This window comes from Carcharhinus amblyrhynchos, chromosome 15, assembly GCF_965287045.1.
Source record: "Carcharhinus amblyrhynchos chromosome 15, sCarAmb.v2.hapA, whole genome shotgun sequence".
Classification (NCBI taxonomy): domain Eukaryota; kingdom Metazoa; phylum Chordata; class Chondrichthyes; order Carcharhiniformes; family Carcharhinidae; genus Carcharhinus; species Carcharhinus amblyrhynchos.
Genome location: NC_137338.1, coordinates 20,970,307 through 21,088,406, shown reverse-complemented (window position 1 = coordinate 21,088,406; position 118,100 = coordinate 20,970,307). Strand labels below are relative to the sequence as shown.

The 118,100-nt window shown below is 42.6% G+C and overlaps 1 protein-coding gene, 1 non-coding gene and 1 pseudogene across 2 annotated transcripts; all 3 read right to left on the bottom strand.

Moving 5' to 3' along the window:
• Nucleotides 1-300: 300 nt before the first annotated feature.
• Nucleotides 301-100,591, bottom strand: dcbld2 (discoidin, CUB and LCCL domain containing 2). The gene is made up of 15 exons (XM_080203554.1): nt 100,394-100,591; nt 76,973-77,200; nt 69,041-69,178; nt 39,373-39,424; nt 33,645-33,717; nt 20,409-20,542; nt 18,678-18,718; nt 16,774-16,989; nt 14,421-14,545; nt 12,647-12,803; nt 10,613-10,732; nt 8,401-8,494; nt 7,339-7,388; nt 4,123-4,260; nt 301-2,205 (listed from the first exon to the last, which is right to left on the bottom strand). The coding sequence occupies exons 1-15, from the start codon at nt 100,482-100,484 to the stop codon at nt 1,757-1,759; spliced, it is 2,106 nt and encodes a 701-aa protein (XP_080059680.1). The 5' UTR covers nt 100,485-100,591; the 3' UTR covers nt 301-1,756.
• On the bottom strand, nt 1,011-1,204 carry LOC145353537 (U2 spliceosomal RNA). The gene has a single exon (XR_013888713.1). It is a non-coding gene; the product is annotated as a U2 spliceosomal RNA (small nuclear RNA).
• Nucleotides 100,592-110,703: 10,112 nt separating the features above from the next.
• On the bottom strand, nt 110,704-111,930 carry LOC145352922 (protein CDV3 homolog; annotated as a pseudogene).
• Nucleotides 111,931-118,100: the final 6,170 nt, after the last annotated feature.

The window sequence follows — 118,100 nt, the reverse complement described above, 5'->3', positions numbered from 1 at the left end:
TCTTTTTGTCTTGTGTAAAACCTATTAAATACGTAAGCATTTATCACAGCAAAAAAACTTGCAATAGGAACTCCCTGTCCTCAGTGTCAGTGTCACCCCTCTCTCTCTCAACACCTCGTAGTGACAACTAAAATATATGCCAAAAGTTGTAGCTTATTGTTAATTCAATTGTCGCTACCATACGTTAAGAGAGAGAGGGCTGACACTGACGACAAGGAGTTCCTATAGCAAGTTTTCTGCTGTGATAAATACTTACATATTTAATAGGCTTTATACAAGATGAAAAATGTGATGGTTTGGTGATTGCTTCTCATGCAACAAAGGCAAGTTTACGTTTATTGCTACAGGGACTTGCCCACCACCCTGCACACACATTGCTGAGAGTCTAGCATGTCCTGTGCTGAACACCAATGGTTAAAATTTCCTCTCTATGGCATCCATCTCAAATAGAAAGTGAGGGCATTCGGAAAACAAATCTGAAGTTGTCTAGACAGCTATGCTGCTCAGACTGCATTAAAAAAAACCCGTCCACAGATGGAAACACCTCACACAGGAGAGGTTTGCTCTCATTGTGTAACTACTCCCAGACATGGCTGGAGTGAAAACATACCCATAACTAATGATTCTTAATAGGCTCGATCATGTTCCAAGAGAAAGTTAAAATTCAATCTACAAAGCACATTAAATCCATCAAAAAGGCTAATTCTAATTTGCTCCCTTAAAAAAATGGCCCTCAATTTAAATGGGGGTTCTGCTGGTCTCAGTCAAAAAAAGACAGAACTCCAGAGAAAAGCATCTCTGTTTGCTACTTGTTTGTACTGTTATTCTACGAGTTACAGTGGGAGACTGGTGGAACGCCTGAGGAATTTTAGGGCCTACAGGACAAGCTATTTAAAATGGTTCTCAACACTTTTTTAAAATCCAATTCAATCAAATTAGGTCCAATTCAGAGTCTCAACAAATTGAGACATTTGTGATCCAAGACAGGGCTCTCACCTCTTGTCTTGGGCTTGATCTACATGATCCAAGCTGATTGCAGTAGGCATAGCTCCTCCTCCAATGCTTGATCTCATTTGCATCTTAGCCAGAAGGCCGAGATGCTGCTTTTAAAAATTGCTTCAAATGAAGCTAAAATCTAATGACTTCCACCAAGTACAGCTTGTTGATACTACACTTGATCTTAGCCAAAAGGCCGAGAAGCGATGGTTCTCAGTGTTAAGATAAGCTGCAGTGTTAATGGGAGAGGATGTTCTCTCCAGGCCTTTTCACATGGCTCCTCCACATAACCCAGTTCAGACTTGACATTAAATATTGTCTTCTGCCTCTCCAGTTTAACATCTGCCCATTGTAGGCAGTTCTGTGAAGTTGTTTCCTTAATTCAGATTTTAGTAGGTAATGGCTTGGCAGCTAATAGCATAAAATCAGCTGAACTGAACCAGAATGGACTGACTGGAATCAACAACGTTTTTCATCTTTTAACGTTGAGCATTATCTAACCGTTTGGTACCGGGCTACATGGAATACCACACCAGTATGAATCAACCTCTACAATCCAGGCACATGCAGTTGAACGGCAACATTCAAGAAGACTCTGTATTCCAACCTTAAACAGGCAACAGTTTCTGAGCAGTCGTCATGGTAACTTGCCTACCTATTAGCTTTGGACAATCATTTCTTTTGCTGCAGCAATGTTCTTTTAAACTCATTCGCTTCTTCCTGCCAAAATACCTTCTGTATGTCGTCTCCTTTTGGAAGTTCACTCAGCATCTGACGCTGCTACTATCTGCGGTACACTGATTGGTACCTGGTATCCTAGTTCCTCCGCAGGCACTGGGGCCACCGTTCCTTTCGGAGTATCATAGCCTACCTGTCCCGAAGGGGCACCCTCAGTTCTAGGTAACAATGTGCTTAAACTACCTGCCATGGAAGGGCCTGTGCCACCCACTGATTTAAAGGTGGAGGCTGCTGCAGATCCCAAGGTTCCAGTTGGGTGACCAGAAATTTCCATTACGATTGGAGTGGCATATTCAGGGCTTGAAACTGGTAAAGGTTCTGCATATGCATGGTAAATCTCTGACACAGGAGCATCATAGTGACCATCCCCATCTGGATCACTGTATCCTGCTTCAGCATCTTCCTCTGGTTTGAAAGTGGACCCCTGTCGTAGTGTCCCTGCTACTCCTGCCACGAGGGGCTGGGCATATTCTGTAAATGTAAAGTCATGTCATTAGTCCTCTGAATAATGGATTGGCATTATCTTACTTTTCTGCACTTTCGTCCCAAGTAATAAAAGTTACGATCTGTGGCTATTATATTCGGGTCCTCTCCATGACACCTTTTCTGGCAATCTAGCTACCAAACACTGATAACAGACCAGTGCAGGGTGGAAGAAGAACCGTCATTTTAAATAAATCTGTTCACACGCCAGTTAAAACAAAATTCTTTTTCCCCACACTTCTTCAGGTTGCTGTTATCTTATCTCTCTTTGGAGCCGAGGGAGCAAAAGAGAAGCATGCTTCCTATTTCTGTCATCGGTGCCCCGTGACTAGCTGCTGAATCCAAGAGACCATGCCTGGAGTATCCTCACCTCAACTGTAGATCCATACACAATTGCAGGGTGCAAGGTGAAGGACAAATACTCAGCAGCATCATGTGCATAGACTAAGGACTCATGGAACAAAGCAACAGTGTGATATTAGTGTACCTTTAAGGATTTTTTTCTTTTAAATCATGCTCTCTGCAGTTGTAAGCAGGACTTTTGGTTTCATTGTTGGTGGGATGCTGCTAGAAGTTCTTTTATTGCTGCTTTAATGGTTCAAATGGGGTTTTGTTTTTACTCTGCACCGGTGGTGCTTTCTGGGATTTGTTTTATGACCCTGCATTGTGAGAGGGAAGATTGATTGACAAGTCAAAGTCAAATGGTTCCTCCCCAGAAAAATCAAAGGGTTCATTTTCAGTTTTGGTTTTAGAGTCAGATCTTATCCTGGTTGTTAAATGCTTCTCTCTTCCTCTCCCTGGGATTGTAAATTGTGCTGGCTAGCTGGAAGCAAGGCTCCTTGTCTTCCTGGAGTGGAAATTCTGCTGCTGGTGGGTTCGCTAGTTAGTAACTAGAACCTCTCTCATGCTCCCTGGTGTTGTAGGAAGCTGTTCTGACTGTGTGTGTGTGTGCGTGCGTGCATCTCAAGAGAATTGTAGCATCCAACCAAAGGACTAAGTTCCAGCATCATGTGAGCATTCATATTTTCTCTGCTAAACCTGTGGCAAAGATTTAGTATAGGAAAGTTTGGAACATTTCATATATTTGTCAAGGGTTATATAATATCATGGTAGCTTTTGTTCTTGTTTGTAATTGGTAAAAATTATTGCTAATTTTCTTTCTATATGTGTTAATTGTATTCTTAAATAAACTTGGTTTAATGAAAGCTCCTTGGTGGTCAGCTGAATCATATCTGAAGTGAAATATCGCATGCTCACCCTAGCCAAAATCAAGTTGCAAAACTTATGATCCAGAAAGGCTTCATAAAACACTTTGGAGTTTCTGACCTGAATTATAACAGCGGGCCCCAGAAGAGTTCTCTGAAAATCAGTTAGTTACCAGAGGGGGACAAAAGAAATCTTATTGTGAGCTCATAGACAAAGAATTGACACTTGAATGAGTAGCAGGGTCATTTGAGACCTCAGTTAGGAATGGGTTTCCTTGTCCTTTAGAGAATTGCCCCAGACCCAAGATCCAATACTTAGGGCTATGAGCCATGACCAATGGCAGATGAATCAAATTTTTCATGGTAGTGGAAGCGATGGAACCTTGAGGGACAGCAGCTCCTTCAGAAATAGGACTTGTGTCACCTTTAAGCACTTTGGGAAAGCATCATTTCCGATAACCAGAATATCAGCCTGATGGGCCAACACATTCTGGCTTTACAGAGAGTTAATATTTACCAGATTTTTTTGTGGGAAGGAAAAAGCAGTTTGAAACTTTGTAGCCACGTATCTACATAACAATTTATTCTGCAGACATGGCCATAGCAAGACACTACTGATCCTATTTTACAGTAAGCGGTTTCACGGGACTGCCTGTTTTAAATGATTGCACAGTTCTCTACGTTTATTGCTCTCGAATACCTGCGGGTTCTGTCTGGATCATTGTGCTGGCATTCCGGGCTCTCAGACGGCTCATCTCACTGCTGCTGTAGCGCACAGAAGTGTCGTCTGGTTCAGCATTTTTTGCAGGTAGAAACTGTTTCATTCCCTTCCACCAGCCTGCACCATAATTTCCAGTTAGTTAAATAGTCACCAACACTACTGCTGGTCAGAAAAGCCATACAGGCTATCAATATTCTTCGAATATTATCAGCAATACTCCAATTCAAATGTTATAACCCCCCTCCCATGGCACTGTACATGCTTTCCCTTCAAGTATTCATCCACCTCCCTTTTGGAAGTTACGACTGCACCACTATTCCAGGTGTCATGATACACATTTGTCCTATCAGATTTCAAGTATGTCATAAAAATTGAAGTAAGAAATGCCAATGGGAAAGAAAAGCCAACCAAAGCCCATCTTTCATTTCAAACCATTAGAGAGTCTGGATTACTCAAGACTTTCCATTTGTAATTCATTAGCTGGCAGTGAACCTGCTTCCGTATGGATTTGTGCGTGTGGAGAATTATCAACATCGATCTGTGCAATAATCATCTAATCTTGTGGCTCTCGTTAAACGGCAAAATCAAGGCCAGCCCCCTACATTAATTACACATTAAGCCACTTTTGTTAGACAAGTTCAAATGTTTTGCATTAATTTGACATCAACTTTGACATTTTGTTACAGATAAAACTTTTAAACTGATTGATAATCTCTCCCTCATCCGTAATTCCTGTTGCAATTTTTCTTTTGTTTTAAATTGCTATCGGGCCTGTCTTCCTCAGAGTTTTCTGTTCTCACTGTCTCCAAACGTGCCATCCTAAAGGCCTTTCCTCTTCTCTCTACACTCATTGCTGAAATCAAGATTCATTATGTATTGCAAGAAGTCTCACAACAGCAGGTTAAAGTCCAACGTGTTTATTTGGTATCACAAGGTTTTGGAGCACTGCTCCTCCATCAGGTGAGTGGAGAGTTGGGTTCACAAACACGGCATATATGGACACAGACCCAATTGCAAGGTAATGGTTGGAATGCAAGTCTTTACAGGGTTTCAAGACTTTACACGTACAGACAATGCAAGTGGAAAGAAGGATAATCACAGGTTAAAGAGATGTGAATTGTCTCAAGCCAGGACAGTTAGTAGGACTTCGCAAGTCCAGGCCAATCCTATTAACTGTCCTGGCTTCAGACAATTCACACCTCTTTAACCTGTGATTATTCCCCTCTCCACTCACATCGTCTGTGCCTGTAAAGTTGAGGGGGTTGAGCTATGAGGAGAGGCTGAATAAACTAGGCTTGTACTCGTTAGAGTTTAGAAGAATGAGGGGAGATCTCATTGAGACATATAAGATGACGAATGGAATGGATAGGATAGAGGTGGAGAGACTCTTCCCGCTCAGAAAGGACAGTAGGACTAGGGGGCACAGCCTCAAGATAAAGGGGGGGTGGTTTAGAACGGAGTTGAGGAGGAACTTCTTCACTCAAAGGGTGGTGAATCTCTGGAATTCTCTGCCCGTTGAAGTGGTGGAGGCTGCCTCGCTAAATATTTTTAAGACGCGGGTTGACGGGTTTTTGATAAGCAAGGGGATTAAGGGTTATGGGGAGAGGGCGGGAAAGTGGAACTGAGACACGACAGATCAGCCATGATCTTATTGAATGGCGGGGCAGGCTCGAAGGGCTAGATGGCCTACTCCTGCTCCTATTTCTTATGTTCTTATGTTCTAAAGACTTGATTACCTGTGAATACTCACATTCCAACCATTATCTTGCAATTGAGTCTGTGTCTATATATTGTTTGTGAACCCAACTCTCCACTCGCCTGATAAAGGAGCAGCACTCTGAAAGCTCGTGATACCACATAAACCTGCTGGACTTTAATTTGGTGTTGTGAGACTTCTTACTGTGCCCATCCCCATCCAATGCCAGCACCTCCATATCATTATATATGTAGTCTTAGATTCTGGTTCATTGCTTCCTTGAAACTTTAGGCAATTGAACTGTATTACACTAGTGAGGAAAATGCAAGCATACTACTCCCTGTAAACAGGCTTGTATGTATATAATGGAGCTGTTGGCTACAAAGAACAGTATTCAGAAAGAATTGCTCAATTCTCCTCATACTCAAAGAATATGTGGAATTATTAGAAGAAATGAATAATAGTTTTATTACATGCATCCTTCACTCTTTCATTAATTTTTGAAACACAAGTTTGGTGCCATCTGGTTCTTGGTCATTATTTCCTGACCTACCACATCTTTTTGATGCCTGCATTGTGGGCACTTGTCCCTGTACCTGGTTTCATATTTTCCTAAAAGAGTGCTGCTGACAAATTACGTGGATGAGCTTTACAGGCTAGGGACATGAGATTATCCTTTCAAGTTTTGAAGGCCTGCCTTCCCCTCAAACACAGAACTTCCCGTTAGCTCTCCCCCTTTCCTGCTGCTGTCCTTGCTTATAACCCGATTCATCTATAACCTTTTCCAGTTCTGGTGAAAGGTTGTTGACCTGAAACATTAATGTTTCACTCCACAGACGCTGCCAAGTCTGCTGAGTATTTATTTTCATATCAGATTTCCAGCAACTGCAGTATTTTGCTTTTGAAAACGTTGCATTAAATCACAAAACACAGCCATTTTATAACTATGTCAGCTTGACTCAGTTGGGACCAAAACAGAAAATATTGGAAAATCTCAGTGGGTCTGACAGCATCTGTGGAGAGGGAATAGAGCCAATGTTTCGAGCGTGGATGACCCTTCACCAGACTCAAAATGTTGGCTCTGTTCTCTCCCCACAGATGCTGTCAAACCAGCTGAGATTTTCCAACACTTTCTGCTTTTATTTCAGATTCCAGCATCTGCAGTATGTTGTCTTTATTTGACTCAGTTCAAGCACCATCAAGCACATGAGTTTAGATTCAAGACTCACTGCTGACTTAAACAGCTATCTCTGGCCACTGAAGAATTGATGAGGAGATGCCGGTGTTGGACTGGGGTAAACACAGTAACAAGTTTCACAACACCAGGTCAGGTGAGTGGCCACTGACAAAGGAACAGTGTTCTGAAAGCTAGTGGCATTTGCTATCAAATAAACCTGTTGGACTTTAACCTGGTGTTGTGAGTCTTCTTACTGTAGAAGTACCAGGCTTCTGGATGAGATGCTAAACCACTCTGCCTACTTAGCTGAAGCATCACTCACCTGCTCGATCCCAATAAGGTAAGTTGTAAGGCCCTGCTACAGGCTTCTTTCTGCAATGGAAATAATTTCAGTTATCAGCTGAATGGCTGTGGCTTAATACTTCATAGATAACACACTTAGAATCATAGAATCTCTACAGTGAAGAAGGAGGACATTCAGCCCATGGGCTGAATGCCCATCAACAATCCTATCGTGGGCCCATCCCTGTTACCCCACACATTTACCCTGGTAGTCCCCCTAAGGGGCCATTTAGCATGGCCAATCAACCTAACCCTCAACCCAATATCTGGACTGAGGGGGAAACCGGAGTACCCGGAGGAAAGCCTCGCCAACATGGGGAGAATGTACAAACTCCACATAGAAGTGACCCCAGGCCAGAATTGAACCTGGCTCCCTGATGCTGTGAGACAGCAGTGCTAACCACTGTGCCACCGTGTTGCCCCAGTGCTGCATCAGAGAAATGCATGCATGTTATCCCTAGTAAACATTTTTAAAATCTAGAATAAAGGCTTTTAGTAATAAAAGGCACAGTGGTTAGCACTGCTGCCTCACAGCGCCAGGGACCCACGTTCAATTCCCGGGTTGGGTCATTATCTGTGCAGTTTGCACGTTCTCCCTGTTTCTGCACGGGTTTCCTCTGGTTTCCTCCCACAGTCTGAAAGATGTGCTGGTTAGGTGCATTGACCCAAACAGGTGCTGGAATTTGGCAAATAGGGGAATTTCACAGTAATTTGAATGCAGTGTTAATGTAAATTTTACTTGTGACTAATAAATAAACTTTTTACTTTACATTAAGGGTCTAGATAGGGAAAGAATTGTGACTGCCCAACCATTAAGTGACAATGAATGAAAAACATCCAGAGTTTTGCTTTTTGCATTTCTCAAGTTTGCAAAGTCAACTTTAACCTTTTAAATGCAGAAGCCTGATTTATTAAAAGAAACACAACATTAAATTATTGGGAATAATATTTCAGAAGTTTAAATAAGGTTAATCATTACTTTTTTAAAGGAACATAATCTTTATTTATGCAATCCCTGCTCCTCGGCTAACCATTTGCTCACCTGTTTCTCCAATGCCAGCCACATACAAGGATCAGTATAAGGGTAGTAAGCACCATGACTAACACAGGCACCAGGACAGCTGCCAACGCCACATCTGAAAGCCATTGAAAACAGCTGCAGTTCAGCTAAAGCCAAGTACAGACTAGCTTTGAAAAAAAGGATCCATTAGGCCAGTAATCTCACATTTCTATGTTTAAATCTGAAATGCGAAACTAAACAGTTTGTGTTTGCAAACACTTCTAAAGTTTCTGGCGAACAACAACATTTACAGTCGCAAATTTTCACTGCACACTTGCAATAGAGCCTTCAATAATATCAGTTGTACTTGTACCAATACAGAATTATACACAAACTCTGAGGTGTCTGATGACATTCTGCACACTTGGGCTGGATAGGCATGTGTGAACTTTTAGAAACATAACCAGTAACACTAATTTCACATGTGCAAATCTTCCAGAAAGTTCTTCCTGTTTACCTCAATCATCTTGGACTTCTCTTTCAAGCTGAACTACTCATTCCAAATGAGCCGGGTGCACTTGTATGTAACTTTTTAAAAAGAGAAAAGCTGTAGATATTATGGCATAGTGACAGGATGCAACTGGGAGAAACTGTAAAGATGATTTAAGCTTTCCAAACTTTATCCAGGTGGTTAAGTAGGGGCACAGAATGCTCTGTAAATATTTGGCCTGTTGTACCTTTGGATAAAATATAGGCCGAAACAAACTCCAATCAAAGGGCTCTAAAGATGCATGGATTAGATTGATTGGCCATGCTAAATTGCCCCTTAGTGTCAGGGGGATTAGCAGGGTAAATAAGTGGGCTTAGGGGATAGGGGCTGGGTGTGATTGTTATCGGTTTCAGTTTGATGGGCTCCTTCTGCAACATAGGGATTCTATTCTTCTGTTCTATTAGCAAGCAATTCTACATCTGAATTAACCATATTGGTAACTCAGATCTCAAAGAAAATAGGTATGCTTTTTAATTGATTGAATTACCTTGGTTACTATTCTGCTATGTCACTGTTGACCTTTGTACTAAAAGGTATTTAAATACTTTACTCATTAAAGCAGTGGGTTAATAGTAACAAACTATTTTCTACTTAGGATTGCCTGTTTGGAAGGATTAACAATGGTATATGGGAGTAACTGTGAGTTAATTCCCTGCCCCCACCCACCCAGTAGTTCAAGAGTAAAGCACCATGAGTTAAGGTCCTGAGGTAACAACTTAATTCAGACAGAGAAGGACTCAATTCAAACCAATCCTTGTATGGTGGCAAGTAAACTGTTCTCAGCTGGGCAGGCTGACAAAAATACAATAGAAAAGGTCAGGGGTTAAACATCTGTGATGGTCTTCATGGAAAGAATAGCACATCGATGGTAACTGTTAGCGCTCATATATAAAGACCTACCACCTGGTACAGCCTGCAGCCCTATTCCATGTGGAATCACACCCAGCTAAGGACTGCCATCTTCAGGCCAGGAGGCTTAAAGGATGGAAAGCAAAATTAAGAGAAAGTATGCCCAGGTTCAATGTATTATGACGACCGAATATGTTAAATATCATATAGACTTTCAAGAATTAACAGTGGTTTTCAGGGAATTAAATTGCAATTCTCTTCTGTTCCAGAAAACATGTGGTTTTATTTATCAGTATGCAAAGGGATGGATGTGTCTTGTATTCAGCACACTGATTTGATTAAGTAAGACTAATGCTGATTTTAATTGAGTTTTCCATTTTGTTTAAACCCAGCGTTTGGAGATAGCATTCCACAATATCACCCATTTTTCTGTGAAAATTGAAAATCCATAACTTTGCTTCAATTGTATTGGATTGCACTGTTCCACAATGTACAGATCGCAAAGCTTTGTTTGGTAATTCAACAACTGACTTAATTAAGGATAAGCTTTGCACATTACCTTACATATTAGTGATTCTCACACCACTCATTCAGCAATTACACTGAAAATTTATGTCAGGGATTTTAAAGAGAACAGTTGCAGGCATGACTATTTGATCACAAGTTTGATAATACTGTTAGCTCATATTAAAAGTTAAATGGGGTTTCCAATTTAAAGAATTTTTTTCACTTTCCTATTGATATTTCCAGCTTGTTGCAGAGGCCCAAACCCTGAAGCAGGATTGACTAATATTAGTGTCTGCAGAGCTGCCAATATTTCAGTTAGTAAAGGACCTCACTGATGGCTTGGCATACCTTTGGTCACTTTAGGAGTCAGTGAATTGTTCTTGACTTCTGGCGTAAAGGTCATTTCATCAAACTTTGGAGGGATTTCTGTGCTGAGCACAGGAGGCAGAGACTGGGATGGAGCCCGAGCTACAAAAACAAACAACAGGAATATGATGTAATACGAGAATTAGCCAGGAAGACATTTCAAGTGTTGTGATAGCTTCTCTTTAATGGACCAGCCTCCTCTTCTGTGAACTGGAATCAGTCCCAAGGCTATAACTTTGTTCCTTCGCCCCCACAGAAATGAGTAAACTCAGAACTAGTTCACGAAGATTGGAAGCAATATGCGTACTCCGAGACTCAACCACGCAGGCAGCTGAGAGCACGCTTCCTGCAGCGCTGCTTGCAAACGTCTGTGCGCAACAATTATCTGGAAGGAGTTGGGAGTAAAGAATCTGAATGTAGAAGAACTCTGTAGACCCACAGTTACTACATGGTGCTTGCCAAGGTCGAATCACCAGCAAGGGAAAACACAGTGTCAAGTTCCAACCTTTGGATTATCTTTTTTTCTAAGTGATAGAAAGTGCAACTTGACAGGCTTTGGATGCAACAGCCAGTGCCACATGGAGGAATATAGAGAAAGTATTTCTAGTTGCATTTTATAGACCTCATCAAAATACTGTCTTCCAGAGGAGCTCTGGAAAACGTGTCAAATTTGTTATAGGTCTTACTGTGTAGAAAATTCATCAGGGAACAAATCATCAGCACTTGTTTCAAACGTGATCACTGTCGCTGAGGCCCAGATAATCAGCAGGGGACAAGGGTGAAAGTATCTGGGACAGTTTTGCTTAACTCATTCATGAGACATGGGCTTCACTGGCTAGACCAGCATTTGTTGCCCAACCTCAATTATTCTTGAAGGTGGTGGCGAGCCACTTCTTGAACCGCTGCAGTCCATGTGGTGTGGGTACACACAGTGCTGTACGAAAGAAAATTCCAGGGTTTTGACCCTGTGACAGCGAAGAAGCGCCCATATATTTCCAAGTCAGGGTGATGTGTAGTTTGGAGGGGAACTTGCAGATGGCAGTGTTTCTAATGCATCTGTTGTCCTTGTTCTTTGAGGTGCTAGAGGTGGTGAATTTAGAAGGTGCTGTCGAAGGTGCCTTGGTGAGTTGCTGTTGCTGGAATGTGCCTTTTTGCGATCACTCCTGCCGACTTCACTAAAGCTTATAAGGGTTGTGTGAAGCTCCACACAGCTCAATTTAATGATCTGTGCCACAGGAGGGATACCTGGGAGTGTCTGTGTGATGGGTGCATGCCACAGTCATGCATGGTGCTCAATGCTTTTTTTAAAACATGTTGGTTTTCTTCAGGAGTCAGGCTTCAATCCCAGACATGACCCCTCAAGTAGCCCCATGGTTGCCTTACCAAGAGTACATCTATGGACCAGATGTGTGGTCCCAACTTTGGTAGCTTCTGACCCTCCATCCTCTGATATTGATCAGAGCAATGCTCGGAGTGGGTGGAAGTTTTGTACCAAATAGCCTATTACAGAATACACAACTTAAAGCTGGACCTACTGCATTCAGGATCTGTTCCAGTTTCCACATTCTCCTGCTAAGGTTAGAGCAGAAGAGCATCAGGGAAGCTGGTTGCTGAGTGTTCTCATCTCACATATGGCATTAACAAATACAGTGCAAAGCATTTTTCCAACATTATCTACAAATGGCTTTTCCCTTTCCATTAAAAATTCAGCATTTGTGTAAAGTTACATTTCAGCAAGAATACAGAGCTGATATAATTAATTTACACAGAATCCCTACAGTGGAGAAAGAGGCCATCCGGCCCATCAAGACTACACCAACCCTCCGAAAGATTGTCCCACCCAGGCTCTTAATCTGAACAAGCTTTTTTTTTTTAAGTATATTCTTTCACGGGATGACACCACCACTGGTAAGGGTGTTGCTTATTCCTAACTGCCCTTAGAAAGGGGGCACACCAGTACATTCTTGAACCACTGCAGCTCCACTGTAATTTGTCATTATGTTATGGGAATCTTACCCAATGAAGGTTGGAATGGCTGGCAACCCAACAGCTCTACTTTCAGTGCTGCCTTCTGATGCCACTGCACTGGATTAATCTGAATGTAACGGGCGAGAATGGGTGGGATGAAGTTGTTCCGAACTTCCTGGAAATTGTTAGAATTTCCTCGGAATATCTGAGGAGGTAAAAAAAAAACAGTGTACCAGAATTTTTCTCTTTTCATGGCCGTTCATTTTAATCATGGCTGTTCATCAGAATCAATATGCTGATACCCACTCTCCCCATATCCTTTGGTCCCAAAAACTATATTTTCATCGTGTCTGCGCAAATTTCCTCCAGGCACTCTGGTTTCCTCCCACAGTCCAAAAGATGTGCTGGTCAGGTGCACTGGCCATGCTAAATTCTTCTTCATTGTATCTGAACAGGTGCCAGAGTGTGGCGACTAGGGAATTTTCACATCAACTTCATTGCAGTGTTAACGTAAGCCTATTTGTGACACTAAGAAATAAACTTTAATTTCTTCTTGAAATCATCCAATGTTTTTGACCCAACTACTTTCTATAGCAGTGAATTCCACAGATTCACCATTCTCTGGGTAAAGAAATTTCTCCTCACCTCAGTCCTAAAAGGTTTACCCCTTATCCTCGAACAATGACCCATAGTTCTGGATTCTCCCACCATCAGGAACATTCTTTCTGAATCTACCCTGTTTAATCCTGTTAAATTTTATAAGTTTCTATGAGATTCCTGATCACACACCCAAATCTTATTTTTAATCGCATATTTTTCATTTACTAATCAAAAATGCAACTCCAATATTTGGATTTCAAATTAGCCATGGGGCTAGTTGTTATTGTATTGGACAATATTGATTTGTCAGACAATCACAGGCTTCATGCCTTGTGACTTCTCCCCCATCCATTAACATCAATGGATGGGAACTGCAGTCAAAGCACTCATGATTTACTGGTAAGTCATCTCGCAAATTCAAAACCCCATTGGTGATTCGGATTTTGGAAAGTCCTATCCACTGATTTCATACATGCAAAGTCACAGGAACCTGCCAACAAACCCATTACCAGTGGAAAGTAGTGGAGTTAATACTTGGAAACAACCTTATTGTTCCTGCACACTCACAAATATAATTTTAATGAGACTGCTTTTTGAGAACCTTAAAATATAAAGTAAAGATTGCAAAATACTTTCAACACTTGCCTATTGCTTCATGTCGTTAGTGTGCTTAAACTGGACCATCTCGAGGGCAACATGACAGCTCAGAGACCATCTCTGTTGCTGTGCGGACACATGGATTTGGGCCTGTGTCTGTGGGAGTTTGCACGTTCTCCCCGTGGTTGCGTGGGTTTCCTCCGGGTGCTCCGGTTTCCTCCCACATCCCCCAAAGATGTGCTTTTAGGCTGATTGATTGGGTACTAAATTGTCCCTAAATTGGACCTCCCTGATCCTCGCACGTTAGGCGTAGACTAAAATCATGAATAGGTCACTGAGACAGTGGGACGGCGGCGCGGGCTCGTTGGGCCGAAGGGCCTGTTTCCCGTGCTGTGTTGTTCTTTGTTCTTTGTTCTAACACTTAGAACACAAAGTCACACGAGATATGGCTTTCAAATTTTGATCATATTTTTATTATCAAGGCATCCTAATGTCTATTAGCTAGCAAATAAAATGCATAATCAACTATTGCAGAAATGTAGCTATCATAAAGACTCAGTGCAGTGGGATTATATAGAATTGAGGACTTTGCTTTACAAACAGCAACTCACTTTAGTGTACTAACCATGTCCAGGTCACTGTTGGCTTCTTTATATACCTTCCAATCCTGTCCATCATGTCGGGAGAGGATTCGGTATGCAGATACATAAAAAGAATATTCGCCCAGGGTAGAACCTGTGGTAATTATACCTGAAGACAGAGAAAATATAAGCAGACAGTAATTTAAGGATCTAACACACAGAATTTATGAGACTTGACTGGCCTTTGCCTAACTTCACCATTATTTTGTACTGGCTTGCAGCAAAGCCTGCTTGCAGCACTTTAAGCATTAATGCCTTAACATCTTTATCTACTACGGGATACTGAATGGAGAATGATCGAAAACCTATTGCATTAAAGATTTTAAAATAGAGGATGGGGGGAGCATGATCTTTAACAATAAGGGGGAACAAGTGATAGATATTAGTTAAAGGCAAAATATTGTGGATGCTGGAATCTGGAGAAACTCAGCAGGGCTGACAGCATCTGTGGAGAGAGAGAGAATAGTCAACATTTTGAGTCTGGATGACCCTTCGTCAGAGGTACCAGATATTAGTACCAGACTCATCCCTCTGTGTAAATGTAAACGCATCAGTCCTAATAAAATGTTCTGTACAGATTTTAAACATAAGCTGATGACTTCTAAACTTTGTCAAGGGGTCCCTATTACTTAAGTCTGCAATGATAATATACATCATTCATCCTACGTTGTCACGGGCTGCATGAGTTGATCATTCATTGTACTACACTGGCATGGATTAAATAAATAATTACACTCATATTTGCATTGTTAAAATTGTCCTTTTATTAGTCTTTGTGAATGGTTTATATTTTATGTCAGTTTGAACAAACCAAGCAGAGGAAATTTTCCCAAGCCTGTTCCCAGGTGCATTGTACTTTCCGAGTGCAACAAATTTTAGGGAATTGAGGTGATTGGAGAACATGCCTATAAAGGAACCACCCAATTATCCTCCAGTTGGATGTATATCCAAGGCAGTATTGTCTATAAGTTGAAGAATTTGATAAGATAAATGCACAGGCAGTTTATTTTGTGTGTATTGGCACTGGCATTCGAGAAAATAAGGAAAAGGCGATGGAATACTGTCCACTTGGCTGGATGAGCGCAGCTCCTGCAACACTCAAGGAACTCAACACCATCCAAGACAAAGAAGCCTGCTTAATTGGCACCTCATCAACCACCTTAAACATTCACTTCCTCCATCAGTGTCACACAGTGACAGTGTAGAATCTACAAGATGCACTGCAGCAATTCAACAAGGCTATTCAACAGCACTTTCCAAATCCACGGAAAATTTAAAAAAAATTCACTTATGGGATGTGGCATCTTTGGCTAGGCCAGCATTTATTACCCATCCTTGGTGGCCCTCAAATAAACTGTAGTGAGCTGCCTTCATGCACTGCTGCAGTCCATGTGGTGTAGGTCCATCCACAGTGCTGTTAGGGAGGGAATTCCAGGATTTTGATCCAGCGACAGTGAAGGAACAGTGGTATAATTCCTAGTCAAGGTGGTGAATGATATGGCGGGGAGGCTCCAGATGGTGGTGCTCCCAAATATTTGCTGCCCTTGAACTGCTAGATGGTAGTGGTCATGAGTTTGGAAGGTAGACAGAATCAAGAAGCTGATTATTTAAATAGCGAAAGACTGCAGAAAGGTGTAGCACAGGGGGACTTGGGGAGTCATCATGCATAAATCACAAAAAACAAGCATGCACATTCAGCAGGTAATAGGGAAGGCAAATGGAATGCTGGCCTTTATTTCAAAGGGAATAGAGTATAAAAATAGGGAAGTCTTGCTACAACTATATAAGGCACCAGTTAGACTATACCTGGAATATTGTGAATAGTTTTGGTTCCCTTATCTAATACATTGGCATTGGAGGCAGTCTGGAGAAAGTTCATTAGATTCATCCTGGGCATGGAGGGATTTCTTGTTAGGTGAGGTTGAGTACTTTGGGGCTATTCTCACTGGAGTTTAGAAGAATGAGAGGTGACCTTACTGAGACATACAGGATTCTCAGGGGCTTGACAAGGACAGATGCTGAAAGGTTTTTCGCTTTGTGGGAGAATCTAGAACCAGAGTGCATCATCTCAGAATAAAGGATCATCCATTTAAGACAGGTATAAGGAGAAATTTCTTCTCTCAAATAGAGGGCTGAAGAGGCTGGATCATTAAGCATTTTCAAGGTTGAGGTAGTCAGATTTTTAATCAGCAAGGAAATTAAGGGTTATGTGGACAAGGTAGGAAAGCAGAATTGAAAATTATCACATCAGATCAGTCTATGTCTTACGGTCTTAGCATAAAACTTTGTACACAGCTGCACATAAAATCAACCTTTGCCAACGACATGAGTTGTTACCTGTAATTTTCTTCTCTTTCTTCAAATCTATTTGAAGCCACTGGGGTTCATCAGTATGAAAAGCAGCCCAGGGTGAACCAGGCTTTTTCAGACGAGCTTTTTCTGGTCCCCAGACGTGAAACTGTCCGGAAGGGTCGTGCCACTGGAGAACTGAAGACGCATTGATCTGGCTGTCTCCGATGACACCAGACTCCATTCCCAGTGTTCCATAGCAACCTATAAAACACATAGCAAACATCCAAAATCATCAGACTGCAACCTGCCATGTACACACATGGACTAAAGGACTAACTAAAATCAAACAATTGTTTAAAAAAGCATGAAAGATCATTAGTTTTTATTCATCTCATATGATGACTTTTAGTCCCAGCATTATTTAATTTTAATTTGTTGATGCAAAGTTGGCACAGGCAAGGCCAGAATATATTACTCATTCCTAATTCCAAGAATCACTGCAGTCCATCTAGTGTAAGTACCTCCATTGGACTATTGGAGAGGATGGTGGAATTCCAGGATTTTTGATTCAGTGACAGAGAAGGAATGGTGACATGTTGCATGTTAGGAGGGGAAATTTGAGGTGGTGCTGTTTCCATGCATCTGCTGCTCTTGTCCTTCTAGGTGGTAGAGCCGCAGATTGGGAAGTGCTGTTGAAAGAGCCTCGTTGTTCGTCTCAACTCCACTTTCTTGTGCACACCACCATATTTCTTGATCCCTTGAGGCCAAAAAAACTGTCCATCTCAGTGTTAAGGATGTGATTGCACTGGAGAAGGTGCAGAGATTTACCAGGATGCTGCCTGGGTTGGAGAGGCTGAACTATGAAGGTTGAGAGGTGACCTTTTAGAGGTGTCTAAGATTATGAGGGGCATAGATGGGATGTATAAGACGACACTTTTTTCATTAATAGAGAGTCAATAATCAGGGGGATAGATTTAAGGTAAAAAACAAAAGGCTAAGAGGGGAGTTGAAGAGAAACCTTTTCACTCAGTGCATAGGGGAATGGGAGGTTGAGTCAGAAATCCTTGTAATTCTAGTATTTAGATGTTCACTTGCAATATAGTAACCTTCAGGGATATGGGCCAAGCGCTGTAAAATGGGACTAATGTCGTCAGATATTTATTGATTGGCACGGACACAATAGGTTGAATGGCCTTCTTCTGTGCTGCAAATATATATAAATCTGTGAATTAAGTATATCCAATGATGGGATATCCAGAACCATCTGGAGGGGACAATCCCAAAATGTGTACCCTTCTGAATGAAGGAATTTCTTCACATCTCAGTCTTAAACATGCTCCCATGTTTCAGATCCCCCAGCCAGGGGAAGCAACCTCTGTGTCCATCTTGTCAAAAGCCCTTTCAGAATGTTGCAAGCACCAGCTGATCAGGCACCAACCCATAAAGAAATGGAAGCTTTCCAGGTAGGACCCATGTTCTGAATCGGCTGAAGGGGCAGTTACAACTGTAACTGGCCTTTGTGTTTCCAGTGTTGTAGAGCAGAAAAGAAAAACTTGTCAGGTTCCAACTATATTGTTGGAAGATATAGGTACATGGCGGTAAAAACCAGGCTGGGCAACGGTGCCATATTGTTTCCTGCTACACTGAAGGTTTATGGATGTAAAATGGCCATTTAGATGAGGCACTCAAGAGAGTTGTCAGAATCTTTGGAACTGTATCCATCATGAGTTATGGGTTTCTGAAGCGATGGAAGAAAAATGCGAAAATTACATCTGTAAATATAGGTGTATATATGCCAGAGCGAAGCGATAGAGTGGAAAGTCGATTGGGCTTTTTTTTTGCAGACACGAGTTTCTAAATGCAGCATTGAAAACGGAGAAGCTCAATACTTAAGGCAATGTGCAGAAGCATGAAATCATCACAGTTGGCTTCTTTGACCAGATACTCACCATTGGTCTTGAATGTAAACAGACTGGCTGATAATGGGCCACTGTAAGATTAAAGAAGCTCGTATGATTAAATTATACATCACTATGTAATAAAATATCTCAGAATTAATCATTTAACTATTCTGACATGAGCTACTAAACATTGTACTTAAAACATTCCCATTCCTTTTGAATAGGTTGTTTCAAAAAGTACACAAATAAAGGAGATGACACCTCATTGGTCTGGCAGGTTGACAGAAATTACAGTGTGATCAACAAGCACAAGATACATTGAGTCCGTTCCAACCAGTAATTGCTAGCCAGAGCAATAAGAGAAACCATTGGCCGAGGTGCTCTGGTTATAACTGGATAGGTAAGAAAGTGTAAAATGTGCTGGACAATGGAGGAAAGGTATTGGAAGAGGATAACTTGGGTAGCATTGCCAACAGCAACTGAAACATTTGGCAGACAAAATATACCCACAGTTATGGTCATGAAAGTTACTGGGTTAGGTTTTGAGAGTAGGGTGAGAAGTAGGGCAGAGACAATGAGGATAGCCATTTTGGTGGGGGCCCACATGTTGTGCAGTTTTAACCCAAGTCTTTTGTACATTTGGTGGGCTAGTTGGAAGCATGACTGCTATTTTTGGCCCACAAGCAGTGCTGCAAAGCCACTTCATCATGAGGCAGTCCTCACTCCTCACCATTCATTAGTTGCTGGGTTTCCCCAAGGCCTGGGAAAGCCAATTGGTCAGTGTTAATCCTGGAAGGTAGGTTAAATGAGGCATGCTGTCTCTTTAAGATGTTTAAATGACCAAATCACCTCACGAGAATGGGTTGGTTGCCAGCTCCTGTTAAAACCGGGGGTCAGATTTTACATTTCCAAATTTTTCTCACCTGAGCAAAATCCATTTAACCTGGATGGGTGGGGTTGAAGCTTACCACACCCCAGTGTGATATTTGGTTAGGACCACTTTGTTGCAGTGACAAGATGGAAGCTTGATTGAAGGAAATCAAGTAGGATTTTGAAGGAGGTACGGAGATGGATTTGACAGGCAACAATACGGTCATAGATATATCAGGAAACGGATATTGGAGAAAAGGACTCTGTAAGAAGTGAGGGATTAAGGACAAGTCTTTTGAGGAGGGAGATTAGAATGGTGATCTGAAAGACAGTGGGCTGTTCCTTGACAAATTGAATAATTTATAACATCAGCTAACTTGGGTCCAAAACAATTGAGTTATCACTTTTACTGGAATATAAAAACCATCACTCCTTTCAGATTTGATGAATGGTCATATCCAAATCCCTAACCACTCTCCTTCAGATGTTGATCAACCTGCTGTGTGTTTCTACCATTTCCCATTCTTATTCAGCTGACCAACATTCACAGTTATCTCAGCTTTCTACACTCCCAGTTTCAGCTACGCAGTGGCAATGAAGCATCAGACAGAGGATTAAGTTTTCTCAAAAAAGATATTGGGAAGTGTGAGAAGTCTGGATACAAACCCTTCACCGAGCTGACTTTTTGCAACTTTAGAGCACAGTGATATTATGGACTGCTCTGCAAAAATAGCTTGCGTCAGCAAGAATGAAGATGGTGCTTTTTGGATTTTTGGCAAACATGACATTTTTACTAACATAAACAGAATATTTGCATTCCTCTGAACATTACATAATTATGGCTCTCCCGACCGCATTGTTATAAGCAAATGATCACAGCAATTTTTTTTTCTCAATGATTGAACTTACAGTTTTGAAGAGACATTATTTGCAAGAGTGCTTTCATAGTACGGAATGCCTTTACTCATGACAACATTGATCCGGCCACCCAGGAAATTTGACACGACACCAGCATGAACACCAGCCATACACAGCAGGGAGGACTGGAAAAGAGATGACAGGCAACATTTGCCATGAATAGTAACTCATTACAGATCCATACAACAGCTTAGGGGCCTAAAACATGTCTGTTTTCACTTTGTGTTGAAGGCATTATTTGTTTTACTTACAGTTGATCCAGACAAATTGTTCACTATGGTTAAAGCCAAGAGTTCAAACACAAGGGATAGATTGGTTAAAAGATTGGGGATTCAAGTTTAAGAAAGCTTTATTTTACTCAAAAGGTAACAGATTTATGAAATGTGCTACTCTGGAAGACCTTTGAAAATGTGATGGAATCGTGGAGTGAAAGTGTGATTGAAGGACATGTGACTGAAGTGCAGTGGAATCTGGATCCTGGAATTGTCACAAGGATTTTCCCAATTTCTTGATGTAATTTTAGTGCATCTTAGACAGCTAATGTAAGTGGCAAAAGATAGTCATTTACATTGTTTCACCAGGGTTTTTGTCAATTCCGTTAATATCATGGCAGGAAATTGGGAGAAATTTACAGGCATCACAGGTTCAATGACCTTATCCCCTGCTCTTCAAAATTCTTAAGTGCTTATACACAGCGAGTGGTTCAGGTCTAGAAAGCGCTGCATGGAAATGTGGTGGAGGCAGGTTCAATCGAAGCATTCAAAAGGGCATTACGTATTTACTTGATTAGAAACAATATGCAGGATTACAGGGAAACGACACTAAGCCAAGATGTTCATTTGGGGAGCTGCAGACATGATGGGCCAAATGGCCTCCTTCTACCATAACAATTCTATGATATAGTTATGTCATTGCTTTGGTGTTGAGCTGACACAAAACAGGTTTTAAACATTTGATCATTTTTCAAGACAACTGTATTTTTCTTTACATTGACATATAACTTTTGAACATATAGTTGCAGGAGGAGTGCATTAGTAATACATCCATGTTTCTTGGTATAACTGTCTTCACATCAGGAACAAAGTGGGTGGGGAGGGGTTCAGGCAACTTGTTTCGGCCTGGAGGTTTTGGAAGCTGGTCAGACTTCTTTGCCTCATGTTTAGCACTGGAACTCATTCAAAATAAACTTCCACACCTTAATGGGATGTCACTGACAGGGAGATGGATAAAAAAAATTAACCGATTACATGCGGCCCACAAGCAGATTAGTCCACTGCCTCCAGCCAAAGACTTGAGTTTCTTGGCTCACTTTAGTTTAACTGCCACAGTTGAGGCAGCTTTAATCTGTTCTCTGACTGAGCAACTGAGTGTCTCAAACAATTGAGCATTATAACTGCACTTGCTTTGGATAGTAGGAGGTGGCAGCAGAGATTCACATTTATGCAAAACTCCAGCACAGTTTGAGATATACAACAACTGGAATGATACAATGCATATGGTTGTCATGGATCAGCTCTGAATTATGAAAATAAGCTATTGAAGGTTAAGGGAATCACAGTAAAATAAAGTTTATTTAAAAGGAGTCAATGAAACTATTCAGCACTGTGTACTGAAACCTATTTCTATTACCAATTTCTCGGGGGTGGGGGGAGGGGCGGCGAGGGGCATTTTACACTTTCACTGCACTGGCTACTGCAAAACATGCAAGGTTTAAAAATAGTACTAAGTCTCACAACACCAAATTAAAGTCCAACAGGTTTATTTGGTAGCACAGCTTGTGCTACCAAATAGACCTGTTGGACTTTAATCTGGTGTTGTGAGACTTCTTATTGTGTTTTCCCCACGGAAAAAAGGCTTGCGGCAGACGTACACAGGCCAGCTTCTGTGAGGATTAAACAAGGGACCACCAGACTCTTGGTAATTTTGAAAGGTGCCAGGTAAAGAAAATGGCATCACTTACTTTTATTTTCTTAATTCAAGCTTGAAATTATCACAACCAAAAACCAATGTCTGTCTATTATTTGAAAACAGGCAATGAGCTGTTTACTTTAAATTTCATTAAACAAACAAGTAAAGGGAATATCACGTACATATATTAAATATTCATTACAGTAATAGAAGGATGTACATTCTACAATTGTAGAAGGATGGGTTAGTAAATTTGCTGACGACACTAAAGGCAGAGGAGTTGTAGACAGTGAGGATGGATGTTGGTTTGCAGAGGGACATAGATAAGCTGCAGAGCTGGGCTGAGTGGTGGCGAATGGAGTTTAATGCAGAAAAGTGTGAGGTGATTCACTTTGGAAAGAGTAACAGGATTACAGAATATAGGGCTAATGGAAGGACTCTTGGTAGTGTCGACGAGCAGAGAGATCTCGGTGTACATGTGCATAGATCCCTGAAAGTTGGCACCCAGGTTGATAAGTTTGTTAAGAAGGCATACGGTGTGTTAGCTTTTATTGGTAGAGGGATTGAATTTAGGAGCTGTGAGATCATGTTGCAACTGTACAAAACTCTGGTGCGGCCACAGTTGGAGTATTGCGTACAGTTCTGGTCACCACATTATAAGAAAGATGTGGAAGCACTGGAAAGGGTGCACAGGAAGTTTACCAGGATGTTGCCTGGTATGGTGGGAAGGTCTTATGAGGAAAGGCTGAGGGACTTGAGGTTATTTTCGTTAGAGAGAAGGTTAAGAGGTGACCTAATTGAGGCATATAGTGAGAGCCTTTTTCCTCGGATGGTGATGGCTAACACAAGGGGACATAGCTTTAAATTGAGGGGTGATAATTATAGGACGGATGTCAGAGGTAGGTTCTTTACTCAGAGGGTAGTAAGGGCGTGGAATGCCCTGCCTGCACCAGTTGAGGACTAGCCAACTTTAAGGGTGTTCAAATGGTCAGTGGATAGGCATATGGATGACAATGGAAGTTTAGGTTAGAGGGTCATTAGATTCATTCCACTGGTCGGCATAACATTGAGGGCCGAAGGGCCTGTACTGCGCTGTAATGTTCTATGTTCTATAATCTCTGGGCAATATACAGAGTAGATTTTTCAAATCCACAATTGCTTGGTACAAACCCATTGTGCCCTTTGCCAGTGTTAAGTTCAGGGATGGCTTGATTTGATTTGATTTATTGTAACATGTAAGAGCATATAGGGAAAAGTATTGCTTCTTGAGTGCTGTACAGATAAAGCATACTGTTCATAGAGAAGGAAATGAGAGAGTGCAGAAAGTAGTGTTAGAGTAGGATGCACAGGAAGATCAACTTAATGCAAGGTAGATCCATTCAAAAGTCTGACAACAGCAGGGAAGAAGCTGTTCTTGAGTCGGTTGGTACGTGACCTCAGATTTTGTGGATGAAAGAATGTCCAGGGTGCATGGGGTCCTTAATTATGCTTGCTGCTTTGCTGAGGCAGCGGGAAATGTAGACAGAGTCAATGGATGGGAGGCTGGCTTGTGTGATGGATTGGGCTACATTCACAATCTTATGTAGTTTCTTGCAGTCTTGGGCAGAGCAGGAGCCATACTGAGCTGTTATTATTATTATTGCTAACCTGCTTATTTTAAATAATGCTGCATAAATCTCTTACAAGTGTTACTAACAGTAAATAGTTTCACAACACCAGGTTAAAATCCAATAGGTTTATTTAGTGGCATGAGCTTTCGGAGTCACCTGATGAAGGCGCAATGCTCCGAAAGCTTGTGCTACCAAATAAACGTGTTGGACTTTAACCCAGTGTTGTGAGACTACTGACTGGGCCTACCCCGGTCCAACGCTGGCAACTCCACATCAAATATTATTGTGTTCTAACAAGAAATTTACCCATATGTAGTTTCTATCTTCACGTATGCCGACAACAGGGCAGTGACAGTGGTGAGCAATGATCTCAAATTCAGCGAGAGCACTAGCAACACTGCTGAAAGATGCAACCTGCACTCCTCCTTCTAACGATATCCACAGACCACCGATTGCAGTAACACTTTCAAGCTACAAGTTGAATAAACTGCCCTGCTACCAGAGTGATACAAATAGCAACTGGTTTGGAATGCTGCTAGGGAGGATGTCTGACCACATCTCACTGGACTGAACAGTACCAGTCACTGGGTCATCTTGTTTATCTTGCAAGAGACCACAAGTGGTATAAACATGTACTGGGTCACAGTGAGTCAGGTTAGAATTTGGAATGCACAATGTTGCATTATCCAATCCCAACCACATTCGGCAGGGTGATGTTTCACTGGTTTCGCTGTATTTCGTGTCTGCCGTCTATCTTGTATCCTTGAATTTTTAAAAAAAAAGTCACAAGAGAATTGCTTCAATAGAACATTATGGATTCTACATCTTACTAATAGACATCACTGAACATTGCAAGGATTATCAGATGGCTTTTATGAAGTGCAACTGGCTCGCAAAGCAAAGGACAGCGCTGGTGGGGAGGGGGTGGTGAGTAGATAATAGCAAAAAATATCAACTTACTGCTTCGTCACTGCTGGAAAATGCTCACAGCTGGCATTTTAACACAGGATGCTGATGGAAACTAGAACATGCTTCATTACCAAAAGCAATAGGGGCCTTAAGATGTAATTAGGGGCCCAACAGTTTTAACCAATGTCATTGGAGACCAGCATCCATGCAGAATCAGAAACCCTACAGTCCAGAAGGCAGCCATTTGGCCAACCTAGCCTGCATCAATTCTGACAGAGCATCTTACTCAGGTCCTATACCTGTAGAACATAGAAAAACTACAGCACAAACAGGCCCTTTGGTCCACAAGTTGCATCGAACATGTCCCTACCTACTAGGCTTACCTATAACCCTCTATCTTACTAAGTCCCACATACTTATCCAAAAATCTCTTAAAAGACCCTATCGAATTTGCCTCCAACACCACTGCCGGCAGCCGATTCCACGCACCCACCATCCTTTGAGTGAAAAACTTACCCTGACATCCCCCCTGTACCAACTCCCCAGCACCCTAAACCTGTGTCCTCTTGTGGCAGCCATTTCAGTCCTGGGAAAAAGCCTCTGAAAATCCACTCGATCAATATCTCTCAACAGCTTATACACCTCTATCAGCTCACCTCTCATCCTTCGTCTCTCTAAGGAGAAAAGACCAAGCTCTCTCAAGCTATCCTCATAAGGCATGCCACCTAATCCAGGCAACATCCTTGTAAATCTCCTCTGCACCCTTTCAATAGCTTCCACATCCTTCCTGTAATGAGGTGACCAGAACTGAGTAACCTCATATTTATTTATCCCACTAATTCCCCTAACCTACCCATCTTTGGGCACTAAGGGACAATTTAGCATGGCCAATCCACTTAACCTGCACAACTTTGGATCGTGGGAGGAAACGGAAGCACCCAGAGGATACCTACGCAGACACAGGGGGAACCTACAGACTCCACACAGTCATCCAAGGCCAGAATTGAACTCAAACCCCTGGTGTTGTGAGGCAGCAGTGCTTATCACAGTTATGCTGGCTTTTGGTGAGTGCACTTGCAGTTGTCCAAATCTGGCAGTAAGGCAGAAGTAGCTCATCACTTCAATTTAAACCTCCTTTTTCCAGTTGAGGGAAGGGGTGGGGAGTTCAAATCCCCCACTGTTGCTCAACAACATATCTTTCCCTGGCTGTGATAGTTTAAGCCCAAATAATTAACTGAATGTAACCTTAATCTAACTACCTAATATAAAAATGAAATGGTGCAGTGTTTAAATTGGGAGGGGGTGGTTACAGAAGCAGGGAGACCCGAGGGATCGCTGTACAAAGATTTGGAGGAGGTAGGGCATGTTGAGAAGGCAGTTAAAAAGGCTCACAGGATCCTGCGTACACCAACAGAAGCAAAGGGCCTGATTTTACCATTGCATTGTGCCCGTTTTTGGGTGCGGAAACTTGATAAAAATTGGGTGCTAGGTGATTAGCCGACCCACACCCGAGTCCGTGCAGATTTGCACTTTACCAAGGCCCAAAAATAGTTGCGATCAGCACTGCACCCAAAACAGGCATGACATCAATTTAAATGCATGCAAATGTATATAAATTGACTTAATGAGCTGGACGTTCAATCTTACCGGCATTTCTCCCTTTACCATTGTGTTCGCCCGTCCAGATTCGGCACAAAACAGACATGCTAGGCAGCTTCTGAAGAGGTAAGTTCAGAGCTTCCAGCGGCTCTCTCCATCACAGTTTGTGTGTGTGTGTGTGTGTGTGTGTGTGAGGGGTAGGGTGAGTAGGGGTGTGAGGGAGGCCAGATTACTTTCTGGTGGGGGTGGGGGTGGGGGGTCCTGCTACCACTCTGGGCAATCGGTGGGGGTAAGTGGGGCAGGGGTTCACAATTGGTCTGGGTAGTGGAGTGGGTGGGTGGATAAGGGGTCAGTTACGTTGTGGGGGTGGGGCAATGTCTGTGGGGGCCATCGCTTCATCCGCTTTTTGTGGCCCGGGAGTGATATGACAGGGGGGCGTTTTTCAAAGTTTTTTCACTGTGTATGCACAGTTGAAGGCTTCTGTCAGAGCTGGAAGCGATTCAGGCACAATAAGCATCGCCCACAGCGCAATTCAGACTCATGACTTTTTTTTCAGGCTGAGTGCGTATGGGGGCGCCGGAGAACAGGTTTCCACATTGGAGCTGAATCACACCCAGATTAAGCACTTACAAGAACATAAGAAATAGGAGCAGGAGTAGGCCATCTAGCCCTTCGAGCCTGCCCCGCCATTCAATAAGATCATGGCTGATCTGTCGTGGCTCAGTTCCACATTCCCGCCCTCTCCCCATAACCCTTAATCCCCTCTCTTATCAAAAACCCATCAACCCGTGTCTTAAAAATATTTAGCGAGGTAGTCTCTACCACTTCAACGGGCAGAGAATTCCAGAGATTCACCACCCTTTGAGTGAAGAAGTTCCTCCTCAACTCCGTTCTAAACTGCCCCCCCCTTTATCTTGAGGCTGTGCCCCCTAGTCCTACTGTCCTTTCTGAGCGGGAAGAGTCTCTCCACGTCTATCCTATCCATCCCATTCATCATCTTATATGTCTCAATGAGATCCCCCCTCATTCTTCTAAACTCTAACGAGTACAAGCCTAGTTTATTCAGCCTCTCCTCATAGCTCAACCCCGGTATCAGCCTAGTAAACCTCCTCTGCACTCCCTCCAAGGCCAAAATATCCTTGCGTAAGTGCGGCAACCAAAACTGCACACAGTACTCCAGCTGCGGCCTCACCAATGCCCTATACAGCTGCAGCAAGACCTCCCTACTTTTATATTCAATCCCCCTCGCTATGAAGGCCAGCATCCCATTAGCCTTCCTGACCACCTGCTGCACCTGCACCCTGGGTTTTTGCGACTCATGCACAAGGACCCCGAGGTCCCTCTGCACCGTCTCCTGCTGCAGTTTTTCGCCAGGTAAGTAATAGTCCTTCCTACCATTATTCCTACCAAAGCAGACCACCTTGCACTTGCCAACATTAAGTTCCATTTGCCAGTTCCTGGCCCATTCGCCCAGCCTATCTAGATCCTTCTGCAGACTCTCCACACTCTCCGCGCAATTTGCCGTTCCACCAACCTTGGTGTCATCAGCAAATTTCGACACCATACACTCGGTTCCCTCCTCCAGATCATCTATAAAAATGGTAAATAGCTGAGGCCCCAGCACCGACCCCTGTCAAAATGGTAAAATAGGGCCCAAAGTGTACAAAAACAAAGCAATTATAGCATCCTCTTTTTAATCACCTTATCAACCTCATCTAGGGCACTGCTTCCAATTCTACACAGTACTTTAGTAAAGACATCATGGCCTTGGAGAAGCTACAGTTGGAGATGGTACCAGGGATGAGAATTTCCAATTTGTAGGCGGATTAAAGAAATTGAGATTATTCCCATCGGAACAGAGAAGGTTACGGAAAGATTTAATAGCAGTGTTCAAAGTAATGAGGGGTTTGTATAGCAGCTATGGTGAAATTTTACCAATTTGGGCTGGACCTGTAACTAGAGGACAGATTTAAAATCATTGGCACAACACGTTGCTTTTGTTTGGGGGGGGGGGGGGTGATGTGCGAATGTGGGATTACTTTTATGTAGCAACTTGTTATGATCTAGAATTCACTGCTTGAAAAGGTGATGGAAGCAGTTTCAAAAGTAATTTTCAAAAAGGAATTTGGATATACGCATATGTACTGGCAAAAGAGAAATTTGCCAAGTTTTAGGAGAAGATGGAAGAGTGGGATTGATTGGTTATCAAGAGCTGAATGGCCTTCTTCTGAGCAGTGCGATAATAGTCAATGCACTTCAAAAAGCAATTTGCTGTATGTAGAACCCTACAGTGCAGAAACAGGCCCTTCAGCCCATCGAGTCTGCACCAAACACAATCCCACCCAAGCCCTACCCCCATATCCTTACATATTTACCCACTAATCCCTCTAACCTCCGCTACCCTGGACACTAAGGGGCAATTTCTTAGCATGGCTAATCAACCTAACCTGCACATCTTTGGACTGTGGGAGGAAACCGGAGTACCCAGAGGAAACCCATGCAGACACGAGGAGAATGTGCAAACTACTACGCTACCGTGCCGCCCATGTATGTGAAGCACTCTAATATAATGAGGTAGAAATACAAGCTACTTTAACTGTAACAAGCTCACTTGGTCAATACCTAAGGGGTTAAATAGTCAGAACTGTTTGACACGCACTACCTGCAGTAGTAGTGTAGTCCCCCTACCTCAGGGAGAAGTCCAATCTATTCCTGCTGGAAGTGCACTTTCCATTGGCTGAAGGGCAGAGAGAACTGAAATTATATGAATGTCAGTAATTTGACCCAGTCAGCAGCTGCAGGAAGCTAGAGGAGGTGAAAGGGCTCGTGGGAGTGGGTGTGGGGAGAAAGAGAGGAAGGGACAAGCACAGTGCAGGAGGGCAGAAGTTTAAATCGATTTTACTTGCTCTGTTTCACTACTGATGGCATTAAGAATTTTTTTTTGTTTTTCCAAAAGGAACAATTTGGCTGGTTTTTGTTTGGTTCATTTTTCAGGAATTAGCACCACTAAATGAATTCAGTGGGGGTATTCTACAAAGCCACTGAATAAAGATACTACTAAAATGACATTACTGGCTTGGTATTTCATTAACCTTTGTGCGCTCTCTGGAATTCAATGAAATCAGTCCAGTGAGTCTTTTGTGTGGAATGTGTGAAGTAAGCACTCTGAAAGCCAAGGAGTGAAGTGGTTGGGTGCACTCTATGCCCTCTGCTCTACTTATGCCTGCAGACTGCTGAAACCCAGCTGTTTCTGTGTAAGATCTGAGGCGAGACCTGATAAACCTCATCAAGTGAATGCTTCAGCAGAGCTTAAATAAATGTTCAATCGCCAAGCTTGGCACCAGCTGACAGAATTGTGGTTTCTGAACTTAACTCTGGGCATGTTCACCTTGGAGACTCTGATCTCCAGCAGTGACTACCCACCATCTCAATTACAGCTCAGGGTGATCTCAACTTGAAGTACAGACTGAACCCCAGTCCCTCTCATTACAAAGAAAACCAATTTAATTCAAATAGTCTTTGCAATCTATTATTCTGACATGAAGGGTGATATTAATATTCTCTCGTTTTAGCTAATTAGAAAATGAAAATATGGGCTTATGTTTTATGTAGCACCTTTCACAAACTCGAGATGGCCTAAAATGTTTTAACAGTCAATTAGGTGCTTTTGGAAGCAGAGTAACAAATGGCTGCTTATCCACAGTGGCCACAGGCAATCTGAAACATTGCTTTGGTAATGAAGCATCAAGAATGTGCTCGAGGACATTTGCAGCTAACGACTATGACCCATCATGATGCTTTTTCTGAAGTATCCCACAACTTAAGCAATACTGTACGTCAAGAAATGTTAAAACAAAGAATCTTTCATGCAACCTGAGGCTGCAAGCACTTTCTTGCAAAATTAATTTTGCTCAGACAAATTTGTGGTAAATGTGTCACATAGAAAGGTGTGTTAAATTTAAACATAAGCACAGCAGCGTTTTTTTTTAAAACAATAATTCTTTTGTTCCTGCAAAGTGCATCTGCGATAAGAAATAGCCTTGGTTGAAGCATCTTTCTGCAGCGCTAATGCTCTTATGTAGGTCAGGATCTGTGCATTTCCAGTCAATCGATCAAAAACCATTAAGCATATGACCTCCATTGCTCCTTATCTACCACCTCAAACAGATGGCTACCAGATGCCTCTATTTTCTCAGAAGACTATGGAAATTTGGCACATCAGCTACAATTCTCACCAACTTTTACAGATGCATCATAGAAAGCATTCTTTCTGATTGTATCACAGCTTGGTATGGCTCCTGCTCTGCCCAGGACTGCAAGGAACTACAAAAGGTTGCGAATGTAGCCCATCATGCAAACCAGCCTTCCATCCATTGACTCTGTCTACACTTCCCGCTGCCTCGGCAAAGCAGCCAGCATAATTAAGGACCCCGTGCACCCCGGACGTTATGATACTAAAAGTCTGAGGTCACATACCAACTGACTCAAGAACAGCTTCTTTCCTGCTGCCATCAGACTACCTTGCATTAAGCTGATCTTTCTTTACACCCTAGCTATAACTGGAACACTACATTCGCATGTCTCGTGTCCTTCTCAATGAACAGTTGCAAGAAACAACCCATTTCACCATAAGTTAGTACATGTGACAATAATAAATCAAATCAAAGAACAGAAAAACCAATTTGTGCATCTTGCACAAAGATTTCAGAGCGTCAGGATCTTGAAAGGCTCATAAACTGCTTTGATATGGGACCAAACCCATACCAGCGCTGTTAGCTGCCACTGCGAACTGAAAAATAATCTTTGTGATGAATAAATCCAGTTGGGAGATGTTGTCAAGCTTACTATGGGAGTGCCACCTGATGCTCATAACAACTAATGAGTGCTGTTTCCATCAGCTGCCACTGAAACACTGATGTATGTTCCTGAGGTTTGCCTTTCTGCTGCTCCAGTGAGAGGAGGAAGCCAATCATTGCCAGATATAATTTTCAACAAATAAAGTTTTAGGTTCCAAGTTTTTAAAAATTAAAACAGGGGTGGGGATGGAGGGCAAGGATTTTTTTAAAATAGGAAAACTGAAGGGAACAGGAAAGGGACTTATCCTGGGGTTACTTAAAAGGGATATAAAAAAAATCATTTCCTTAAATACCTTCAATAATTTTGTTAACTTAAAAAAAACCTCCTGTTACCATAAATTCCATTTTGAACCGAATATTCAAATGTTTCTGTTAAGTGTATGCTTGCAGACTTTTAACTATTTTAAAGTGCACTACATGTAACTTTTTAAACCAACATCTGTTTCCAATCCATGAAAGAAATTACTTTTTTATGCTCTCCAACTAAAGTATGCAATTACATTTAAACAGCACCGCTTGCACATGCATAACCTCTCAAAGCAACTCACAGCCAATAAATTACTTTGAATTATCACTACTATACGAAGACAAACACAGCAGATGCTTTGCTCCTAGCAAGATCCCACAAATAATGACTAAATAAATGACCTGATTTATCTTCTGCTTCTTGTGGCAAGATCTTTTTTTTACTTATTTAATCATTTGTAGGACATGGGCGTTGCATTCATTGCCCATCCCTAGTTGCCTGAGAGCAGTTGAGAGTTAGCCACATTGCTGTAGGTCTAGAGTCACAGACAGGCCAGACCAGGTAAGGACTGCAGATTTCCTTCCCTAAAGGACATTAGTGAACCAGATAGGTTTTTCTGACAATGGTTTCATGTTCATCAGTAGATTCTTATTTCCAGATTTTTTTTTCTATTGAATTCAAATTCCACCATCTGCTGTGGCAAGATTCAAACATGGGTCCCCAGACCATTAGCTGAGTTTCTGGATTTATAGCCTAGGAATAATATCACTAGCCCACTGCCTTCCCTATTCACTGCTCATTTCTAGTGGTCTTCAGTCATGATGATTGTACAACTGACTGGGTTGCTGGATGGAGAAGGGACTCCACAATTACTTTTTTCAATACAGTAATTGATAAAACAACTAAAAAAGAACATGTCAGAAGCTGTGTAAACCACTAAAAAGAACATCGCCTGCTTCTGTGTGCAAGCACACTTCATAGTATGCATTCCATTAGTTACAGTCTGATATAAATGTAAGACTCTTAACAAATTGAACTCCACGGGAGTAGTAGTTAACAGTATGTGTGGAAAGTTGAATCTTTTGGCAAAAAACAGCAGAATTCACATCAGCTGACCAACTGCCTCTTCCTGGCTTTGTGACAGAGGCAAAATAATACAGAAAAAAATATGGAGCATTACATCCTGAGAACAGGACAGAGGGACACTGAGTTAAGTTAGAAAATGACAAACCTAGAACTGATGTTTGGAAATGATTGCTAACACACAGAGGCTGATATTTAATGGAGGCAATTGGGGTCTCACCTGCTGGCTGGAGGCTCAGTGGGAACCCCAGGTTGCTTCACTTGGGGAAGATCTGCTGCATTTAAGTGCCCAGTGGTGGGCCTTCCCTGAGATCACACAGCTCGGGGGTAGAAATCCCACTGCTGACACCCCGCTGGCACAGATTTTCTTGCTTCATTCCCGCATAGCAATCCCCTCACCCACTGCTGGGTTAATACCAGCATAGGGGAATGGCATTAAATTTTATGTTGAGTAAGAATAAGAGCGGAGGCAAGACCTTGAAATTATTAAGACACTATAGAGTCATTCTGGATCAATTAGTTAAAATAGGTGAAATAATCATCTTCGTCTGTCTAGTCATTTCCTAAAGACTTTCTTCCTTTTGTTTTGACCTAAAAAGAGGTGAAGTTAAGAAAGGTTTAAAAAAATTCCAAGAACACATTGAACTCTGAAGCGATTATATCTATGATCCCTCTGTGACAGAGATTCTCAATGTTACATTCTATTATTCTCAATAAGGGGAAATGAAAAAATAGAGGTAATCACAGTTGGGAGGAGAGTAGTGGCATATTGGTGAGATTTGTGCCCCCATTAAGATTAAAAATACAATTTGGTAAAGCAACAGTTAGTATAGGTAGTTACAGATAACATGTCAACTCCAGCTGTGTGAAATCTAAATTCTCACAATAAATTCACCAAATTAATTGCACATTTCAGAGCATGGATGGCTACAAATATGCTGCATTGCAATTAAAGGTTTTTACTTGGCCAATCCCCATCAATGGGTTTGCTGTCTTTCTCTCTCTCGTTACTTACGTCTCGGTAGCCGTGAGGAATAGTTCCTGAAATGTCACCAAAAGGGGTCAAGCAGCCCGCAGGACAATACTTGCTGAAAATAAGAAATAAATTTAAGTTAGGTCATGGATATAATCTCATACTTTACTGTGGTAACAACACAATCAATCAATGGGACAATGAGAAGACACAAGTTTAAGAAAACCACAAGCGATGAGAAATCAGGGAAAGTTTATTTATACAGGGTCATTAGGATATGAAAATCACTGTCACAAACTATTGTTTCAGTGGAATAAATAAGTTTTCTGAAAAGGGAATTAGATAGTTACTTGAAAAAGGCAAGTTAATACTTATGGGGAGTTATACAATATGGGGGGGGTGAGGATTATATGGAGTTGCTTGAGTAGACAGAAGCACCAGGAAAGACACAAGGGCAGAGGAGCCCACTTCTGTGTTGAAACACAGACATCCTGAAGAAGCAACCGGGAGCTCAACAGGGAGTTCAGCCCCAGCTGCGCATCTTCCAACGCTATTGTACTTCACGTCAGTACAGCTGCCGCGACCAGTACCTGGGAGAGAAATTGTGAGCTTGGTGCCAATCCTGTTTCTGAGCCCCTCATTGCCCTGATGCACACTTCACAAACATAGCATCTGGCACATTTTGCATTAAAAGTGTGTGTTGATGCCACATACTCCATTTCAAAATTCTAAGTGGGCTTGAAGCATCCAACAACCCAACTTTGCCCCCAGCACCTGTTCCTTTCTGTTTATAATCTTGCTAAGTGCAAACTGAGTGTCACAATATCCTGCCTAACACCATTGATGCCAAAATTACTTCACAGTAGCTGAAACGCACTTCTGTGGACTTGCGAAAGTCAATCTGTAAATCAATGGGTAGCAAGGTGGAACCACGACCACACCATGAAGGGAGAAGATCAAGAAGGGACAGGGCCTCACCACTGAGATGGAGGATGTTAGGAGGTTGAACAGGACGTCAAGAAGGGCCACACCATCGAATGACATGACCCACATTGGGCACTGTATGTATGTTCCTTTAACTTGCATCATCTGAAGATTATTTCTCTACTTCTATATCAAGAAGATACTGATCCAAGGGCATAATTCTAACCTGGAGAAATGCCTCCTAAGTGAAGTAGCAAGTATAGCCAACTTGGTAGAATGAAGTTCCTTTAGAACTCCAGTTCCCAAATCTCTCCACCTCTGGAGCTTCCTTCATCTCATGTCTTGGTCTGATTTAGTCTAATTGATAAGATTGATTGTTATGGTTAGTCAGCAACTCCATTATTGCTGCATTATGCAACAACAAAGGTTTCTATCAGGTGAATTAGATGGACATTAATCTATTTCCATCTAGCTATGTCCTTATGTGCTAGCTGCATATGAACGTAGGATTTATTGTCAAATGCATTGAGATGAAAGTTTTGTTTCTTGTGTGCTATACAAAGCACACCATTCATACAGTACACAGAGGAGAAGGAAAAAAGGGTGCAGAATGTAGTGTTACAGTCATAACTAGGGTGTAGAGAAAGATCAGCCTAGTATAAGGTAGGTCCATTCAAAAGTCTGATGACAGCAGGGAAGAAGCTGTTCTTGAGTCGGCTGGTACATGACCTCAAACTTTTGTATCTTTTTCCAATGGAAGAAGGTGGATGTACATCCGGATATGAATTAGGAGGTGTCGACCACTCAGGCACCTGAATTTGCTCTGCCATTTAATAAGATCATGGCTGATCTGACTGTAACCTCAGCTACACATTTGTAACATGTCCCAATAAATTTCTTCCCTTTGCTCATCAAGAACCTATTTACCTCTGCCTTAAAAATATTCAAAGGTTCTGCTTCCAATGTGTTTTGAGGAAGTGAGTTCCAAGACTTATGACCCTCAAGAGAAAAAAATTCTCTTCATCTTGGTATTTATGGTGTACACTAATGATCTGAACTTAAATGTAGCATCAGTCAGTTTGCAGATGACATGAAAACTGGTGGGGTGGTAAACAGCGAGGAGGATGTTGCTGGTCTGCTGGTGAGAGCATTGACAAATGGAATTCAACTTGGAAAAGGTAATGCACTTGGGGAGGCAAAGAATTACACTATGAATGCTAGAGCTCTGGAAAGTACTGAAAATAAGAGGGACCTTGAGGTGCATATTCACAGATCCCTGAAGGTGACAGGGCTGGTGAATAAGGGGTTAAACAGACACATGGGATACTTGACTTTGTTGGCCAAGGCAAGAATAAGAGCAGGGAGGTCATGTTGGAACCATATAAAATGCTGGTTACACTACAACTGGAGGGTCTGTGCAATTCTGATCACCATATTGTAGGAAGGATGTGATTGCACTGGAGAAGGCGCAGAGGAGATTCACCAGGATTCTGCCTGGGATGGAGGAGCTGAGCTATGAGGAAAGATTGAGTAGCATTGGACAGTTTCCCTAGAGCAGCCATGGTTGTGAGGGTACCTGATAGTGGTGTATACAATTATAAGGGTCACAGATAAGATGAGTAGGAGGGCATTTTTTTCTATTAGTTGAGGGGTCAATAACTTGGGGCATGGATTTAAGGTAAGAGGGCAGTTAAGAAACATTTTTACCCAGAGTGTGGTGGGAATCTGGAACTCTCTGCCTGAAAGTGTGGTTGAATCAGAAATTCTTGTAACATTTAAGAAGTACTTATATATTCACTTGCTCTACTGTAACCTCCACGCCTATGGACCATGCACTGGAAAGTGGGATTAGTGTAATCAGAGCATTGTTAACCAACATAAACATGATGGGCTGTAAACATCCATGAATCTAGAAACAGTGACCCCCTAGTTTTAGGTTCTCCCAGAAGAGGAAATATCCTTTCCACCTCCACCATGTCAAGACCCATCAGAATCTCAACTCTTCAATCAAGTCAGCTTGCAACCTTTTAAGTTCCAGCAGATACAAGCCTAGTCTGTGCAAAGCCAGTTCCAGGTATTAATCTAATAAACCTTCTCCAATATGCTTCCAATATATTTACACTCTTCCTTAAATAAGGAAACCATTATTATGCACAGCACTCATAACTTCCCTACTTTCATTTTCAATTTCCCCTGCAATAAACGATAATGTTCTATTAGCTTTCCTAATTATTTGCTGTACCTGCATATTAATTGCATTCACTAGGACATCCAGATTCCTCTGCATCTCAGGAGCTCTGCAATCTCGCACCATTTAGACAATAGATTTCTTTTCTATTCTTCCAGATAAAATGGACAATTTCACATCTTCCCACGTGCTAGATTTTTGCTCACTCACTTAACCTATCTAAGTCATCCAAAACTTGAAGTCCCAGCACTGACCCTTTGGCACACCACTCACTACATCTTGCCAACCAGAAAATGACCCATTTATGCCTACTCTGTTTCCTGTTAGCCAGCCAATCTTCTATCCTTGCAAAAATGTTACCCCCAACACCAAGAGCTTTTATTTTCTGCAATAACCTTTGATGTGGCAGCTTATCAAATGCCTCCTGTAAATCTATCAAATCTAATATTCTCTGAAATGTCAAAGTTGCTCTGAAGAGATCAACAGAAGTAATGCCAGGTCCATAAAATCTATCTAGATCCTTTAGAAAGGGCCTTTTATTTGTGGGGAGGCGGTAGCATAGTGGTATTGTCATTGGATTAGTAATCCAGAGACCCTGGGCAAGATCTGGGGACCAGGATTCAAATCCCACCACGGCAGATGGTGATACTTGAATTCAATGAAAATCTGGAATTAAAAGTCTAATATGACCATGAAATCTTTGTCAATTTTTGTAAAAGCCCATCTGGTTCACTAATGTCCTTTAAGGAAGGAAATCTGCCATCCTTACCTACATGTAACTCCAGATCCATAGAGGGCGATTGACTTTCAAATGCCCTCTGAAATGGAGGATAGTTAGGGATGGGCAATAAATACTGGCCCATAAATCAATTTTAAAAAAAACCTTAATAGTTCTCTGAGCAGTAAGAGGGTCCTAAAGCACTCCGTGCACATTTCTAAAGTAAATGAAAGTTTTGTAGCCGGTTACTTTCAATAATTTTGCAGCTTTTATGAAACCCTTGCATATCAGGAACGGGAGTCCAATGCAAAATAATTACCACTCTAACACAGCAAACAGACCCAATTGTCTGTTGAAGTTTCTCTGCTTATTTCCATTCCACATTCAGGGAGGTATGCTGTCCGATTAGATTGTGTCAGGATGTGAGGGGGGTTTTTTAAATTACTTGCTTTATTAAGAAAAAATACTGATTAACTTTTTTTTATGGGCAATAGTCACTCCTGTTGGGGTATAATTCCATGCTTAACAAATGCCCACTAACCTCAAACTTGTTTTGTGCATATTCATGTTAAATATTATCTGTTTGATAACAATGGCCATCCTGGCTCCAATTCATCAGAACCTGAACAATGAACACATTTCAGCACTGTCTCTTTGCAACTTGGGTATCGGTACATATAAATGATAACACACGAGTTTATGGATAAAAAGATTAGAGGCCAAACACACAATGTTACTGAAATTAAGGCCATATGACTGTCCCCGTGTTAATATATGATATAAATGAATTATCCTTTTTGGTATTTGTAATTACTGCTCTGGCCTTGCATCCCCCTGAGTCAGTCAGTGCTGCTCTTGAAACATCGCTGGATAGTGCAAATGCGCATCTGGGAATCATCTCTCCTGTTTCCTTGAGCAAGGCTAAGTGTTTCTGCTGAACTCTCCTCCTGCAAATTGGTGGCTAACTTACAGGAGTGTCCTGTATGTTTCAGTGCACTGTAGCACATCGTGCCACAGCACACCTTGTGTACTGCCTGGGTGTACTGTCCTCTGCAGAAGCAGCACTTGAAAAACTGGGCACCGTCATCATTAAAACAGTGGAGATTATGGAGTGACTTGATAGGGGGGATTAAAATCACCAAGTCATGAGCAGAGTAGGTAAAACCAGAGCAGAGGGATCTGAAATGAGTAGATGCAGAAACATAAATAAAATTTCAGAAAGCTGCAGAAACGTATTAAAGTTAAAATTATAAGTTAATTTATTAGTCACAAGTAAGGCTTATATTGGCTTACTGTGAAATTCCTCTAGTCACCACAGTCTGGCATCTTTTCAGGTCAATGGATCTAACCAGCATGCGTTTCAGAGCGTGGGAGGAAACCGGAGCACCAGAGGATACTCATGCAGACCCGGGGAGAACGTGCAAACTCCACACAGACAGTGACCCAAGCTGGGAATCGAACGAGGGTCCCTGGTGCTGTGAAGCAGCAATGCTAACCACTGTGCTACTGTGCGGCTCCAAGGCAGAGAAGGGTAGTGAGATAATGGAACACACAACCAGAAATAGTGACCGAAGCAGAGAACATGTCACCATTTAGATGGGTGGCTGAAGGAAAAGGGAATGAAGGATATGGAACAGGGCAGGCAAATGAAATTAGGATTACTACTCATGTGGAAGATAATCACAAACGAAACAACCTATCTCGATGTTGTGAATCTATGTAATACAACAAGCAATCTTTATAATAATACATTACATCTTGTTTATTTTGTTTTCCTTGTTAAAAACTAACAACTGTTTCCAAGCAAAGTAATCCACGATCCAGGTTAACACCCGATAGTACAGAAACGGAACTAAATCCTCACACTGCTTTAAAATTTCCTTTGCACACTTCACCAAACAAAGTTTTAAACTTAACCCATTAATTTAATCAAACCTCACCTGAATTCAGGCTCTGTAAAGTGGCTTCCTTTGTCCAAACAGGTAATTAAATCTATGGGGACAAAAAAAGAGAGAATGAGGCAAAAGTCAATCACAAACACAGAACTTACGCACATCGTTAATTTTTTTATGGATTCAATGGACACGCTTGTATAAAATTATAAATTAATCCTCCAAGATTACATGTCAGAATTAAAAATAGGTTTTATGGCTGAATCACCTGAGTCTGCTACCCATGGATTATCAGACAGGGTATGTGTATGTGCGTGTGCATCTGTGTGCGTGTGCGCAACAAAACATATTTTATATTTAAATATATAGGTCCTTTCATGTAACCCAACATTTTAAGACACTTTATAAGAGAGGTGCACACCCCCAGGGAAGAGGGAGGCAGCAAGGATTAGACATCTGAAAGGTTGAAGCTACGTTTGGAAGGCAGTACAAATTATACTCATCCCATGGCAAAAACTAACGTTACGATACTTAAAAGCAAGTGCAAACCATTGTCCTCAAAACCTCTCAATTCTTAACATCATTTAATTGAAGGGAAAAGAAAATCGATTGGAAAGTCCCAGTTCAAGCATGAAATGGGCTACTAGAGTTGACTAACTTTAAAATGATCAGAGACCAATTTTCATGGAAATTATCTGTGGAGATCACCCAAGTGAAGGTGGTTCACACAAAAATGTGTCCAACTGTTATTCCTTATTATCACATAGCATGAAGCAACTTGGAACTGTATGTACATGGTGTCAGCCAACTAGGAGTTTGCGAAGAGGCATCTCTGATTTATATTGGCATTATAGGGATTCCAACACCACTTTAACCACAGTGCCCCTTGGCCACAGACTAATAATGGTGAAAGATGCAAATGGGTTTTGAAAGATGTTTAAGTTTGGCCAAAACATATTCAAAGGAGTTGATTTTACCCATCTTTAAGATTCTGGTTCACTTCCTCCTAGCTATATCTTCCTAAAGTTGAAAAAAGAAGGGAAAAAACAAGGTGGGGAAAAGGAGTCGGTTGAACTAGGAGATTTGAAAAGCAATTAGAGAAAAATAAATTCTGCAAAGTGAAGAAACAGACCACCACAGAACGGCTCATAAACATAGGTACGATTGTGGAGAATTGACGACCTTAAATATTCATTCAAACATTTTCATTTGAATGATATGTTTTTAACCCTTTTAAAGTTTGTTTATTATGTCACAAGTAGGCTTACATTAACACTGTAATGAATTTACTGTGAAAATCCTCTCGTTGCCAACTCTGATGCCTGTTTGGATATGTTGAGGGGGAATTTGGCATGGCCAATGCATCTAACCAACTATTTTGATACTGTAATAAATAATGAAAACAATGCGCTCATCATGATATTCATATCCATTTTGATGAAGGTGAACGTTTGCTGATGACCACTGTAGTGGGTTGGATCTTAAACAATGATGAGATGAAGTACCGGAAAGTGATAAGAGAATCCGATGAAATTGTGCGATGACAATAATCTCTCCCTCAATGTCAGTAAAAGCATAGAGTCATCAACTTCAGGAAATGGAGTGGACGGCATTCCCCTGTATATATCAAAGGTGAAGAAGTGGAAATGGTCGAGCGTTTCAAATTTCTAGACATACAGACCACTAACAATCTGTCTTGGTCTCTCTACGCTGATGCTACAGTTAAGAAAGCCCACCAATGTCCCTACTTTCTCAGGAGGATAAGGGTTTTTGGCACGTCCACTACAATCGTCATCAATTTCTACAGATGCACCGTAGAAAGCATTCCAGTTTGGTAGGGCTCCAGCTCTGACCAAGACTGCAAAGAAACTACAAAGGATTATGAAAGTAGCCTAGTCCATAACGCAAACCAGCCCCCTGTCCACTGACCCCATCTATATGCTTCCTGCTGCCTCAGAAAGCAACCAGCATAAATCAAAGACCTCACGTAAACCAGGCATATCCTCTACCATCTTCTTCTGTTAGAACAAAGATACAGAAGTCAGAAAACACATACCAACCAATTCAAGAACAGCTTCCTCCCAGCTGCCATCAACATCTTGAATAGTCCTATCACACATTAAGCTGATTTTCCTCTTCACCCAATCGCTAACAGCAACATTACATTTTGCACTTTATCCTTTCCCTCTCCCCATTAATGCATTTTTTTTTCTGTAACAGTGTGCAAGAAACAATATCTGGCAAAAATACAGAAACTGTATCCCATTACATGTGACGATAATAAATCTATTCCATTCAACTCTGATTAGCTTCCACTAACACTTTTCTTCATGGCTAAACTTTTACAGTTAATCATTTGCTAAAGAGTATTTGGGATGCCCAATACACTCTCCCTCCTGCCATCTCTGAATGTGGAATAATAACTCGCTGCTGGGTACAAACTATAAACTACAAGCTGAAATTTCCTGAGCTGGGAGAGGTGCAGCAGCAGCAAAGTTTGGGCGGACAGACCAGAATATGAGACTTGGTTTCTCCCCAGGGCTCCAGCCTCTTTTGTTAGCTGCTAAATTGTCCGTGAAATGCAAAGTGGAACAGTTTATGTGGGCTCATATTTCTTGCACCTGCCCTTCTCCCCAGGATGGACTTGCAGCATGATGTCATCCGTCAGAAATCCCATCAGGACCGTTTATTCATTTACTTTGTTTTCCAAACCAAAGTGAAAAGAAAATCCAGCCAGTATGCTTTCCATTTTGCAATTCAATGAGACAGAAACCTCAATTTTGAACCTAACCATTTTAAAATCATAAACAAAAAAGATTTTGTCACAATGATGTCCCACACAGTGTAAACTTAATACACACTCTCACCATCATCAAAGTAACCGGGTTCATCAGTTTTTCCAAAAATATATGTTCTTCATAAAATGTTACGAACATTACACTACATTACTGTTTTAATTTAACCATACAAGGGACAGGATTTGACACTGTCTGCCAGAGGGTGTGCAGGTGGTGGGTGGGGGTGTAAAATTCTCCAGGTGGCCTACCTGCCACCATCTCCTGACCTGAAGGCAATTTTACAAAGGGCGGACATGGGCAGCTTGCCCCTCTTGTCTCCAACTGAGGCATTTAAGTGGCCAGTTATTAAGGATAATGTGAGGCGGTCAGAGGCAGGGGAAAGCCAGGCAGGTCATCCTGCTTGGGCCTCGGGTGGGGACGTCTGCCTCTAGGACCCCTTTTTTGTATCTTGTACCCTCTGCCAAGGTCTGCATCCTGTAGGGCTGCTGTGCTCAGTAGGATGCGTTGTCCACTGATTATTTGAGTGGCTGTTTGGTAAACTATGCCAATGGAAACATCCTGTCCATAAAATACAAAGCAGAACAGTTTATTTCCTTACAGTTTGTGGCAGCTATGAGATGCCTCCTTAAAATTACAGGGTTAAACTTGCAAACTGTATATCAAAACATACAGCTGGAGGCTTTTCTCAGCCCTTTGGTATACTATGGCGGGCGGGCCTTAGCCAGTGGTCTTATCCCATGTCTTAGCTGCCCCAAACTTAATTAAGAAAATGGTGTCCTTCCCCATAGTAGCCACCTTGAGAGCAGCATGTGGAGGCAGTCAGATTCCCAGCATGCAGGAAAGATTTGATGGGGAGGTGCCTTCTCACCATCAGCCAAGCTATGTCTTGGTCCTTGTTTGAAAGTTCTGGCAATGTGACTTTCTGCCTAATGACTTTGACAGTCTGGTCTGGGAACCATCCAACAGGACTCACCATCTCCAAATCCACATCCAAACCTTTGACACAAATTGTGAACAGCTGGAGACCAAGCACTGATTCTTGCGATATCCCACTAGACATAGCTCGCTAGCCTCAGAATGACCCATTTGTTCATACTCTTGGCTTTTTGTCAATCCATGCCAATATGTTACCCCCAATTCGATGCACTCTTATTTTGTTTACAAACATCCTATCTGGGACCTTATTGACTGTCTTCCAAAAATCCAAAAAAAACACATCACTGATTTCCTATTATCTATTCTCCTTGTTCCATCCTCAAGAAAACTCCAACAGGTTTGACAAACATGATTTCCTTTTCATAAATCCGTGTTGACTCAGTCCAATCCTACCATTTTTTTCTTAAGTGTTCAGTTATCACATCCTTTATTAAGTATTCTAGCATTTTCCTTATGCTGATGTAAGACTAACAGGTCTGTAGTTCCCCATTTTTCTCTCGCTTCTCTCTTAAATAGTGGAGTTACATTTACGGCCTTCCAATCTGCAGGAACTGTTCCACAATCTATAGAATTATGGAAAATGACAACTCGCACATCTATTATCTCTACAGCCACCTCTTTCAATACTCTACAATGAATATCAGCCATCCAGGGATTTATCAACATCCAGTCCCAATAATTTCTCCAGTACTACTTCTTAATTAATAATTTCTTTTCAGTTCCTCATCTTCACTGGTCCCTTGGTTCTCTAGTATACCAGAAGGTTTTATTTCTTCCACCATGAAGACAGACACAAATATTTGTTTAGTGTTCTACCATTTCCTTATTTTAAATTCTCCTGTCCCTGCTTAAAGTGGGTCCACATTTTTCATTTGCTAATCTTTTCCTTTTTACATACCTAACATAGAAATCTACATAGAACTACACAAAACATAGAAAATGTACTCTCTGTTTTCATCAGTTTGCTTCCATATTCCATTTTCTCTTTCTTTACCAGTTTCTTGGTCCTCCATTGCCAAATTCTAAAATGCTTCCAATCCTCAGGTTTACAACTTTTCATGGCCATTTTATAAGTATCTTTGATCTAATGCAATAATTACTTCCCTTGGCTGTGGTTGGATCACCATTCCTACTGGTTTTTTGTGTCTCAAAGTAATTTGTTGCAAATCATGTATTCATTCTTTAAATGCTAACCACCTCCTTCCTGTCATAACTTTTAAAGTTTCACAATCCACCATAGATAATTTGCCACCTCTTATTTTCGTATTTTTCTCCGTTTAGATTCAAGAACGTAGTTTTGGATTGAATTACTTCATTTTCAATTTTAATATATAATTCTAGGTGGGATTTTACTGGCATGTCCACCTGAGGTTTGTACAATCCTGCCTGAGGCCAACAGAGAACACTGTTCACCGACCCTCACCGCCCCCAGGATCGGGGCGGGTGTGCCAGTAAAATTCCAGCCTGTCTTTTTATGGTCATTCTTCCCTAGAGTCTCCTTTACAATGAAATTACTAATTACTCTTCCCTCCAGGGAGGGAATTCCAGAGCCTTGAGCCTAGGTAGCTGAACTGCAACAGATTAAGCAGTAAAACAAGAAATTGACTAAATTCCAGAATTTGGAAAGCGGGTGAGGGGGGGCGGGGGGGGGGGGGGTGGTGTTAGGAGAATGTAAGGGAGGGTGTAGTGGTGCTGATTAGTGATCACAGATATCTGTGAGGGTTGGAGGATGTTCTAATGATAGATAATGAGGGGCGATGCAAGGATTTGAAAACAAGAACGTGAATGAGAATATGTTCAGCAATTTTGGATGAGCTCAAAACTCAGAGAATGACAGGCAGAAGGGAGGCTGGCCAGGAGAGGTTTGGGATAGTCAAGTCCAGAGATGGCAAATGCCCAGATGAGGGTCTCAGCACAGATGTGCAAAGACAGTGATGGAGATGAATGATGCTATGAAGTGGAAGCAGGCATTCTTGACGAAGTGGATATTGGGTCAGAAATTCATCACGTTGTTAAAAATGGAGACCAGGGTTGCAAATGGTTTGGTTCAACCTCAGACAGTGGCCGGGACAGGGGTAGAATTAGGGGCTAGGAAATAAATTAGCCACATCTAAAAGTAAAAAGACAAAAAGCAATAGCATTTAACTATAGAACCAAGGAGACTTGTCTATTTGCTTCAATTGGATCATGGTGCGAAGGAATAAGGATAAATAAGGGGTTAACACTTTAACAGAAACACAAATAAAACAGCGCAATAACGTATCTGGTGGGTTTCTTTTCGATCGCAGAATTGTTATGACGTGGGAGATGCCCATTTGGCCCATCCAGTTTGCATTGGCTCTCCAAATGAGCATTAAGGTTTAGTGTCATTCCCCTGCTTTTTCCTCATACCCCTGAACAATGTTTCTATGCAAAATATCATCTAATGCCCTCTTGAATGTCTCAATTGAACCTATCTCCATCACACTTCCAGGTAGTACATTCCAGGCCCAAACCATTCATTGCAAGACAAACTGTTTTTCTTATGTCATATTTGCTTCTTTTGCAGATGACTTTAAATCTGTGCTCTCTCATGCACGATCCTTTTATGAGGGGAACAGTTGCTCCCCAGCTACTCTGTCAGCCCCTCATCACTAACATCTCTAGCAAACTTTCTCTTGGCCATCGTCTCTCTAAGGAGAACAGACCCAACCTATCCTAGTGAAAATCACGAAGTTGAAGAGGAGAAACCACACTGATGCTGATTCTATCAACATTCTCTGCAATTATAGAATATAACAGCGACACTCTGTAATGGTTATCTATGTCCAACTGACATCATGATTGGCTGTAAAACGGTCACCCAGCTGTTCCTAAAACACATGTGCAAAGTGCACCAGTGCCCAGAAATGGGATTTGCTCCTAAAACTCCTCTCCCCACCCATTCCCACTGAGGGAGGCATTAGTATTTCTATGCCAAAAGCAAAAACACTGACCATATTTTTCAAAGAAAATATATTATGTAGTGTGCTGCTCTTGTTTATTTTAAAAGTGGTAAAAGTCCGCTTGCTACCTAGAAATGAGATTCCCCCAGAGGAGGGGGGGGGGGGAGAGTGAGAGAGAGAGAATGGGGGAGAGAGTTTAAATGGCAGGGTGCAGGTAGGGTTGATATATTATGGACTACAACATCATTTTGTATTCCTGAGGACTTGATAAATGAGCTGAATGGAGGTAGACAACTGCACAGCATCAGCCTGGTGCATGCAGACAGCCTTTATGCTGATAAACTATCATAACGGTGCCCCACTGTATGTAATGTTAAGAAGTTGAGCAATAAACTTGTCCTGGGGACACCTTATCAGTCAAAACAGAAATACTGCTCCATAGAGTTAAAATCAATATCACAACACCACTATTACACTCAAACTGGAAGCGAGGAGCACAGAAAAAAACTGTTACAGCACCCTCCTGTATGCCTATTACAGTTTAGCCCCAGGCTGCCAACTTTGACTTTAATTCAAAATTGCTCTTTCTCCAGGAGGCAAACAAAAGCTTTGATGGGTCAGGAGAAGGTCAGTAAAATGCCCTGTAAAGCTTCTTTTCTGTTCAGATTTGTGTGGCAACCTCAGGCAAAAGAAATATGTTAATCCTGCAGCGTCTAGCCCAGAACAGCTGCATGTAGGTCAAACAAACAGCAAGGCTTCTGTGATTAATTTTAGCTAAATAACCCAACCAATTAAATAACTAAATAACCCAAAGTTCAAAACCCAACATTCATCAGAGTTACTGGCAAACAGATTCGAATGTTGAAAAGCCCCACGGTACCAGAGTACACATTCTCTGGGTGTATTGCATACAACACACATGGTGATACTTGAAATGCATAAGTCGTTGATATAACAATCTCTGTATTTACACTACTGGGACTGTTTTTCATGTCAGCTGACTGCACTGACTTGTCTTTAAAGAACTGCTTGAACTCGGGTTTTAATTATAATGTGTTTGATGATAATCATAGAACCTTTTTCTCAACAATTGTAGAGCACTCTATTACAACAATCAGATGGATTACCAGTTAGTAAACAAAGGTAAGATGCACATGTGTAAAATTCCAAGCATTTCAGTGCACCTCGAGTGAAGTACTCTTTTCAACACCAGTGTCAAGGATCAACTTCAAAATGTACAACACACTTTTATCTATCTTCGTGACCCCACAGCACTCTTGTGTGACCTCACAGCACTCTTGTGTGACGTTTTCACGAGTTGGGAAGGCCTCAGGTTCAAACTTTTCCCAGGTCAGAATCATTATTGTGAGGGCCACAGGAAAATTGTGTTCCCTTCCACATACCATCTTTATGTGCTGGTGTGGGCTCTGGAAGTCTAAAAGAACATGCCTCCTTGGAGAATTCATGTCTACTGGAGAATCCTGTTGAGGTGTTGGGAACATTCTGACAGGTAAACACAAAATGTTTTGGCACCTTTGAATGTCAGCATTAGATGCTGCAGAGCAATATATGTGTTTAATACATGGAGTGATTCAGTCTAGGGTTTGTCCTTTGAAGTTAGTTGACCAATTTTGTGCTAGTGTTGACATGCATTACAGTATTTTTTCCACTGGAGAAAATGCCAAAATGCATTCAAAAACTTACAAAAATGTGTTGGTAATGATGTGACATCATCTTCAGTTTTGTGATTCATATGTACAGTCAACTCAGAGTTTGAGGGAAAAAGTCCCCCGTTGTTGAAAGTTATAAAAAAAACACATGCTCTACTCTACTAGCTGCCTGGCAATCTGCTTTGAAATGAAAATGTAACAGCATCCTTTATTTCAATTTTGGGGTCTTGAAGTTGTAATGGTTTGCTTTGATAGCTGTAGCTATTATTAATGTTTGGCTGAGTTCCAAAAGCTATAAATAGCCTGTGTTCATTGGGTGTATTATTAAACATAGGGTCTTGGGTAAACGATTGACTGCATAAAGAGGTTGTAATAAAATATTCCGTCTTTGATGCGATTTCTCAATACATAGTTAGTTCTTTACACAACGTAACAGCCACTCAAGGGATTAAATCCTTTTCTAGGCGAGTACAGTTTTTTCGTTGGATCAACGAGAAATTTCTGAATGGCAGCTTTATCAGATTGTCACAGGTTTAATTTTTTACACCTACATTTGAAAGAATTTCCAATCCTATTGCATGCCTCCTAAGAAGTGTATTAGCTAACTGAAATATTAGGACACACAAGGGAATAGGTTGAAAGTACATTCTATGTCCCAAAACAATATAGATAGGAGTAACAGACAAGCACGCAGCATTATAGGAAGACACTATACTGCCTATTGTGCATTTGAGCTGCAGTAATATGTATCCTCCTCTTCGTGACTCAACATCAAAAATATTTTTTTGGCTCTCTGAAACTCACGTTTACAATCACAACCACCACATCCATGACAGCAAAAGCCGTTGACTGGAGTGGTCCTGGTGCATGTTCCTCTCAGGGCAGCAAAGTTTCCCAGAGGGGTCTTGAAACAGGCACTAATCATCCTCATCAACATACCTTCATGAACGCCACAGCCTTTTAAGCCACATCACACTGTTTCAGCGTGCCAACATGCTGCCTTGGAGGGGAACTTTGGAAACCACTCATTTCCAGTCTTGCAGTTAATTTTACGTATACCATGGATAATGTACTTCACCTGCTTGGCTCCTGACATGGTACTTCATGCCAGTTACAGCATGGCCAATCCAAGTGCCTTATGCCACATCCCTTGGCTACTGCCATTTACCAGGGAAACTAAATTAATATGGGCCATGTTGTAATGATTAGTTGAAGCAGGAACTTTGTTGCAGAACTTTTTCAGAACATGTGTCTACATTCTGGTCACATGAGCATTCTAACTCGGCAGCTTTCTTAAACAAACGAAATGGACTGAGCTAAATTAGAATAGGTCAGGGCCCTGGTATGTAGAACTGTTGAAAAATCCTTTACTCAGAAATGCCAACTTTGCAATCCAGGCTCACATTCCTTCCTCCTGAGTTTTCATTTCCCACCAGGGCCTAACTGTCTCCCACAACACACACTCCACTGGGTTCCTCCACATCAGGCAACACCGTGTTTTTTTTTGAAAAGCAGGGGTATGTCGGTGAGGCTGACTTGGTATTTTGGATTGATTGCAGGTATTTAGGGTCCACAGCAGCTTGAGTGGTTTTAATTTAAATTCTGGCCCGTAGATTTGAGAGATATCTGTGGCAACAGTGTCCGAAGGCACGAGTAGTTTTATCAGGCATCATTCTGTTTTGAGCGTAGGACTGGCACTGTGGTACATTTCAAAGGTATTTCAAAGCATTCCATTTTAATTAGCGTGAAAAACGATAACTCTGAATTGCATGCCACTGAGGTATTTCATGAATTTTGTTTTATTTGAAAATGGATTTACCTTTGTAAGCAATAGGTTTAATGAGCTCTTCTCATGGGTAACTGCAATTATACTTACAAAATATAATACTCCTTTCTGCGATTTTAGTATCTTGGATATATTGTGCTGCTAGGGCTTTCTTGTGTTGTTTGTGTAGTTTGCAAAACCTTACTCGTAACTATTTTTTCAACAAAAACCTCTTCAATTAGACTGCTAAAACAATCTTACATTTCTAGGATTTAAGGCATTTTTAAAATTAAGCGTGAAAGTGAAGAATTAAACAACGCACATTTCAGGAATTTCTGGGCTAATACCGGCTTCTCTGGTACTTGTCATTCCACAATATCAGTCTGTCCAGTTATTGTACAATAATTACAGTGTGGATCAAATGGTTAAAATGTGGTGGGGGCAGTGGTGGAGGAGGGGGGAAAACTGATCATGGCCCGAGGAGCAGGGCAGAGACTGCAGCGATGGATAAGAGATAACCAGTCTGCCGGATTGCTCAGCCGACTCCAAATCCAGCGCTGTTAAACTGGAAGCACGAACACAGAGCAGTTGTGACTCAAATTCCACCTTTTTACTAGATCAATCCCTCCCTCCCTCCCCATCCACTCCTGCCCATTATCTTGAATTATTGACATGGATGCCATCATCTCACGTGAGAACACCACCCACCAGGTACACGGTACGTACTCTTGCAACTCGGCCAACATTGTCTATCTGATACGCTGCAGGAAAGGATGCCCCGAGGCATGGTACATTGGGGAGACCATGCAGACACTACGACAACGGATGAATGAACACAGCTCCACAATCACCAGGCAAGAGTGTTCTTTTCCTGTTGAGGAACGTTTCAACAGTCACGGGCACTCGGCCTCTGATCTTCGGGTCAGCGTCCTCCAAGGCAGCCTTCATGACACATGACAACTCAGAGTCGCAGATCAGAAACTGATAGCCAAGTTCCGCACACATGGATGGCCTCAACAAGGATCCTGGCTGCATGTCACACTATTTTTAACCCCACGACTTGCCTGGGCTTGCAAAATCTCACTATCTATCCTGTCCGGAGACAATATACATCTCTTTAACCTGTGCTTAACCCTCTCTCCACTCACGTTGTCTGTATCTTTAAGACTTGATTACCTATAAAGATTCACATTCCAACCATTATTTTGTAAATTGAGTTTGTGTCTTTATATGCCCTGTTTGTGAACAGAACTCCCACTTACCTGACAAAGGAGCAGCGCTCCGAAAGTTAGTGGCTTTTGCTACCAAATCAACCTGTTGGACTTCAACCTGGTGTTGAGAGACTTCTCACATTATCTTGAAGACCCGACCACACTCCTTCCCCCAACCTCCCAAATGATTGTGTGGAATGGAGATGATGCCATATTGTCCAAGTGCTTCACTCGTGCTTCTCTGAAAGAGTCAGCAGGAGATAAGAGCGACGAATCCCTAACTAATAGAACGTCCTGTGCCTGCAGCCAGCACTCTCCAAAGGCAAATCTCAGATAGGAAGTCAATAATGTGAAGCATCATTGGCATACTTTAATGACCTATCGGCATTATACACCAGAGCACCACGCAAGTAAATATGAGGACAGAATGCAAAGCTAACAGATATAATAATCCTCCAACATTCTGGCTGCAACAGAACTAGAACCAATTGTCAAGGGTAGTGAGGAGACTGGGGAAGGAAACTGAAAAGATCCTTGTAGAAGAGTGGCGGGGGGAGGGTGGGACTGTGCAGGAAGGAAAGGGAAAGGAACCACATATCTCTGCACTAAAGCATCTCTGCAATTCACAGGCATTGCTGAACCTCTCCCATACTTCCTGATCTTGACAAAGCAAATTGTAAAAGAAAAAAGTAATTTTCCATTTCCTATTCTGGTATCTGAAACTTGCAGTAACTTAAAATGTTCTATTGAAGTTACTGAGAAACCTATATGCCAGACTTCTGATTGCCTAATATGGAGTGCACACACTTCTGGCATAGGGGCATATACCTCTTAACCTCATGCTGAGAGATCAGGTTTCAGTTGGCAGAACCCAGACCTTAGGGACCCTGACTGTATTGTGATGCTTCTGAAATTGAACTACCTAAACCAGGACAGCTTTTTGAAGACAGAACCTATTTTTTGCCAGTTAGGATAAGCTTCTTCATTGCAAAATTATTTTGCAGGGTTATTTGGAGGCCAATCAGATGGGAAGAACCTTGGAGCCAGTGACAGCCCTATCCCTTCAGGGTTGATTAGCTTTTGCTAACTCCACAGTACTGCATTGCCAAGTTGTTATAGGCTGGAGCATCACCTGCCCCTGCTGATCTAACAACCAAACGCACAAGAGATTGTGAAAGAATGAGTAACCCCTGAAACATTAACTTGTTCATTCTCCCCACGGATAATCATAGAATCCGTAATGTGCAAAAAGAGGCCATTCGGACCATTGAGTCCGCACTGACAATGTTCTCACCCAGCCCCTATTCCCGTAAACTCACATATTTACCCTGCTGATCCCCCCAACACTAGGATTAATTTAGCATAGTCAATCAAGCTAACCCGCACATCTTTGCTCTGTGGGAGGAAACCAGAGCACCTGGAGGAAACCCACACAGACAGTGACCCAAGTCTGAAATCGAATGCGGGTGCTGTGAGGCAGCAGTGTTAACTACTGTGCGACCATGCCAATGCTAAGTGTTTCCACCATATTCTGTTTTTATCTTCAATTTCCAGCAGCTGTGATAATTTCATGTTTTTCCTACTTAATTCTGAAAGTGCTATTGATTTTTTTTGTCCCCTGCCAGTGGAAACACTGAGGTTTATGAGCACAAGTATGGAGAGACAAGATTGTTCCTATTAAGGTGTATAAATTCATCATTGTGATGGCAAGGCCTGAGAACCTAACAAAGACAAAGATTTTGGCAGGCAAACTACATACTCTGGTGACTTCTCAACTGGGCTACCAGCCAGCAGATTCCCTGGTACAATGAGTCTGCCTTCATTCCACATCTGAGCTGAGAACCACAGGAGGACAATGTCTGGCTTTTCTTTGGATACAGGAAACAGCTTTCACTGAATTGTATCTAAGGCAGAAAGCACCCATAACTGAGAAAACAAATTTTAAGAAAACAAATGAGACCAAATTTAAGACTCTGGAGGCGAATGACAATAAAAATGGACAAAATATATCCAGCTAAAATCACTGTATAAACTGTGCTGGCATTGTCCAGTTCGCTAGTGCAGGATTCAATAATTTGAAACAAATAATTCTCCCCCACATTTTAATTACCAGGTAACAGAAAACAGTCCTGAATAACACAGCTTATTCTGCCCTTATGTTGCTACTGTTCGGAAGATCAATTGGTGTTTCCCTCCCTCCCTATGGAGAAAGCATCCATTTTTTAAACTGAGACACCTCTGAGGAATAGCCTGGGCAACCTTGGAAGAAAAACTTGAATGTTTCTGCTATCCTTTTAAGGTAAAGCAAATTTTTCAAATCAATGTGTTACCACTGAGTATTCAAATATTTTGTCATTTATATCAGATGGAATTTAAGTCCATCACCAAAGGCACTTGGTAATGAAATCAGTGGTGGGCTCTTGAAACTAATCTTATAATCATTGGAACCAAAAAGACAGATTTACTCTCTAATTATACACTCTAAGCCTCATAATGGTCTAAAGAAAACGTTAGTGATGTTGCACAATACGGCAGAATGGGGTCTGTGATTAACGTAAGACTTTGAGCAAGGGATAGGGTTCAAAAGCACAAATGTCTTAACTGCAAGTCAAGATAGTTGTACTTCCTACCTAGGTTTTTTAATAGTGGACATCCCATCTATAGAATTTTGCCAGCTGGCTGTTTATAGCCACTCTGCGAACTGGGAAGTCTTTTCTGTGTGGCAAATGTGGTAGACTGGGCTGCATCTCCGTTCATGCACACTCATACAGCTCATGCCCCAAACTGCAGTGTAGGTGGGCTGCTCCTTCTTTCAGTGGCACCTATCCTAAACTATCTTTATAAATGAAACTGCTATAATCATCAACGTACATATAATCTTGACTGGTGTTAGATTCCAAGGGAGGGTACATTGGATGGATAGGTGGTTTTCTATTTATTAGCAAAACCTTGTGGTATGTCTGCATGCCAATGCTGCCCATTTCCTAACTGTAAGAAAGATGAGCAGAACTTGAAAATCAATAGGGTGTGGTATAAAGGGTTAACAGAACGGCTACGCTAATCCATGAGGTGCATGATAGCGTAGAACTGACATCAAGTAGTCATGTGCTAGGCACTTTAAATGACAGGCAGGCACCTTGAGGGGAGATATGACTTCTCTGCAACCCTCTATGCACATACTACATTTAGTGTAAGTAAATGATCTTTTAATTAAATATCCTGATATTCCTACAGCTCTTCATTAGAATCCAGGATTAGCATATTCCACAACATTGAGCACCTCAGTTTTGCCACTGATGCCCAAGTTTTTCCTGATGTAACTTTTAGGCTGGCTTCTAACTGGAAGAAGTGTGCATGAAGGCTGCTTAAATATGCAAAACTAGATGATCCAATGGTATATAAAGGGACTGCTGGAGAATGCACAAAAATGGTTCGGAAAATTTCTCTTTATGGATTATCTCCCTGGCTATTTTGAAATGCTGCCTTGCACACGCACAAAGGGCTTCCATTCCGAGTCTTTACCTGGGTGGACATTGTAGCTATCTCATGGATTAATCACTGGGCAATGGCTTAGCCATGCGAAGAATCAAGGTGATATTGATAGAGCCACTTTACATCAATCAAGCATGGAAAATCACACCAACAAAGGAATGCGGTCGAGTTCAGGTTAATCGTTCGACTTGTTGCTAGTTCAGCATGACAGGTTATATTATTCTGATGCCCTCCTTCAGCCAGTGAGCTGCTGTGGGATGTCCTTTCGGTGTCCATTGCTCACTGGCGTTATGTTAATAAGGCTAGTAACAAAAAAAACTCACTAAGTTAGTGCTGGTGATTGCGAGGGAGAGGAGTCTGTCTTCTTTCCATAGCAATGGCACCGTATAACCACCTCATCGAGCAGCAGAGGCAGCCTTCAAACCAGTGCCATCTCCCCCCGCTTCCAATTCCTCCTCTCTCACCTCCTGCTCCTCCCCTGTTCAGCTGCTGCAACGCAGGGCCTGACCCTCCTCTGGTGAGCATAGTAACAACCATAATAACTGAAACACTTGAGGATGGTTTTGGAAGGCACCAGCTGTCAGGTCCAAGCACTGGAATTATACCTTCAGAAGTCCCAAAGATTCAATCTAGTAAGTGCTGTTGGCTTGATTCAGAAATTTTGAGGCTGGTGAGGAATCCCAGGCAGGGATGAGGGAGTACGTTGCAAGTTCTGCTCGAAGGACCTCCTGCTCCTACCTTCTATGTTTTTATAGCACTTGGGGTGAATGGGATCAAACGTTATGGGGAAAAAGCAGGAATAGGTTATTGAGTTGGATGATCGGCCATGATTAGAATGAATGGCAGGGCAGGCTCAAAGGGCCAAATGGCCTCTGATCTTCTATGTTTCTATATCCTTTGTGCGAGGTCAAGCAGAACACTGCATCTCCTCCCAGCTCCACCTTCAGAGAAGATATTTCTTTTCTGTATTGCAGGCTATAATCCCTAGGTTTTTGTAAATCAATTTTACAAATGGACAATCCAAACAGGTTGTAGATCCCTTATTCGCATATAAGATCATAAGAAATAGGAGCAGGAGTAGACCAACTAGTCCTTTGAGCCTGCCCCGCCATTCAATAAGATCATGGCTGATCTGTCGTGGCTCAGTTCCACATTCCTGCCCTCTCCCCATAACCCTTAATCCCCTCTCTTATCAAAAACCCATCAACCCGCGTCTTAACAATATTTAGCGAGGTAGCCTCCACCACTTCAACGGGCAGAGAATTCCAGAGATTCACCACCCTTTGAGTGAAGAAGTTCCTCCTCAACTCCGTTCTAAACCGCCCCCCCTTTATCTTGAGGCTGTGCCCCCTAGTCCTACTATCCTTTCTGAGTGGGAAGAGTCTCTCCACCTCTATCCTATCCATCCCATTCATCATCTTATACGTCTCAATGAGATCTCCCCTCATTCTTCTAAACTCTAACGAGTACAAGCCTAATTTATTCAGCCTCTCCTCATAGCTCAAGCCCCTCAACTCCGGCATCAGCCTAGTAAACCTAGGCCATATACGAAGTCCCTCTACTGGTTTCAGGGGTTTTTAAAAATTACTTTCATGCGATGTGGGCACCACTGGCAAGGCCAGCGTTTGTTGTCCACCCCTAATTGGCCTTGATCTTAATGGCTTGTTAGGGCAGTTAAAAGTCAACCACATTGCTGTGGGGTCTGGGGTCACATGTAGGTGTGACCAGGTGGGATTTGAACCCGGTTCCCCAGAGCAGTACCACAGTTCCCTGGATTTTTAGTTCAGTGATATTACCATTATTCCACCCCTTGAAAGTAAAAGACACCTTTTTTGCCCTGATCTGGAACGGATGTCTGGCCTAAAACACATCTGTATCGCATGCCTGCCATACTGCGGCCTCAGTAGTCCCTTGGTTGTACCGGAGAGCAGCTGGATAAATTTGTAGGTCTTTGATTTCCCACACAAATTAATTTCCAGCCTTCTGTGTACCATCAATCAAAGGTGCTCAGAGGAGCAAGACAAGTAACAGTATGGGGAATCATGCACTGGGACTTTGAGAACAGGCTTGACAAGAGATCTATGAATGTTTCACTTGCTTATTATTATCCAAGGACTGCTGTGTAACATGAAAAGCAATGCGTTAAAGTTAAAATCTATTTATTGGTCACAAGTAGGCTTTCATTCACATTGCAATGAATTGCTGCGAAAATCCCTGCGTCGCCACACTCTGGCGCCTGTTCAGGTACACTGAGGGAGAATTTCGCATGGCCAATCCACCTAACCTGCACATCTTTGGACTGTGGGAGGAAACAGGAGCATTCGGAGGAAACCCACATGGACACAGGGAGAATGTGTTAGCTCCACAGAGACAATGACCCAAGCTGGGAATCGAACCTGGGTCTCAAGTGCTGTGAGGCTTCAGTGCTTGAAGAGGGATTAGTGCAGACTCAGCAACCACAGTCATACTTCTAATAAAAATTCTTAATACATTTTATCATGTCCACCACTGCCTTCTAAAATGTACACATGATAATTTAGTCTCCCAGCAGAGTGGCAAAGATAGCATAGCCTCAAACTAATAAATTGAAGCACATTAACTAGGAGGACAGGCAACCAATAACTCAATGTAAGGTCAGGCAGGGCTTTGAGATTATGCCGTTGATGGAGGAAATTTAAGTCCACTCATATTTTCTACCTTCAGATCAATACCATAGTGGCCAAGATAGATTGCTGTGTGTGTGCTGCCTGAAAAGTCTGGATGTACTCAGATTTCATATCTGCCAATCTGTCTGTCTGACACAAACTGAATGCCCTCAGTGCAGGGTCTGACATCATTGCAGAGCCCATAATTAATTTTCATCCGAGAGATACCGTGAGCTGCAAATAAAACATGACTCGAGTCCATCAGAAATGGAAGTCTGCAAAGCTGAATAAAGAATTAGGATTCATGTAGTGATAGCTTTGTACTAAACCTGCCTGCCCATGTTTCCTAGGCGGCGGATTACATACATCAAAATAATTAACACTGCAATAGACTTGCAACAATGAAGTGACAAAAATTTTATTTTCGCTCTTGGTTCACCTTCTTGTGATTCCATCTCTGCTTTGCATCACACTGGAAAAGCTACACAAAAAGTTGAAACATTTTTCTAAAAAGCAAGCGGAATAAAACAAAAAAAAGGTTACATCTGCCTTCCCTAGTTATTATCTGTACAAAATTAGAATTAGAATACAGCACATTTGCCAGCCACTGCTTGTTAGTATTTTGCTGACGATGATATAATTGTCAAACATCCAAGAGCTCCAATTGTCTCCGTGATGAAATGCCTGGTCTTGACAAAACACCTCTCCTCGCCAATTCAGAAAAAGATAAAACATAAGAACTAGGAGCAGGAGTAGGCCATCTGGCCCCTCAAGTCTGCTCCGCCATTCAATAAGATCACGGCTGATCTTTTTGTGGACTCAGCTCCACTTACCCATTCACTCACCATAATCCTTAATTCTTTTACTGTTCAAAGATTTACCCATCCTTGCCTTAAAAATATACAATGAGGGCGCCTCAACTGCTTCATTGGGCAAGGAATTCCACAGATTCACAACCCTTTGTGTGAAGAAGTTCCCTCTGAACTCAGTTCTAAGTCTGCATCCCCTTATTTTGAGGCCATGCCCCTAGTTCCAGTTAAACCCTGCATCCTATTCCTCCAGGACACAGCCCATTAAGAGTGCTCATGCCCTGCTCCAGTGAGCTGCTTAGATCAATGCCAAATTTTAAAATGACACCATGGTTTTTTTCTCTGAATGGGGTTAGCAAAGGCAACATAAGTATCTGGAGGAAAAGCTGTAGCAGTCAGACCTTTGGCTGGAAAATGTACCAAACTATTTATCTAAGCTTTTGCTCTTTAACTGAATGTTTACATGTTCAACTATACTGGTGAATTTGTGAGTGAACGGATCTCAACCAGGGTGCCAGCAAAGGCATCACAACTGGCATCAACATCCCAAGGTTGAGGAGGGAAATATCAATCGGGAATGTCACTTCTGATCAGCATCCAGTAACCCCCGCCTGTTTGGCCACTGAGTCAGGGCCAGATTGAGCTCATTTTTGGTGCTGTGCATGTTCAAATACTTTGCAAGCATTCACAGTCGGCACGGTGGCACAGTGGTTCACACTGCTGCTTCACAGTGCCAGGGACCCAGGTTCGATTCCAGGCTTGGGTCATTGTATGTGCGGAGTTTGCACTTCTCCCCATGTCTGCGTGGGTTTCCTCCAGGTGTTCCAGTTTCCTCCCACATTCTGAAAGATGTGTTGGTTAGGTACATTGACCTGAACAGGCGCCAGACTGTGGCAACTAGAGGAATTTCACAGTAGCTTCATTGCAGTATTAATGTAAGCCTTGCTTGTGACTAATAATTAAACTTTAAAAAAAACAGTCTTTTGGCTACGTGACCAAGAAAAGTAGTGTTGTTATATGTGACAGAAGGAAATTATGGAAAGATGTGGGAAGAACCAAATACCTGAAATAAAGGTAGATAACGTTGGAAATGCAGAGCAAGTAAATCAGCGTCTCAAACAATAAGGACTTTTATTTATTGAGCATCTTTAACATAATAAAACATCTGAAGACAATTCACAGGAGCATTATAAAGGAACCAACCATAAAATAATATTAGACAGGTTGCTTCAACAAAGCAGCCCACCCGATTGGCATCCCATTGACCTCTTTCACTCTCTCTACCACCAACACACAGTGGCAGCAGAGTGTACGATGTACAACATATACTGCAGCAAGTCGTCAAGCCTGCAATGACAGATCTTCCAAATCTGTGACCTCAACCACCTAGCACAAAGGGCAGCAAACACATGTAATCAGCACTGCCTGCAAGTTCCCCTCCAAGCCACACACTGTCTTGTCTAGGAAATATATTATTGCTCCTATACTACTACTGGGTCAAAACCCAGGAATTCCCTTCCTAACAGTGCTCTGGGTGCACCTACATCATACAGACTGTAGTGGTTCAAGAAGGTGGGTCACCACCACCATCCCAAGCGCAACTAGGGATGGACAATGAATGCTGGCTGAACCAGTGACACCCAGATTTGTGAACAAAGGAATAATTTTTAAAAATATCAACGTGGGGATGCTCAAGAGGCCTCGATTAGATGAGCTCAGATAGCTAGGGCTAAGAGACTGGAGAAAACTAGAGGGGCAAAGCCAAGAAGGAATCTGAATGAGAATTTTAAAATCAAGGCTTTGCTTAATTGAGAGAGAATTTAGATCAGTGAGCATTAGTTTGCAATGTGTAGAATGTGGGAAGGTGGCTGGAAATGAGTTGAAATAGTCAAGTCTAGACATTACAAAGGTGTCATTGAGGGTTTCAGTATCAGAGGAGCTGAGGTAGGGTAGAGTCAGCTGATGTTACAAAACTGGAAATAGTTGATCTTAGCAATGGTCTGGATATATGGTTGGAAATTCATCCTGGGATCAACTATCAGCCAGCATAATTAAGGACCCCAGGCACCCCGGACATTCTCTCTTCACCTTCTGCCTTCAGGTGAAAGATACAAATGTCTGAGGTCCTGTACCAACCAACTCAAGAACAACTTCTTCCCTGCTGCCGTCAAACTTTTGAATGGACCTGCCTTGCATTAAGTTGATCTTTCTCTACACCCTAGCTATGACTGTAACACTACTTTCTGCAATTTCTCGTTTCCTTCTCTATGAATTATATGCTTTGTATAATGCGCAAGAAACAATACTTTTCACTATATGCTAATACGTGTGACAGTAATAAATCAAATCAAATAAATATATCAAAACTGCAAACATTGCTGGATTAGCCCTGAACAGTTGCCAGGTAGAGGGATGGAGTCAGTAACTTGGGAATGGAGTTTGGAGTGGGGACTGTGAACAATGTCTTCCCAATACTTGATAGAAAGAAATTTCTGTTCATCCAGTGTGGGATAGGGAACAAGTGATCTGGTAATTCAGTGCAGGAGTCGAGGGAGGTGGTAAAAACAAGGGTAAATTAATGCGGTAAGAATCTGTGTTTATGTAGCACCTTTCATGGCTTGAATGCATCCCAAAGTGATGTCAGAGCCTGAAGTACATTTGAGAGGGGTATGCAGCTCAACTGCAGGCAAATCAACAGCCAATATTTGTACAGCAAGGTCCCACAAGCAACAATAAGATATTTGACCAGAATATCGCTTTTATTCAAATTGCAATTCTAGAGATGCTGGCTGAGATAAATGTTGATCAAGCCTCTGGGAAAACCTCCCAGCTCTCCTTCAAAATGCTACTGAATCTGTTGTATTTACCAAACAGGGCAGGCAATTTTAACATCTTGTCTGAAAGGTGGCACCCCCAACATTACAGCATACCCTTAACAACAGACTGAAGAGCCAGCTAGATTCTTTATTCAAATTTGTGGATTAGGGCTTGAACCCACAACCTTCTAACTCAAATGGAAGAGTACCAAATGGAAGCTGACGACTCCTTATAGACAGATTTTTAGTCAGTAAGGAAATCAAAATTCACGGGGAAAATGCAGATAATTGGAATTGAGGATTATCAGAGCAGTCACGATCTCATTGAATGGGGCAGCAGACACAATGGGCCAAATGGCCTATTTCTGCTCCTACGTCTTATGGCCTTATGTCCTTAGAGCAACTGAAAAGTCACACCTGACAAGTTAACTAATCTTGTTCTTACAGATACTGCTTAACTGGCTATGTGCTTCAACCATTCTTTTTATTTTAGCATTTATGTAGCTGTTAAATGCTCTCTTCAAACATTAACCTTTTCATAAAACATAAAAAAAATCTACACTACACCATTCAAAAAGGGAAAAAAAAATCAATTAAAGAGAGAAGGGCATTGTGTGCTTTTCTTGTGTTCGAGTAGTTCCCGTTTGCTTTTGTGAACAGACCCTTGACCCTTACACCGACAGATGGGAAGCAATCTCCTTTCTCTTTTGCAGCTGTTAAGACAGGAGTTCGGTCAATCTAAACCTCATTCCCAGTGGACCTCAGTTCATAACTCTGTCATTAACAATGCCACAATTAACACTAAAAAGGTAACCTAGTTCACAGAGGTCAAGGACAGTCAATACTTGAAATAGAAAAGTCATTGTAACAGCAGAGACTCCTTTTTAAGTTGAATCCGTTTAGGTCTGAGTAATCATTGGACGATTGCACTATATACCTTTACTAATGCTACAACTAACCCAGGAGTCCTCGTTTTTTTTTCAAGTGAGTGCAAAGTGCGATAATGTTCAATATGCTTTTTTTATTGAAAGGCAGAAAGAGTTATTTATACAGGTTTTCAGAGTACTAGTGATTTATCTAGTAGTAGACACCTGAGCTAGATTTATCCACATTTAATCAGCTACTTTTGGATGTACCTTGGGTACACAATAGAGTAAAATGAAGATTTGAGACCCAATGGTAGTGTGTCATTGCAGAAACGCCTTAGATCTGATGTGGACAGATATTCAGCTTGTTGTCAAACAAGGGGCATGCACACGGTGGGTCGTGCGTGGGCTGCTCTTGGAGGTTCCGGGAGTGGCCTAGTACTTCGTGTCGGTGTGTGTGCTTGATCCTGGACAGGTAGACGGGCACCGCAACAGCTCAGTGACTAGCACTGCTAGCTGTGCAGATACATGGATTTGGGCCTGTGTCTGTGGGAGTTGTGCATTCTCCATGTGGTTGCGTGGGTTTCCTCCGGGTGCTCCGGTTTCCTCCCACACCCCAAAGATGTGCTCTTAGGCTGACTGGTATACCAAATTGACACTATTCTCCCCTGAATCTGGCTAAGTTAGGGGTTCCACTCGCATACACGCAGGGCAGGTTAGGTGTAGGAGGATGCGGCGGCGCGGGCTCGTTGGGCCAAAGGGCCTGTTTCTCGTGCTGGGTTGTTCCTTGTTCTATAACCTCTCCCCCACCACATGTAAAAAGACAGAGAGGTGGGGTTTGCTGCAGGGCTGTACGTTCCTTTAGTTCCACCCTTTGTTTCCTTTACTGGCAGTGGAGACAGCCTAAAGGGAAAGAAGGCAGGTAGGTTTTTGGGGTCGGATAGGGACAGGGCATGTCTCCTTTTCTTCATGTTCTGCCTCTTTTCGTTGGGCCCACACCCAACTCCCGTTGCCCCATGATGCCTTTCCCTTATGTTGTGGCTTGTCTTCTTCTAGTCTTCTGGGCCTTTTCCTTTTATTACTCCTGTTAGTTTTTTCTTGTGCTGCTGATGGATGGGGTGGTAAGGTTTAGGTGGTAGGTGCCAGGCAGAGAGGGAGTTAGAGGCATTTTCATTGCTGAACTGCACTGGAACCAACTAAGTATTTTAATTGTATTAAAGTTTTATGTTTTGTAAGTGTTTGAAAAGTGCTCAAGATTCCATAAGATCTTTCGCACATTATTTAACTTTCTCTGTAGTTAGTTAAAAAGAGTCTGAGTAAAATTTAAAGTTTTTTAAATTTGGTTGGACATGTTTTAAAGCATTGTGGTTGCAGACTGGCTTAAAAAACAATTGGGGTCTCCTGTGGGCCGTTCTAGTTCCTCGGCCTGATCTGTAGACCCACCACATGGACGCCAGACTACAACTCAAAGCAGCCCCCAAGACTTGCCTGCGGGCACCAACACCTCCCTGTCCACAAACACAAGTGGGCTGGTTGACTATGACACTCAAAAATGCTTCCCTCAAAAAACAATAACAGCCATCTGCAGGAAGAGCTCATATGGAAGATGATCAGAGACCAAACCAAACTAAATTACTAGTTATGGCATATGTTGACAAATACACGAATAGGATGGGAATAGAGGGATATGGTCTCCAGAAGGGTAGGGGGTTTTAGTTCAGACGGACAGCACGGTCGGTGCAGGCTTGGAGGGCCAAAGGGCCTGTTCCTGTGCTGTAATTTTCTTTGTTAATATATTACTCTCCAGAATAACTTGCTCATGCAGGCATTCTGCCACCTCACTTCAAATCATTCTCATTTACCCTGTCAGTATTGGAGCCATTTTGCTGAAAATCTTCCTATTCTTTAAAGCTGTCATAGGTCTCCCTCGAGGTCTATTCGAATGGGCTCATTCAGTCTTAGCCTCCTGGTTCCAAGATTTCAGGCATGCACCCTTTGTTAACGCTCCCTTTACCTTTACAGCCTCTGACAAACCTTGTTTCAAATATTTTCTGTTTTTATTTCAGGATATTAGACTGGAGTTTCCAAACAATAGCTTAAATATCCAGCAAGATCAGTTTAACTTTAATTAGAATCCCTCATTCCTAATTCAACTTACTCGAGCAGGGGTAGGGGGGATGATTATGGGAGAAACTTGCAGTAAGACAATGCTGAAGAAAAACATGATAGCATATTTTATACTTCATTAAAAAAATTACACCGCCAATAATACGTAATAAAAAGGACAGCAATATTAAACATTTAGTAAGTGATGAGGCAAAGCTGAAGATTTGAATTACTATTTGTCGAACAGGCCTCAATCTGTTGGCTCAAGAGGCGCACAAACCCATGACTGATCAATGACCTCCTCTGAAATTCCTCCCTTGTACAAGAGTCAATATATTTTTTTCAGGCAGATTTCTTTTTCTATTTCTTATGATGAGGTGGTGGCGGTTATAGATGGGCAATGCCAGGGCATTCCACAGGGTAAATGATGCAATAGGAATTGATAATTAACAGAGAATTTGTTAGACTTAATTAGTTGTCATAATGGGCAGAACAGGGCAGTCAACTGTTGAGAATTAATGCACAAGCACTTTGGGGTGATTTTTTTTCTATTGCAGCTGTTTTGCCCCTTAAGTTATGAGCTTGACATGAAGCTAACTCACATTCCCAGCAACCTTGTTTACCCAACACCAGACAAGACAGCTACACAGCAGAAGCAGCAGCTTAGGAGGAGGTGACTTAAACTGAAACACAAAGATAATAAAAAAAAAGACATTTGGTTGGGAGTGAACTCCAGCTGCTTTCTCCAAACAGCTGCAAGCAGTTACGGAATTCTGAGTTTCAGACATTTATTGAGTTTGTGTGGGTCCAGCTGAATACACTGCAATTAGAGCATCAACAGCTACCTCTGAGAGTCTGGGAGGAGAACCAGCGATTAACTCCTGGGGGTAGAGGAAGAGAATAGGGCACAGCAATAAACAGAACCATAAGACAACAGGGGAAGGATAAGAAGGAGTCAGAGGTGGAGGAGCATTGTGGGGACAATCATGTTGAAGGCATTAGATCAGATATGTTGAGATAATCAAGGAGGGATAGTAGTGCAACAAAAACAGAACATGGTAAATGGTGACAATCATGGTTAAGAAGGGTACTGATAGTGGCTATTAAGAGATCAGGATGTGTAAGTGGCAGAACAAATGTACAGTAGATTGCATTGAGAGCAGTGAATGCAATAGACCCGATTAAAGAAGGTGCATTTGAAGCACTCCTTCACCTAGGCCCTCAGGAACATAGGAATTAGGAGCAGAAGTAGGTAAATTCAGCCTTCGAACCTGCTCTGCCATTCAATCAGATCATAGCTGATCCCTCCCTGGTCTCAAATCCACCTCCCCACCTGCTGCCCAAATCCCTTTATCCTGTTTCTTATTATAAGTATATCTACCTCCTTATTGAAACCATTTAATGATTCAGACCTCACCGCACTATGGGATAGAGACCAAAAGGCAGGTCCAGATTACCGTACTCAAAAGTTTTGCTGAGAAAGATTACTGCCATTCACTGGCAGCATCTTGTTACATCTGTCAGCACTGTAGTATATCACAAATAACAGGAAGATGCACTCTATGAACCCCAATATTCAGGTGCTGGTACAAAATATTTGGCCTGATGCCTGCTGATCAAACACCCGGAGATGTGAAAGGAATAGACATGAATGAAGAAAGTCCAGCTGTATCATAGCAGCTATGCTGCATCCAACACAGTATGTAATTGTGGCTATGGTTACAGCCCAACAACAACTCAGCATAAAAGGATGTGGTGCACCACAAGTACAGTACACTCATCTCTTCAAGCACACATACTGCGCAATCACAATCCATCTTCACACAGATTTTACTTCCTTGGTTAGTTTTAATTGTCTCGCAACTTGATAATTCATTACAACAGAATTGAAAAACAGGAAAAACGACTCTGCTGAGAGTTATTACATCAGTAATAGTAGGACCAGAGTAAGAATGCATTGAAACTGGGACAAAAAATTGCCACAGGAGTTTTGTGATCAAGTCACTTTCCCCTATTTCTCCAATCAGACAATAAATCCTGACACTTAGAGGAAATAACATTGAATTTATTTAAAGAAACAATCATGCTATTTATCCTGTGTGATTTGATCTTCTGAGCATTTTCCGATCATCAACTGCTCGCAAGTTACGGGAGCATAGGAATTAGGAGCAGAGGTGGGCAAATTCAGCCCTTCGAGCCTACTCCACCATTCAATCAGATCATGGCTGATCTCAAATCCACCTCCCCACCCATATTCCTTTATCCCTTTTTTGAAATTAGAAATACATCTATCTCCTTCTTGAAACCTTTAGAGTTATCCGTTTGTGAACAGGATGCAGTGTTTTAATAGTACTGCCTAAACTGCAACCCTGTAAGTGAATACAAGGTCATGCTAGATATCTGACTGGAATGTATATACACTTGAATACACACCTGACTAAAGTCATAGTCTGAACATTTTAAGGATCATCCAGAAAGTTAACAGTGACAACGGTTTGGCAGAAAGTCAAGTACACTCGCAGCATTCACCATCATGTTTACAATGACTGCCTTGTCTCCCAAGATATTGAGTCATTAAGGCATATAGATAATACTACCAAATGTGCATGCCATAATTGATCTCAGCTTGTACATTCCATTAATAAAATGGGTCATATTAAAAATTTGTAGAATATCATTTATAGTGTAATTTATTCTGCAGGCACCACCACAACCCAGCAGGAAGTTCAGTTACTATGGGAATGTCAAGTGCATGTGACAGATCAGCATTTCACCAGAAACATGTGAAGGAGGGCAGTTTAGTCAGAAGGACATTGAATGCAGGCATAGCCTGAACAGTAAGATTACTACCTGGACGGAGGAAAATCTGGAGCTACAGGTCAGGAAATGAGAATCCAAAAGGCAGACATAATTCCAATTCTTTACGTGCAGGCAACTGAATACAAAAGCAAGGAAGAGATACAGAATTTGTACCTGAAAAATGTGTGTAATACTTACATGAAGGATTTTACAGTCATACCAAGGTTAAAGTGGACAGGGAAGATTAAAGGAAACATTTTTAAAATTCTGAAATGTTTCAGGAAACGTAAAGGTTGAAAAGTTCCTTCCAGTGGCTAGCAAATTATCAACAAGAGCAGCATCTGGTAATTATTGTGAGGTGATCAAAGTGAAAATACAAAGGGCTATTAGAACATAGAAAGCTTTGTCACAAAAGACTATTGAGGCAAAGGTTATAATATAACTAAAAAGGGAATTGGGTACCTATTTGAAAAGAACACAAGAGGGTATGGAAAGAGCAGAATACAATAAACATATTTAGTTACCTCCCTTCTGCACTGTCATCTTTATCTTTAGGCCATCAGTTAAGGACATTATTCTTTGGATTCGCTAAAGCTAAAAATACTCTGATTCTTATCATTCCCACCTTTCAACTCATTCGCATCATTCTCTGCCGCATTCTTTCACAGGGATCCATAATCCACACAAGGAGCTGAACTTTCTGCTCAGAGCTATCTGACAAAGAACAAAGAACAACACAGCACGGGAAACAGGCCCCTCGGCCCAACGAGCCCGCGCCGCCGTCCCATTGTCTCAGTGACCTATTCATGATTTTAGTCTACGCCTAATGTGCGAGGATCAGGGAGGTCCAATATAGGGACAATTTGTTACCCAATCAATCAGCCTAAAAGCGCATCTTTGGGATGTGGGAGGAAACCGGAGCACCCGGAGGAAACCCACGCAACCACGGGGAGAACGCGCAAACTCCCACAGACACAGGCCCAAATCCATGTGTCCGCACAGCAACAGAGATAGTCTCTGAGCTGTCATGTTGCCCTCGAGATGGTCCAGTTTAAGCACACTAACGACATGAAGCAATAGGCAACTCCCGAAGCAACATCCAAGAGCAGCCCACTACAACCTGCCGCATGCATGCCCCTTGCTGGTCAACAAGGTGGACTTAAATGCCTGTGGAGACAAAAAATTCATTATTAAACAGGCAAAGACTGTAACATCCCTGAGGCAAAAATGGAATCCCAAGCCTACAATGTTTAGTAAGGCCTGCTATATCCCCCTATATGTAGACCGCTCATGTGGCTGTCTAAGTGACTCTTAAACAACCCTAGCGTGCCTGCTTCCACCACCTTACTCGGCAGTGCATTCCACACCCCCACTACCCTTTGCGTGAAAAACTGCCCTCTAATATTTGTCTTATACCTAGCCCCCCTCACCCTAAGCCCGTGACCCCTCGTTCTATCCATTTCTAATAGCAGAAAAAGCTTACCACCATTTACTCTATCTATCCCCTTCATAATCTTATAAACCTCTATTAGATCCCCCCTCAGCCGACGTCTCTCAAGGGAAAACAGCCCAAGTTTGTTCAATCTTTCCTCGTAAGACAGCCCTTCCATACCAGGCAGCATCCTGCTAAATCTCCTCTGCACTCTCTCCAGGATCTCTACATCCTTCCGGTAGGGAAGGTTGACAAGGGAGTTACATGAAGGTATTGAACACCAAGCTGAAACTTAGAGAAATGGGACCACGAAGTGCTTAGAATGGACAATTAGATCATCTAAAACACAAGTAGAAACCAAGTAAACAAAGACCACAATGTATCATGAGGAATAATTACTTCATATGAGAGGCAGAAAAAGTCAAATAATGATAATTCAAAGTTCTTTTTTGCACTAAATAAATTTGCATTATTTAATTCATCTCAACTGAGAATGTAAATAACATTACAAAAGAAAATCATGCATGCTAAAGATCAAAGCAGCAAATCTTTTGAGCAAAGTGTTTTTGAATTAAGAGCCTACTAAATGAGAAGCCCCCATGCAAAGCATTCGGAAATGATCGAACACATTCCTGGTCTAACAGGTGCAAATAAAGAGAGTTAAAAATGGTCAGAGTTAGTACAGAACATCAATCTTAAAATAGGAGTCTAGTTAGTTATCCGTAGTTAATCTTCTCTATTGTCCTGGCCAACAGTCCTCCCTCAAAAAACTACTTTAAAAATGTCTCAAATTAACCAGTTATTCAATTTGCTCATTGCCGTTCGCGGAAATTGCTGGCATACAATAGATACTGCGTTTGTCTACATAACAGTACTTCAATGCAATGTCAAAAATAACTTGTGTAAAATACCTAGAAGCATTTAATGCAATAAATAAAACACAATAAGGCAGATACTATTCTGACCTCCATATCATATGTATTTAACCTTTCTCATACGTCACGGTGAGCTTTTCTTCCCAACTCGATCTCATGTTGCAAGAATGTTGTTTTCATTTGAAAGCACGATCATGTTTGATCTACCCATCAGCAGTTCCAGTGTAGCCTGCAGCTGACAGCATGCTGCTATCTATCATCTCAGACCCTATTCTGCTATTGAGCCAGCGGATTCCATTAACAAAATGCAAAAATGAAGATACTGTGGGCAACCAGAAGCAAAATTTCTTTGTTTGCAGTTCAGAATCCTGCCATTCTTAACAGTCACTAATTCACTAAACTTCTAATTTAACCAAAACCCTTTAGTTATCTGAAAGAGATCAAATTGGAGATTGTATCATATTTGAGCTGAGAATAGGAGCATCCACAGAACTGGGTTGGCAATAAGTGAGTGAATATCCTGGAAGTTGTTCAAACAGAAGACGGTGAAACATGCATTCCTCATATAATACCTGATTCGTTTGACGTAGAGTACGACACAAGAAACCCTCGGCCAGAGACGTGAGTCCCGCTCATGAACTGAACAGTAGCTTCATTGCTTTCTGTCTCTATAACCTTGTCCCACTGAACTCCAAGTCCACAATATTTACCTGAAAATCAACAAAATATGCATCAACTTTTAAAACAAACCATATGCATGATGTGTCACAGGTTAGATAGAAAACAATCGTTTTGGCAGTTTGCGCTATTGTGATCAGAAACACAACGTGGAAATTCTTTGCTGTTAGCTTGCACTGATCAAAGTCTGGTGTTCAGGCCAAAGAGCTGCCCATCAAGATCATGGGAAAGCACGCAAGTACCTATCAGTCAGGAGGTCATTAACCATCCCGTCCTAACTTTTTAACCCTATATTCCTAAAGGAATTAGGGCGGCACGGTGGCACAGTGGTTAGCAATGCTACCTCAGAGTGCCAGAGATCTGGGTTTGATTCCCAGCTTGGGTCACTGTTTGTGTGGAATTTGCACGTTCTCCCCGTGTCTGCGTGGATTTTGCACATTCTCCCCGTGGCTGTGTGGATTTCCGCTGGGTGCTCCAGTTTCCTCCCACAGTCCTTAAGCAGCTGATTAAGTGCATTGATCTGAACAGCTGGAGAGTGGTGACTACGGGAATTTCACAATAACTTCATTGCAGCGTAAATGTAAGCCTTGCTTGTGACTAATAAGTAAACTCTACTTTTAACTTTACTTCTTTCTGCAGTACGCTTCTCCATCCCTTTGAGTTGCCATTAGGTATCTCATTCAAGAAACCATTCTAAAAGTGTGAGCCCTGACAGAATGTTGGCAGAGTGTTTAATTAAAGAGCAGACTCCAATTCAGGATTTGCTTGAAAACTACTTTTTGAGCAGAGGTCACTAGGCCTGTGGTTCCCAACAGGTGTGCCTTGAAGACCCTCCCCAACCCTCCCTGTGTGCCATGAAAAGAGACTCAAAATTCATGCAATTAAACTAAAACTGATCTTCGTCAGTGGTTCGCATCTCCAAGACCTGATGAACCTAAGGCCTCCTTAGGGTAGGGTAGATAGGATTAAGGAAGTGAATGGGTGGCTCAGGGATTGGTGTGGGAGGAATGGGTTTGAATTTATGGGGCATTAGCATCAGTATTGGGGTAGGTGGGACCTGTTCGGCCGGGATGGGGTCGGTCTGAACCGTGCTGGGACCAGAGTGCTGGCGAATAGAGTAAAGAGGACTGCAGATAGGGCTTTAAACTAATTAGGGAGGGGGAGGGTGCGAGGGTAGGTGACATTACGGGGTCTACAGTTGAGGAGAGGGTACAGGTAAGGGAAGAGGCCAAGGATGTCCCAATAATAGAGGGAGTAGGGGGCGTGAGTATGGTTGGTGGCGTTACGGCAAATAGGGTCCAGGTGAAGGCTGGGATGAAGGCACTTTACCTGAATGCACAAAGCATTCGGAATAAAGTGGATGAGCTGGTGGCGCAGATCGGCACAAATGGACATGATCTGGTGGCCATTACAGAGACGTGGCTGCAAGGTGACAGGGACTGGGAGCTGAATGTCCAGGGTATCAAGTGTTTAGGAAGGATAGGCAGGAGGGAAAAGGGGGAGGTGTAGCTCTGCTGATTAAGGATAGCATCAGGGTGGTAGCAAGGGATGATATTGGAGCCAAGGAGCAGAAAGCAGAATCGTTGTGGGTAGAGATTAGGAACAGCAAAGGGAGGAAGACGCTGGTGGGTGTCGTCTATAGGCCCCCGAATAATGATCTGGAGGTGGGGCGGGCTGTTAACGCGCAAATAAGTGCGGCGTGTAGGAATGGGACGGCTGTAGTTATGGGGGATTTCAATCTACATATAGATTGGTCGACCCATGTTGGATGCGGTGGGCTCGAGGAGGAGTTCTTGGAATGCTGTCGGGATAGTTTCCTGGAACAGTGTGTGTTGGAGCCGACGAGGGAGCGAGCTATCTTGGATCTGGTGTTATGTAATGAGGCGGGTAGAATTAGGGACCTTGCGGTGAAGGAACCTCTTGGGGAGAGTGATCGTTGTATGGTGGAGTTTCTGGTGCAGATGGAGGAGGAGAAAGTGGGTACCCGGACGCGCGTCCTTTGTTTGAACAGAGGGGAGTACGGTAGGATGAGAGAGGAATTGGCGAATGTGGACTGGGGGAGCGCGTTGGAAGGTAGGTCTGCTGAGGAGCAGTGGAGGATCTTTAAGGAGATCTTTCTTGGTGCTCAGCAGAAATTTATTCCGATGGTCAAAAAGGACCGTAGGAGGAGAGGTAATAAGCCGTGGATAACGAAGGAGGTGAAGGAAAGGGTTAAATTAAAAGCGGAGGCGTTTGGAGTAGCTAAGAGTAGTGGGCAAGAAGAGGATTGGGAAAGGTTTAAATGTCAACAAAGATTGACAAAGAAGATGATAAAGAAGGGTAGGAGAAACTACGAAGCTGGGCTAGCGCTTAATATAAAAAAGGATAGCAAGAGTTTTTATAAATATATAAAAAGGAAGAGGCTGGCTAGGGTGAACGTTGGTCCCTTAGAGGATGAGACGGGGGACTTAGTGGTAGGGGATGGGGATATGGCTGAGGTCCTGAATAACTTTTTTGTTTCTGTCTTCACGGAGGAGGACGTGAATAATTTGCCCGGTGTTAGAGATGGAAAGGTGGTCGGACTGGAGGGTCTCGATGACATTACTGTTACTAGAGAGGAGGTGCTCAACAGACTGGAGGGACTGATTGTGTACAAGTCGCCAGGACCGGATGGAATGCATCCGAGGGTTCTGAAAGAAATGGCGGAGGTGATAGTGGATGCCTTGGTGGTTATTTTCCAGACGTCGCTGGATTCCGGGGAAGTGTCAGAAGATTGGAAAGCGGCTAATGTTACGCCGTTGTTTAAGAAGGGTGCCAGGCAAAAGTCAGGGAAATTATAGGCCGGTTAGTTTAACATCTGTTGTAGGTAAAATGTTAGAATCCGTCATCAAGGAGAAAATAGCGAGGCATCTTGAGACGAATTGCTTGATAGAGCAGACGCAGCATGGTTTCGTTAAAGGGAAGTCGTGTCTGACAAATTTACTGGAGTTCTATGAGGATGTGTCTAGGGCGGTGGATAGAGGAGAGTCGGTGGATGTGGTCTTTCTTGATTTTCAGAAAGCGTTTGACAAGGTACCTCACAAGAGGTTATTGCAGAAGGTCAGGGGACATGGAGTTGGGGGTAGGGTGTTAGTGTGGATAGAGGATTGGTTGTCAAATAGGAGGCAGAGTGGGGGTCAATGGGTGCTATTCGGATTGGCGGATGGTGACTAGTGGAGTGCCCCAGGGGTCGGTGCTGGGGCCTCAGCTATTTACCATTTATATAGATGATCTGGAGGAGGGAACCAAGTGTAGGGTGTCGAAATTTGCTGATGACACCAAAATTGGTGGAAAGGCAAATTGTGCGGAGGGTGTGGAGAGTCTGCAGAAGAATCTAGATAGGCTGGGTGAATGGGCCAGGAAATGGCAAATGGAATTTAATGTTGGCAAGTGCGAGGTGATCCACTTTGGTAGGAAGGATTATTATTTGCGTGGCGAAAAACTGCAGCAGGTGACGGTGCAGAGGGACCTTGGGGTCCTTGTGCATGAGTCGCAAAAACCCAGCTTGCAGGTGCAGCAGGTGGTCAGGAAGGCAAATGGGATGCTGGCCTTCATAGCGAGGGGGATTGAATATAAAAGTAGGGAGGTCTTGCTGCGGCTGCATAGGGCATTGGTGAGGCCGCAGCTGGAGTACTGTGTGCAGTTTTGGGCGCCGTACTTACGCAAGGATATTTTGGCCTTGGAGGGAGTGCAGAGGAGGTTTACTAGGCTGATGCCGGAGTTGAGGGGGTTGAGCTATGAGGAGAGGCTGAATAAACTAGGCTTGTACTCGTTAGAGTTTAGAAGAATGAGGGGAGATCTCATTGAGACATATAAGATGATGAATGGGATGGATAGGATAGAGGTGGAGAGACTCTTCCTACTCAGAAAGGATAGTAGGACTAGGGGGCACAGCCTCAAGATAAAGGGGGGGGCGGTTTAGAACGGAGTTGAGGAGGAACTTCTTCACTCAAAGGGTGGTGAATCTCTGGAATTCTCTGCCCGTTGAAGTGGTGGAGGCTACCTCGCTAAATATTTTTAAGACGCGGGTTGATGGGTTTTTGATAAGAGAGGGGATTAAGGGTTATGGGGAGAGGGCGGGAAAGTGGAACTGAGCCACGACAGATCAGCCATGATCTTATTGAATGGCGGGGCAGGCTCGAAGGGCTAGATGGCCTACTCCTGCTCCTATTTCTTATATTCTTATGTTCTCCAACACATATGCTGGTCGGGAAAGATCTGCATGTGCGAGGTTTAGACATCTTTTATGTTGGGTAGGTCAATGTGCATGACCAACGGGACTTGGAGCTAAAACCAAAGGCCCCATCCTTTATAATTACATTACCGCTTTTTTCTCATTCTTCTTTTTTCTACTCGAGGTAATAGTACTCAAAATAGGACTGCACGGTGGCACAGTGGTTAGCACTGCAGCCTCACAGCTCCAGGGACCTGGGTTCGATTCCCGACTTGGATCACTGTCTGTGTGGGGTCTGCACGTTCTCCCTGTGTTTGTGTGGGTTTCCTCTGGGTGCTCCGGTTTCCTCCCACAGTCCAAAAATGTGCGGGTTAGGTACATTGGCCATGATAAATTGCCCCTAATGTCCCAGGAAGTGTAGGTTAGAGAGGTTAGCAGGGTAAATATGTGGGGTTACGGGGATAGGGTCTAGATGGGATTGTCATCGGTGTTGACCCAATGGGCTGAATGGCCTCCTTCTGCACTGTCGGGATTCAATATTCTATATTCACATAAAAGCAAAATACTGCTGGAAACCTGACATAAGAAGAAAAAATTCTGGATAAACTCAAGATAATCTGGCAACGTCTGTGGAGAGAAACAACCAACATTCATGCTGACGACCATTTCAAAATATTAACTCTTGTATGAATTAAGTAAATTATTTGAGAACTGTGTTTTTAACAAAATCTCAGATTAAAGATCCCCTAGGAAATAGTGACCATAACAGAGCAGAATTTAGCATTAATTTGAAAGTGAGAAACTTGGGTCAGAAACAACTGTGCTCTACTTAAATAGACCAGGATTATGTTTACTCTGTCCTCATTTAAATCACTTTTCAAACAAAAAATGCTTCCTGTGATGTTTTAAACTACTTCACTCAAAAATCAAACAATTTAATCTGCTGTCCAAAGTTTTATTTAGGATTCAGATCCTTATTTAGCAACAAATTCCCTTAAATAGTCAAAGAAGAGTGGACTGACCAAGTGTGCCAGCCAGCTCCCAGGAGAACTTTGAACCAGATTTCAGCATGTAAAAGAAGCATCAAAAAATTCTTAGCATCTTAACATCTCCTTAAAACATTGGCCCATTAACCACATCGCTCCTTTGAAACCAACAGCAACTTCTACAGCCTGCACAGGTTGCTAAATACAGAAATCTAGAGGTTTTGGAAGTGATTCTGTGCTTCTCTATACAGTGCGCTACTGCACTCTCTACAGATTGCAGTCAGAAATAATTGAACTCCCTCTGTTATACTCCCTCTTTGATACTGCAGTATCAAATCCATTCCCCAGCCCCAATCTCTCTGCTAAGGATACGTCTTGTTAATGAGGTGTAACTAGCTTTTTAATGGCATTCTAGTCATAACTGTTGCTGAAGATCCGCTCTGGCCTGTGAAAACTAAGTTTATGACTGTGCAATATCAATTGTTTTCCATTCTGATAATGGTCCATTCTTTTTTAGTTTTCTTAAGTTTATGATATTTCAGCTTCTACTCCGCATGCCCTTATCATTCATTTCACTTCTCTGTAAAATATAATAGAAGTGATAGACAATCAGAGCATTTTACATCTTGGTTTGCTATCCATGAGAATTCAATGCGATTGGCTGTTTCCCTTGTTCAATGACATCACTGTTGCCGGACACCTGGAGGTCCCTGTATCTTGAGGCCCAATTCAAGCTAACATCAGGAAAGAGGAATTCCACACCATGGAGATTACTAGATCTTTGCAGGCAGCTTTTGAAAGGTCAGGAATGAGTTAATTAATTAATTGTACTGATGGAATAACCAAACTTTATTGTAATAGGCTATGTGTTAAGTTTAAGTTTATTAGTGTCACAAGTAGGCTTACATTAACACTGCAATGAAGTTACTGTGAAAAATTCCTAGTTGCTATTCTCCGATGCCTGTTTGGGTAACACTGAGGAAGAATTTAGCATGGACAATGCATCTAACCAGCACATCTTTCGGACTGTGGGAGGAAATCGGAGCAGCCGGAGGAAACCCACACAGACATGGGGAGAACGTGAGAACACATTGAACTAGGGTTGATCCTGATAATAAAGCTAAGTTTACTTATTGGTGTCACAGTAGGTTTAACACTGCGATTAAGTTACTGTGAAAATCCCCTAGCCGCCACACACTGGCAGCTGAACGGGTATACTGAGGGAGAATTTAGCATGGTCAATGCACCTAACCAGCAAGTCTTTCAGACTGTGGGAGAAAACGAGAGCAACAGGAGGAAACCCACACAGACACAAGGAGAACGAGCAGACTCTGCACAGACAGTGACTCAAGCCAGGAATCAAACCCGGGTCCCTAGCAGTGTGAAGCAGCAGTGCTAACCACTGTGCCACCATGCCACCCTGCTAAAAAAGCTAAATGCAAATGAATTATAACGACCATCACCTTCTAAAGAGTTAAAACAAGTTAATGGCTCGATCCACTTTTCCAACTTAGATTCCTGGTCTGTTTTACAGCAGCACTGCAGTGAATTATTCAATTTTTTAAAATAAATAAAAGATCTTGCTTGCCTCGACCTTAATGCTGAACATAACTGATAACATCAGTGCTGGAATCAGAAGCTCTGCTTTTTGGAAAGGAGTTTGATGAGACAAGGTTCCTGCATGCAACGCACACTTGATAAATACCATTCTGAATTCAAAGGAATGCAGTATGGAATTCCCACATTTTTCAAAGAAAGCCTGGGATGCATGGTATTCAATTTTTACACCATCAGGCAAGCATTTTAAAGGAGCAAATGGAAGGGATGTATGAGAATCCATTCTTCTGTGCTAACGTTCCCTCTTAAACTGAAGGCTGACATAATTAATCAGTTATACTGCACACTTTGTGCCAAGGAGAACTCCGGGGAGTGCAAACTAAGTATTGCAATTTGGATGTAAAGTCAGTCAAGGCATGCTTAGGACAATGCTATGAGGTCACCTCAAGGGGGTCGGATAATGGCCAACCATTGTTTTGTAACACTTGGCTGACATTCCACTCTGTTCAGGCAATCTACTGTTCCATTCCCTCTATCATCCCACTAAGCCAAGACCTTTGAAGATCCCAGTTGTAGCCTTCTGTCTACTTCTCTGCTACACTCGGTGCTCTAGTCAACATGAAGGGGCAGGGAGGAGAAATAAAGACCGCCACACCCCTCAGATCAAGATACCTTGCACCTTGAAGCCAAAGCCCTCTTTGTAATTAAAAATCAAGAATACTACACATATGGAAGAGTATGACACCTTTGCACAGATTTTAATATTAGAGTAGGAATAATTATGAAATCTTATTGTAGACATACTTAATACATTCTCAAACTCCTTTATTGGTTAATTTAGTGATGATATTAATCCCTTCTTTTAATAAATGGTTAGCTCATCCATTGATACAGAATTGGAGAATTTAATGAGATTTCAAATTCGTAAGGATAATCATGCTCACAGTTAATTTCCATCCTCCTAAAAGGCTTCACTTAGTCCCAGAGTGAAACTGTTCAGACTTTCTAATCATGCAGCAGTACGTACTCAATATGCACCAGATACTGAATGGCATTCTAACATTATCTGACAATTAATACAAATTACTTACCAATTTCACTTCGGTCTGGACCAATCCCATTATACAGTCGCAAGTAACTCAAGTGACAAGAGGTAGAGCCTTCAATATCAAAGTCCCCAAATTTAAAAATAATCCTCTGACTGGGCTGCACCCGTATCTCCCACTCACAAACAGTGTTATTGGGGTAGGTTTGGGGATAATTTATTGATGCAAAGGTTCCACTCTCTGGGCCAAGAACAGTATGTCCACAACCATCACCTGAAATAGAATAATAAATACTTTTAAAAAGCTGTAATGAGCAAATTACAAAAAAAATGCCACGCAATGCGACATATGCTTTGCAAGAATATTTTTAATTTTTTAGGAATTGAGTTATACCAGCGTGTGCGTCATGATGGCACCTCACTGAATTCTTGGTCAGCATTGCAGTGTAAAGAAAATCCAGTGACTGTTCCGCAGCCTTGAACTGTTCTGAACATATTTATCAACCTTTGCTCAGTGGTAGCATTTTTGTCCACTCTTGTCAATTGAATGGGTTGGTTTTCTTTGAGTGTGTGACAAACGAACTCAATAGGGATGAGGTTGTAGCTGTAGTGTACTTGTAAGGTCTTTGAGCCACAGCAGGAGGACACTTAGCTCATCATGCACTTGCTCATTTTTTTGCGAGTGTCTCATCTGGTCCCACTTTGCTGTCCTTTTCCCATAGCCTTGTCATTATTCTCTGTCAGATAATTATAGGAACATAAGAACTAGGAGCAGGAGTAGGCCATTGGCCCCTCGAGCCTGCTCTGCCATTCAATAAGATCATGGCTGATCTGTTCAATGGACTCAGCTTCACTTATCCGCCCGCTCACCTTAATTCCCTAAATTCAAAAATTTATCTATCCTTGCCTTAAAAAGATTCAATAAGGTAGTCTCAACTGCTTCACTGGGTAGGGAATTCCACAGATTCACAACCCTTTGTGTGAAGAAGTTCCTCCTCAACTCAGTCCTAAATCTGCTTCCTCTTATTTTGAGGCTATGCTCCCTAGTTCTAGTTTCATCCGCCAGTAGAAACAACTTCCTTGCTTCTATCTTATCTATTCCCTTCATAATCTTATCCGTTTCTATAAGATCTCCCCTCATTCTTCTGAATTCCAATGAGTATAGCCCCAATCTACTCAGTCTCTCCTCATAAGCCAACACTCTCAACTCTGGAATCAACTTAGTGAATCTCCTCTGCACCCACTCCAGTGTCAGTATATTCTTTCTCAAGCAAGGAGACCAAAACTGTACACAGTACTCCAGGTACAGTTTCACCAGCACCTTATACTCGCTCCCTCTAGCAATGAAGAACAAAATTCCATTTGTCTTCTTAATTACCTGCTGCATCCGCAAACCAACTCCTTGAGATTCCTGCACAAGGGCACCCAGGTCCTTCTGCACAGCAGCATGCTGCAATTTTTTTACCATTTAAACAATAGTCTATTTTGCTGTTATTCCTACCAAAATGGATGACCTCACATATACCAACATTGTAATCCATCTGCCAGACCCTCACCCACTCACTTAGACTATCTATGTCCCTTTGCAGATTTTCAGTGTCCTCTGCACACTTTGCTCTGCCACCCATCTTAGTGTCATCAGCGAATTTTGACACAGTACACTTGGTCCCCAGCTCCAAATCATTTATGTAAATCATAAACAATCCAAATGCCTTTTGAAAATCATGATTGAACCTGCCTCCACCACACTCAGATCCTTGCATACAAAAGTTTTCCTCATGTTGCCTTCGCTTCTTTCGCCAGTCAGGTCATATTCCAGTTCTCAACTCTTCTACCAATAGGAACAGCTCCTCTCAACTACTATTACCTGATCTCTCTTTGAATTTCTCCATCAAAATCTCCTCTCAACCGTCTCACCTCCAAAGAAACCAATGCCAGCTTCTCCAATCTATCCATGTATGTGAAGTCCCGCATTCCTGGAAACATTTTCGTAAATTTTTCCTGTGCTCTCTTTTATGCCTCACATCTGCCCCATGGTGCCCCAACAGCAAACTGAAGCTATTGTAACAATGTTCGGTGGCAGCAAGTAAGGCAAGTCAAATATTGAGATGTATTGTTTATTTATTAGTGTCACAAATAAGCTTACATTAACACTGCAGTGAAGTTACTGTGAAAATTCCCTACCTGCTACACTCCGGCGCCTGTTCGGATACATTGAGCAAGAATTTAACATGGCCGCTTTGCCTAACCAGCCCGTCTTTCAGACTGTGGGAAACCCACGCAGACATGGGGAGAATGTGCAGACTCCGCCTGCGCAAACAGTGACACAAGCCAGGAATTGAACCCAGGTCCCTGGGGCTGTGAGGCAGCAGTGCTAACCACTGTGTCACTGTGCAGCCCAAAGATCAACTTTGAGCCAAAATAGTGAAACAACCTTGCAGTTTATAAACCATCATTGCAGCCTTACTTAGAATACCATGCACAGTTCTGGTTGTCACAGTATTAAAGGACTAGTGCAGCTACTGAAGGAGTATAGAAGCACATAACTTGAATGATTGAGGCGATAGAAAGACTGGATTACAAGGAGCAATTATGTTTAGAGATGACATAATTGTTGCTTTTAGGATTCTACAGGGACTGCATAATATAGATGATGACAAGCTATTTCACATTGAGCAGAACAGTAGAACTAAGAGACATGACCCATGCCTGCAAGGAGGTAAATTCAAAACTAATCTGCGGAAATAATATTTCAGTGAGCAAATAACCAATCCGTAGAATAGACTCCCTTGTGGGATGGTGAAAGTAGTTAGTATTGATTTATTCAAATGAAAATTAGATAGATTTAGTCCCTTTACTAAGGGAAGGTCATACTTGAATATGAGGGAGTGCAACAAATGAGTCCTGGGATGAGATGCTTGGTTTTGAGCAGAAATTGGAGATGGTAGACTCTGCACGTATTTCCTAGAGTTTAGGAGAATGAGAGATGATCTCATCAATCTCAGTACTTCAGGGGCTTTGGAATGCTGGGAGAATGATTCCCCTGACTGGGGGATCGAGAAAGCAGGGTCACGGTCTCACAATCCCGAAGTTCAGCAATTTAGGACTGAGATGAGGAAAAAGTCTTCATTCAAAGGGTTGGGTGCATTTAGTATTCTCTAAAGATCTGAGAGTGTTCAGTCATTGAGTAAAATTACGACTGAGATCAACAGACTTTTGGATCCTAAGGAAATCAATGCTTATGGGAATAGTCCACGGAGGTGCAGCCAATGTAGGAAATCAGCTATGTACTTACTGAATAGTAGGCTCTCTCTTTCACTACATTTCCATCCTCTGCCTCTCTTTTTATTCTCTCTCTCGCCCTCTTTTTCCCAGGAATTAATTTTAGTTAGACAATCTCTCAGTAAAACCTGAGAAGAGGGACTTCTGGGCTCTTGTGCTATTTAATTTGAACAAGTCAGGCTTGAGGGGCTGAATGAGACACTCCACTCTGTTTTTTAATGCTGTTAATGTTCTTTCAAAAAATAATAATTTGGGATCTCTTATGTGGGTAAGCTGAGGTATGAATGAGGTAACTGTGGCATTCTTGACTCCTTTAGTTCCCAGAAACCTTCACCATTGTGGTTTTCCTCACATCATGTCTGGCTCTGTTGTAGACAGACAATTCGAGACCAACTCCTGTGATTAATTAATTACTTCATTATTATTGTGCCTTACAAAAACCAGGATGGTGGAAAGAAAGCAAAGGGTGGGATTTTACAGTCTTGCTTATCCCATAACCATAAAATCCCATCTGAGCTCAATGGATCTTTCCATTGTCCGTGCCTTGCCTGCTCCGATTCCCATGGTAAAATTCTGGCCAAGGTGTCCATTGGACTTCTTTCCGTCCAGCCATTTCTCGTTTGCATTGGGAGAAATCAGATTATCTAAAAACCCTGATGCTGCTATCGGAAACCTCAAGAAAATCTTGTAAATCCAACAGTAATCAATACTGTCCACGCTCTTTAGCGATTTATTTTATTGTCCTTTGCAAGATTGCTGTCCAAACAATTTAATCACATCTGTTAGAACCATATCTTTCAGGACAATAGTTTCTTTCAAAATGTGGAAGGGCATTGCGTTGCTGGATATTTGAAAGCAGACCTGGATTTGTCTTTTTATAAGGTTCATATATTCACCTTTCAACTGGGAGCAAGCATGCCTTCTCCAAGGAATGAACTGACCAGCACGGCACTTGACAATGAGGAGCTGTTTGCTTCTTTGCACTGCTATTATTATAACTGATAGGGAAAATGCTGATTTAAAATCAAAGGCCAGTGATTAACTAGAAACTAGAAAACAGTGATGACCTTTAAGTTTTGAACTGGTTCATCTAATAATATCTGAATCATCTGTCTAATCCCCATGAATTGAGGACTGGTTATTGTTTCAATAAACACAATAGCTACAGTCTATCCCTTTTGTTTTAATAAAGAACAATATATATTTAATAAAAATATCACAAGCCCTTCATAAAGTTGTTTGAGGTTGTGTGCAATCACTAAGTGGTATTTTGATACTTAATAAGACATTTCATATTGATTACTTTAATGTGATGTTGTTGCTGGGTGTCCTCCAACTGGGATTATGCTCAAGGCATATATTTATTCCTCCCCAAATTCCTAACCTGAACCATCTGAGTCGAAGGGATAAACATGTGTTTAAACAGAAGCAACAGCCTGATTGCCAATTTAAAACAGTACTGGGCAGAGGATGTACTGTGTTTAAGTTAAAGTTTATTTATTAGTTCCACAAGTAGGCTAACATTAACACTGCAATGTAGTTACTTTGAAAATCCGCTCGCCGCCACACTCCAGCGCCTGTTTGGGTACACTGAGGGAGAATTTAGCATAGCCAATTATTCTAACCAGTACGTCTTTCAGGCTGTGGGAGGAAACCCACACAGACATGAGGAGAATGTGCAAACTCCACACAGTGACCCAAGCCAGGAATCGAACCCAGGTCCCTGGTGTTGTGAGGCCGCTAACTATTATGCTACTGTGCTGCCCACAGTACATTCTGCTCAGTGGAAATAAAGGGGCCCTAATTAAATCTTAAAAGAAAAATATAAAAGGAAAAAGTAATGATGTAACTGAAAAATAAAAGAATTGTACAGGGCACAAAGCAGACAGCTGATTTGCTGTTCTCTGTTTTTGACCAGTGATAAACCAGCAACAATTCAATTTTTATATCATCTTTAACACAGTAAAGTGTCCTAAGACATTTCACAAATAAAACACCAGACAAGAAGCTACATAAAGAGACATTAGGTCAAGTAAATGAAAGCTAAGCTAGATATTAAGGTGTGGTTTGAAAGAGGAGAGAGAGGAAGAGACAGTGATTCAGGGAGGGAATTCCAGAGCTTACGGCCTAACAGCTGAAAGTGTGGTTGCCAAATTTAGAATGATGGAAATCAGGATGACAAGATTGAGACCACAAGATAACTGAATTTTACATCCATTTTGAATGAAAGAAGAGTGGATCTAAGACTATTATTTTAAACTTAAATAAGGGCAACTATACAATCATGAATTGTGAGCTAGCTGCATTGAACTGTGATACTTCAGGCTAGAGGATAAATCAACAGACAAGCAGTGGTAAACATTTAAGGGGATATTTCAGAATGTTCCTACTATAAATAAAAGTTCTAAGGGGTGGAATAACCATCTGTGGCTAACTAAAGTTAAAGAAAGTATCAAATTTAAGGGAAAAAATATATAACGATGCAAAGAAAAGTGGAAGGTCAGATGATTGGTTAGAATATAAAGAAGTGTAGAGAATTGCAAAAAGATTAATCAGGAGAAAGAAATTAGAGTATGAGAGGAAGGTAGCGAGAAATACATAGTAAGAGTTACACGGTAAGAGTAAAAATACATGCTAAGAGTTTCTACAGATATTTAAAAAGGAAAAGAAGTGAATGCTGGTGCGCTAGAGAGTGACAACAGGGAGATACTAGCAGATAAATAGTTAATGGCAGATTAAATTAACAATTTTTGAAATAAATATACAAATAGGAGCTACAAAAAATTCCAGTAATGATTGTTCCCCGTAAGGGGACGGTCTTGAACAAGAGGATATAGAGTGAGTGGAAAAGAAAAAATGCAGGAAAATCTCAGCAGGTTTAGCAGCATCTGTAAGGAGAAAAAAAAGCTGACATTCTGAGTCCAAATGACCCTTTGTCAAAGCTAAAAGGCACAGAAAGTGGGAAATATTTATACTGCAGGCCGAGGGAATGAAAGATGAGTCATAGCCAAAGAAACCAGGGGAAAAGACTGCTATTAGCTGTCCACAGAGAGAATAAAGGGTGTGAACAACCAAATGGCAGATAAGTTATAAGCTGGAACAGATGAAGATCTTGGGCTTGGGCGGGGGCAGGAGCGGAGGTGGGGATGGGAGCTTGGGCTTGGGCGGGGGTAGGACAGAGGTAAAACGTAGAGAAGGAGGGGCAAAAAGGTAAGGGAATGGGGATGAAGTAGGGGAAAGAGTGGGAGGGGGGAAGAAGAAAAAATGAAGAAAGACAATAAAGAAAAATAAGGTAGAGAACAGCAAAAAATTAACTAAAATAGAATGAAAACAAAGAGGTAGAGCAAATCATCTGAAGTTGTTGAAGTCGATGTTGAGACCAGAAGCCTGTAAAGTACTTGGCCGGAAGATGAGATGCTGTTCCTCCAGTGTGCTTCACCCTGCAGTATAAATATCTCTCACTTTCTATGCCTTTTAGCTTTGACAAAGAGTCAAGCAGACTCAAAACGTCAGTGCTTTTCTCTCCTCACAGATGCTGCCAGACCTGTTGAGATTTTCCAGCGTTTTCTCTTTTGGTTTCAGATTCCAGCATTCACAGTAATTTGCTTTTATCCAGTTTTTATTGAGCGAAAAGAGGTAGGTTCAAAACATAAGAACATAAGAACATAAGAAATAGGAGCAGGAGTAGGCCATCTGGCCCTTCGAGCCTGCCCCGCCATTCAATAAGATCATGGCTGATCTGTCGTGGCTCAGTTCCACTTTCCCGCCCTCTCCCCATAACCCTTAATCCCCTCTCTTATCAAAAACCCATCAACCCGCTTCTTAAAAATATTTAGCGAGGCAGCCTCCACCACTTCAACGGGCAGAGAATTCCAGAGATTCACCACCCTTTGAGTGAAGAAGTTCCTCCTCAACTCCGTTCTGAACCGCCCCCCCTTTATCTTGAGGCTGTGCCCCCTAGTCCTACTGTCTTTTTTGAGCGGGAAGAGTCTTTCCACCTCTATCCTATCCATCCCATTCATCATCTTATACGTCTCAATGAGATCTCCCCTCATTCTTCTAAACTCTAACGAGTACAAGCCTAGTTTATTCAGCCTCTCCTCATAGCTCAACCCCCTCAACTCCGGTATCAGCCTAGTAAACCTCCTCTGCACTCCCTCCAAGGCCAAAATATCCTTGCGCAGGTGCGGCGCCCAAAACTGCACACAGTACTCCAGCTGCGGCCTCACCAATGCCCTATACAGCTGCAGCAAGACCTCCCTACTTTTATATTCAATCCCCCTCGCTATGAAGGCCAGCATCCCATTCGCCTTCCTGACCACCTGCTGCACCTGCAGGCTGGGTTTTTGCGACTCATGCACAAGGACCCCGAGGTCCCTCTGCACCGTCGCCTGCTGCAGTTTTTCGCCCCGTAAGTAATAGTCCTTCCTACCATTCTTCCTACCAAAGTGGACCACCTCACACTTGCCAACATTAAATTCCATTTGCCATTTCCTGGCCCATTCGCCCAGCCTATCTAGATCCTTCTGCAGACTCTCCACACCCTCCGCACAATTTGCCTTTCCCCCAATCTTGGTGTCATCAGCAAATTTCGACACCCTACACTCGGTTCCCTCCTCCAGATCATCTATATAAATGGTAAATAGCTGAGGCCCCAGCACCGACCCCTGGGGCACCCCACTAGTCACCAACCACCAATCCGAATAGCACCCATTGACCCCCACTCTCTGCCTCCTATTTGACAACCAATCCTCTATCCACGCTAACACCCTACCCCCAACTCCATGTCCTCTGACCTTCTGCAGTAACCTCTTGTGAGGTACCTTATCAAACGCCTTCTGAAAATCCAGAAAGACCACATCCACCGGCTCTCCTCTATCCACCGCCCTAGACACATCCTCATAGAACTCCAGTAAATTTGTCAGACACGACTTCCCTTTAATGAAACCGTGTTGCGTCTGCCCTATCAAGCAATTCCCTTCAAGATGCCTCGCAATTTCCTCCTTAATGACGGATTCTAACATTTTACCTACCACAGACGTTAAACTAACCGGCCTGTAATTCCCCGCCTTTTGCCTGGCACCCTTCTTAAACAACGGCGTAACATTAGCCGTTTTCCAATCCTCCGGCACTTCCCCGGAATCCAGCGACGTCTGGAAAATAACCACCAAGGCATCCACTATCACCTCCGCCATTTCTTTCAGAACCCTCGGATGCATTCCATCCGGTCCTGGGGACTTGTCCACAATCAGCCCCTCCAGTCTGTCGCGCACCACCTCTCTAGTAACAGTAATGTCATTAAGACCCTCCAGTCCTACCACCTTTCCATCGCTAACACCCGGCAAATTAAAGTACTTCTCTCAGAGGGCTGTGAATCTGTGGAACTCACTGCCCTAAGTGCAGGAGGCAGAATCAATCAACAGATTCAAGAAAGCAATAGATACGTTTCTGATTAAAAGCAGAACAAACAGCTATGGGGAGCAGGCTGGAAAGTCAAGTTGAGACCAGGATAAGACCAGCCATTATATTAAATAGCACAGCAGTCTCAAAGGACTGAATTTCCTACTCTTGCTCCTAATTCCTACGTTCCTAAATCAGTAAGTGGAAGGGAGAGGGGAACATGTGAAAGTACAATCATGAGGGAAGCAGTACTGAGCAAGTTGTGGGCTGACAAGACTCCAGTTCCTAATGGACTTCGTACTATGGTCTTAAGAGAAGCAGCTAATAAGGTAGCAGATGTGTTGGTATTCATTTTCAAAATATTAGATTCTGGAAAGATTCCATCAGGCTGGAAAGTAACAAATGTGGTTGCTCTATTCAAAAAGGGGGAAGGTGGAGAACAGGTAACTACAGGCCAGTTAGTTTGACATCAGTCATGGGAGAGGTGCTAGAATCAATCATTAAGAAGATTATAATCAGGCATTTAGAAAAATGCAGGTAGTTGGGAAGAGTTAGCTTTGTTTTGTGAAAGGAAGTCATGTTTAACCAATTTATTGGAATTCTTTGATGTAGTAACATGTGCTGTGGATGAAGGGAAGCCTGTAGATATGCTCCACTTGGATTTCTAAAAGGCATTCAATAAAATGCCATAGCAAAAGTTATTGCAGAAAAGAAAGGCTCACAGTCTAGGGGGTAATATGTTAGAATGGATAGAAGATTGGCTGGCTGACAGAATGTGGAGATGCCAGTGGGACTGGGGTAATAATCAAATAAACTGTTGGACTTTAACCTGGTGTTGCGAGACTTCTTACAGTGGCTGACAGAAGACAGAGAATATGCATAAATGGGTATTTTTCTGATTGGTAGGATGTGAGGAATGGAGGTTTTCAAGGGTTTTTACAATTTATATTGGTGACTTAGATGAAGGGCGCAATGGCATGGTAACTAAATTTGCAGATGACACAAACATAGATAGGAAAGTGTTGTGAAGAGTACACAAGGAGGTTGCAAGTGGATACAGCTGGGTCGACAAAATGGGTAAAAATCTGGCAGATGTGGGAAAATGTGAAGTTGTTCATCTTGGCTGGAAAAATAAAAAGGCACTGCCTTACTTTAATGGAGAATGACTGCAGAATTCCAAGACGCAAAAGAATCTAAGTGTTTTTGTGCACAAGTCACAAAAAGTTAACATGCAGGTACAGCATGTAATCTAGGAGGCCAATGGAATGCTATCCTTACCACAAGAGGGATTGAACCAAAGAAGTATGGATACTATACTTTAGTTTTACGGGACATTGGTGAAACCACATCTTGGATACCTGTGAGAAATTCTGCCCTTTCTTATTTAAGGAAGAACGTAAATGCCTTTGAGACAGTGCAGAGGAGTTTTATTAGATTGCTACCCAGAATGAAGGAAAGCTAGACAGACTGGGCTTGTTTGCATTGGAGTTTAGAAGAGTGAAGAGTAACCTGATTGAAGTGTACATCATCCTGAACAGTCTTGACCAGGTTGATATGAAACAAAAATTTCAACTTGTGGTGAGTCCAAAACTAGAGGGACACTGATTTAAAGTTAGGAGGTTGCCCTTTTTGGACAGATGAGGAGAAATTGTTTCTCTGAGAAACATGTGACTTTGGGACTCTCTGGGGCAAATTTTCCCATTCTGCCTGCCAAGGTAATCATAGCAGATGAGGAGCGAACCATGGATAGTTGACGTCAGGTGGGATTTTCTGGTTTCGGGGCGAATGTGGCCGGAAAATCCCACCCTTTGTCTCAGAAGGCAATTGAGGTGGAATTGTTGAATATTTTTAAGATGGGGTTAGACAGAGTCTTCTTCGATAAGAGAATCAACAGTTATTGGAGAACGTTGGGTTCAAAACACAAACAGGTCAACCATGATGTTATTAAATGGTAGAGCAGGCTTGAGGGGCCGAATGGCCTGGCTCTGCTCCCCTTTCAGATGTTCTATGTTTTAAGATGCCACAATTGGAGGACAGCTCTCAGTTGTACAGCTGGAGGTTTGAATAGGTTTAATGGACTTGAATACAAGAAGGTAACGGAAGCATGACAGTTAATTAATGTAAGGGAACATGAGGGTGATGGATAAACAGCAAAGAAAAGGGCAGTGGTTTTGTATGGGTGAAAGCATAGACGGGATGAAACATAGCAGGCCAGCTACGACAGCAATGGAATATTTAGATCTGGAGATAACAGACAACAGGTTTTCTTGGCTGCAGGTTATTACATCACCACATCCCCTCCCCACCATTACAACTGGCAGTCTGTCAAAGAGAAGCTCAGCAAATAACGTTTAATTTTCATCAGCTATTGCTCTAAGCTCGACATAAACAAGCTGGACGATTGCTGTACAGGTTGCTTCTGCCACTCCCTCCACAGATCCATCTTCCAGAATATTGTATTCAACCGCAGAGGAATAAGCAACCTACCAATGAACTTTTTTATAGACTGTGTATAATGGTTGATGATGCATAATACTATGTCTAGAGTATTATCGATCCTATGCCTATCATAATAATTTGCTGTCATGAGCATAGAAGGCAAGGGGAGGGATGTTATATGACCAAGTGGTTGCAAATTACTTTAAGAACTAATCACATGATTTGATGGTGATGTCATTAGGGTGTTGCACAGGCTGCTATTTTATTTTTAGCTTTTCTCTGCACAGGCAAGATGTCCTAGAATAAATCTATTGTTGTTAGTTTGAATCTACATGTGAAAACCATTTTCTTTTCGTTTAACACCTACAGCCCCTAATATTGTAGTATTTTCATGTCCACACCAAGATTCAACAGAAAACACACATGGACTTAATTGACAAAAAAAAATCAGCAAAATAAATAAGAATAATCTACTAGACTTGATGCATTACTGTAGCATGATGGTATCTGGATGTTTCCACAAAATAATCTTAGCAACATATGCACACATGTTCAAATATATCCAATAAACTGCACCACAAGCTAATTAAGTATTTGGGTATGACAATGCTGATGAAAAGCTGGACAATGTCCAGAGCAGGAGTCTATTATTATTAATGCAATGCAGCTGCCATGATCAAATTGGAGCTGCTGGCAGTTCGGCCTCTGAGGTTGGTGACAATAAAGGAAACATTTCTATTAATCGCTGACAGTGTTTTGCTGCTTCTGGAGACTGGGAACCAAACCAGTTCCAACAGGTGGTGCCCTCTGTCCCAAGGAACAGCCATGGTGTCTCAATTATTCTGCAGCTTTGTCTCCAGAAGCAGGACTATTGCCAAATATAGGGCTATAAAAATAAACAAGGAATCAGACTGTCAAACTGCATTCCAACAGCCAATGCAATGGTGAGCAGCAAGAAATCTGGCCATCCAAACCAATTCTTGCAAGGCTACCTACAAATTCCCAGTCACTGGGTTGAGGGATTTTGGGGAATGTTCGGATTTGCACATTCGAACGATCAACATGCAGGCAGCTACATTCTGTTTCAAATTTGGGAGCTCACCAAAAAGCGTTTGTATTGCTTGCGTTGAATTTGTAATAGTTGCAAACTCAACCTTCCTGCTTTCTATGACTGCGCTGTCCAGGCCTCCAACTATTGAGGAAGTACGAGGAATGAATAAATGTTAGCACTCTTGCCAAGCAAAAGCTCACTAGTACGCAAGAACACAAACCATAGAAAGCATCCTTTCCGGTTGTATCCCAACTTGGTATGGCTCCTGCTCTGCCCATGAACACAAGAAACTACAAAAAGACATGAATGTAGCCCAATCCATCATGCAAACCAGCCTCCCATCCATTGACTCTGTCTACATTTTGAGTACCCGGAGGAAACCCACGCAGACACGAGGAGAACGTGCAAACTCCACACAGACAGTGATCCGAGCCGGGAATCAAACCCAGGACCCTGGAGCTGTGAAGCAGCAGTGCTAAGCACTGTGCTACCCTGCCGCCCATTTTCACTGTATACTAATACATGTTTTCACTGTATACTAATACATGTGACAATAATAAAGCTCTCGCTTTGATTTGATTTAACAATCATGGCCCCCTTTTCCGCACCACCATGCCAAACAACTTGTCAACTAATACAAAAGCAAGTTATTGCAGATGTGGGAAATCTGAAATAGAAACAGAAATTGCTGGAAATTTTCCGTTTTCATAATTTGCTGAAATTCACACATTCCCAGATCATTTCTATGAGAGAACTGAATGTACTTTATTAGCCGCAAAGTGCTTTGGGGTATCCTGATGCCATGCAAGGGATGATGTAAATGCAAGTTTCTTTGCAAAATCCAAAACTTAAAAAACTAATTAAACTGGTTCACTAAAACAAATACATGTAAACAAAAGCCCATTTCCTGACTTCATAACCTTCACTGATCCCAGCTTTTCCTCCTGTACATTCTATATATGTATATGAAAATTTTTCACCTTAGTGTGCTGTGAAACTGTCATTTTAATAAGATGAGACCGCTCTGCAAAACATCAATGTCATTTTTCCTTTATTAAATATATCTCTGAACCTCTTAGTTGAGCAGTGACACAATTACACACAAAGCAGTGTGAGCCCCACTAGCTTAAAAAATATATCAAGCTAAGTTGGCAAGCAAACTAAAAGCCCTGAAGCTTGAAAAACATCTTGCTTTAGAAGTATATATAATACATATATAGATGTCTCTAAAGAAAAACAATTTTTGCCTTTTTTTAGGTTGTATCTGAATTTGCTTTGAAAATCAGCAGTGTTTTCATGTGAAAGATTTGCAAGAGAAAACACATCAAGCTGTTTTATAAAGTTCTGAGCATTTAAATATGTAAGAAATAAAACATCAAAAAGCCTGAGGCATCTGTGCATGATTACATTTTAATGTTTTTGCTTTTTAAAAAATAGCCTGCAATAAATGGGAGTATTGCAACCAGAGGAGATGAAAAGAGAATACCTGGCATAGCACTTTCCCAGCTTTTTAATAAAGCTCCACAAAGCAATGCCCATTCTTTCCACTCTCTCTCCATTTAACACCAAATTAAGTTTAAGAATTAAGGTAAATGGCTGCCTCTATAGTTAAAAGAAAAAGAGCGAAATGGTGACTATTTCCCTAAGAGTTGTTATACAAACTGTTGTGACAGTTCAGTTGTGTTGGTCATAGAAATGATCTGGGAATTTCAGCAAATTATGAAAACGGAAAATTTCCAGCAATTTCTGTTTCCATTTCAGATCTCCCGCATCTGCAATAACTTGCTGTTGCATTAGTTGACAAGTTGCTCCCCATTCCTAGATCATCCCGGAATTCAAAAGTAACCTCTGGCTTCATTTCTTGACTGTAAACTGTCTTATTAAATCCTTGCCTCTGCATTTTCTACCCTCAACAAGCACAAGGACACAGGTCCCTTTAGTGCTACAATTGAGACCACCCAATCAGCGGCCTCCACCACATTCTGTTCTCTCCTAGCCTACCCAACAAAACATCCTCCAATGAGGTTCCAACCTCTCCTTAGCCTGAAGCTTTCATCTTTTTTAAATTTTCCTACCTACCTCCCTCTCGTGCTTCTCCAACTCAGCAGCTCAATAAGACCTGCCTCAATTCTGTAGGGAATTGGAACTCTATTCCCACTGCTCTGCTTAGCGCCCAGTTTCCCTTCCTTCCCTCATTCTAGCTAATATTGTGAATGGTTCACTCTCCTCAGGGACTCTCCCTCTGTCTTCTTCAAGTTTGGAGTCATCACCTTAAATAAAAACAATCCTTGACTCCACTATCCATGCAAACTGCCACTCCATCTTCAACTTCCATTTCCTCCCCAGTCCTTGAACGTGTTATCACCTAAATCCATGCCCACCTCTCCAGCAACTTTGAATCCTTCTTTTCAGGATTCTATCCCTATCACTGAACTGTAACAGCTTTTATCAAAGTCACAAGTGCATCCCATGTGACTGGAGTACAGTAAACAATACTTCCTCGTCCTTTTCGCATATCTGCAGCTTTTGACACAGCTGACCAAATCATTCTCCACCGATGTCTAGCTGGATGGGTCTGCACTTGCCTGCTTGCAGATCTGAATTGGCCCACCGATTTCTCATCTACATGTTGCTCATGGTAATATCATTTGGAAGCACAGCATCAGTTTTTAACAGACAACCCAGCTCTACCTCACCACCACCTGTCTCCACACCTACAGTGTCTCTGAACTGTCAAACGCTTATCCAGCAATCAGTACTGAATGAGAACAGATTTCTCACAATTAAATATTGGGAAGACTTTTATACCAATTTTTTCAGTTTTCATTCATGTGCACTCTAATGTATACTGGCTCCTGGACAAACAACACTTTGATTTTAAAATCTGCATTTTTGTTTCAAATCCCTCTGCAGCCCTACTTTTGTAATCTGCTACAGCCCCATCATTTTCCAAGATACCAGTGCTCCTTTAATTCTGACCTCTTGTGCATCCCCAATTTTAATCACTCCACCATTGTGGCTACATCTTCAGTTACCTAGGGCCCTAGGTTCTGGGATTACATCCTTAAACTTCTCTGCCCCTCAACCTTGCTTTCCTTCTCTAAAAAAGTCCTCAAAACCCAGCCTTCGCTCAGCCTTAAAACTTAATGTACTTTGGTTAAGTTTTTGCTGATCTCTCTTGATACCTCATTGTGTGACTCATTGTCCAACTGTACTTTATAATGAAACCAAAAGAGGAAACACTGGAAAATCTCAGCAGCTCTGGCAGCATTGGTAAGGAGAGAAAAGAGCTGACATATTGAGTCCAGATGACGCTTTGTCAAAGCTTTGATAAAGAGCCATCTGGATTCGAAACATCAACTCTTTTCTCTCCTTACAGATGCTGCCAGACCTGCTGAGATTTTCCATCATTTTCTCTTTTGGTTTCAGATTCCAGCATCCGCAGTAATATGCTTTTATCCAGTGTACTTTATAATGCTCTTGTGAAATGCCTTGGGAGGTTCTGCTTTGTTGATGGTGCTCAAATCTATAAGTTTTTGCTGTGGAAGTCACTGGTACACTAAGCATTCAATGCAAGTTTTTATGCTGACCTTTGCTGTTGGTGGTGTTATAACTTCATTTTCTGTTGAATATACTTTCTTACCCATCTCATCTAATGGGGCAGATGGAGATCTTGGCATTCCAAAAAATTTCTTCCACTCAATTCATAGGTCTCAGCAAATGATCTGTGCTTTCAAAACCACATCAGATTTTATGGAATGCACACTACAGAAGAGAATGGCCTCATCCAGAATACACAAAGTGGATTCTCCCAGACTTCAACATGAAATAGTTCTTCACTGTTAGTTAGCTTGTGGTTCCCAACAGCTTGCGTTTAACCACCTAAGGAAGGCCTATGAAAATGCAATCACCTAGCTGAGAAAGGAGAATTAAAAGCTAGCCAAATAAAGAACTCCACAGACCTCCTTCCAGTGAGTAAAATTTAGGCTAACTTCCACATTCATGTATTTGCAATCATTAATTAATGCCATAGATTGCAGCCTAGAAGTTGACATAGAACATAGAAAAACTAAAGCACAAACAGGCCCTTTGGCCCACAAGTTGCACCGATCATATCTTTACCTACTAGGCTTACCTATAAGGGCGAATGGGCCAGGAACTGGCAAATGGAATTTAATGTTGGCAAGTGTGAGGTGGTCCACTTTGGTAGGAATAATGGTAGGAAGGATTATTACTTACGTGGAGAAAAACTGCAGCAGGCGACGGTGCAGAGGGACCTCGGGGTCCTTGTGCATGAGTCGCAAAAACCCAGCTTGCAGGTGCAGCAGGTGGTCAGGAAGGCAAATGGGATGCTGGCCTTCATAGCGAGGGGGATTGAATATAAAAGTAGGGAGGTCTTGCTGCGGCTGTATAGGGCATTGGTGAGGCCGCAGCTGGAGTACTGTGTGCAGTTTTGGGTGCCATACTTACGCAAGGATATTTTGGCCTTGGAGGGAGTGCAGAGGAGGTTTACTAGGCTGATGCCGGAGTTGAGGGGGTTGAGTTATGAGGAGAGGCTGAATAAACTAGGCTTGTACTCGTTAGAGTTTAGAAGAATGAGGGGAGATCTCATTGAGACATATAAGATGACGAATGGGATGGATAGGATAGAGGTGGAGAGACTCTTCCCGCTCAGAAAGGACAGTAGGACTAGGGGGCACAGCCTCAAGATAAAGGGGGGTGCGGTTTAGAACAGAGTTGAGGAAGAATTTCTTCACTCAAAGGGTGGTGAATCTCTGGAATTCTCTGTCCGTTGAAGTGGTGGAGGCTGCCTCGCTAAATATTTTTAAGACGCGGGTTGATGGGTTTTTGATAAGAGAGGGGATTAAGGGTTATGGGGAGAGGGCGGGAATGTGGAACTGAGCCACGACAGATCAGCCATGATCTTATTGAATGGCGGGGCAGGCTCGAAGGGCTAGATGGCCTACTCCTTCTCCTATTTCTTATGTTCTTATGTTCTATAACCCTCAATCCTATTAAATGCCATGTACTCATCCAGAAGTCTCTTAAAAAGACCTGATCGAATTTGCCTCCACCCCCACCGACGGCAGCCGATTCCACTCACCCACCACCTTCTGAGTGAAAAACTTACCCCTGACAACTCCTCTGTACCTACTCCCCAGCACCTTAAACCTGTGTTCTCTCGTAGCGACCATTTCAGTCCTGGGAAAAAGCCTCTGAGAATCCACCTGATCAATACCTCGCAACATCTTATACACCTCTATCAGATCACCTCTCATCCTTCATCTCTCCAAGGAGAAAAGATCAAGCTGTCTCAACCTACCCCCATGAGGCATACCACCCAATCCAGGCAACATCCTTGTAAATCTCCTCTGCACCCTTTCAGTGGCTTCCACATCCTTCCTGTAATGAGGCGACCAGAACTGAGCACAATACTCCTTTGAAGATTAAAAAACCGTTCCGAAAACAGGGACTGACTCATAAACTGAGTATAAAATATAAACCATCAGTGTTGGTGGTAGCAGTCACCATTTTGAAATGTGCAAATAAAATGATACCAGTAATTTAAATTAAATCAATATTTTACGTTGTATTTAATAAAATAATTGTACAAAGATAATTTGAACAATAATCATAACATTTTAAAGATCGTCGCTGACTTTGGTTAGCTGCATAAAAGCTGCTCAAATTCATTCTGAATCACTTTGACTATGACACAATAGCAAGGATCCCACTCTGGATCAGCTATGGTGTTTTGTTTTACAATCAGCCCTCTACAACACATCATCTTCCTCTCCATCCACTGAATTAAATATTGTACTGATAAGTAACATTCTACAATTTGATGGTCCAAACACACAAGGCATCAAGTGGGGTTGCTCACACATTTCCATTCTTTGTGAGGAACTTTTCTCCATCAGCCTATTCCATTCAGTACAAATGTCATCCATGAATGGTTGTTGAGGCACATATCTGAAGGTTGAACTATGGACATTAAATCCCCTCATATAACAGCAATTTTTGTTCAATATTTCAAGTGATGTGGTTGTCATTGGCAAAGCCAACATTTATTGTCTATCCCCAGTTGCTCTCGAGGTGGTGTTCTGCGTGGCTTTCCTGAACCACTGCAGTGCATGTGATGCGAGTTCATGCACAGAGCTGTTAAGAGCGCTCCAGGATTTTGATCCAGTGACAATGAAGGAATGACAATGTAATTCCAAGTTAGGTTAGTTAGGTGTTGACAGTGAGGGATTTAGTGATGGTAATACCACTGAACGTGAAAGGGAGATGGCTAGATTTACTTTTGATGTAGATGGTCATTATGGGGCAGGTTTTGGGGAGTCGGGAAGTTAGGAACAAGTGTAATTTGCAGCACACATCAGCCCAAGCCTGGATTTGTCCAGGTCTTGCGGCACCTGGACAGGGTACGGATAGGCAAAAACACGATGGCCTAGCTGGTGACACCAACAAACCAAGAATTAATTTGAAAAATGACTACTTCAGTCTCTGAGGAGTCACGAATGGTGCTGAATATAGTGCAATTCCCATTTCTGACCTTATGATGGAGCAATTTTGCACAATATTTGTTGTGGCTGTACTGGAGCAGCTTGGCTAGGGGCACAGCAAGTTCTGCAGTACAAGCCTTCAGTACTATTGCCAAGGTACTGTCAGGGCCCATAGCCTTTGCAGTATCCAATATCTTCAGTCATTTCTTGATATCACAAGGAATGAATTGAATTAACTAAAGATTAGCTACTTAGTGGTGGGAGCTACCACTAGAATTTCCCCTCCAAGCCACTTACCAACCTGATTTTATCACTGTTTCTTCGTTGTCGCTGGATCAAAATTCTGAAACTCCCTCTCAAATAGCACCACAGGTGCACCTACACCACACTGAGCATAGTGACAAGCATTGCTGCCTCAGTGTCAGGGACCTGGGTTCAATTCCCAGTCTGGATCATTGCGTGGAGTTTGCATGTTCTCAGTGGGTGTCCTTCGGGTGCTCCGGTTTCTTCCCACAGTCTAAATAATGTGCTGGTTAGGTGCAGTGCCCATGACAAATTCTCCCTCAATGTACCTGAACCGATACCAGGATGTTGCAGCTAGGGGATTTCACAGTAACTTCATTACAGTGTTAATGTAAGCCTACTTGTGACATTGATAAATAAACTTTAGACTTCAGCGATTCAAGAAGGCAGCTCACCACCACCTTCTCAAGGACAACTGGGGATGGGCAGTAAATGCTGGACTAGCCAGTGATGCCCTAATCCCTTGAACGACGAAAAGAAATCTGTGATAAGAACAGAAAGTGCTGGCAAAGCCCATGAGGACTGGCAGCATCTGTTGTGAGAGAAACAAAGCTAATATTTCAAATCCAACTTGACTTTACTATGCATCTGTGACACTGGGGATCTCAGGTGGAAATTTAGATGGATCATTCTCATGACACTTCTGGCTGAAGATGCACAGCTGTCTTTTGCACTGATGTGCCAGGCTTCCCCATCATTGAAGATGGTGTCGCCTCGATCTCGTGTTCCTGTTTTCTGAGTTACTTTCTGTTTCTCACAGTAGGAAGCATCAGAATGTTGGAAAAATAATTCCATTCTGGTCTTAATTATCTGCTTGTCGACCACCAGTTAAACATAGAAAAATAATGATTTAGGTCTGACCATTCCTTCCTACAATACCCTACCATTCTGCTGACCAATTTATCACCAGCACAACCTCAGCCAGAAACAACCATTCTCTTCCCCACAGACAGCCCACTCACAAATATCTCTTATGTATTCTTGGTCTCTATGACTTGCCCTGCATGCAACATTGGGAAATGCAACTGAAGTTTTATATTATTAGCGTTACTTATTTGTAATTGAGAGCACGGTTATTTGTTTTTATTGTAAATCTGGTTTAGGAGAACTGCTCATGTGATCTGTGAGTACCTAGGTAACTGCAGAAGCTCTCAAGTGTCTTTTTCCTTTTTCCAAAATTATTTCACTTGTAACACTGTATGATGTCTGGAGTGTGACAGACACACAATTTTGAGACACATTAACCAGCCTTCACTATCCATGCAGAAAACAAACAGGTCTGCAAAGCAAGATTAATGGGCGGCATGGTGGCTAGCATTGCTGCCTCACAGCACAGGAACCTGGGTTCAATTCTAGCTGTAGGTCACTGCGTGTGTGGACTCTGCACGTTCTCCCTGTGTCCGCATGTGTTTCCTCCGGGTGCTCTGGTTTCCTCACATACTCCAAAAATATGTGGGTTCGATGAATTGGCCATGCTAAATTGCCCCTCAGTGTCAGGGGTATTAGCAGGGCAAATATGTGGGGTTACAGGGACACGACTTGGGTTGGACAGTTGTTGGTGCAGCTGGATGGGCCGAATGGCATCCTTCTGCGCTGTCAGGATTCTACGATTCTTCTAGGATAAAAGGAGATACATCACTGAAATGAGAAAGTGTATCATCTTGTGGCAAGGAAGTCAATGATGAGTGGAAAGATGGGTTTATACTTTGCTGGGACTGGAAGCAATGAGAAAGATCAGAAAGGCATTTGGAATTAGTGCCACTTGGTCACCGAATCCAGAGGAAAAACAGAGTGCCATTTGAAGCTCTGAGCAACACAGGATATTTTGGTTCAAATGCAAAGGTTCTTGAGTTTAGTTTGTAATAGCTGTACTCATAAAGGTTCTGATTATTACAGATCAATCTGTCACAGAGCTACTGATGCACTATAAATGAGAGCTGGTGTAGATTCTTGATTTATGGCTCCCCACTTGTAGAGACATGAAAACGGAGGAGGTGGCATGAGAGAGAGATTCTGTTTTCCATTGATTGAGGCAGCAGATATAAGTTGCATTGGCTCTGACTTACTGCACAGGATGAAGTGAGGGGCTCATACATAGTTCAATGGTATGAAGGTAGTGGAGAACACAGAGATGGGCTTTGGGAGTGCAGCAGCTGTCAGGCTCATGAAAAACTAGACTGTGAGAGAGATGAAGATGGATCTAGAATGAGGGGCAATAGAAAGCAACGGTAGAACAGCAGTGCAATTATAAAAAGAATGAAAGCAAATTACTGAAGATAATGGAATCGGAAACAAAAACAGAAAATGCTGGAAAATCTCAGCAGTCTGCCAGCATCTGTGGGGAATAGAGCTAACTGGTGGGAATTTCCAGCCACACTCGCTCCAAGACCAGAAAATCACACCCAAGGTCAAAAGAGCTTTGCATGGTTCACCCCTGCCTGCTAGGATTCCCGTGATGAGCAGGATGAGAAAATTCCGCCCAAAGTTTTCGAGTCTGGTTGACACTCCATCAAAAGAATGACCAAAATCATTCCAAACCACAGGGATGTCCCAAAGCACATTACAGCCAATTAAGCATTTTAGAAGTGTGGTCACTGCTGCACTGTAGGAAATGCAGCAGTCAATTTGTGCATAACAAATAGTGATAACGACCACATAATCTGTACTGATGCTGAGAAACATTGACTAGAATATTTTGAGAGAACACCCTCTCTATTCTTTGCACCGTTCCATGGAATTTTTTTATGTCCACTTGAGAAAGCAGTGCAACATTTCATCTGAAAGCCAGCACCTCCAACAATGCAACACTCCTTCAAAAATGCATCAGACTGTCAGCCTGGGTAGTGTACTCAACTCATTGGAGTGGATTTGAACCCATGACCTTCTGTCTCAGAGACAGAAGTGCCACCACTGTACTATGGCTAACACTTATGTAAAGCGTGGGAACAGAATGGAGTGCAGAAATCAGGAGGAAAGCTTTGACATGTTGGATTGAACAGGAGAAGAGAATGGCAGCAGCACAAAATTTAAATTAATCAATATTTATAGACACAGAGGCGAGGGACAAACCTCCCCCCTTTTGATGTTTCAATTAACTCAAAAATCAATGTTATCAGTAGTCAAATGTCACAAGCATGGTATTATGCTGTAATTTTCTACTGTACATGAGAAATAAATACTTTGCTAAAAGCAAAATACTACAGATACTGGAATCTAAAACAAAAACAGAAAATGCTGGAGAATCTCAACAGGTCCAACAGCATTTGTAGAGAGAGAGCAGAGCCAATGTTTCAAGTCTGGATGACCCTTTGAGATTGAAACAAAGCTAGCATTTCAAGTTACTCTTCTTTGGCAGAGTTGTATTGGACTCGAAATGTTAACTCTGTTTCTCACTTCACAGATACCGCCAGACCAGCTGAGTTTTTCCAGCACTATGTTTTTACTTGACTTGCCTGCTATCTACGTCCAGGTCAAAACTGAAATCCTACTCTTGGCAGAATACAAGCAGAAGCGACTGTTAGTTTTATATATGAACTGCCCATTTTTTGATAAATAAATAAATTTAAATACTGGAGAAAGTTTCTCTCCACCATGCAATCATATTCTCTTATACTTCCTTGCCATATAACAAAATCAACCTCTAAGTAATCTCAGTTCCAAAATCATGTCAAACTGAGGTTTGACTCTATTAAAAAGGAAGACAAGTGCCTCCTACAGACCGCTGGAAATTAAATGTCCAGAACAAATTAAAGTAAGAAATTATCTTTAAAAATTATGAATGTAAACCCTGAAACACTGCAACGCAGTGTTCAGGGTGGCACAGTGGTTAGTACTGCTGTCTCAGTGCCAGGGAACCAGGTTTGATTCCCCATTTGGGTCACTGTCTGTGTGAAGTTTGCACATTCTCCCCGTGTTTGTGTGGGTTTCCTCCGGATGCTCTGGTTTCCTCCCACAATCTGAAAGTTGTGTTGGTTAGGTGCATTGGCCATGCTAAATTCTCCCTCCCCCTGACAGGCACCGACTGTGGCGACTAGGGGTTTTACACAGTAACTTCATTTGCGGTGTTAACGTAAGCCTACTTGTGACACTAATAAATGAACTTTAAACTTAAAAAGATTCAAAAAAATATATACCCTGACTATCGACCTAGTTTGTAGCGTTCAAAGTGGACTGAAGGAGAAAGCTTTACAAGTGGGAATGGAAAGTTGATGTGTAGGCCATGTGAAAAAGAACAGACCCTACCTCTTTAAATGTTCACAAGAACCCATCCCCCGCCCCCATCTCTAAACTACTGCCGAAAAGCTCACTTCACTAGTTCATGGAGGGGGAAGAAGAGTTCAGGAATATTAAACACTCGGTACAGAGCAAGAATCTAACTCCGGAGAAGTTATCGAGATCTCAGCAGCAGCCCGTGCCCCTACCGAGTGGGGAAGTGTAGAGAGGAAAGGCTGTGAGTTTTCCAGCTGCAGCAGCCTCTCTGACCCACCTTTCTGCCCGAGCGCGCTGCTCAGTGCCGCCACCAAGTAGAAGATGCCGAGCTTTCCGATGCGTTTTGCTCTCAGCGTTCCTGCCTCCATGCCGAGATGAGAAGGGAAGGCATAATGCGGCGGAGTTGTTGAGCGATCGCACTCCGGCTCCCGATCTCTCTCCTCACTCACTCACTCACTCACTCCCTGTCCTTCTCCTCCCGCTGCCGCCTGGACCCAACTCACTCTCACTCACTGGTCACCCACTTCCTCCGCTTCCGCTCATCCCACAATGCAGCCTGTCTGCTGGACACTAACCAGCCTGGATAGAGGGTTCCTCATTCAACACCCTCACCTCGCCCACTCACAACTTCATACCCTTCCCTCAACTCCCACTCACAACCTCATACCTCTCCCTCACCTCACCCACTCACAACTTCATAACCTTCCCTCCACTCCCTCTCACAACACCCCTCACCCTCTCAGAACATCATACCCCTCCCTCACCCTCTCAGAACATCATACCCCTCCCTCACCCTCTCAGAACATCATACCCCTCCCTCACCTTCTCAGAACATCATACCCCTCCCTCACCCTCTCAGAACATCATACCCCTCCCTCACCCTCTCAGAACATCATACCCCTCCCTCACCTTCTCAGAACATCATACCCCTCCCTCACCTAATGCACTCACAACTTCATACCCCTCCCTCACCTAATGCACTCACAACTTCATACCCTTCCCTCAACTCCTTCTCACAACCTCATACCCCTCCTTCACCTCACCCACTCACAACCTAATACCCCTCTCACCTCCCTCAGCCACTCACATCATACCCCTCTCTCAACTCCCCTCACCCATTCACAACCTCATACCCCTCCCTCACCTCACCCTCATATCATACCTCTCTCAACTCCCCCTCACCTCACATTCACAATCTCATGCTCCTCTGTCAACTCACCCACTCACAACCTCATATCCCTCACCTCACCCTCTCCTAACATCATACCTCTCTCTCAACTCCCCCTCATCTCACCCACTCACAATCTCATACCTCTCTCTCAACTCCCTTTCACACTCAACCTCATACCCCTCCCTCACCTCACTCTCTCACCTCCCTCACCCACTCACAATATCATATCCCACTCTCAACTTCCCCTCACCCATTCACAACCTCATATCCCCCTCACCTCACCCTTTCACCTCCCTCACAACATCATACCTTTCTCTCAACTCCCCTACCACTCACATAACCTCATACCCCTCCCTCACCTCACCTCCCTCACCTCACCTCACCTCCCTCACCTCACCTCCCTCACCTCACCTCCCTCACCTCACCTCCCTCACCTCACCTCCCTCACCTCACCTCCCTCATTCACATCATACTCCTCTCTCACCCTCTCATACCTCATCCCTCACCTCCCCTCATCCCCTGTCTCTCACCTCCCCTCATCTCACTCTCACAACACGATATCCCTTCCTCACCCCATCCTCTCACCTCCCTCACCCACTCATACCCCTCCTTCACCTCCACCTAACTTTACCTCACCCTCACCCTCTCATAACCTCATATGCCTCCTTCACCTCACCCTCTCACTTCAACCTCATATCCCTCACCACTTCACATTCTCACCTCATCCCTTCACCTCTCACTTTCACCCCCTCTTCTCACTTCACCCTCTATTTTCAAGCCACCTCACCCTCACCTTCTCCTCTCAACTGACTTCACATATCATTTTGTCTTTTAAAAAGGGTTTAGACAGTTATGTGGGTAAGATGGCTATATAGGGACATGGGCCAAACACGGGCAATTGGGACTAGCTTAGTGGTTAAAAACAAAAGGGGCGGTATGGACGAGTTGGGCCGAATGGCCTGCTTCCATGCTGTAAACCTCTATGACCTTACATTTTCTTCCCATCTCCCTCCCCTTTGCCTCATCCTCACCTCCTTTCCCTCAGCTCTGCACCCTTGCTACATTGATTATTACAACCCTATCTTCAGCACCTTGGGACTGTGCCAGGATGTTTGTCCATTTGTCTTGCACATGAATGATTGTCCCACACATGCGCTCTACAGTATTTGTGTCTTTTTTTTAAGTTTATATTTAACATGTGACAGCTGAAAGGGAGGCAGAAAGTTTGAGGACAAAGTACGGACATCACTGGCCTTGATGCTGGGCTTGTGCCTGGTTTCTGGGATGTGTAGGTGTGAACTGGCCTCGGTAACCTCATGATGCGAAGAAAAATTAGCCTGGATCCACTTTCCTCATTTCTTCCAAATACTATTGCTGGAGCGCTGCACATTTGGATGTGTTTTATCTGTGATCAGGGCAGCTTAAAAAGACTGGTGAATATCATTTTCCAACATGAGTCACCATATTAACAGAAGAGAGAGGAAATTTAGCCCAGTCTGACTGATGGGAAATGTGCTGAATCTTGTAAATTCATGATCTGAATGCTCTGTGTCATCTCATAGTAACTGAACTCAGTAACATTTGGAAAGACACAAGGAAAGTACTGCGGTTGCTAGAAATCTGTAATAAAAACAGTAAGTATCGGAGATACTCAGCAAGTCTGGCATCTCTTTGGGAGAGAGAAACAGTAAAACTTTCAGGTCTATGACCTTTCATCGTTGACCCGAAATGTTAATTCTGTTTTTCTGCTGCCAGATCTGTTCAGTATTTCTGGCATTTTCTGTTTACATTTGGAACAATATGGACCTGAATTTTACACTTGGCGTGTGCATGGGGTCAGCAGGGCTGGAAGTGGATGTAGAACCCACTTCCAGCCAAGATCGCTTTTTCCACATCATATCCCACTGGGTATTCAATTAAGGCCCTCTCAGTATGAAACATATCTCCCCGCTGAGCTGACAGTGCAGGCAGGGGTGGGATGGCCCTGTGGCACCCTGGGTGTGAGATAATCCAGCATTCACCACAAAGCCTCTGGCTTTCTCTGCCTGGCTGGCCTTGTCTCTTTGGGAATGGTTATGCGTATACAGTAAGAAGTCTCACAACACCAGATTAAAGTCTAACAGCTTTATTTGGAATCACGAGATCCTTCATCAGGTGAGTGGAGAGGTAGGTTTCACAAACACGGCATATATAGGCAAAGATACAATTGGGATCTTGGGTTCATATCACAACCACATGTAACCTCCCACCATTTGGCCTGGGCTTCCAAAATCCTACTCACTGACCTGGCTTGAGACAATTCACACCTCTTTAACCTCTGATTATCCCTCTCTCCACAAATGCTGTCTGCACCTGTAAAGACTGATTACATGAAAAGACTTGCATTCCAACCATTATCTTGCAATTGCGTATTTGTCTATATATGCCGTGTTTGTGAAACCCTCCTCTCCACTCACCTGATGAAGGAGCAGCGTTCCGAAGATTCGTAATTCCAAATAAACCTGTTGGACTTTAACCTGGTGTTGTGAGACTTCTTACTGTGTCCACCCCAGTCCATCTCAGTGTCTCCATATCATGGAAATATGTGCAGACATGTCTGAAGAAAGCATCAGTGACAAGCTTATTACAGCTGTGTGTAGCTGTTTGGGACACGCCATACACCCTCGCTGAAGCCTAGAAAGAAACAGGAGAGTAGAAATTGAGGGCCACTGTGATTTTTCAGAGTCACGGGCATGAGGTGCCCATCCTCGCAGTTGGAGGGGTTTTGTGGTGCACTCATCAGGTGTACCGCTATCACTGTGTCCCTACAGAAGTGCAGCCTCCATTGGCACTGTACCTCGGACATGTCAGGTAGTTGGAGCACTGCCTGTAGATTCTAGCTGCAGGGTAGTGGCATCTTCTGTGGATCCTACTGCCTTGACCTCCCTGCTGGACCTACACCAACTAAGACCGTGCCTCTCCTACCAAAGATCTCTCCTGGGACCCTGTCCAGGTTCAGCTAATCTCTTCTCCCTCCTGCACTTCTCTTGCTTTTAGAGGAGGTCCCACCAGCTGAGTATATTGTCCCTAATAGATGAAATGCATGAGGACTAAGGGTGCACTGTGGCGTAAACCTTAAGCAAACATGGCGGGAAGATGAGGTCCTCAAATACGGCTAGGCAAGCTTGAAAAGCTACACAAATCAAAAGAAAATTTGGAACAACTCTGAACTTAGACAGCAACAAACCTGCAATGAAACTGAAGGTGCTTGTACACCATGGCTCTTAAATCTTGCCCTTGGATGACAAGTTGGTGAAAACTGGCTTGCCGCTTACCTGATTTGCCTGTACAACGAACAAAAAATTGCTCAGAAAATGTAAAATCATGTTCAGTAAGCTTGCTAATGGCCTGAATTGGCCCTTTAATCATTGGTGGGCTGACTTACATGCGTCCCTTTTACCTCAATATAATATGAGTATGTGATAATGTTGGTACGTACATCCTATGTCATTTCCCTCAATTTTATGCTCATTATGTTCGAGTGCCCAGACCACTTCAGAATGTAAAAGTAAGGCCACAATCTGATAGTTTCTCAATTACCATCTGCCACTGAGCCACAGTTGTCACACAGTAATACAGGAAAACCTTTGTTTTGTATAAGGCATGACAAAATTGATTACTTCCTGCAAAAAATGTAAATATTTCTTTGTGAGCCAGACAAAATTTTAAGCCTGAGATAGTTTATTTTTTCTTTTTAAAACAGATACATTAAACAAGGCAGTGGTGGGTTGTACCATCGAAGGATTAGGTCAGATATCTGTCAACATTTTTGGTTAACCTATCTGAGCCAAAACAGCACACTCTGAAATAATATTCACAGCAGGAATTGGCATCATGCCAGTCTAAATTCAATTGTATGTTTCTGTAAGCCACCAATGGTTTGTACCCATGTTCCTTGCACTATCCACCTTACTTATGTATTATTTGCTGAAATGACTTTTACCAGACCTGGTATCCCATTCATTCTGTCAATTCACCTGACTCCATTTCATTCTTAATGAAAGGTATCAAGCTGGCATGGACTAATTGGATTGAATAACCTTGTGCCCTAATCCAAAATGAGAGTAATAGAATCTAGAAGTAAGGTATATGTTATCATTTGCCTTTCAAGGATATCAGCATGACAGCATTAGAAGGGACATGTGTCATGCAATCCAGTTTTCATTTCACTTTTGCTTTGAACGGAGCAAACAGCACAGCTTTATAATGATATAAAACTGTTGTCACGTGTCTAGTCTAAATAAATAAACCTGCAATATGTTTACCCAAATGCTTATGAGTGGTTGGTCCTTGTACTATGATACCACAACAGTGAGGTAGTTTAATTGGAATGATTGGTGAGAAGTTTGATAATACAATCTTGAAGTGGGAATAGCTGGAATATGATAATTCCTCAAAATGTGGAAAACTTTACCTCCGAAATTTTACCAATATTGCAAGAGGAAGTTAAGGACATTCTAGGTCTGAAAGTGCAGTAGAGCCCTATGTCTGTAGAGGTTAGGATGAGTGGTCCAGGCGCACAGTAGCCTCTGACTTTCACCAGTAATTTTGCTACGGTCCTTTGGGTCAGGGGAATATCCATTTTGTTATTACTGGGCTAGATGTCACCAGGGGTTTGCATTTAGAGCACTGGCTTGCAAAAGAGATTGAAAAGTCTGAAGAATGATCTGTTCAGGGTGATGGTGTTGCAGAGGTGGGTGTCAGTAGGTGTACAGGTCTCCTCCAGAAGCTATCTCCTGTGAATGCCTTTATATGGGTTTCATGAGGGAAAAGGAATAGGGGAAGGGAAGCTTTTGCCAAGGTCAGAAAAACGAGAATAACTGACAAAAGAAAAGTCAACACTGACCATTTGCCCCTGAAGTTATAGTGTAAGACCATCATGTCTAAGTCTTGCCCTAATTTGTGACTCTTTTGGAAGATTCACTCCGAGTTAATTGGAATAGCTTCAGATTTCCTACCCTGGTGTATATTCTCCCAGTCCAGGAGGAGAGAAATTGCAGCTGATAGAGATAGACTTCATTTCTTCAACATTGTGATATTTAAATGCAACATCTTCCTCCCCTTTTACTCTGTTTCTAGAGCTGATTTTAAATCAGGGATAATTGATGGAAAATTGATTTAAAACAAATAGCATTGGAAGTGAAAGTTGTTATTTAGATATCACAACACAAGACTAGTGAAATTGAGCAACAGCTGGGAGGAAGAAGCTTCAGGGACAGACATCTCACCACGCAGTAGAATGGAGCATTTAGGTGGGTCCTCGGATCCCCATTGAGAAGCTGCAACTCGATATTGTAGTTGCTTATTCCATTCTGATGGCATTTAGAAAGTGCAGGAGAGTAGCAAGTCGAGGATACGTACAATCTCACTGAGGGAAAGCACTGAGGAAGCAATCTCTGCTATAGGGACACACCTTTGGAATGGTCAGTTAAAATGGTTGGGTCTTCTTTGGTGCCACCTGATCATTTATTGATGAGAAGTAGTATACAGCTTTTGGAGCTGGGAGCAAATATATAGAAATGGTTGTGAAGGCAGATGAGATTTGACCAGCCTACTGGGACCAGTAGAGCATGCAGAGATCCAGAAGATTGCTTCTGTAGGAGCTTTGGGACTGTTTTTAATTAAAGTCACATCAATCATTCTTTGGCACACCAGACTGCTTGGTTTTGTGTTCACTGGAGTCTCTTTCATTTTCTCCATCTTTTTGCCCTTTTGCAACAGAAATGTAGATTACCTTCCACCTCTCAGTAATTCTAACAACAACAAAATTGTCCTGAGATGCGATTGTAGAGTAGAACCCCATTTGAGCTTTCCAAACTTTGAATAAGCTGTTTCAGCACCACAATGGTATCTTGTACAAGAATTTTGTTGAAGGCAATTCTTCAGTCTTCAGTTTTCCCTTGGTCCTGATCTTGATTCTATTGAAGAGAATGGACAGAACAACCAGGAAGGATGTAAGGCCTTGATTCGCAATCACCCATGTGGCATCATCCAATATAGGGGGGTGGTATGCGTGCTCTTCAAAATTACTTTCACATAAATATTTTGCATGACATTGGTTTCACTTTATTCATTTGTGTGTCATCATTATTTGTTGAGACTAGCTGAGTCAGCGAGTGAAGTGGACTAGCAACCTTTATGGTTGATGGTGGTTTGATGGTTATACAGAAGTTTTTAAAAAAATCCTTTCTTAAAGGTACAAAGCCAAAGCACAGAGTGGACCAGGCAAGCCCTTAATCCATCTCTTTGCTTACTCCAGAAAAGCAATCAAAATTGAATCCAAGTCACTGTGAATTGGTCCCCACAAGAGAAACATACAAGATCCAAGCTGACAAGGCAGGGCATTGCATTCCATCTTGGGCTTGACCTTAGCCAAAAGATTGAGGGACATTTCCATTACTGTGGAAGAAGCAATGTCATATTCATTTGTTTATTTGTTCAATTTTATTGAATTTCTCTTAGTGTCTACAGTAGTGCTCTCCACCCAGGGTCAAGGCCAAACTTACAGGCTCAGCCAGCCCTCCCCCTTATGTGTTTTAAATGGATATTGTCTGAGTCCACTCTTAGCAGGGTGGGGGAAAAATGTGGGTATCTAAAATGCAGATGAAGTCGAATTCTTGTAAGCACTTTGAGATAGACCCACACTTGGTCAATACTCACACCGCCCTTTAGGCTCTCACTTTCTTATCTTGGCTGACCATTCTTCCACCCACCCTACCCCCACACACAGGATGCCAAGCCCTTCCCACTTCACTCCTCCATGCCCCCAACCTAATCCTCTGTCCTCTTTTGGATCGTTCATGAGTTCTTCCGCTCCTCCCTGGCCCCAAAACTAGTGCATATGTCCCTTCTAGCGGGGCGCGAGCATTGACACAAGTGCGGTATGACAAGGATCAGTGCTTGAGCCCCAGCTCTCAGCAATCTACAGCGAGTTCTAATTCCAGATTTTCCCAAAAGATGAAGCATCCTTTCCACATTTACCCTGTCAAGACCCCCCAGTTCGTGCGCAGTGGTGGACTTAAACTTCGTGGGATCACAAGCTCACCTTAATTTCTGGGCTCCTCCCCAGTGACATCACATCCTGTCCCCGCTGGCATTATATCCCACCCTAAAGATGTCAGACCCTTCCCCTGATGGTATCACGCCCCATTCCCTAGTGATGTCACGATCTGCCCCAATGCGTCACGTCCTGGCCCTGAGAATGTCACACCCTGCCCCCAGTGGTGTCATGGCCCACCCCAATGACATCACACCTGGCTCCAAAGACTTTTGAATTTTAAATGCAAAGAACTTATTGCTCTTACTTTAGCCGATGTTCACCCCTCAAGAATTAATAGAAGTTGTCTACTCAGATTAGTATTTCACATTTCCAATCAATATTGCTAAATGCGATGTTGTAAACATTTATACGCACTTTGAAAAACTTCCAGGAAAGGAACTTGTTAGAACATAGAACATAGAAAAACTACAGCACAAACAGGCCCTTCGGCCCACAAGTTGAGCCGAACATATTTCTACCTACCAGGCTTACCTATAACCCTCAATCCTACTAAGTCCTACTCAATCCTACTAAGTCCCATGTACTCATCCAGAAGTCTCTTAAACGACCCTATTGAATCACCTCCACCACAACCGCCAGCAGCCGATTCCATGCACCCACCAGCCTCTGAGTGAAAAACTTACCCCTGACACCTCCTCTGTACCTACTCCCCAGCACCCTAAACTCTGTGGCAACCGTTTCAGCCTTGGGAAAAAGCCTCTGAGAATCCACCCGATCAATACTTCTCAACATCTTATACACCTCTCATCCTTTGTCTCTCCGAGGAGAAAAGACCGAGCTCTCTCAACCTATCATTGTTATAGTAGATGCCCGCTTGTGTGCGTAAATTCAAGGCAGGCTACAACAAAAAAAACTTACCCCATTAACTCCAATGAGATTTTCCCATTCCGCCGCAGTGAATGGAGATTTGAATGGTAGCCAAATTCTTTGACCACTGCAGCGGGAGCGTAGCCTGAACAGCAGGTAAGATCGTGCCCCAGATTTTTGGAAATCATATAGAATCCTTTTTATATGGTATTAAAAGTGTGAAAAGTCTAAATTCAAATTGCATTGTTTCCCACTTTAAATATAATTAAGTATTGTTTCCTAAAGCAGTAGTAGTATAAATCTTATTTTTCAGAAAACGTTTGTCATAGGAGAGGGTTCAGTTTTATGAAGATATAAAATTTGGAATGATTGGGTTGAACATTTTCAACAGAATTCTACACCTTGCCTGCCACAGAATCGGAATTTCTGGTCTCATTCGAGTGAGGCTGTAAAATCTCGCCCTTTGGATCCACACACTGTTAGGGCACAGCCCAGATCCTGGATATCAATAGCATTAGAAAGCACAAAGTGAGGAAAACTCAGAATAAAGTTGATGTTAAATTTAAAATCAGGTCTTGTCTGGTGGAATGAAGAGGGTCCCTTGGACCCTACCCTCTCTGACTGGGATCCTGCTCACTCCTTCCTTCATAAACCAATGTTGGTTGATAGAAGCGGCCATTGACTGGTCTGGGAGCTAGTCACTTGTGAGAGGCTCAACACTCAAATAGGAGCAGGGCTATAAACAAATGGACCAATTAATTGTTGCATTTTTAATCTTTATCCAAAAATGTCAGTCCAAAGATGACTGACACTTCATTCAAACCCTTTATTAGTTCCAGTCCCTAGTAAATGAAGCTACGGAGTTGAGGGGGTTGAGCTATGAGGAGAGGCTGAATAAACTGGGCTTGTACTCGTTAGAGTTTAGAAGAATGAGGGGAGATCTCATTGAGACGTATAAGATGATGAATGGGATGGATAGGATAGAGGTGGAAAGACTCTTCCCGCTCAAAAAAGACAGTAGGACTAGGGGGCACAGCCTCAAGATAAAAGGGGGGCGGTTTAGAACGGAGTTGAGGAGGAACTTCTTCACTCAAAGGGTGGTGAATCTCTGGAATTCTCTGCCCATTGAAGTGGTGGAGGCTGCCTCGCTAAATATTTTTAAGACGCGGGTTGATGGGTTTTTGATAAGAGAGGGGATTAAGGGTTATGGGGAGAGGGTGGGAAAGTGGAACTAAGCAGCGACAGATCAGCCATGATCTTATTGAATGGCGGGGCAGGCTCGAAGGGCTAGATGGCCTACTCCTGCTCCTATTTCTTATGTTCTTATGTACTGTTCTTTGACCTTATAATTCCCTTGATGCCTTGGAGGTGCCACATTTGTCTGCAGATGTCTATATATCAGATCAATTAAAAATCATTCTGCGTTGCGGGATGAAGACAGATGTGTTACATATGGATTAGTTACCTGGGATGGAATACAGAGCACAGTCTGTAAAATGTGCACCAATATTTACTGTTCCCCAAAAGCAAACTGGTTGCCAAGTCCTAGGCAAACAGATCAACTTTTAGAACTGTCTTCGCGAGCTCTGTTTCTGTATTTCACCATCTGAAAGATCTTCTCCATTTCTTTAGCTTTTCTAGTTTCTAGATTTTACAGAAACTTGTAGGGCTGGAAACTGTGCACCATTGAAAATCTCTGGTGGTCCTTGTGATTGGCTAATGTTCTCACGTTATCAATCTGCCAGAGGAGATTGATATATGCCAAATGGTTTTGACTCCGGGGTTTGTGTGACTGCAATGACAAGAGCTGGTGCTGGAGTTCTCTCGTTCCAGGGCCCGCCTGTCTTGTTGCCTTCTCTATACAAGATATTCTAACACCACCTTCATCCATCTTCAATACTTCTCATTGTCCTTTTCCTCTCTTTCATCGCTGATTTGTAAGCTATGAATTCTCAATTCACTGTAATCAACTCTCAGTGGCTCAAATCAGTTCCCGATGCAATAATGTGCCCCTGAATCACTGAGCCGGGATAGCTGTGAATGTGCAGCTTCAGCCCAATCTCGACTCCCAGTTCAATGAGCTGTTCCTAGGTCAACTTCCTTTTGCTCAAGTCAAACTCCTTCCACTCTGGAGGAGGTGATAACCTCGTGGCATTATTGCTAGGCTATTAGAAACTCAGCTAATGTTCTGGGGGACCTGGATTCGAATCCCGCCACAGCAGATGGTGGAATTTGAATTCAATAGAAAACATCTGGCATTAAGAATCGACTGATGACCATGAACCCACTGTTGATTGTCGGAAAAATCCATCTGGTTCACTAATATCCTTTAGGGAAGGAAATCTGCTGTCCTTACCCAGTCAGGCCTACACGTGACTCCAGAACCACAGCAATGTGGTTGACTCTCAACTGCCTTCTGATCAAGGACAATGAGGGATGGGCAATAAAGGCTGGTCATGCCAGCGATGCCCATATCCTATGAATTGATAAAAAATCTTCATCGCTCCTGACCTGCTCCTGTTGGGGTTCCTCACACTCGCTCTTTGCTACCTGTTCTTGGGACAGGCGATGGCTTAGGATGGGTTTGGAGCCAGGCCGAGAATCAGGGTGGGGGTGGGGAACATCAGTGGCTTTGGCCAGCCCAGAGGCTTTGACCACTTTGGTTTCTCTTCTTCTTCTTCTTCTCATCTCTTTAGGTGAAGAAATTGTCGAGGCTCTTGTCATCCCATTCAGCCATGCTGGTCTGGGAATTAGGGCTGGAAGGAAGCTGGACATTCATGGCCATCCCAGCTTGGAGACTCAGGGAACAGGGCAGCACTGGAGGGACCAGGAGCTGGCCAGAGCTGCCTGGCGCAGGCTGGTCTGAGGCATGGAAACCAAGGGCATCATTGGCAATGGATGGTCTGCACCATTTTGCCACTTGGGTTGCTGGAATCTGAAATCTCCCTGGAAGATTGCAACGTCTATACGTTCCGATCTGTTGCTAGGGAACACCATGATCCAAGCCCCATGCTTTTAACTGGGGATTGAGTAAAACGTGATTCCAATCTGCTAAGTTGACCCTAGCGTTTGGGGATTAACAGAGTAAATACGTGTGGTTACGGGAATAGGGCCTGGGTGAGATTGTGGCTGGTGCAGACTCGATGGGCCGAATGACCTCCTTCTGCACTGCAGAATTCTAGGATAATCGAGTCCCGCACTCTCAAGGGGACTTGACTCCTCACGATGTTGCTCTACATTGCCAGCTGATATGCTCAAGAAATACAAACAAGTTTGTCAGCAAATGCAGAGCTATCAGGATCTGATTGGTGCTCCCACAGCCACCAGCTAGCAGGGGGTCCCCCTATTGGTGGGGCCCTGTGCCTAGGTATGGTGTAAATCTGCCTCTGTGCGCGCACGTGTTGGCTGAGAGCTGGATCAGGGTTCGCTACAATGCCTCCTGCGGCTAAATAGTTTGATGTCACTCACAAGACTGACATCTGAATAAACTGACGGGGGGCAAGTCACACCAAGAAATAAGCAACGCTTTCAGAAATTGTGAAAGTTAACTGCTACAGTGAATAAAAATGTTTTATATCTTCGATCAGTGAGACATATCAGCCAACCATTTGCGAGCGAACATGCTTGCCCTTTTCCAATGGCAATAGAATCTCTGTTTTGTAGGAAGATTCAGGGATTAAAATGCTGTCCTCAGGAGTGCATTCTCAGCCTCTGCTTCAATACAAACTTGTTAACATTCCAGCCCCTCTGTACTTAATCTCTTCTTCATTGGCAGAGGGGAGCTTGACCTTTTGAATCGCTATTGATGAATAGCTTAAAGCTATCCTTTCCTTTTAGTGGGGGATTTCTGTTTGGTCGGTAACAGGTTGTCTTCGTTTTATTAAGGTTGGTTCAAAACCTTTGGCGTAAGTTACAAAGGTGAAGTGAAATAAAGTTTCGATTTTCATTAAGCAGCCAACGTAGGAACAACAGTCTAACCTACAACAGCTGACTACCCAAGCAAAGACGATCATACAAATAGCCAGGCAATTACTTGCTGTACGATCACAAATGACTCACTGTGGAGTCACAAATTATCTAATCGGGGGAAATGATGTACCAGTAAACTGCAGAATGTAATTCCCTACACCAAAGTGATTAACGGTGGTGATTTCTTAAAAGCTTGACTTCTCTATTTTTAACTTAAAAACCAGGGACCAAGTCATTTCTCACAGCGTCAAGTGGTGTGAACAAATACCTCGCTCAGGCTTTGATGGAAATATGATAGAACTGGTAGCAGGGAAAATCAATGTGGCCTTTCACAAGATAAAAATGATCCTCTTGCATGCCATAAAATGGAAAATGTTCCGCTGAATCACTGCAAAACTATCTGGATCCTCAGAAACACACACCACAATCTATAACAAAGTAGAATGGGACTGACATCGAATCAGTGCAGAAAACATGGGACTATATATAGATAGGCTCAGGCACCATTGTAAAAAAGACTGAGAGACGCTCCCTTGCCAGTGGGGTTTCAGAGGGGAGGAGGGGGAGGGGGGTGGGTAGTATGTGAAATAGAAGGAATGGACTTCCTGCTGGGTTACCTCTCAGTAATTTTATGCCTTTGCTCCAAGTGGTCAGTTATTGGCACTTTAAGGGTCGTTCCCGGCCCAGCTTTTAGGCTGGTGGGAGGATTTCATGGCTGTGGTGGAAAATGATTAGGCTTCGGCCTCAGGCGGGACAGTGAGGGGGCTCTTTCAGCAGCCCACTCCCATCTTTGGGTGCCCCCACTTATGGCCACTGGAACTCCCTCCCCCACCAAGCCCTGGCCATCCAGCTCTGATGAAGGGTCACCCTGACTCGAAATGTTGGCTCTATTCTCTCTCCATTGATGCTGTGTCAGACCGGCTGAGAATTCCCAGCATTTTCTGTTTTCTTCCTTCCATAGTTGTCCATTTTAGCCCTTTACACTTCATGAACCTGAAGGCTGCTTTATTCAAGGCCGCCAGGATCTGCATAGTGTATTAAAGTTAAAGTCAGAGAGGGCGGGATCCATGGGACCCTCTTCATCTCACCAGGCAAGACCTGATTTTAAATTGAGCATCAACTTTATTCTGAGTTTTCCTCACCTTGTGCTAAAAGTAGGGAGGTCTTGCTGCAACTGTACAAGGCACTGGTGAGGCCGCAGCTGGAGTACTGTGTGCAGTTTTGGTCGCCGCACTTGCGGAAGGATATATTGGCCTTGGAGGGAGTGCAGAGGAGGTTCACTAGGCTGATACTGGAGATGAGGGGGTTGGACTATGAAGAGAGGCTGAATAGACTGGGTCTGTACTCGTCGGAGTTTAGAAGGATGAGGGGGGATTTTATAGAGATGTATAAGATAATGAAGGGGATGGATAGGGTAGAGGTAGAGAGATTCTTCCCGCTTAGAAAGGATAGCAGGACTAGAGGGCACAGCCTCAAGATAAGGAGGGGGCAGTTTAGATCAGAGTTGAGAAGGAACTTCTTCACTCAAAGGGCGGTGAATCTCTGGAATTCTCTGCCCGTTGAAGTGGTGGAAGCTACCTCGCTGAATATATTTAAGTCACAGGTAGATGGGTTTCTGATAGACAGGGGAATTAAGGGTTATGGGGAGAAAGCGGGAAAGTGGAACTGATCCACTTCAGATCAGCCATGATCTTACTGAATGGCGGGGCAGGCTCAAAGGGCTAGATGGCCTACTCCTGCTCCTATTTCTTATGTTCTTATGTTCTGATGTTATCTAAGCACTGTGCTGTGCCCTGACACTGTGTGGATAGAAAGTGCTCGGACCCAATCATTCCAAATAAAATGTCTTCACACAGCTCAATTCCATTCTATAACAAACTTCTTTTGAAAATTAAGGTTCATAAAAGTTTTGTTTCAGAAAAGAATATCTAAATAATTATACTTTAAATAGGAAACAATGGAATTTGAAGTTAGACCTTTCACATTTTCAGCACAATATAAAATGGATTTTAAATGATATCAAAATCCTGGAGTAGCAGTCAGCATCAGGTACGGATCATGGGGAGAAGTGGGGAAGAAACAAAGGAAGCAGGGCCACTTACAGCAAGAGATGTCAGGGATCTGCTCATTTTTGTACACAGGGAGCACTAGGACCCTGCAGATTCCACCCAACCAATGTGTCCAATAAGTTTTACCCTGGTGATTCAACAAGTTACTGGCAAATAACTACCAGCATGAGTCAGGTCAACCAACACAACTTTATTTCAGACATGTTTAAGATAGGATAGCACACTTTAATTCTAAGAATTCTAGCTCTAACAATCTACCTTAACTGGTCATTTGACCAGAGTATGGATACTTCCCAGATTTTTATTCCTTCTCAATTCGCTGGTTCCAATTGTTTGATTCCCTCAGTCTATCTCTCTCTGTCTCTGGTCTTGGTCACTCTCTCTCGGCATAGAAGGCGAGTTGCTCATGTCTCAACCGTGTCCAGCCATGCCTCGGGATGGCCAGAGAGGGGGGGTCGCTACTTGCCCTGCTTCAACTTGGGGTCTTTCTGTCTACCTTCCAGAACTTTCTGGTGTTTTCGACCAATTGGGGACCATGACTTGATTAGTTTTGTCACCTCAAAACTTTGTTAATGAATTTCGATGGTCATTCCTTGTTTGTCAGTTTCCTAGTGCCTGTACATCTCATTTTTGGGTTAGAATATGTTTTTTTATTCCTATTGAATTTGTCTGCTGCAGTATCTAAGGGTGCTTGTTTCGTCAATGAAGGTCTTATTATTTCCTGAATGTATTCAGGTGAGATCCTGACTCTTTTATCAAATCGCCACAGGGGCTACGGGGGGTAAGACTAATTCTGTGTTTTGTGTCTCTTGCATTAGAGAGTCCCCAGCATGCTGTGCTGTATTGGCCAACTTTCTGCTGGCCTGTTTCATATAATTCTTACAGGGCTGCTACATTATAGATTAGGGGAGGCGGTGGCACAGTGGTATTGTCACTGGACTAGTGACCCAGGGTAATTCTCTGGGGACCTGGGTTCGAATCCCACCACTGTAGATGGTGAAATATGAATTCAATAAAAATCTGGAATTATAAATCCAATGATGACAATGAAACCATTTTTGATTGCCTTAAAAAACCTATCTGTTTCACTAATGTCCTTTAGGGAAGGAAATCTGCCATTCTTACCTGGTCTGGCCTACATGTGATTCCAGGCCCACGGCAATGTAATTGACGCTCAAATGCCCACAGGGATGGACCATAAATGCTGTCCCAGCCAGTGACACCCACATCTCACGAACTTCATGCTGGCAACTGCATAACAATCCTTTACAATTTCTTCATCAACTCTGTCATTCTTTACTGCCAATCCTAATCAACATCATCCATTAATTTTCCAGCCGGGTGATCAACCCCTTTAGGAAAAGCTCATACGAACCACTCAACAATAGTGGTTTAGCAGAGCTGGTGAGAGCCTACTACCTCATGTGTACAGACCCTTCACACTGCCCCTAATACCTCTGAGCACTCAAACCTGTGGGGGGTTAGCCACAGCCTGTGGAACCGTTACCATCACAGTAATCCAGCCCAGCTAACCTGCTGGCATTATGGTGCGTATTGAATGGGGGACTAAGGTACAGGGGAGAAGAATGTGCAGACACACTGATATCCTGAGGGTAGCCAGTGCAAACTGTTCCCTACTCCCTTGGAACTGGAGTTTCAAGATTTGATGCCGATCCTCATTCTTATTTGCAGTTGATTGCACATAACTGACTCCTCTAAAGTCCCTATTGTTTGGAAATTTGGGGTGGAAGTCCGTTTTAATTATGTTGCCTTGCTCCATTCAACCAATCTGAATTAAGAAACTCATCACAGGTTAAAATCAGCCCTTTAATTCTAGGTCCTCAGCCAGGATACTGTCGTGAAGTACTAAGGATATGGTGGTGAATATACTGGATACTGTAGCCAGGATACTGTAGTGAAGTATTAAGGATGCTGTAATGAAGTACTAAGGATACTGTAGCCAGGATACTGTAGAAGTATTCAGGATACTGCAGTGAAGATGCTGGATACTGTAGACAGGGTACTGTAGTGAAGTATTAAGGATACTGCAGTGAAGATACTGGATACTGTAGACAGGGTACTGTAGTGAAATATTAAGGATACTGTAGTGAAGGTACTGAATACTGCAGTGAAGTGCTAAGGATACTGTAGTGAAGATACTGGATACTGTAGTGAAGATACTGGATACTGTAGACAGGGTACTGTAGTGAAGTATTAAGCTAAAGGCAGGTAGCTGAGAAGAAAGGGAAATTGGATATGGAACATTTGTGAGCATCAAATCTCAGTGGGAGAGGCCTGGCAACAAGCCACATGGATGTCCTCTTGGTCAATGGTCATATTACTGGAGGAAGATCCAAGGTGGGGAGAGATGAAAGGATTCCTTTTTTAAAAGGTAAATAAGCAGACAATCAATAGGTTTTCTAAAGCTTAAAGTTAAGTTATAGTTTATTTATTAGTCACAAGTAAGGCTTACATTAACAGTGAAGTTACTGTGAAAATCCCCTAGTCGCCACATTCTGGAGCCTGTTCAGGTCAATGCCTGGTATGGAGGGGAGGTCCTATGAGGAGAGACTGAGGGATTTGAGGTTGTTCTCATTAGAAAGAAGGCAGCTGCGAGGGGACCTTATTGAAACATATAAGATGATCAGAGGTTTGGATAGGGTGGACAGTGATAGCCTTTTTCCTTGGATGGAGAAAGCTAGCACAAGGGGGCATAGCTTTAAATTAAGGGGTGGTAGTTATAGGGCGGATGTCAGGGGTAGGTTCTTTACCCAGAGGGTGGTGAGGGATTGGAATGCCCTGCCTGCTGCAGTTGTGGATGCGCCTAGTTTGGGGGCGTTTAAGAGATCCGTGGATAGGTTTATGGATG

Bases quoted from the DNA above. Each gene is read 5' to 3' on its own strand.
- dcbld2 (XM_080203554.1), bottom strand. From the start codon at position 100,484: ATGGAGGCAGGAACGCTGAGAGCAAAACGCATCGGAAAGCTCGGCATC. The intron at 69,179-76,972 runs GTAAGTAATTTG...GTTGATTTTCAG, and splicing joins TCCAGACCGAAGTGAAATTG to GTAAATATTGTGGACTTGGA. The intron at 20,543-33,644 runs GTAAGTAACGAG...TCTCTTTTCCAG, and splicing joins TTCCTCACGGCTACCGAGAC to TCCTCCCTGCTGTGTATGGC.